We start from the raw sequence: 121,896 nt of genomic DNA, 5'->3' as shown, positions 1-121,896 counted from the left end.
ATTGAATACTTTTCTTGTGTTATAGCGGGAAAAGACAAGTGGAACGTACTTTATTTCTCCACTAAAGTTGAAACCTTCCAAAGAGCCAAAAAATTTACCAGGCAAAATATTAAGTAAAAAAACTTCGTTTTATTTTCAAAAAGACTTTTTTTCAAGCACCTATGTTTCTAATTAAGAGTGAATTAAAATCATAATCTGTTGCTCCGGAAAAATCAACACTTGCATCGAGGATCGAACCAAATAATCCACACAAGAAGGAAAGCTGCTAAGCCAACTTTCCGCACTGAATATTGAAGAGTGTTCCAATAAGAGTGGAATATTTACTTTTTTTTTTTTTTTTTTACATAATAAATATGGATGTGTACCATTGCAATAAAGCATATAATGCAATATCTTACGAACACCTATTACCTTTTCGGCACATTGTTATACTTCCAATTAAAATCTCAGATCTGCTTACCTTGTAATCATATAAAATATCTTGATAAATATTCATTTTGTATATTAATTTTTGAGAGAAGGTTAATGCTTTCCTCTTATACTAAAGAGCTAAGGACATCTTCAATACTGTTCTCATTACTTGTTTATTACAGGTGAATGCGGTACAATGAAAAAAAAATCACCATTCCATTCCCTGCTATAACAAAATCTGGCCATTCTTTCGGTTTTCTTTTGTTCTAGATAAGTTAGAATGTGCCATATTTTATGTATGCAGGTACTAAACCTAATTTTCATTTCCATGAACACAAACGGAAGCTTTACGAATTCGCGAAATCTTCAAACGGACAATTTCACATTTTCATTTGCTGTTGAATTTATGTCTACACCGCTCATATTTGCTCCTCATATGTATAGAATTTAGCAAGTTCCTAACGTTACCCATAAACACTCGTCAATTATTATATAATTATTAAGATTATGGACTATCGATGCTAACTATTTCTAGGCCATTAACATATACAAAGTATTCCATTTTCATTTCTCGTCGAAATGAATAGGATTTTTATAGTTTTACAGACTTCTATTCTCTTAAATTCTCTTTTCAACTGAAATCAAGTGATAAATTTGACATAAAATAGTTTTGTTTTCACAGTCTTAGATATACAATAAATAAAGATAATAATAGTTATGAACACATTCATAAAAATAAGAAATTTTGAATATATATCTACTAATTTTAACGAAAAATTAATGTGTGTGCAATTCAATAGACAAGAAAGTAGGATCGCGTCAGTAATCCATCTGAGAAAACTAGGTGACAGATGAAAGCGGAAATAAGATATACATAATAAATGGAAACAAATAAAACATATCCATAAGAAAACTACTTTTTTCTTTAGTAAGGTAGAATGTTAAAATAAAACAAAACATCAATACAGAATTTTATTGCTTTACATTTTGCAGAGATCAACATAAACCATGTCCAAATATAATGCTAGTATGAGATTTGTACTGTTGTTTTGTGTTTAGTTACTCTTTTTAGTTTTGACATATACTGTAAACTACAATTTTCAAATAATTCCAAAACAGTTGTTCAAAATGATTTCAGATGTTGAATTGGAGGTATATTTATGTGTTTAAAAGTATCACCTACCTTCTTTTTTAAAAACTCTAGACAACTGAACCCGTAGCATGTTTTGTCATGTAGTCTTAAAAGGATTGAAAAATACTCATCCTATAGATGAATAAGAGTACAGTGCTTCTTGAAGAGAAGCAGTCGTTCAATTGTCCTTAATCTTGATTGTACATTGTATTGTAGTGTTCAAAATTAAAATAAAAGGTATTTTATATTTAGTAGAAACAATATAAAATGACTTATTTCGAAATTGACACTAATCAAAGGAGAAAAGAACATAACATATGAGTATTACTCATTGAGAATGTCAGTATCTCAAGAAACACACATTTTGCAGAGTAAAATTATGAATGAACTTGTATCAAAACTTTCAGACTCGTAATGGCAGTTTCAAAGTATTCTCACATCAGAGCTTGTCATCATTAGAGTTTGCACCTTTGATTCAGTAAATGCAAAAGAACCAACGATAAACTAATAAATGCTTTTGTGAGTATTCGAAGGCAAGTTTTAACTTAAATGAAACGAGTGAAGTGTTATGATACTAGACCATTCTTTTCTCATGACATTCGCTGTACAATGTCTTATCAATTCATATTCCAACTCTACACGTTCCTTTTTCATATACTGTACTTTCGTGTAACTTTTCCAAGAGGTAGAAATTCTGATTCAAAGTAATATCTCAGTTTTCATGATGTGACGGTACGTTTTCTTTATGGAGACGCAGCAAAGTAATCTGGAACACTGATGAATTTTGGTGAACCATACTCGTCCAGCAATAGAATCTCCTTGATCTTCATCTTGGCAAAGAACCAGTTGTGTTCTGCAACGAGAAAAATTATTTGTGGCACAATCTCACTCTAAGAAATGTATTCCAACTTTTAATACGTGAAGAAGGTTTGCTAATTTTATAACCAGCTACCGACTCTGGGAATAATGTTTTATTTCTTCTTTTCTCTCAAAGGTAAGAATGAGCAGAATGAAACAAAAGAGCTTAAATATAAACTCAGATGATTAGCACAACAGGTGAAAATCTTGGTAAGGTACAATTGTAAGTATTTTATCTGAAGTCTCCAAAATTAGATAGTTGCATTGCTGATTTTAGGAACAAAAACAACAAAACATGTGAATTTAAGACTATTATATTGCTATCACGCACACTTAATTTGTTGAACATTTGAAATGTACAGGCATTAAAACACAAACAAAACAACATTTTTTCCAAATAGGCCATTTCCTGTTTACAGCAAAGTGTTATAAAATGAGTTAAATATGGTTCGAAAGTCATTCCTTGTACGCTCTAATTACCTAACTCAGGGTATAATGAAGTTTTAAATAGGTTCAGTCATACTTAGAGATAACTGCTATAAAATAAAATAATTAGTATATTGTTTGAAAATCATTCGTTGTACACCTTAAATACATTTGACTTAATAACTTATAGGATGCAGAATCTATCCAATACCTGAAAAGGTATTTATTAGTTTATTTCATAGGCTTACAAGCAGTGCTTAAAGTGACATCAGATGAGGTGGCGGTATGGAACAAATATGACCCTTCATAACACCTGTACATTCATAATAATCATAATAATAATAGCTCTTCCTCTTTGCAATAATGAGTACTTGCTAGGGAGCCTAGTTTCCTTCCAGTTACACCTATGCTTTGGATAAGTTGTAACACTACTCACCAGAGTAAATGTGAGTTGTACTAGCAATGAAGAACGTTGAAAGAGGCGATTAGCAAATGAAGGAGGCTCAGTCTGTAAGAGCCTTCGCATCGTAACGCAAATAATGGAACAAGTAATTATAAAGATCTGCTAATTCTCGCAAAATACTGTCAAACACAAAATTTGAGTTGCGTTTAAGCAAACAATTACGGAATGAGGCTCCAGGGACCCCAAAATGCGCTGTCATTACTCGTATAACTTTCTTTTACTCTTCGCTCATGCCCAAGGAACCGATTTCTCTAGAGGCAACTGGTCCTACCTGGCAGGCCGTTCGTACTCTGCCTATGTAGATGGAGCGAAGGGGAATGCGCTCGTAGCTACACGATTCTTGTTGCAGAGAGGAAAATTTTTGAAACATACTTTGACTTCCCCCCGCCATCCCTCTTATGGAGGAAAACTTCCCTTTGGTTTGGGGAAAGAAGTGAATTTCTTCGGCTGTGTCGCCAATTTGTCATTAAGTCGTGTGGTCTTGGCGAGTGAAGATCGTAGACAACCTAGAATGGTTAACCAGTCGGTGCATAGTGAAGCCCGTGAAATAATTAAATGTAGCAATCCTGTCCGCATCCAACAAATGAAGGGTCTCGGCTACATCAACTTATCTCTCCTCTTTCGAGGGAGGTACGGGAAAGCACATACTATTGACAGCAGCATCATAAGGTTCACACTCGAAATTAAAAGGCTCTAGTTCCGGCAAGGAACTGAATTTCCATTCTCTAAACTCAATGAACTTAAAACTTTTTAATATCAAAATATAAAAGTGTAAAAGGTAAACGGCTTGCAAGGCTTAGGCTTTCTATTGTTGAACTAGCCTTTAGACTTCTGCCTCCAAACTGATTGTTGAGCAATAGTGATTACGAAGTGAGGAAAGAAGCAGAGGCGGTATGCTTTCGTAAAAATTTTGCTTGACCATATCGGTGATCTAAATGTGGAAGAACACGGATGGTACATTTACTTAAACATCGTATTTACAATAACATATTGATCCAACGCGACCTATAAGTGGATTAAAACAAGAAAACACATATATGTTCATATGTTTTTTCGACTCGTTTTCAAGGCTTTGTAGGTAATTTCGTCTCGTCTCTAGTATTTAATACTTAATGATTCTTTCCAATTTCATTTCCATTTTCAAAAACTTCTTCTGGTCTCGTCTCGTGCACAACACTAATTTTCTTATATAGTTGTAAACACAGAACTCCAGACAAAATGAAAAGAGTAGTTTTAATTTAAAAAACAGCCCTGTCAATACCAGAGACGGATCCAGGTTAAACATTTTAGGCGGGCAGTACGGTAGTTAGAATTGTTTGAGGGGGGATGGAATCGCCCTAGCATATGTTGAAAAAAAAATCAAGAGCACAAATTCTGCCATTGAATAGGGTGATAAGGGAACTATTATTAACTTTTCAAAGCAGCAGCAACAAAATCTTTGATAGTATAAACATAGTTGTTGACTCAATGCTAACATCGTACTAGATGTGTAAAATCTTTTTTTTGTTTCTACATGCAAATTACAATTTAAATATGTTATTTTTACCGGTATGCCATACCGGCCGATTTTCTAACTTTCGGATGCATAACCGGCTCATACCGGCTCACTTTAAGCACTGCTTACAAGGATAAATCAGCTGCTTTTGAAAATTCTCACGTATGTTATTTTTGTTCTCAGAAAACATAAACAAACAAAAAGAATAGTGAAGGAATAGAGAAATGTCTTAGAAACCTCTCTTCAGATTACGTGATTATCGATCTCATCTTTGAGGTCGGGAGATCGGGATAATATTCAAAAATGCATGTGTTCGGATTACACACTAAATTGCACATCTACGTCTAATAGCCTAAGCACGGAGATCCAGTAACGAACAAAACAACCACAACTGTAGAAGAATGGGCAGTTCTCGTGTGAGTTAAAACAGCATAGTGAAACATTTTGTAACCACAATATACTGTATACTGCTGGACATAAAAATACACAGCCAAGAAAAAGACATAGGATTGATCCCACATATGTAGAATTTTTAGATGACGGAAGAATAGTAAAATGATTAGCAATGTAGTTAAGAGCTGTTTTAGTTTTTCATAAGTGAAAGGAAATAATGAAATGCAACTCACCCCAATCATATATAATATTATTCTACAACAAAAAATATGAACCAGAAGAATTTTCAGTGTTGCCATCCATAGAAATTGCTTTGCTGTCAGAATAACATTTCCCCCCAAATCTAAGTTAAGGCAGCGACTAGAGGAATGAACTCAGCTGCATTTGATTACGTATCGTGTTGTTTTGGAATCCCACAAACCATCTTTTAAATATTAGTTATATTTGGTTTGTAATAAACAAAATAGTTTTAATATATAGTTATTAATCTGACTGTGTGATTCCATTTGGAATCACAAGCTTTCTTGTCTTTCATAGCGCATATATCGTTTCGAATGATTCCAAGTTGTCTCATACGTTGTAGTTATAGCGCCCTGGCAGTATATGATTTTGAGAAAAAAAATGGGTTTTCTTACTTTCTTAGACTTCAACATATAATCCATTAAAATAAAAAAAAAATCTCCATTTCCAAAACATAATTCAGGTCAGAAAGGGTTAACACTAAATAATAATGTTATTTAAAAAGTGTTCTACAGGATACCAAAACAACATGATACGTAATCAAATTTAATTGAGTTCATACCTCTAGTCGCTGGCTTAACTTAGATTTTGGAAGAATTTTTATTCTGGCAATACTGTAATTTCTATGAATAACAACACTGAAAATTCTTTAGGTTCACATTTTCTGATGTAGAATAACATTATCTATGATTGTGGTAAGTTCATGATCTCCTTTCATTTATATTAAAAAAAAAAAAAAAAAAAAAGCAAAAGAAAAGTGGTAAATTTTGTATTATTTTTAGTAAGTCGGGCTCTTAAGAGACTGATCATGTGCAATAGACATGTCCAATGAAAACAGCAATCGAAAGCAGGCCAGAAAGACAGAGTTGTGGTGGCGGGTGGATCTTTATGGTCCAATATCTCTTCGTTCAATGCAGGTTTCCATCTTGATTTTGAAAGAATTGTGGCAAATTCAGACAACAGATTATTCTTCCACGACAACGATACCCGTATTAGATGGAATGAAGTCACTGTAATGTGAGTATGGAATCGATTCTTTCAGGAGGGCAGCATAAAGGATCAGTGACTGCAACAACAGGCCAAGGAGAAAGACGTCTTGTGGGCATGACTATGGGGGATCGGAAACCCACATCTGAAATATTAATGCACCAATTCTGTAATGCACCAATCCTCACCAACAGTTCAACGTTGCCTGGCCGAGTTAGGAAAATATTTTCAGTGTTCATTACTATGACTCTCTTCGATTACACATCATAGGAATGTGCATCTGAAATGTTGCTAAAAACGCAGCCCATGTAGAGAGAAAGAGCACGATATCATCTTCTCGAACGAATCCTGCTTCTGTACGGAGCATCATTATGGACGTGAAATGTATCTGGCAGCATAATGACAAAAGGTTGTGAGATGTCTGCATTGTGCATTGCCATACCAATTTAGCACCTGGAGTTATGGCGTTGGATGCCATTTGATTCCGTGCCTGCTTGTGTCAGATATACATTGACGAGTCTTTGACAAACTAATGATGTACATGTTAGTATTAAACCAGGTTATTTTCTCTTTACTGTAGTACTACATGAAGCCGCTTTCCAATACCATAACAGGCTACTGATTGCAGTATGGAACATCCTGTAGTTCGTGACTTGATAAGATATTGCACTGCATCCTTCACCGACGCGTTCGCTTGATCTCTTGCGGATTTAATTCTCCTTTTCCATGATTGTACAACGCCTCGCACATCAGACATCTTTCCCAGCTTAACTTCATTAATTAGAGTTTGAGATTTTGTGTGTTGCTTCCTTATGCAATACCAAGGTTAAGAAGAACGTAAGCTAGAATTAATGTGGACTCTAAACCATTTAAGAGGTTTAAATCTGGTGGAGTTGATTGATGCATAGATCATCATCCAAGATCATCCGTCGCATTATAGAACGTTTTCTGATACCCTATCTCGTTTTCAAGAGAGAAGGATTACAAGGAATTCAGGGGCTTTCAGCATTTATGGCCATAGTAGATCGTCATATATGAGGGATGACGTCCCTCGGTCCTCACACTGTCCGAGGAAAGGGAAAGAAAACAGGATGGAGAAGGAAGGAAGCGGCCTGGACCTATAGTATGTTAGGTACCATCCAGGCATTTGCCTGGTGTGGATGAGGAAAACCTCGCTCAGAATGGATGACCTGAACAAGCTTTTACACTTTTTCGACCGAGTGTCTCCACCGGGAATCAAACCCGGGACCGCTCGCAGCAAAGACGAGAGCGTTAGCAACTACGACAAGCGGGACCACCAGAAGAATTACAGAACCTCGGCACCGGTTCTGGCCACTTTATTCGAAGAGAGTTTTCAGACACTTGGCTTTCCAAAGCCCAGGATAACAAACCAGGTCGTATCCTCTTTGTACCTTGTAATGTTGCAGCCATTTTCTGAACGCCTATGCTGGACATATTTGCTACTGAACTCTTGGCTTCTGCTTAGGATTGTTACACATCGCAAAGAGCGGGAAGTTACTTAAGTAATGACATTAATTTTATTTTTGTTGTTGTTGCACTTCCATCAATGTAGTATAAGAACGATATTTTAGATAGAGACTTTAGGGAATATAATCATCTTGTTCATAAATCTAAAGGATAATGTTAGAGAACTCAAAACTGTCTTAATCTTTACCATTTTGCTCCTTACGAAGGAACCTCACGAGTTACAAAATGGCCAAAACACTAGTTTAGATGTCTGCATTCGTAAAGTATTGTGTGGAACTCTTATATCGATTTTCTCGTTGACATGTAGGAGACAAGTTTTAACTTTACTATGTCACTCAGGGCATATAGAGCTATTTCGGAATCTCGTTGGCTATATCCCCTTCGGAACTCGTAAGGTTCTCTCTTAGATTAAAACAAATAAGTAAAATAAATTCTTCCCATTGGTAATGAGAACTCCGAAACTTAAATCTTCAGCTGAATAGAATGTGGGTCTCCTGGATCAAGGGCGTGCACGTCAATCATTTAGCCATGTCACTTTGATCTATAATATTTTAAGTGCATTAACTAATTAAGTAGTAGAATACAAATGTTTTGTACTATAGATATATTAACAACTCTTAACAGCTCTTAATGTCAGAAATACATGTCTTTTGTACTCGGAGTTGAGAAAAGTAAAAAGAAGTCCCTTCTTTTGTACTGTAACCTAAATTAAAATAACGTATCTTTCCACCGAAGGATACGGTGTTAAATAATTCATCAGTTCAAAACCATAGACTTCAATCTTTCAGCGACAAACGTCATGTGCTTCATTTTTACTGGCCCTTCTGTACAAGGATGTTATAAAATAGAGGATCTGCCCTTCCAACAAATCTTGAAGCCATACGTCACAGTTTCGTCACTCCATCCAATAAGATCGCAATGTTTTGAGCCAACAAACATGGCGGAAACCAAAGTAGCTATTCAGACGATGGCGGAAACGAGAGTAGCCAATCAGACGTGCCAGTGCTCGGTTGTTTTTTTCACTTTATTGATTTAGTAGGACCAAGTTACATATGGGCAGATCCTCTATTTTATAACATCCTTGCTTCTGTAAGTGTCACATGGTAGAGTCGACGAGTTCCTTAATGGATACAGAAACTGATATGATAAACTACACTCGAAGCTTGAATTGCTTTTAACTAGACACAATTCTATAATGTGCTTTAATGTTGTAGAATTCAAAAGTGTATTATTATTATTATTATTATTATTATTATTATTATTATTATTATTATTATTATTATTATTATTATTATTATTATTATTATTATTATTATTATTATTATTATTATTTGTTACTGTTTTTGTGCCCGACACTTCGGCCGGCTATACACGACAGGTTAAAATGTGTTCAATTAAAAGCTCTAGTTGCTCATTTAACTTTTTTCTTAATTTGTAAACCAATCAACATGATGTTACATCGTGACAAGAATAAATAGTCTCGATGCCTATCGTCCCCATCAAATCCTAATCATTTATCCACTGATTCATTCATGAGGTCACACAAATATTAATGCTAAAATCTAAATATAGTTACTGCACTTCTTTTATTTTGAAATAATTAAATTGAAACAATACAGTTCTTAAGCTGCAATTATATCGTCACAATAGTTTTAAATCTGAAAATTGATTGCACGCTAGCCACATCTATTAGCATCAAGCTCGCAAAGATATAGGATATAGCGACATTTATTAGCGTGACTATTTAGTTAGAACTTATCGTGATGCACTAAGACGTTTGTTTCTATAAATATTCTTATTAAATATCATACTTTGGATTTCAACAAGATAGCATTGGACATCACTTTTGTTGGTTTCAAAGATCAGAACATGGATGAATGGAACCCTAAATTTTTCTCTTATTATAAATTTTGTGGACCAATAGTCCAAAACACATGGAGTCTTTTCTAAAATTTATGTTGTTCCTTCTCTGGTTGGCTGTTGGCCACAGACGTGCATCTCTGACTTAAAAAAAACAAAACGTTACCCCCTTCATACACTCCTAGGAATCTCGCTTCCACAGTACTTCTTTCCAGATTGTAAATAGACCTAATATGTATATGCCAACTGAGGTTATATACCGAGTATATCTGACAAACACAGAAAGAAACATTCGTCAAATTCATAGTTTTGTTAATCGCTGAGATGAATTGTAACACTCTCTACACCTTTCAAGTACAATTTTAGCTCCCATCGCCATGGAGAATTGGGAAGGAGGGGCGTAAAAAATAATATATAAAAATGACCTGTATTAATGTAAAATTCATAGTTTTCGTTCTCGCTGAGAACAGTAACATTCCTGACGCTGTTGAAGTCTAAATTTAGCCCCCATTGTCATGGGGGGCTTGTGAGGAAGCGTTTAAAATATCATGTCCAAAATGAACCAGCTTCAGAAAAAGTACTAAAAGACAAAATACTACTACTACTAGTACCACCACCGCAAATATGATAATAATAATAATAATAATAATAATAATAATAATAATAATAATAATAATAAAACACTTGAAAGCAGTAAATAATTTATTACTATTATCTTTAAAAAGAATTTTGAAGTCGTGTCAAATCGAACAAATTATTAGTTAATATAAAATTATTTCGATAGTAATTAAATGAATCATTAATATGTTTGGTTTGGCACGACTTCAAATAAAAGTTTAAGATAATAGTAACAAATTATTTTCTGCTTTCAAGCGCTTTATTATTATTATTATTATTATTATTATTATTATTATTATTATTATTATTATTATTATTATTATTATTATTAGTAGTAGTAGTAGTAGTAGTAGTAGTAGTAGTAGTATCGTATGACTTTTAGGGCTTTTATTATTTTATTGCTTGTTAATACCTTTTCTGAAATCGGTTCATATTTTTTTTGATAGAAATTTCTTTTTTTTTTTTCTTGCATTTTAGTGTATTTTTCAAATCGATTGTTTCTCTTTTAAAAACAATGTCTTCTGCTTTTTAGTGCGTTTTTGAAGTCATTTATTTTTTAAAACTAATTTCATTTTTCCGTTACCCAGTAGATACCTAAACTACATGCAGGAGAAAATCCAATAAAATGGTTCTCCCTAAGAAACATTCATGAAGAAATGCGTAATAACTAATTATCAAATTATTGAAGTATTTTTTTATAGGTAAAAGCTTTCCTTGAGAATAGTTATTACATTAGTGAAAACTGCAACAAAATATTACGTAGTCTAAAATGTGGCTATCCTTTTACGCATTAGATGGCGTTAGTATCCCAAATCGCAAGATATATGAGTCGCAGCGGGTCCGCTCTAACATCATTTAACAGCTGATTGTAGAGACTAATAGATACGCAAAGTTTTATAATTCCTGGAATCAAACGCAAGGTATTGCGCTGTGAAGATGAGTGGATTTTCTGAAAACTGTGCTACATTTTACAATTTCGTTTTGGTAAATATGCAAATTTTCTGAAGCAGACATTGTCAACTCATTGTAGCTATGACAATATACTCCTTTCATTTAGAGATATATATACGCCTAGACCCATTTATTCACAAACTACTGAAGGAAATTCAAATTCTTCAATAATTAATTTCCTTTCTTTCTCAGTGACAACATTCATACAGTTCTTATGCACTTTTGATATATATCATGTGTACTTTGGCTATTTTAAATGCCTATTTTTAGTTCTGGTTTTACTAATCATTTGTCTATGTTTCCTGTTTGACGTGTCTAAATACCCGCCTACTAACAACAAACATTTAGGTAGTCACGATTACCCAGTGGTAGAATGTTTACATGTTGTGCCAAGAATCGGAGATTTGATTCCAGGCCAAGTGAGTTTAAGGTGGATGATGTTGAGAGAGAGGAAGAGAGATTTAGATGTGAGGACAGAGACAGATACATCCATATATGCGAGGTTAGAATTGGAGAAAAAATGATCGGACCACATCCTCATTCTGAAGGAAATTGCGATTTTATGAAGCATCACAATCAAACATTGTCAGTAAATCATGTAGATTGCGAGAAATAATAGCTTTTAGTTTTACTTCCCACGTTTATTTCTTATAAGTTAAAGGAGATTAATGTTTAATAAAAGTGAATGATTGTGAAATAAAGAAATACTCTTCTACCTGGAATCGAACCCAGGACCACCTGTACCAAAGACATAAAGTAGCCAGTAGACCAGCAAAGAGTGCTTGTAGAAGATCGAGACTAACGTCCAAATATGACTTTCCATAGATTACAATATAAACTTTAGATCCTTCACACTCCTATACTCTTTTACCGGATTTCGTATTTTTATTAATTTGGATTACCACTTTATGAATATACAGGGTGCAACAAAAAGGTATGGCAAAATTTTAGGGGTGGATTCCTTATGGGCAAACAAGTAGAAAAGTTACGGCCATTGACCCGCCTGATGGTGTGAAATATTCACATACCGGACGCCCCTCAATGTAACTCAATTTGAGCCTCAATAGCTCAACTTGTAATTAAGCTAGCAAGATAAATTTGGTATCGATATCTCCCAGAATGATGATGCTTTTCACTGATATACATTTTCACCGGTGGACCCAGAACCAAGGACAAGTTATCCAATGCATCCAGAATATGGGTTTCCAGGAAGTCTCGATAGGTGTTTCCCGTCAGCCTCTGCGGGAGTATTGTAGGACTAGTAAAGTGTCATCGGCAATACCGCACCACACATTGAGAGCTAACTGTTGTTGATGTCTCCTGGGACTGACCACATGAGGATTATCGTCCGCTCAAACATCTACATTATTGTAATTGAAAATGCTTTCTCGTGTGAAATGAACCTCTCATCAGAACGGCATATTGCTGGAGATGTCACTGGAAAAAAGCGTATCTTAATTATCTTACCAAAAGTATCACCCTAGCTTAATTATGAGCTAAGCTATTGACGTTCAAATTCAGTTACATTGAGGGGCGTCTAGAATGTGACTATTTCACACCGTCAGGTGCCATAATGGCCATAACTCCGTAACGATGCATTTCTCGACATATGGCCACATGAACTTTTCTACTTGTCTACCGACAAGGAATCCACCCCTGGAATTTTGCCGTACTTTTTGTTAAACCCTGTATATACATGTCTAGATTCTTGGGTGAGAAGGTTTACTTGTGAGACCTTGTAGTACTTCAGATGCTGAACTTTCTCTCCTACCATGACTTTAAACGTTGCTTTTCGACACATTGCAACATCTATTTGAGTATTTATAATGTATAACCATTCCAAACAGAAGTAAGAGTATATTTCCAATTTTTATGCCTCGAAAGTGTTGACATTTTTATGATATACAAGAAATTCATTGCTCATCAAGGAGTATTCTCCGTGACTGAGTAATTAAAATTATGGTTTCATAATCGTAAGATTCTTGGTTTGAAACCCGTCTCCAATAGCTGTGATTTTTTTCTAAATTCTTTATTCTCCATATGTAAGCTCTTCCTTTCACTGTGTAATTATCTGATACTTCAAAACGAGTTCTCCACCTTAATTCGAGAACTGCCGATTTAATGTTCAAAGGTTTTACTGAGAACCTATTACTCTTATTATGCTTCAGAGAAATCACAATTTTCTTCAGAATATGGACGTTCTCCAATCATTTGTTTCTCCAGTTCTAAACTTGCATACGTGAATGTCCTGTATCCCTCTGTGTCCCCATATTTGAATCTCTCTCCTCTTTCTCAATGTCATCCGTCACGAACTCACATGGGCTGGAATCAGACGTCCGACTCTTGAAACAGATGTAAACCTCTACCAATGGCCATTGTGTCTCCCTATGAGTTTGCTTATAGTAGACTGCAGATATTTAGGCACTTCAAACAGGAAACATAGGCATAGAAATGAGCAAAACAGTCGCTTTCGTTCTGGAAATTTCGATTTCCAAGATGTTTCTCGCCGTGACAATCACAGAAAAAGTGGATGATATTCTGGCAAAAGTTGAACAAGGCCCGCATGTAAAAAGTCCTGACACCGCCAATGATCTAATCATCTATCACTGTTCGGAGAAAGCTGGCTGAAAAGTATTCTTGCTCTTTGGCCGTATATAACCCTCCTTACTCTGTTGAGTTTCTGGTTGCAGCATATTTTCGGATAAGTTTTTCTCAACGTTGTAGGAATTTATAATTTTCATTACTCTGCGGCTTAAATATACGGTGCGGTATGCTCTTTTATCGATACAGTGGTAATACAGTACATACAGTGATTACAATACCGTACGTAAGGCTACTTACGTTTAATATTTCTGAAGAACCTGCTCGTACACTAAATTACACTGTTCTTGTAACTCACACTTAAAACTTAACTTGTATAGGCCTAAGGGAAAATAAAAGTAAAAATATCTATGACCAACAATTACTTATGAATAAACTTTTGTAAAAACACTGACTTCACACAAAGAAAATTTAATTAGTGTACTGTCACTAGCTTCTAGGGACTGCGTTCGGATTTTTGACGTTCGGATTATCGACGTCCTACTGTATATATGTAACCTTCCTTGAGAATAAATTATTTGATTAGTGAAAACCGTATTGAAATACGGCCAATGGCTTTCGAGATAATCGCATACACCCATACATACGTATATACATACACACACATACAGGCAAAACTGAGAACCTCTTTTTTTTCAAGTCGGTCGAAAATGACCAATATTAATGTCGAATTCATAGTTTTCGGGATCGCTAAGCTGATTGCTGACAGTTCCGTTGACATTTGAGCCCAAGTTTCGGTAAGAAACCCCATGGAACCTGATCAAGTGCTATTTGTTATTTATTTATTACATTCGTATTGACAGAGCAACGCCGGAAATGTCATCCTTCATTATTTTTTTATTTCACTGATAATGATACAGACAACGCCAGAGCCGTTACTCTTCCTTATTTTGCTTCACTTATTTCTTCACTTTTAAATGCAATGCACGAACTATGAAGAACGGGTATTTAAGCTTTTATATATATCTATATCTCTAACGGGTATTTAAGCTAATATATATCTACTCTATATATCTATGCAAAATGGAACGTCTGTTTGGAACACAAATGTTTAGGTCTACCTTTAACTTGACATACTACAAAGTGATTTTATCGAAGAGACCATAGTTTGATGGAGACCTAGAATATATGGAACTTTTTGGTTCGCATTTTAAGGGAGGGAAGCAGGCTTCAAAGGGGAAGAAGTGGTTTTAAATGTATGTTAAAAAATAAAACATCTCACGAAGTTTTCATGTTAGGAAGATGAAGGTCAGTATATAATCTCATTTCTACAAACAAGTTAACATAGACATATGACTTACAGTCTGGATATAATACTGTTGAGGTAAGACATTCAAAGGGGGTGGAAGGGGTAACATGTAAAAATAATCGAAAATAACTGATGTTAGTCTTGAATCTATAGTTCTCGGAGTCGCTGAGATGACTAATAACACTCTTGACGTCGTTCAAGTACAACTTAGCCCCCATCGTCATGAAGGATTGGTAGGTGTAAAAAATAATGTGTCCAAAATGATCGATATTAGTATCGAGTTCATAATTTTCGCGATTGCTAAGCTCATTAGTAAAAGTCTCGATGGCAATTGAGCATACATTTCGACAGAAAGGGACGTGGCAGCAGGTCCAAGAGCTGACAAGGGCAACACCCTGTTACTATTCGGTGTTTATTCATTTCACTGTTATTGAAAGGGACAACGCAGTAGGCGTTGCTATTTGTTATTTATTTACTACACTCATATTTGCACAGACAGTGCTAAAGGCGTTTTTACTCTTTATTGTTTTCTTTTTTACTGTTATTGACAGGGACAACACCTAAGGTGTTTCTCTTGCATTTTTTATTTATGTATCTCCTTTGTTTACATTCAAGTCTATGGTACATAAACCTTATCCTCTCCATGCGATGAAGCGGTACTTTAACTCATATACACTGACCACCAGTTGAATTAGAGACAGCAGGACAGCTGCAGAAACTGCACTGTAGAGGCTTCACCAGTGCATGCGAATGAAACGCATCGCGCGTGTATTGCCGTGTGCTTCCTCTCTCAATATCACTATCAGTGTAGTGTGTGATAGGCAAGACGAAGGACATGATTTCATTTGACCGTGATCAAATCGTAGGGGCTAGACGACTGGGTGACTCGATTTGGAAGTGGGTGTGGCACTCGAATTTCCAAAGGTATCTGTGTCAATGGTGCATCGTGAGTACCTGGCTTTCGGTAAAATCGCATCCGTGCTGACAGACGACCGCGGTCAAGGACGTGTCGACGACGACAGGAGTAGGCGCCGACTGGCTCGTATTGTAACAGCCGATAGACGGGCCACAGTACGTCAAATCGTGGAGAGGTTCAATGCAGGACAACAAAACCGTGTTAGCAGCCACACAACCCACAAATACTTACTCGCTCTGGGGTACAAAAGCTATCGACTCACGCGAGTACCTCTTTTAACCGCACAACACAGGAAACAAGGTCACGCATGGGCAAAGTTACACAGCTACTGGACCAAAGAAACGTGGAAAAAGGTTGCCTGGACAGATAAGTCACGTTTTAAATTGGTACATGCCGATGGACGGGTACGGGTTCGACACCAACCGCACGAGGCAATGAATCCATCGTGCTAGCAGAGAAATGTGCCGGCCAGTGGTGGTATTCTGATTTGGGGCATGGGGCATGTTTACGTGGACAAAAATGAGTCTTCTAACACGTGTGAGACGGTCCATCACAGGTGAACGCTATTGCCATCTTCTGTCGGCTGCAACATCCGATGGTAACCTAATCTTTCAGCAGGATAATGCGCCGGCCCACCGCTATAGGCTGGCAGGAACCTGGTTTAATGACCACTCCTGTGATCGGCAACACTTTCCTAGCCATCATGGTCACCGGACCTCAATCCCATCGAACCCATCTTGGATGCCATGCAATACTTTGAAGCAGATATGGATGGAGATGCCACAACAAGTCTTCAGGTGCTTCGTGAAGTGCATGCCGCGGCAGGTAGCCGCCGTTATCAGATCGAAAGATGGTGCTACACGATATTAGTTAAGTGTCTAATATATATATATAGCGTTTTAGAACAACACAGACAACGTTTAGTAGGTGATTTCTGACACCAAGATAAAACAACAAGTACAGACGAACCTGGGTGCACAAATGCTTCCTTTCAGAGTTATAGGCTGCCGAAAACATGAAAAAATGAAGTTTTAAGGTCCGTAGCTCCAAAACTATGAGACCTACAATAGTCGGGTCATGAGTTCACTCAGGCGTTAATATGTGAGCTATCCAAAAATATATGTTTCAGTATCCTGCGGTTCTTCCACAACAATTTTATAGAGGCAGTTTGGCTACGGGGATATAAGTTGAAGTACTCACCGACTGCTTCTGTAAAAATTGTTGGTCTGTACTTTTTGCCTTACCTTGGTGTCAGGAGTCACTTCCCAAACGTTGTCTTTGTTGTTTTGAAACACTATATATATATATATATATATATATATATATATATATATATATATATATATATATCCAGGCACGTAGCTAACGGGGGGTCTGGGGGGTCCGGACCCCTCCCTTCGAGACCAGGAATTAAAAAATAAGGAAGTTTGAAACAAAATGAAATGAGAAAAAGAGGGACCAGCGTTAAAAATAAACTACAGGAAGCTTTTGGTTACTGTTTGTTATGAGGAAATTTGTATTACTTGCAATACATGGTTGCGAGGTGAGCGATATATCCTGGAAGAGTCAGGGAATTTGAAATGTCTAGAAAAGTTGCGGAATTCTCAGAATTTCTGCTAATAGTCAGGGAGATTTCAAGCTTCCGAAAGCATAGTGCATTTGTGTAACAGCGTGGCCATTTTTTCATAATTTTTCGTCGTCGCATCCTTGCAATATCAAACATATTATTTCAAAAACAATTTTCTACTGCTTCTTTAACCTGTCATTTGAAACAGACAGTACTTGACGGAATAATAAGAATAAAAATATATGTGAAAAGAAAGTATTGTTAACATTTGACTCAACAGAAAAAGGAACGCAGATATTGTAAAATATTTTACAAGACATTATTGAGTATGTACTTTTTATATAACATGATAACTATATATAAGGGATATTTTTATTTTTAAATAATATTATTCAACGGGGTTTAATTTTTTCTAAAACCCTTTGCGTACTCCACTGGGGCTTATTTTACTTAAGATTTTGCACTGAATTCAACTACTGGCTGGCCATGAACATAAGTTTTTTTTTAAAAATATAATATCATTTCTTTCATTGTCGTTACTTATATATTTATTCGCTTTCACTTTTGTTTACAGAAGATAATAGTGGAAAATTCCAAACAAGAGAGAATTGAGCACTCACATAATTTTAGATTCCGACAGCGTTTATATAATTTCAAAAATATCACTACTTCTAATCAAATATATCCGTTCTTGATATCTTCAAAGTGGTTGTCAATTTTCATAGCACAATTTACGGACACTTCTTAGAAAAAGATAGAGTGACGGTAGCGAAGCTAGTGACACGGCAATTGACAAGGCCATATGGTCGTTTTAGAAAGATCCGAAAGATCCGATATTTGGTTAGCGAAATTCAAGTCAACAGCCTCAAACAGCGGATAGAAATTATTGTAAAATTTCAAGTTGATAGTTTTTTAAAATTATTACTGGGCATTACTTTGATCCGTGGAACGTCAATGCAATCCCTTTCTTTTAACCATCCAAAAATTCAACTTCCACAACGTCTTAAAAGACAAAACTTTCGTTTTCTGGTTGTACTAGTGTGCAAAAACATCGGGTTGATTGAACTTTCTGTGCACGTCGAGTATTCTTATTATACAAACAACTTTTATGTGGGCGTGTTGACCTTTCCCATATTGAATTTTACGTTTTTCGAAATATTTTAATAATCGTCCCTTCACTAAATCTCTTATTATTTTCATATGCTCAATACGGTTTTCGTTTGCAAGAAATTCGGTTCGGGTGTGAAATTCAATATCCTGTGCTTGTTTAGGTTCGTATCCGTGAAGAAGTTCGAAAGCTGAATACTTTGTTCTTGAATGTTTCGAACAGTTTATAGCCATGGAGATGGTTGGAAGGATTTTAGTTCAATTAAAACCTTCATCGTCCAAATAACATCGCATTACATCTTGACTAGTTTTGGCAAACTTTTCTGCTAAACTTTGGTTATCGTGGTAACTGTAGGGCCAAATACCAATTTGAATCCTAAACGATCTGATAATTCTTCTAAAATCTTACTTTTGTGACCACGAAGACGATCTAGATTAACTGTTTCCAGTATGCCATATTTTAAAATTACATGCTGGTAAAGAGCTTCAGCAATTTCATTACCCATGATATCTTTAATAGGTATAAGAATAAGGAACGTCGCTGCAACATCTACTACAACTAACACATGGCGGAATTTATGGTCAGTCTTTAATGGTCCAAACTCGTCCAATTGTATATTTCTAAAAGGATTTGTAGATATCCTAACACCAGGAATTAATTTAGGTTTTCTGTGTACCTTCTTATTTAATGCACATTCCTCACAGTTTCCAATTTTAGCCAATATTTTCCGCATATTAGGAAAATATATTTTCGCACAACTCGTGGATAGATCTTGGTTAATGAGAAGTGAGCGCCAGATTCAGGGCTTACGTGGTAATATTGATAAACTTTCGGGTATAGTTTCTCTGGTATGCATGTTAACAATTTTGTGATGTTTGCACACTTCGCTTGCCTGTGTAAAATTCCATTTTCAAGTTTATATGCCAAACACTCTCTCATAACTTCAACTTCTTCCGGATTGTCTTGATGGTCCGGTTTGGATTTTATATATAGGTCCAAACCACGGGTCCTCCCTTTGCAGTGTTAACAAATCCAATTCCGGTTCCAATGAAAATAAACACATGTCATAATCGTCATCTTTGCCTACATTAAAATATCCCTTGTGCGGTATCTTTCTTGTTTCCCTTGATAAGTAATCAGGTTAGATCTGACGACTTTTTACAAGGATAGGAGTAAACTCATACTCTGAAATATACATATTCCATCTGGCTACTTTCGCAGTTACGTTTTTCGCTTGCTCAATGAAAAATTGCGCCCTGTTATCCAGTTTCACATAAAAAATGTCTACCCAAACGATGATAACGGAAAGCTTTGAGACAAGAGATGAGACTAAGCCCTTCAATTTCGAAAATGGTGAGATTACGCTCCCCTTTTGTCAGTGTTCTTGAAAAATAGGATAATACACTGAGCTCCTTCAATGTTTCATCTTATGCAATGTAAAGAATTCCTCCTATTCCAGACATTGAACCGTAAGTCGCTAGTAACAATGGTTTTTCAGGGTGGTATGGTGCTAATGTTGGTGCGTTTGCTATTGCCTTTTTCAGCGTCACAAAAGCCTGTTGTCTCTCGTCATTCCAGTAGAACTTCGCCCCTCTGTTAAGTAACGGCTGAAAAGGTAGCACTATTTCCGCATAGTCTTTTACATATTTTTGGCAGTAACTAGTCAATCCTAGCCATAAGCGTAATTCTTTAATGGTATTTGGAGGTGTGCATTCTTCCACTGATTTCTTAATCCTGTCTCATATGGCATAACCATGCTGGTTGATCTTATAACGCTACTATGCTTCGTAGCAAGAAAGCACAGTTGTCTAAGGATAATCGAATTCTCATGCGCTGTAAAAGCTGAAAAATTACACGTAAAACTTTCACTATTCTTTGTTGGTCGTCAGTGTAGACTATTGTATCATCCATATAATGTCATTACATACCCTTGAAGGTTATAAACATCAAATTAGCATATATCTAGAGATTAAATCGATAGCCCTGTGGTATTTTGCAATACTGAAATGATCCTAGGTGTGGGATGTGAAATGCTGTGCATGGTCTAGATTCTTTTGCAAGAGACACGTGGAAATAGGCTGATTTTACATCGCACTGTGAGTAGAATCTATGACCAGATGCTTTTGCTACTATTTGAGAAATAGATTGAAGATTTATAGATGAAAAATAACACGTTCATGCAACCGACGAAGGTCCGTAACAAGCCGCCATTGATTACTTTCCCTCTTCTTCAAAAATAGCGTTGAAGAGTTTTTTATACTCTGGGAAGGTTGCATATAATTCCTGTCTTAATAATTGCTCGATCTGTTCAGTTACTTGTTGCTTCGCTGCCTCCGGAATTGCATATTGTCGCACACGAAAAGGTTTGTCTGACTGCAATGGTATTTTGTGTTCATTGTTCGGTATGGTCTCAATTCTGTCCGGATTCCAATTAAAAACATTGGTATATTCATAACAAAGATCCAAGATTTGTTTTCTAATATCTTTTGTGGCCGCACTTCCAATTTTAATTCTTTTTGGGTCAAATAGTTTTTTTGTCTTCCTTCAAATATTCCTTCGAGACATATTCTTCTTTTTTTTTCCTGTAGTAGGTGAATGGATTGAACAGTTCCAATCTTGAAATTCTTTAATTTTACACTTTCAGAGGTTGGATTAACAACTTCCACACATGAATGCTTCCGAGACACTAAACACACTGGTATCTCTATTCCTTTCTCTTTCCAAACTTATCTTCAGGCTCCAACAAGAGATCTTGATTTTCCGTGGTGTACATTGATTTCAGTGGGATTAAAATTTTCGAGCTTGATGGGATCCAAATTCTTCTAGGTGTTCTTCTGGTTCCAGTTCTTCTTCTAGTAACTGTGGCTCCAGTTTCATGTTTAAGTGCTCTCTTACCGCCGTAGACACTCAATGTAGCGCTCGTTCTTATTGTTGTGCTAATTTGATGGACTTCCTAGGTTGTACTATTAATTGTACTATTTTATCTTGAAAGTTTATATTCACATTCGCCGCCATTAAAAAATCTACACCCAACAACAATTCAAAACAAACTCCTTCAACTACTCGAAAACAGTGATAAAATTCGTGTTTAAATTTTAAATTCACGACATTAGATAAATTAAGAACTGTATCTCCAGTTTCTTTAAACTGGGTTTCCAAGGGCCTTAACACCACATTATTTGGCAAAATTTTCTTATCAACTAAAGTTAATGTTGATGCACTATCTAAGATACTATTAGTATTTAATGTATCAATCTGTACTTGTAATCTTACTATATTGCCTGTAATATATATAGGTACTTGAATTTGTTTATGTTTGCTTAATTTGTACCTATTTGTCGCCATTCTAGTTTTATCCTTGTTTTGTTGTACTAACCCTATCTTATTTACTTGGTTACCCTATTTCCCTACTTAAGGGTGTCCTATTTCCCTGGGTTCGTCGTAGGCCTGGTCGTGGACTTTTCTCTTCCTGTTTGCTTCTTCAGTTTCTTCATTTTTATCTTCCACCTTCTTTCGATCTAAGATGTTTCAGATTCAGTATCGGTAGTGGAATTAAATGTAGTTTCGTTTCCATCAGTACTGTCGTCATTCTCGGAACTGTCCTGTGATGAACTTGATGTGGACGAATCCCTCGTTATCTTCTTTCTATGTTTTTCTTGCTATTCTTCAAAGCTAACCTCTTCTTCTCCACCTTTCTCGCCATCTTCACCTTCACAAGCATGTTCTCTATATCTGTGACTGCGCCAATAAGTTGTTCTGGGGACCTAAACTTCTTATTCCCTAACTTTTCTACTATCTTGGCCCTCAAACCACATACTAACATCGACACTGTCGTTTGAGGTGAAATATGCCTGGCATATTTATCTATTAACGCCAATTTATTATAAATAAAACTTTACACTTTCGTGTTTCCCCTGTGTCCTGTTAGTAATTTTAATAATCGGATCCGCACTTGTCTTAGGATCAAGAAAAACTTTATAATTTCTCTCTTAAAGTCCTTATACGGGAGTGCATTTAAATTATTGCGCTTAATCAAATTCTTTACCTAACCCTGCGCTTTACCTACGAAACAGGCAGGTATTAAATGTTTAGCCTTATGTTCCGAATAATCATTTTCCCTTATAAACTCCTCAAATGTTACAAAAAACTTTTCAATACAGTCATGTTTTATATCAAATTTAGGGGTGTTGTTTATATGCACATGAATGACCATCGTCCTATTCTCCCTCCGTGGGCTATGATCGCTTCCACGCTGTTGGTCTGCTCCTGTTCCACTATTTTCGCTATCATTTGGTGCTTCTCGGTCCTGTTGTCTGTCTTCATTCTGTGGGTCATCGTGTAGTCTGTTTTCATTCTGCGGGTCATCCTGTCGCCTACTGCGCCGCCACTCAGATCCTCTCTCTGGGCTGTCTTGGTCAGATAACGAACTTCCCTGGTCGCTGCTAACGGAAGGGTGCGTCTACATCTTATCTGATCGTCGGTGTCATCTGCACTAAGAAAATTCATCTCTCCTCGTTGCACAATGGATCGTAAGTTATAGGGTCTTCTGTTAAACGTCTGTAAACTCACCTGTTGTTGTTGTTGTTGTCGAACTAGGACTGGTGTTGCTCGTCGCCCAATTTCATCCAATAAATTACCTAATTCGTCCCCTAAATGTCTTAAATTCACGCTACTCATAGATTATAACTAAGAGGAAAAGTTCACTTTCTTTTCTTATCAATTGTACTGTGCAAATAATTTTGGCCTGACTATACTTTATTTAACTCTTAATTACGGAAACATTCCTAAAATACTTATATTGTGGTTTCTTTTCTCTTTTTTTCAAACAAAAGTCATGTCACAGACGGACGTTAACATTATGCAGCACTCGAACTGCAAGGTCATTTCGTTTCCTGTTAACAAACTGAACTACACTAAAAAACGCTGACTTATAAATATGTCACACAGACCAACCTGAATAAAACATTATACTTTCATGTAAGTTGATAATAATGAATATCGCGTACTTTAGCATTATAGTTAATATTATACTCATCAGTAAAATTGCTTATGGTTAGAAGAAAATAGAAAGTAGCTTTTGCCCAAATTAAGTTGTATAATTATCCACTTTTAACTTGTGTAATTACTTTTTTCGTTCTACAAAATTCCTTTCCAGCTTATATAGGCCATCATGTGTCTCTGACAGGGAATCGAACCCCGATCTCTCACTTAACAGGCAGAGATACTAATCACTATACCGCCATTAAACACATACTGCCATCTTTAAATAAAAAGAAACTCACTGGCCACGGTGTGGTGTCTGGTTCAGTGTTGATGATTCATAATCAAGGATAATCATTGGCCGCTAATAATACCATAATCTGGTCAACCTGGATTCGATGATAGCGAACCAGACAACCGACTAAGTAACTACACTTAACGTATGTTATTAAATAGGTTATTCTTAATTCTCATAACAATTAAATTAATAATGATTTAAGGCCTTGCATGGGCAGTGTGGCTACTAGCTACTTTCTTATTTCTTTCATAAAATCTTAAATTTACAGTTTGAACACAAGTTAATTTAATTGGTTTTAGTTGAAGCTAATGATCATTTGGTTTTGTTAATAATTGCTTAACTTAGACATGTCAAGAGAAACTACTAACCTAGTTACTGTTGATGTTTTCCAGTCCTGGTATAGAAGTATTGTAATTACAATCACTAGAGTTATCAAAACTTAGGTACCGAATCGCGGGATCTTTCCGAAACGAGAATTTAATTGAACTGCTCTTCTTGTGTTCAACATGCAGGTTGAAAACTATCTTCCGTGTTTCTTGCAATACTTTAAATTCCTACCGTTACAATTACTTCGCAGGTGACTCTACTGTCTTCCTTGTAGTAAGACTTCCTTATAGCTGACTCCAGATTTTTACAAATGTTTTTACATATTTCCTTGATTGTGAAGTCTATGGAGTAACGTGCATATACAGATTTGTTTACACGGAAGTCTGGCTTTAAACAATGCAAGAGATTCTTAAATTAATTTCCGTATACACTTATACTGTCTGACCTGCCAATTATTAATTTATCCACCACATTAATAATAATAATAATAATAATAATAATAATAATAATAATAATAATAATAATAATAATAATAATAATAATAATAATAATAGTAAACTATTCCGGCACGGTAAAAACTATCAATTTCATCAGGTTGAAATGAATGACATCTTTTAACGCCATGAAAATTTCTTTTTCGCGAATTTCTCGAAAACTACGAGTAAGAATTCACCTTCAAACATGTCGTTTCCTTAATCTTGTTGTAATACATTATAGTAAAACTTTGTTACATATAGTTATAGGTATATCATTAATAAAAAGAGTGTCCGGAATCGAACTCCCACTACCAATTTTATAATAAAATTTCTCTATAAAAAGTATTTTCACAAAATATTGTACAAATTAACCTCTCTAGTATCAAAGGTTAGTTATAGGTGGTCTTTGACTTTAAGGTCGCAGACAGGATCTCTGCAGAGCCCCGAAGCAGGCTAACCGGCTGAGGTTAGGATTCCCAGTCAGAGCCCCGAAGCAGGCTAAGCTACGGGAAAGGATAGGCGTAGTCCCGAAACAAACTAGAGTCCCTGGGGTTAGGTTACTCCTAATGTTCCGAAGCAAACAACAGGAGGAACACCAGAAATCTGGTCCAGAATTGCCTTTGTCCACCCAATTTATAGGGTTGGATGGCGGTGATACTGCTGCTCCAATATTGTCTTCTGCTCTGTGGGAGGGGCTAGAAGCCGTCGTCTGCAAGTGATTGTAGATCTATCTGGTGTGAAGTCTTCTTGCCGAACCACGTGGTGGTGTTTGTAAACACTGACATGTGGAATTGTTTGTTTACAACATCACATGGTATATTACATTATATATATATATATATATGTCTTATCTTTGAACAGCATGTTAGTTAAATAAAAATGAATGTGTAAGAATTGATCTTAATTTTTGGCTATAAATGATTAACCGTACTCTATACTGTCTTCTTGCTACCAGGAATATCATAATGAAATGCTTAATATGTGTATTTTTCAGATTACTCTTATCTTAACAGATAGTGTGTTTATCATATATCATACATTAGGTTTACAAAAAAGAAACTAGGTTTTATCCATTTTCTCCAAAAACTACGCATGAAAACTTACACATAGCCACATCATTTTGTTCAGCTCCATAAGATTTACAAATTATCGTATGTTCCATCTTTGGACTTTTCCTTCGTTAAACGCTAATAATATTCAATATCCGATACTTACTGTGAAGTGGCTTCATAAATATGGGATTTTTCTTTGCTTTGAAACTTACCAAATAGTTAGAAGGGTTAAACTCTATTCTGTCATTATTCACTAAATACACTTGATTATTAGAAACCTTCTTTTTCATTAACTTATGTCATGAATAAATTTAAACATGAAATCATATTTCTACAGTACAACTTACATGTTAAGAAAACAATAATTGGAGAAAAACATTTAGAATAAAGCACCTAATTTCTTACTTTAACGCAAAGTGATAGGAATTTTAATAGTCGGTTATGGGAAGAAGAAACGCTGAATATCTCCTGTATAACGGCCCATTCAATTACAAAATTTTTCCCCTTGAGATGCTACCTCCACAGCGATATGTTATTCTTTCTTGTTAATGTTAATAATATTGTAGAATTTAAAATAGTACAAGGTAACCAAAAAAAAATCTGGCCGTTTCTGACGTACCGTCAATCATACGCTCACAGAGAGGAAATAAAATGACGCACGTGCCTGCCAAGCGATAAGGAGTTAGTCTGAACAACGACCTTCAGTAATACAGGCACGTTACGCACACACAGCAGTAATAGCTTGTCCAGTGTCGAAGAGAATTGGAGGTATCGAAGCGGCTTGTTCAGGTGTGTTTCTTGTATGACTGTAAAGTAGGTATGTCAGCTGCCGCATCAAGTCCCCGCGCATGCAAGGCATTTGGAAGAATACTGTGGACCGACAAACCTCTAGACATTAAGTCTAGAAACTCTGTTTGGTAATTGTGAGCCTTTCGCATGAACCTCGCAGTGGACCATCACATGTGTTGGATGACGAGGCCCTGAAACCAACCACCGAGGAAGACAATGAAGTTGCAGAAATGTTCTATATTTCCGCTGAAACAGACATACTATACCTGTATGGGATAAGGAACTATACAAGTTAAGCAAGTGGATACCCCACACATTGTTGGCAGCCAACATTATAAATACACTATACAATACAAAACTTATGTAACCCTAGCTTACTTCAGCGTTCTACTTTCCTGTTCTTCTTATCTTAAGCTTTCTTAGAAGCAGAGCAGAAAGGAATAACCCAGGATTAGTTCCAGATAGTTTAAAGATCACGAAGGCTTTATATGAGACTGATACTTTCTTACGTCACAATCGTTTTGGCTAATGTAAATACCGATTTGAAAAATGTATAATTAGGAGAAAAGTACCAAACAAATAACTGTATAAAGCTGAAAGAAGGAGAAAGGAGAAATCAATTCTAGAATGTTTGAATCGATATTTACTAAAAGAAAGCCAGTCTCTGGTTCATCACTTTAGACGCCATGTGAACATATTTTATGCACATTTGGTTTATTACTGAAGTCCATGTGCATTATATACATTTCATGCATTATCCAATAAATGAGTTAACGCTTCTGGTCCCAGAGTAAAACATATGGTTTTGGGCCTTTGGGCTTAAAGTGTTAAGGTTATCAATTTTATTGTTTTTGGATCAAAAGATTCAATATATTTCAGTCAAAATTTTTTTGTAGGCTTTATATCTGTAGAACTACATATAGTGTAGCTAAACCCAAACTATCACTTAACTCAGTACGATGTGCTTATTCCGTAAATAATACGAAAACCCGATCTACGGGCCGTTCAAAACTTTCGTCGCCCCTGATCCGAAAACTAATTATTGGGCAAGATCGCAATCTTTTGATCCATTGTTGGAATCATTCCTAAAATTCTTGTTCATGAATCTGTGTGGATAGGATTATCATTTACTGATTGATTTTTAGATATTGTAAATATTGTCTTCCAATGTTGTTTCAGTTCTGAATAGTGGCCGTATCCACACACACTCCAGAAAGCGGAAGAATGAAAAATATTTAAAATATTGACTGGTGTAATTTTAACAAATATACTGATTTGCTTGAGGAAACTACAGAATGGTCCAGATAAAAGTAGGCCGATCTGGTAATTCCAAGAACTCTATATGTAAGAGGGAGTTAGCTCCCCATCACATCCACGACACCCATTGTCTAACAGGACCTCGGTATTAAGGTACTCATAGTATTAGCAAAGTGTCATTGGAAACTAATCCCAGTTACGGAATTTAATTTGTTCACAAGGTTGCCTTACATCTATCTATCCTATCGACTGCTGAACCTTTGAGATCTGGCATAAAAAATATCCAAACATCTAAAATTTTCCCGGCTACGAGCATCGCCACGCACGTGCTTTCTTCGCGTTTTTACTATGTCCTTACTTTTTTCCCCATGTAATATCAGTCCTTTTTTTCGCATTTTTTTCGCAGTTTATTCACACACAGAATTACTTTGTGACATAAGCAACAATTTTTAGCACTTTGCCCTCCAGAGATATGCCCCAAAAATGGCATCAAAATCACAAACTTCAACTTTCGGACCTCCATAAATCTATGGTACCAGTAGTATCATAGCTGTGGATATTTCTGAAGACTCTTCACATGCAATAGAATTCAGTACAAAACTTATGAACCAACCACTTTATGCCATTCCAACATACAGCCCCTTTAAACGTGTAATTTCCTGCACTTTTTCTGGCGATTTCATGTATTGGTTTGCAACCTTGCATATTTATTTAGAAGAAGAGTACATATTCTCCGTGTACCTCAGTTTCTCTTATAAATATTCGTTTTTGTTTGGTGTTCGTATGATTCGTACATGCTGAGCAACTGTAGTTTTCGTACACACTTTGCAAATGCAAAAATTGGTACTCCACCGACAACAAAGATGGCCGCCATTCAGGAACACTCGTACATACGACAACGTGAATAGTGTTGTTAACCTGATACACAAGGTTCATCACACTCAAATTTTTGTAATTTTCGGAGATGGTCGAGCAACCATTTTCACTATTTTTGAACCACTTGAGATGAGTTAACCGTTTAGTGCTTCTGCTGCAACCTGAAGTAATAAAAATGAGTACAAGTTCTACTTTCAGAATTTGTTTCAGTATTAATTGTAAAAGAAGAGGAAAAACTGCTTTTTCATGGATTCAGTGTCCTTAATCACAACAGGAAGCTATGTATCTACTATATTCTGTTTATGAAGGAATTAATAGTGCTAGGAGGATTTTATTCAATGAACTTCAATTTTTAAAAACGCAACTGAATTTTTTCCCTTTTATTACCTTCTGAAAGCCTCTGTTTTCCAAGAAATTTGTCTGCACTAGCTTTACTTTCAGTCCAGTGGGAATATGCGTCAACGACTCCTGAAAATCCATCTACCAACAAGACGCTCCAGTCGGTGTAAAAGGTACGTTAGTAGTGTGTTTGTTTTCTCACAATAATTAGCGTGTATGTAAGTGGGATATTTCTAAGTCACCCACATGAACAAGTGATAATAATTAATTTTATCTGTGCCAAAATACATTAGTAATCAAAACAATGCTTAAATTTCAATGGAATTAATTACAACAAAAGTAGTGTATCCTTCCGCTATCCTTTGTTCAAAGTAAGGATGATGCTACGCCGTGAGTGGCTGTGGACGCCAGAATGTACTAAAAGTAACATTATTATATCTACTCTGAGGCTTTTTGTTCTGTTTCATTACTAGCCACCAAGAAACAACTTCACAAAATGTGAATAAGTGGTATTTATATAACAGCATATCGTAAAATATTTTCCTCTGCAATTTCAAAATAAATAAATAAAAATACGGGTGGAATTGAATCGTTTTCAAGATGTAATAACGCCATAAAGTATAAGACAAAGTGAAACTAACTCCATATCAACCAAGTATTCAAAAGGATCAACCATGCTGGTTTACCTCCGATAGCAGTGATTAACTTTAAGAGAATCCATGTTAATTGTAAAACTCCGTGCGCGTCATTTCGTCGGTTTTCGCGTTATTGAATTACTAAGGACCACAAGTTATTTATCATCAGAAATTAGTTTATGAAGTAGTGTAGTGTTCATCTAGTGTTGAGAAAATAAAAATTGCAACCTATAAGGCATAAAATTTTGTTATTTTTTAAAATTCAAAAGGAAACGCTAATTACGTAAATAATTTAGTAATTACGTGTTTCATAAATGTTCTTGTTTTAAGGTGAGTTCAAATATATTTTAACGTGTTGATTCACAGCTCAAATTAAAGGAAAAATGTTTCTTTTGTGTGTTTATTTTGCTCCGCGGAGTGGAGTAGGTTATTCTTTTTGAATCAAACAGTAGGGTCTAACTTGAAATATTTAACGTAAACCTGGAATTCCTGACCTCTCGAGGTTATCTGGGACATTACCAAGAGTCAAACATGGGACTTAACGATCCATTCATTTTGCTTCTTTTTGATATTATTAGTTACTGCTGACATAAGTGTATGGGTAAGGGAATTGTAGGTTTCATTATCTTTGCGCCTTGAATCCTGGAGGGAGCAAACTTCGGTACTTGGTATCGTTTATGTTGTTCCCCCTTGGTGCTTTAAAGGAAATGGATACAAAGCACGAACACGATAGAGAGTTGGTGCTCCAATAAAACAGTTTTACAAAGGGATGGTGTACTTCTACCATTTCTGGTTTAAGTAAAGAGTCAATAGAAGAGTGAAACATATTGTCGGAACGCTGAACGAATTCCAAAGAAGTGCTTCTCCTTTTTCCTTACCATTTCTGCTCTGATGCCTAGCGACAGGCAAACGGACATTACCAATCTGTAACACTTCCCACAATTATTTGTAGCATCGTTCGGGATTCTAACAAAAAGTACATTAGAATTCTGAAGTAGTGCAGTTTGAAATGTAACGTGGTGGAAAAGTATACCCCCAATAAAAATTTTTGTGGTATTTTCAAATAACTATTTTACATCTTGCAAATGAGTTAAAACTGTAAAAATTCTGGGCAAAGCTGTTCTGCAGTGTATTTTACCATTATACTGTATTGTATGCTAGTGTATTATTTTGTAATTTATTAGTGCAGGAACGTTTTCCTCCTCTAACTACGTAGGATCGACTTTTGTAACCTCTATGACCAGATATATCGCTGTAGAGTTATGACATGAGAATAAAGTATGTTTCCCAGCAACCCCCTTAAATTCGAATTCTACTGTAATTAAGAAACGAAAGGTTGTAAAATTATATTATCAGCACAAGTAATATATGAAACATTTTATTCAAAACTATCGAGACGAATCGAAACTTTGCGCACTTTTCGCCTCAACTTACTCCTAGTAGCAAGAAAAGGGAAAGCCTGAGAAAGGAACATGGGCACACGCATCCGAAGCTCCTGTGTTCCATGCATGATAACCTTGAAACACAAGGGAGATCTTTCTGTCAGAAATTATTGGTCCAGTTTCGTTGAAACGTTTACCGGATAGTTTTGAGGTAGAACATAATCATATAAATTCTGTTATGGCTAATGACAGTTTATGCGTTCGAGTTTATTGGCAATTTTTCCTCTTCGGTAAGATCGATATTGATAAAACATTTACAAATTTATTCTCAATAATTCAGAGAGTGTTTAATATTAAATTCATGTATTTTATTCAATTTTATGTTAGGAAGACTTGAGAGTATTAATTACATTTTTTTTTTAGCTTTTGTTACCTTTTCAATGTTTTATGAATTTTATTAAATTAATTACTTTTAAGGGTTACTGCTACTTGCAGTCAGCTTTCATTTGACAAATTTTTCACTATTATCTTCTCGTGTACAATTATATTTTTTTAAAAAATGTTTATTTTAAAAAATGAACTAAGTGAACGAATTATGCTTCAATTACAAATATGTATAGGGGTCTATCGGGGACGTTTTTAGGGAAGTCTTAAAAAGTTTTCCAATAATAATAATAATAATAATAATAATAATAATAATAATAATAATAATAATAATAATAATAATTCGTTTCACGATGTGAAACTACTTCCAAAGTATGCGACTATAATACTGAAATAGATATACAACTTCCGGCTGAAATAAAGGAGTAACGTGATAGATGAAGTATGTTTATCTGACGCTGAATAAATATCAGAAACAGTTTCTTAGTATTCTTACTGTTATTGCTATGTAGGAATCAATAATTGAAATCGAAAGTTGTACTACATCTTACTCCTCCCGGTTTCAGTAGAAGAATGAAGCTGAGACCAAATATTTTCTTCAGAAACTGATTTCATATATATATATAAATAATTTGTCGTCTTCTCTTAGCGATTTCGCTCTATGCGTATAAATATTAAAACCAAGAGTAATAGTAGATTTCAAGGACTTCCGGTTGAAATGTAGGAGTAAAATCTCAAATAGAAACTATTTTTGTAGTACTGAATTCATTAGGAAAATCTACTTCATGTCACTTATTACCGTTTTTTCAGAATGGTGATCAGCGATAAGATCATAAATATACGTAGTTAATACATTTTCACCATTTCTCGTTTCACCCAATGGAGAGAGAAACGTGGGTGTAAAATTTATTCTTGAGACGATAAATCTATATCAGAAAGCCTTTATTATTGCTTACTTTATCACTTTTCCTATGGTGATAAATGTTGAAACCGGAAATAGTACTGTATTCCCCCAAATTCCAGTTGCAACAGAGGAATAAAATCCAAGATGTAACCTATTTTTATGGTATTGACTTCTTATTAGAAAAATGCTTCTCTCCATCGATTACCGTTTTGCAATCTTGTGATCATTGGTAAAACAAAAATCGTAGATTTTCGTTACTTCTGGTTGACATACAAATATAAACGTTGTAACGAAGGTTTTTCTTCAAAGGATTAATCGATTCGGAAAGACCACTTCTCGATATCTCTTACGTTTGTACTCTGTACAGAGCAATATTTAAGCCGTGAATAGTAGTAAATTTCTACCATTTTCTGTCTTGGAAGAGAGATACAAGAGAAGAGGGGAAATCTATTGTTCAGACACTGAATCGATATCAAGAAATCAATCGCAATTTATTACCGTTGTATTTCTATAAAGATCAATGTTGAAAACGGAAACCGTTAAATGTACCACTTCCAATTCGCAAAGAGTGTTAATAAAGAACATAGAATCTATTGTTTGGACGTTGAATCGATTCAAAAGATTCTTCTAGATATCTCTAACTGTTTTTGTTCTATGGTGCAGAGGTGGCGTGGGTCAATGGAAACTTGACCCACGACCCATCGTGACTCACGACCCACTGATCCACCACCCATCATGACCCACTCTGACCCACCACCCACCGTGACTCACTCTGACTCACCAAAATCCATCGTTATCAACTCTGACACATGATCCACGGCCTCTTCTCTACTGACTAAAGAGTTTACATTTGTAATAAAACAAGACTGTGAAATTGTCACTAATCGGAGTTCGAATTTCTACGGTCAATCGCTCAAGCGCCCGTCTGTTACAATAACGGTGGATCTGACCTTTACGATATAAAATGGTGAAGTGTTTGTCAGTGAGGAAATTGAAGCACTTCGAGGTGGGGGGAAATTAGTGTGTGCCTAAAATATACTTGTACTAAGAGAATATTCCTGCAGGTTAATTTATCAACGTATTCCAAAAGAAACTTTTATTCGCTGGAAAATACCTCTGTACAATATGGAAAAGGTTATGATTTCTCACTAAAGACTTGAAAATAAGTTTTCCATTGTGCATAAAGATGCTCGGGTACCCTCTGTGAGAGCATCTCATAAAGTATGCTCATAATTATAATCACTACAACACCACATGAAATTTAAGTTACAAAAATGCATAATTTCAATTGTTATGAGTATTTATTCAAAGTAGTTTACCTTCTAATTTATAAAAAGCAAAGAAGAGACTTATTAAAAATTAGGTACAAAGTCGAATAACACAAATAAACCAATAGTAATACAGGTATACATTTTTCATAACTCGTAATTTGCCAACTTAAAACAAATGTAAAAACGGGTTTATTTCCTGTTGGCCTCCAGAGCTTTTTGGTGGTAAATCATCCGCAGCGGAATGATGTCCATCCTTCAGCCAAGAAATAACTAGCTTGTCAACTTTGAGCTTGTCTAGCGGTGGGCCATTAACATTGATGAACAAGTTAGACAATGTTTGAGCACTTAGTCTATTTCTAATATCAGTCATCTGTAAATTCATAAGGGAAAATCCCCGTTCCCACTCTGTCATGGAAATTAATAATACTTCTACCCGATTTCTGCAACTCCTTATCGACAATCTTTTTGTTAGACTTAAGTCTGATAACGATTTTTCTCGGTCAGCTTTGAAATACTCAGGAAGAAGTATCACCTCTCTATCACCATACAATATCTTTTCTATATTGACCATATGAGTTGGTAATGTCGACTCAAGGAGAACAAACTTCATCTACGACACTTTCGATAGGGTATCTTATGCATAAATTATCAATTAAAGCCTGATAAACTGATGATTTCTTATTTGTTTATAAATTTTAATTTTTGTAATTACACATGAAGGTTTGATGTCATTGCCAAGTTCCTCCCCCCCGGAAGCAAAAGGGAAAGTGTTCAGAGGGGAATGGGAATTTCCCTCCTTCTTCCCCTGCAATTACCACACTGCTGTTTATCATGGGCCAAATTACGATGAATTTCAATTAAATTATTTCCTTGTTGAATTATCGATACTTTTCAGTGGAAAAAAAGATGAAATTTGAAAGTCCCAAATCAAGGCAAATAGCCCAACGTAAAGGAAAAAAGTGTAAAATTTTCCATATAATTATGCGTACAATCCAAACTTAAAATTTTCGTGTAATTAAGCTTACAGTACAAAGTTTATGTCTACTTTTCTCATAACTTTATGGGTCGATTGCTCTGTGCTGTAAGCGCTCCATATATGAAACATAAGCATCAGTAATTATTATAGTAGAAATCAATGGATATATGAAGCGAAGCACTGTATTTTTTGTTTCTGAATTTTTTCTTCACTAATATCGATCGTTTTGATCATTTTTACAAACCAACTCACTACCAATTTTTCATATATAGAAAGTCCCCCCCCCCCGTAAAGGAGAATTAAAAAAAATGCTAGGACACATTCTGTTTATTTTCAATAAAGAGTTAATACACTGGATTTTAGCTCCGTAAGTTTAACGGCTTGCGAGATACTCATCTTTTTTTCCCGCAAAAATTCGGATCGTCACTACCTCGTTAGGATATGTATTATAATGAAAGCAATATAACATCCCAGTTTGGATTAAGGCGTAACCATATACCAAAAGTCATTTCGTTTGACTTTGCAATTTGGCCGTGATGATCAGGCATACATAGTTACATTCAATTTTTTATATAATAATTTATATATTACAGTGATTCAAAAATGTATTTTTTTTCAGTAGTTAGCTCCTCTAAAAGCTCACAGGCTTCGAAAGCCAAGTAGTAGTATAAGTCCTATAGCTATTATTACAATTACAGATATCAATATCCAAAAGTGCCTGAAGTTCTTTTTTCACTTGGTTAGATATACTCACCTCAGATAAGTAGACAGAAACAAATGGAAAAGGAAGGGAAATGAAGGTCTTGGAAGTAAAACGCAGACAAATTTACCAGTCTTCAGAAGATACTGTCTACAATGCGGTGAACAGAGTGAGTCGGTAGGTCAGATTGAGTGGGTCATGGTGGGTCGCAGTGGGTCGCAGTGGGTCATGGGTGGTGGGTTTCAGTGGGTCACGATGGATGGTGGGTTGCAGTGGGTCACGGTGAGTTGTGGGTCGCAGTGGTTCACATGCTGTTGACCCACGACCCACTGACCCATTCAGAAAACTTGACCCAATTGACCCACCGACCCACTCAGAAAACTTGACCCATTGACCCACTTCATCTTTGCTATGGTGATCAATCTTGAAACCGGAAGTACTTGTAATTTTTTAAAAAATAAATTCTGTTCAGTAGTATAATAGAGGCGAAGATTTAGTCTTTTCTTGAGACTGTGAATCGATTCCAGAAAATCGATTGTAGTTATCTGTTATCATTTTTCTTTTATGACGGTCAACATCGGATCTTAAAACAGTTGATTTCTTCCACTTCCAGTCCGAATATAGAGTCAACGGAGGAGATGGAATCTGTTCTCGGAACGCTGAATTGATTTCAAGAAACTGCTCCTTAGCATATCTTATTGTTTTTACTCTTTGGGAAAAAATTAACTTGAAAGAATTAATAATTTTCTACCACTTCCAATTTTAATGGAATGTTACAATCAGAGACTATGTTTTCTTGAGCGACTGAGTGAGTCGATTCATAACATAGTCTGTTTCCATCTATTATCGTTTAAAAGGCAATGTTTGTATTCTAGTTAATAGTATTCCTTGCAGTTTTGGGCGTTATGGCCGTTTCTGCCTTTAGGCATTTTAATCGTATTTGCTTTTGGGTGTTCTGATCGTTTCGGTAACTGGGTGTTATGTTCTTCTCTTTGGATGATCTGAAAGTTTCCGTATGGGCATTATGAGCGTATATGTGGATAATCTGACCGTTGCAGAAATTGGGCTTTCTGACATTTTTCAGTGATCTGATCCTTTCTGCGGGTATGAGACCGTTTGGTGTTGTGATTGCATTGGCAGTTGGGCGTTCTGACCGTTTTCCCTTCTGGGCGTTTTGATCATTTATGTGGGCGATTTGTCCCATTTGTAATTTGGGCGTTGTGGAATTTGGGCGATCTGCCATTTGCAAATTTCTTCTGTTAGTCGTTTTGACCATTTTTTCTTTTAGTGTTGCGGCCGATTTTGAGGACGATCTTCCCGTTGAGTGTTTAGACCATTTCGGCGATTGGGTGCTCTGACCGATTTGACAGTTTCGCATTTTGTCTGTTTTATGAGCACTGCAAAAGGTCTTTCGGGATGTGTCCGATTTGTAATTTGGGCATTATAACCGTTAGGCATTGTGGCCAGGTCCTGATATGTTGTGTTGGGTACTGTTGTATAGTCTCGGCACGAGCATAAGAAGATGACATGAGTATACGAGTACGATCCGAAAACAAGGACATACAGTGGACTTCCGCTAATCCGAACTAATTGGGACAGAACCTTGTTCGGATTACGTGATTGTTCGGATTAGCCGGATTAACACTAAAATCACGGTTTGAAGTGGGTGAATGGATCTATTGTGTTGTAATACATAACATATAGTATTTCAAAGCACGTTTTCTGACTACAGTATATGTACGTACTGGGAAAATGTTAAAAATGTGTAAAAGTTGAAAAACCTTGATGCCTTTAGTTTCCACGTACAGTACAAGTACGTACAGTAGTTTATGAGACGATGGTGAAACTATGCGTCGTCCAATAGACTCTCTCCACTGCGATAAAACATAATAACTGAGTTCATGTCTTGTAACAAGTAATACTAGTACGGTATTACGATACTATGGTAGATACTAGTACAATAGACTGTATTGTACACTACCAGTATTGTACGTTCAGTTTTATGCTACAGTACAGTACTTATTCTTCTGCATTAATGTATTTCAGTAACACTACCTAGGTAAACTTATAAGTTTCAATATTGAACAGTGCGTACTGTATTCTATTTCAAATTTCGTGTAATTGTCATAATGTGGCTTAATGACTAAATACAGGTATTAAAGAAAAAAACTGTTTTTAACGAAAATTTACTTTGTTTTCTACGAAAACATGCACTCATTTTTGTTCTTTTAGTTATTAATTCCCTAAAACTGCGGATTTTTGCCACAAAAATCCTCCCGGATCTGTTCGGATTAACAGGATGTACTGATTAAACGTGTTCGGATTACCGTGACTCCACTGTAACCCAATGGAAGCATTCAAGCTTACTAAGGGTCGAAAATAATCTAAAAAACTCGCCAGGTGTGTAGCAAAATTAATGTAATGTTGATGTTCTTCTTTGGTTGCCGTGACCTTGTGCATCGTGAGTACGCAAATGATAGGCAGAGTGTTACCAAGGACTATTCTTTGGATATTTTTCTCGTCTACGTGATCTTTTCATATAAAATAAACAGGCCTGTGGAACTCAAAGACCGGAAAGCTGCAGCGGGATAATGTTCCTTAATGCGATTCATCAGTATAGCACAACACTCTGACGATTCGTCAAGCATTCTATAATGCGGATATATCCCGTGCATCTTTTAACTGTTCCCAAAAATCAAACCACATCAGAAAGGAACTCGTTTTCGTATCCAAGAAAATGCGCAACACGACGACTGATATAAAAGCGCTTACTGGGGAAAGGTTGCAGGCTTGTTTCGAGCAGTGGAAAGGTCACTAAATTTGATGTGTGGAAGCATGATGGTGGATGATGATTTTTGGGACCATAGTCAAATGCTTTTCAGACAAGCCTTGTAGTTACTTTTCAAAAGCAGTGTATATAAATCCCATTTCTTCCTGAAAATTGAATAAAATATTTTATTGCAACAGATTAGTATAATGTATGTTAGTCGTTAGATTATTATACGAATAGAAGACATTATTACCTGGAGGATAATTTTTCATTTCAGGAAATTTACTGAAGAGGGCTTCCTCGGCAAACATTGCATCCAGAGTGCCTTCTCTTATCTGAAATAATAATTAAGAGAATGTTATATTTACTTTATTCCTCTATTAGTTCATATTAAAGTAAACAAATCAATAATCCTTATTTCCTTGAATTATTGAAAAGTACATTTTTATACGTATACTTGTACAGTATGTTCGGAACTCCAATGCACAGACGTAATTTGCATATTGTAACTATTTTTCTCTTACTTCAACAACGAAACAAATAAATAAACATAGAGTATATACACATTTTACCTCAAACATATATTTATAGTTTCACGAACAGGAGAGCGAACATATATTCATGCAGTGAAATGAAATTTTTAGTTTAATGTCTTAGATAGTTTTCGCCAGACGGTAAAGAAAATAGATGATAAATGTAGCTAAACGATGATATATTGGATTTTCTTTTATTTTGGGGTTTAGCGCCCCTTTCAGCACCTAGATAATAAGAGACGTCAATCTACAGTTTAACGTGGAATCCGAGCCATATGAGTTCCCATCGGAAATCGAATTCTGATTTCCCGCACCAAAGATGCTGTAGTGGAATAGTCTGAAGTAAAAATAAATACGATAACCTTGAAGAGCTCGTGAATGACACAATGTGTCCCTAGCTTAGGATCTAATTTTTATTTATAATAAGCTATGTGGATGCAACTTATTATGTAAAATGGAACGTTTAATTTTAAATCATACTCATTAGAAAATGCAGTTTATAAATTAGTTATGATGTGCAAAGTATTATAGACTAATTCTATGATTCATATGTACTGTAATACTAAATTATAATATTCTTAGAGATTTGTGAAAGTTCTAAGTCTGGCATCACTGCAGGTTATTAGAGCAATAAGTACAGATTTAGTGCAAGTGACTTCTAGAAAGGTATAAGCTTGCCTTCAAAATCTTTCAACTCAGTAGTTGAAAAATAATCGTGACGAAGGTATAATATACCCCCATGCGCCTAGTAACGTATGTTATTTTGTTTTTTCTCTTATCTGAATTTTTGCTTTTTTCATTCATTGTTGCAACAATAAGTTATTTTTATCAGTGTTGAATGGTGACATCTGTTGTTTAAATCTCTGAACTTCTTATCTTATACTGCATCAGTGATTGTCTGTGTTGAACAGCGGTATGTTGTAGCTGAAATTATTCGTGTAAGATATCGTGGAAATTATGGCCTATGAAAAGGAACAGGAGCGAATTCGCCAGCTTTTGGAGGAGACGTGGAATGAGGAAGAGGCAAATTCATCAGTAGTTCTCGAAACTGATGACTTTGATCAAGAATGTGACCACGACGAAGAAGACCATGTGAGTGAATCAGATCACGATACCAACTCTGAGACCAGTGACAATGATGAGAGCGATATCCTCGTAAATGAAGATCGAAACTATTACGTTGGTAAAGACAAGTCTACGCGATGGAAGAAAGTCCCGTATTCTGACCCTAATGTTAGGACAAGAAGTGTGAACATTGTTCTACGGTTGCCTGGACCATGTGCAGAAGCTAAGAACGCGAAATCTGATCTTCAGACATTTTCACTTTTTATAGATGATTCTATTGTGAGAATTGTAACAGTAAATAGGGCCTACCAACAAATTCACAGAAAAGTTACGGGGAGTATATATGAGAGAAAGAGACAACATAGTGACAACTTGTGAAGAAAGAAGAAGTGTATTTGGTTTGCTATTTCTAGCTGGATCTCTCCGTGGAGGTCATCAAAATCTCGAAGATCTGTGGGACCAGAACGGCTTTGGCATCGAAATCTTTTATACTACTATGTGTCTGAAGCGATTCTTGTTCTTGCTACGGTATATACGATTTGATGACATTTACGATCGTGCGCAACGACGTGAGGTGGACCAATTTGCAGCTTTCCGAGAAGTGTTTGAGGTGTTTGTTGCAAATTGTGAAAGATATTACACTGTTGGAGAGTACACTACAATAGACGAACAGCTAGTTCCCTTCAGAGGTCGCTGTAATTTCAGACAATATATGGCCAAGAAGCCAGCTAAGTATGGTCTAAAAATCTTCACTCTTGCTGATACCAAAACAGTATACACAAAAACAATGGAAGTCAATGTTGGATGTCAACCTGAAGGACCGTATGTGCAGTCAAATCGTCCTCAAGGGATAGTTCTGCGCTTGGTAAGACCGATAGAGAACAGGGGCCGAAATATAAAAGCTGACAATTGGTTTTCTAGTGTACCCTTAGCACAAAACTTGTTACAAAGGAAGACAACGTATGTTGGTACCTTGCGTAAAAATAAACAAGAACTTCCCTTAGAATTCACCAATGTGAAAAGTCGAGAAGTGAGAAGTAGTCTATTTGGATTTAGGCCCAATATGACCATAGTTTCTTACAAAGCGACCCAGAAGAAGAGTGTTATTTTGTTGTCCACCATGCACTACGATGGAGCAATCGATCCTGAGACTGGTGACCAGAAGAAACCAGAGATAATCACCACCTATAATCGCACGAAAGGGGGAATCGACACGCTGGACGAGATGTGTTCAACGTACTCGGTTGCAAGACGATGCAGAAGATGGCCACTTGTTCTATTCTATCGTCTGCTTGACATAGCTGGAGTAAATGGGCAAGTAATATTCTTATTCAATAATCCAGAAAAGAATGTTGCTAGGTGTCTGTATTTGCGGGAAGTCGGCATGAGCCTGTTGAAATCGCAACTTGTGAAAAGAACAGCTACTACAAACATTCCAAGATGTCTTCATGAAAAAGCAGAAAAGATTGCAAAAATTGAGCTCTCTCACCCTCAGCCTAAAGATTCCTGTGACATGACAATCCCTGGCCGATCACGCTGTGTACGGTGCCCAAGGAAAAAGCACATGAAAGTGAAAAGTTTCTGTTTCAAGTGTCGAGCCAACATGTGTGCTTCTCACATGAAACCCGTGTGTAATCAGTGCCTTAGTGGTCAATCCCCAGAGTAAAAAGGAACATTTTAGCTGAAACCAAATGCCTTCTGCTTAACACATACTGGTTTCAGAACAGAAAATAATGTCTTGCAGAGTTTGAAAAGGTGAATAAACATACGTAGGCACGCTCTTTTCCGGAAAAATAGTTCTAAATTTTAGTTTTGACTATACTAAGAGATTGCCATACACTATTTTCATATATTTTGGTGTCTGTAGTGTTATTGTATACATATATAATATTTACAGATCAACAAATATCAATTAATGTTTACGGTGTGGATGATGACAAAGCAACAATTTTTCCTTAACGAATAAGTGATAATAATTCAATTTGTAAACCTATTGATTTATTATATTATAATAGTTGTTACTGTTTAATTACAAACTTAAATCGATTAGTCAATATTCAATTAACTACAAGAAATAAAATATTTATTTGTAAAAGAAGTTTGCAATATTTTTATATGGTAAAATTTCATGGGTAGAGCAATAAAATGTACTCGGGATTTGGACTTTCCCTTCACCTTTTTATTATAAAAAGTCTTCTTATATACGCAATTATAATAAGTAATTTATCTAATATATACTTAGATAAGATTAACATAGGAACCCGGTGACCAAGCGTCGTGAGTTTTGAGGTAAGATACTCTCGGTGACCGTGCGTCGTAAGAGGGGTCTAGATTAGGTGTCTTTCTCGGTGACCGTGCGTCGTGAGAAAGAGGAAAGGAACCCGGTGACCAAGCGTCGTGGGTTTAAGGATGGGTACCTCTCGGTGACCAAGCGTCGTGAAAGGGGTTTTTAGGTGTTTCGATCAATCTGGGAAGATTGATGTCGGTCGAGGCGTGCAGTTTCCTTTTATCCTGCATTGTCGGCTTCCTTCGTTGAGTCTTGTTCTTCCGACTGTTGGCGATGGTGAGCGACTCCTCTTCGAGACCATCGTCTGCTTGTTTGTGTTTATCATCAACACGTGTAGTACGCATGGCTATTGCATGGTATGGCGACGTGGGGATCCTTACACCCACGGGGCGTAGAAAAAAATAAGCCACTGGATTAATTTTTCGTGTGCCATCATATAGAATCTGCATATTGGTCACAGTATATTGCACTAAAACACTTAATGGAGATGCACTAAAACACTGAAACACAGATGCAAAGTAAGAAGCACTGATCACTGATGTAACACTATAGGAGACGCTATCACACAAATAAAGTTGAAAAGTTAATGTTAAAGCACTGACAGTTTGTCCTCGGGCCTAAGCAGGATCCGTATGTCACTTCATTTCCCTCAAAGGAGAGGCTGTCGAAGCTCTGTTGATTACAGTTAATAGTTATAACCTTGTCACTGATGGTAATGTCTGTAGTATATTTTATAAAGTTCGCACGTCAAAGAGTGCTATTATAGAAAAGTTTCTAATATTGGTCTAGTTCTGACTAGTCGTAGTTAATAGATGACAGAATACACTTAGAGAACGGTTAAAGTCAGTACTTTGATAAAAGTAGTAACGCCGGAAAGAAGTTTGCCAATCAAAAGTCATGATTTTCTGAACACTCTTATATGTAGGTCAATATGTTAGTAGCATTTATATGATACGCGGCGGAGAAAAAATGTGGCTGACCTTGTGAAGTTCGTTCGCTGGAGGTGTAGAGAAAATGCTGTCTTGCAATTTTGTTCGAAAGAAATGTACGTGTGCAGGCAGTATGGATGTTTGTTTATATGACAGAATGCAGGTTGGTTAGGAATTATAAGACTGAAAAAAAGACAAAGGATCGCTTGCGATTCGAATACTAAGGTATGCACTAGATTTGGTCACTTCAAATAGTTAGCTGTATCATATGGTGTATCTTGTTTTCTTCTATTCCACATTTTATTTCTTGTCTTTTTTTCCCGCTGAAACATGAAGAGTGTGCTTCGCGTGTCGCCTGTCCTTTGCTGGTGGAATCATGTTGTTTTCGTTTCCTTCTTCTTCTTATCTTCTCTTTCCTTCTTCTTAGCTGGTGCGTTCGTCATTATCCTCATATGGTATGGATTTCTTCACCATCATGGTAAAGTTTGATTCTGTTGATGAGATATTCTGTTCTCTGTACCTGAAATTATGGGGCATGCGAACTCGATAGAGATTATTGTTTAGTTTTGAGATTATTGTCGCCGGTCCGCAGTATCTATCGGTCCATTGTGACGACTCTCCAGTTCTTCGAAAGGGGAAGTAAATGAGTACTTTATCTCCATTGTGGAAGGTTTGTTGTTTATGTTGTTTTTAACCAAAATATTTCTTTTGTTGTTCGTGAGCCTTCAGTAACATTTGCCGTGTCTTTTCGAGTTGATCTCGTTTAAGCTGTAGCTGAGGGGTATTCTGTAGTTTGCAATCGCTGATTGTCCTGGGCTTGTACCCAATCATGAGAAAGAAGCTGGATTTCTTCGTTCCTAATTGAGCGAAACTGTTTAAAACGAAAGTAATATGAGGTAATAATTTTGGCCATGTTTCGTGATTTTGTTGGACAAAAATTTTTAAGTAATTCTGTAATGTTTTGTTCATGACTTCGACTAATCCTATGTCTTGATGCTTGAAAGCAGGCAGAACTTAAATTCGAAATTGTATATTCCGCTAGTTTTTGAAGTTTCCAGTGCCTGTCCAGATGAAGGAAATGAAAGGCGCCGAATTTCAGTATTATTTCTTCCAATAAGAACTGTTCAACTGTGTCGGCAGTGATCCCATTAACAGCCTTCGTCACTATATAACGTGTACTTGTTTCGATGGCGACTGAAACATATTTTGGTTTCCCTTTTTCGTGCGGATTAGGGCCTAAACCGTCGAACATCAATCGTTCTCCTATATGGCCTATTGGATGGTGCAGAAGTTCTCCTTGTGGCTTTCCTGGGAGTTTTTTCAAGAGTCGGCACTCCCTACAGTTCTCGATTCTGAATGCCAAGTATGATTTCATGTTCGGCATGTATATTTGTTAAGGACAGTTTTATATGTCTTTGAAAACCCAAAATGGGACGCTGATGGGTCGTTATGAATATATTCGAACCAATATCCTGCCAAGCTTTTCGGGTTGCACAAAAGATGAAGTAGTCCAAGTTCTGGATGTTTTTGTATACGATACAATAGGTTGTCTTTTAATCGAGAATACTTGGGTGCTCTCGTGGTAGAACTTTTTGCCGGTTCCCCCCTTCTAAAACTGTTATTATATCAGCGTATGCGTCATCCTTACGCTGCTCTTCCCGTAAGTTCTTCAAAGATCCTGAGTGTTCTGTTTGGAAAATGGGTTTCTCTAGAGAATTGGATCGGTATGCATGTAGATCTTCGATTGCGTGATGTGGGCCCATGGGTTCTAAGGTATCACTGCTATTCTGCTCTAAGCGGGTTTCTTCCCTTCAATGTGGCAGATATCGAAATTATAGTCAGCTAAGAAAAGTCTATAGCGAGTGTATTTTCCAATACACTTCTTACAATATACACTTCAATTTATATACACTTCATTTTTATATACACTTCAATTTATATATACTTCACAATGTTTTATTTTATTCACTCTGAAATTATTGCTATAAAGGAAAATACAAAAAGGTAAAATCTCAATTGGAATCCTAAACGCCAAGCCATTGTAATAAACTGCATATACAGAAACTAGATTTTTTTTCAAAGAAAAGAGTGATAATAAGTATTTTATGGTTTTATAATCAAACTACTGTTAAAGTTATTTTATAATCAAACTACTGTTAAAGTTACACAAATGTCAGGGTGTATATTCAATGAAAAAGCGTATTTCATTATCTTAATATTTGCCTATTTTTTATTGTAACTTAAAAAAAATGTATCCAGAAAATACGAAACAGGAGATAAAATGCCAGCAATTTTATTTTTATTTTTTATTTCGTTGTAATCTCATATTTTATATCAAAACCTATTTCTGGTGGCTGGTAATAATCTCTGTAATACCATAAATTTGTCGGCCAATACATCTAAACAATACTTTAATGTAAAAAGTAAAACAACTTTGGGGGAAAATTTACCCCCACGCGTCTAATGACGGTGAATAAAAGAGCACGCCTGGTTAAGGGTTAAAAAGTGTAACTTGTATATGCACATATCTTGATGAGGATCGACAACGGTTTTCATGAAAGAAGTTGCAATATCTCACATCGTTTTCGTGATATCATCGAATTTTGATTTTACTGCTAAATTTTGGAGTCGAAGATGACGCAAGGGAGTAAAACCTGATACATACATGTATGTATGTACGTTGATGAGATATGAATTCCTGATAGGGCCACTTTTGCGGCTTTTTTTATACTTCACACCGTTTTAGAAATGGTTTTGGTTCTAGTGTCAAATCTTTTAGTTGTCGTAGGGAATTGAATATTGATACATGCATATATAACTTGATGCGTTCGGAATAGGAGAGTGAATGTTCTTAAAGGTTTTATATTCAATTTTTGTGATATCTCGCACCATTTTTGAGATATAGGCGATTTTTGGTTCCAGGATTGGTCAAAGTTGTCGTAGAGGATTGAACGTTACAGGTCTTTTTACATGAGAAGCAACATGAGCAGTACCCAATAGTACACCATTACACAATGTTTCGCGCAGCGTTGCCGAATTCCAGACTCCTCTTTCTACTAATTCCGAAGCCTCTAATAATTATTCTTAAACACATTTTTTTAAACACTTAAACCAACATTTAAACACATATTTTAAACACATCTCACAAAAACCCACGATGCTACTTCATTCGCCAAAAAAGTATTTGAGTTGTACAAGTAAAGGTAAGAGATCATGTTATATCAGCTCTCTGGACTATATCAGCTCTCCTTGACTCTGGGAAGAAGCCATGGCGGTGAAAGATTGTTTTCTCTTTCATCGGGCTATTGCAGCATTGGTGCTAGCATTGCTGGGAGAGGGCGAAAGATCCTTCGTCCTTCTTCCCTCTCACCAATGGTTTAATCCAGGCAGGACTAAGGAGGGGGCTACAAAGTGCCACACTTTCGAAATGTGAGATGTTAATCGTGAATATGTGTCATCCCGTACTCGGTGTTTTTATTTTGTATTAACAAGTTCATTAAATATCTGTTTCCACGGGACAAATGTTTCTCCTTAGTTTTCATTGTCATTAATAAGAGTTAAAAAATGGTATCTCAGAATAAGCTAAGGCTTAGTCTTTTGAAGGTTGACTCCTGTGTGTCTCGAAACAATCAAGATTGTTTGAAGGCGAAAATTATTGTCTCATTTGAATGCCTACACGTTTGTTCAGCAACCCTGACCTCGTATGTTGAGTAGAAGGGAAGCGAGAAAGTGAAATCACTGATGAAATATTCAAACATGAACGTGAAGCTAGAAAAATCACACTGACTATATTGAAAAATAAAGTATTTGTTTAAAAAATATATTACGATGGAAATATGATGTTATAACTTTTTTCCTTTAATCTACTCGTATTATACTTAATGAAATATTTGTTTAAAAAAGCAATTTCATATCAGTCTAACAGAGAAAGAACCAAAGTACAATTAGTAAATTATTTCGGGCAAGAAGAAAATATTAAACAAATTCTTGAGTATAAAACTACTAGCTCTTATACCAGTGGCGGTCGGTGGATTGTCAATAACAGCACAAGATGTGCTAGGCATGTGCCATTTAGGTGTACCAGCTACTTTTTATGTACCCGACACTTGGCACATATGATATTCATGTGCTAAGTATGTGCTTCAGCTACCCACAGTAGTAGTAGAAAATGGATCGATCTGGAACATATGAGGCCATATTACAACATACTTGATCAACTCAGGAGCCCCTGGGAAATTGAGCACCCTACACCGTGAACCCACGGTCTTTTACGACCTCCATTTTAGGGGTGAATTTGTTCCCTTTTATGAGCACTTTTTAAGGGGTGTACTTGTTCCCTTTTATGAGCATATTTTTAGGGGTGAACTCGTTCCCTTTTACGAACATATGTTTCATCCCCTCTTTTAACATACCAGAAAACACATAAGATTACGAACACATAGAAAAGCAGATAACACATAGCAGAGACTACGTAACATAGCAAGGGTGTACTCGTTCCCTTTTATGATCACTTTTCCAACCCCTATTTTAACATAGCAGATAACACATAAGATTACGAACACATAGAAGAGCAGATAACACATAGCACTATTTAAACATAGAAGAGCAGAAGACTACATAACATACCAAGGGTGTATTCGTTTCAACCCCTATTTGAACATAGTAGAGCTAATACAAAAGTATGGTTTATTTTCCAACCCCTATTTGAACATTGCAGAGAATACATAATATTCGTTCCCTTTTACAAGCATATTTTCCAGCCCCTATTTTAACATAGCAGATAACACATAAGACTACGTAACATAGCAAGGGTGTACTCGTTCCCTTTTATGATCACTTTTTCAACCCCTATTTAACATAGCACACATTACATAAGAATACGAAACATAGGGGTGTACTTGTTCCCTTTTATGAGCATATTTTTAGGGGTGAACTCGTTCCCTTTTATGAGCATATTTTCCAACCCCTATTTTACCATAGAAGAGATTACGAACACATAGCAGAGAATACATGGAGAGTACGAACACATAGTAGACCAGATAATCTCTTATGAACACTTTTTAAGAGGTGCACTCGTTCTCTTTTATGAGCTTTATTTTCAACCCCTATTTTTACCATAGCAGATAACACACAAAACTACGTAACATAGCAGGGGGTACTCGTTCCAACCCCTATTTTAACATAGACAATGAGCACATTATAGCAAAGATTACTGAACCGTCCGTCTATGTTTACAAGCGGTGTATTCATTCTCTTTGATGATCACTTTTTCCACCCCTAATTGAACATAGCAGAGATGTATTTGTTTAGGGTGTATTCATTCTTTTTTATGAGCATCGTTTCCAACCCCTATACGAACACAGCAACAAACTAGAGAATAATCGGGATGTACTTGTTCCCTTTTTAACCCCTATTTCCCACAGAGGCTACGGACATAGCAGATTACATAGCAAAGAATTCTTTTTACCTGGGTTTTATAGTTTATGTGGGATACGCCCTTTTTATGACAATTTTAACCGATTTGGATGAAATTCGGCATATGGGGGTTTTCGGACATGCTAATCACGAATATCATATCTATTTTTACCTGGGTCTTATAGTTAAGTGGGATACGCCCTTTGTATGACAATTTTAACCAATTTGGATGAAAACGGCATATTGGGGTTTTCGGACGTGCTGATCACGAATATTATATCTATTTTTACCTGGGTCTTATAGTTTATGTGGGATACGCCCTTCCTATGACAAATTTTATCCAATTTGAATGAAAGTCGGTATATAGTGGTATTCAAACATGCTGATTACGAATATCATATTTATTTTTACCTGGGCCTTATAGTTTACGTGAGATACGCCCTTTCTATGACACTTAAAACCTAATAACTCGAAAATGGATCCAGATATAGAGGTGGTGTTTCCACAATTAATAATTGATCATCAACTACTACAAGTTCCAAAATAATGATCACCGAGGTCAAAGGTCAAAATACTTAAAACCTAATAACTCGAAAATGGATCCACATATTGAGGTGGTGTTTCCACATTTAATAATTGGTCATCAACTACTACAAGTCAAAAAAGTACTGACTATCGAGGTCAAAGGTTAAAACTCGAAAATGGATCCACATATTAAGGTGGTGTTTCCACATTTAGTAATTGGTTATCAACTACTGACCATCGAGGCCAAAGGTCAAACTCGTAAACGAAGCCACATATTGAGATGACGTTTCCTCATTTAGTAAATTTGTGTGATCTATTCAATTTTGTACCAAGCAGAAAAAAAGTGAAGAAGGAATAAATTTGAGTGGCTTATATACTTTTGTATTAATGTGAAAGAATGCAAAGAAACACAATTTTAACTAGCGCAGAATTTCTGTACCTTTTTGGGCTATTCAAATAAAACACAAAAATTAATTTGGATGGACTAACAAGAAAGAAAGCAAAGATATGCCATATTAACTAGCTGAGAATTTTATATCATCTTGTACTATTTAAACAAACGAAGGGATAAATTTAAGTGATGTATTCCGTTTTGTACCCTTGGAGAAATAATATCCTTTTAACTAGCTCAGAATTTATAAAAAAGCGGAGAAGGTCCATTTTAACTATTTAAATCAACGAAGGAATATATTTGAGTGTTCTATTCAATTTTATACCAATGAGAAATGCCATTTTTATCTAGCTTAGAATTTCTAGTGCATGTTGTATTATGTAAACAAAACGAAGGGCTAAATTTGAGAAAGCGAACATGGACCACTTTAACTAACTCAGAATTTTATATCATTTTGTAATATTCAATTTGGATGGAGTATTTAGCTTTGTATGAACCAGAAAAAAAGGGAATAAGGTCCAATTTTAACTAGTTCAATATTTCGGTACCATTTTGTGCTATTCAAATAATCGAACGAATAAATTTGAGTAGTCTATTTTATTTTTGTATCAATCAGAAGAAAAAACAAAGAAGGTCCAATATTTTATACTTTTTGTGTCATTTATTGGGGTGTCCTATTTCCTTTTGTACCTACGAAAAAAGCCAAGAAGGTCCATTTTTAACTGGCTTAGATTTTTATCCATTTTTGTAATATTTGTACCAAACAAAAAACAAGGAAATACCATTAAACTAACTAATAATAATGTTTGTGCTAACCAGAAAAAGCGAAGAAATGTCTTTTTAACTAGCTCAGAATGTCTATACCTTTTTGTACTATTTAAACAAACAAAGGAATAAATTTGTACTAACCCGAAAAAGCGAAGAGTGACCATTTTTAACTGGCTCAAAAAGCGAAAATGGACTCAGAATTTATGTATAACCTTTGTACTGTTCAAATAAACGAAACGAATAAATTTGAATGTTCTACTTTTATACCAACGACAAATGCCAGTTTAACTAACTCAGCATTTTATACCATTTTGAAATTTTTAATAAACAAAGGAATATACTTGTAATAACCAGAAAGAGCGAAAAAAGAATTTTGTACCACTCCAATTAATGAAAGAATAAATGTAGGTGTTCTACGTTTTATACCCACGAGAAAAAAATAACATCCATTTTATTTAAATAAACAAATGTATAAATTTGTACTAACTAGAAAAAGCAAAAAGGGACTATTTTAAGTGGCTCAGAAGTTCTATACCATTTTGTACTATTTACGAAGGGATAACTTTTGAATGAGCATTTTAACTAACTCAGAATTTTATAACACTTTATAATACTCAAATTAGGATGAAGTACCAAGCAGAAAAAAGGATGAATTAATATTTTGTGCTAAACAAACAAACAAAGGAATCCAGAAAAGCGACGAAGGATCATTTTAACTAACTCAGCATTTTATCTTTTTGCGCTATTCCAATAATCGAAGGAATACATTTGAGTGGTCTATTTTATTTTTGTATCAGTCAGAAGAAAAAACAAAGAAGTTTAATATTTTATATTTTTTGTGCCATTTAAGAAATGAATAAATATATTGGAGTATCAACGAGAAAAAGCAAAGATATGCAATTTTTAACTGGCTTAGAATTTTATACCTTTTGTAACATTTATACCAAAGAGAAAACAGCAAAGAAATATCATTTAATTAGCTAATAATAATTTTTGTGCTATACAAATAAACAAAAGAATAAATAACGAAGAAAGACCATTTTAAATAGCTCAGCATGTTATACATTTTCGTACTACTCAAAAAATTTGAGTGACTTATTTACTTTTGTACCAACGAGAAATGCCATTTCAACTAACTCAGTATTTTATACCTTTTGTGCTATTTAAATAAACAAAGAAAGCGAAGAAGTTGCATTTTAACTAACTCAAATTTTTTTGTAATACTCAAATAAACAAAGGAATAAATTTTTGTGACCTATTCAGTTTTGAAACAAGCATGTAAAGAAAATAATTAACATTTTGTACTAATCAAATAAACCAAGGAATAAATTTAGGTGGCCTATTTAGTTTTGTACCAACCACGAAAAAAAGCGAAGTAGTTCCATTTTAACTAGCTCAATATTTCTGTACCATATTAACTAACTCAAAGAAAAGAAAGAATAAATTTTAGTGGCTTAAGCAAAGAAGGTCAATTTGTACCTTTTGTGCTATAAAACTGAGTGACCTATTCAATTTTCTACCAAGTAGAAAAAATGAAGAATGAATAAATTTTGTTTGCAATTAAAAAACGAAGAAGGTCTATTTTATGTACATTTTGTACTACTCAAATTCTACTTTCTGTACCAACCACAGAAAAACAAAGAAATACCATATTCTGCTACTCAAACAAACGAAGGAAAAGCTCAGAATTTCTATACCTTTTTGTGCTATTCAAATAAACGAAGGAATAAATTTGTGTGACCTATTCACTTTTATAGAAAGCCCCTTTTAGTTTTGTACCAACCACGAAAAAAAGGGAAGAAGGTCCATTATAACAAGCTCTGTATTTTATACCATTTTGTATTACTCTAATAAATTTGGGTGGTCTATTTCATTTTTGTATGAATCAGAAGAAAAGCTCAGAATTTTATACCTTTGTGGTGTTACATTTTGTATATTTTTGTTTCATCCAGAGAAAAATTTAAATTGACTCTCACTGACAATTCAGTTGCCAGAGTCCAATGTTTGTAATCTATTAAATTCTTAATATTACAATACTACAAACTGATCCATTTATAAAATAATATAGTTAACAGTTCAATTCTCTGTAACCCTTTGTAATTTTAGCCCCAAATATGTTCTTCTATTCTTACACAATCAAATGCATATTCTACAGTGTCTCAGTGTTCATTTACAGAATTAAATAATTGTTTATCTTTCTCTAAAAACATTTCTATTATTTCTTTGATATAATAATCACACTCTGTAATGTATTCATACACCAGATTAAATTTTCTCTCCAAAGTATAAGTGTTCTTAATGTTACAACTTTTAAAATGCTTCTTTAAATAAAGTTTATAGATTTTCTCTCTCATTTCACGTTTAATTAAGATCGTCGACACCTTTTGTAATAAATCGTAATCATACTGCAGAAAACAATTGTGATCTTTTTCATTTTCATTATGTTCAGAACATGCTTCGCATAATAATACTGAATTTGATGTGTACTCATTAAAGAATTGTATAACACATGTATCACTAATACTTTCACTATTACAATCGCACTCATTAGCTTCCATTTCAAAACAGTTAATATTTGAAACACTGTCATCATCACTTTCCGGGAGTATTTCATCATTATATCTATTATAGAGTCTAAAATAATACACTTCTTCTATTTCTTGTGTTGGATATATGATTCTCACTTTTTCACGTAATTCATCTGACAAATCGGGGTCAGACGGGTGAATTAACAGTATAGGTTTTTCGTTTTCACGCTGAATTTCTTTTTCTTTAGGTGAAACATAAACAATCTCCATGCTAGTCATTTTTCTGCTCTTCAGCAAAAACAAATCAAACAAAAAATTTTATATATCTACAATAAAAGCATTCTATGCATTCTCCGTGTTTAATAATATGTTTCAAGCAATGCAAAGAAACAATTCGTTAATATAACATCATGATGTATGTTCTATTATTTTCCAAATATACTTCATAAACTTATATTCCATTATAATAAAATACATAAATGCAAAAATATATATTTGAAGTTTCAGGAAAGAAAGTTTAAAAAATAATTGAATCGTTGAGCAATAGGCAGTACCTTAGGACCCTCACTATACCAGCAATACAACTGTTAGTTAACGTATTCGAAACGTTGCTTAAATATCTTCAGCAATCTTTATAGATGGTATGGAACATGGAGTGGTACAAAAGTTCTTTTTTCTCTTTTTCTGGTTATTACAAGCATATTCCTTTGTTTATTAAAAATTTCAAAATGGTATAAAATGCTGAGTTAGTTAAACTGGCATTTGTCGTTAGCATAAAAGTAGAACACCCAAATTTATTCGTTCGTTTATTTGAACAGTACAAAGGTTATACATAAATTCTGAGTCCATTTTCGCTTTTTGAGCCAGTTAAAAATGGTCACTCTTCGCTTTTTCGGGTTAGTACAAATTTATTCCTTTGTTTGTTTAAATAGTACAAAAAGGTATAGACATTCTGAGCTAGTTAAAAAGACATTTCTTCGCTTTTTCTGGTTAGCACAAACATTACTATTAGTTAGGTTAATGGTATTTCCTTGCTTTTTTGTTTGGTACAAATATTACAAAAATGGATAAAATTCTAAGCCTGTTAAAAATGGTCCTTCTTGGCTTTTTTTCGTTGGTACAAAAGGAAATAGGATACCCCAATAAATGACACAAAAAGTATAAAATATTGGACCTTCTTTGTTTTTTCTTCTGATTGATACAAAAATAAAATAGACTACTCAAATTTATTCGCTCGATTATTTGAAAAGCACAAAATGGTACCGAAATATTGAACTAGTTAAAATTGGACCTTATTCCCTTTTTTTCTGGTTCATACAAAGCTAAATACTCCATCCAAATTGAATATTATAAAATGATATAAAATTCTGGGTTAGTTAAAGTGGTCCATGTTCGCTTTCTCAAATTTAGCCCTTCGTTTTGTTTACATAATACAACATGCACTAGAAATTCTAAGCTAGATAAAAATGGCATTTCTCATTGGTATAAAATTGAATAGAACACTCAAATATATTCCTTCGTTGATTTAAATAGTTAAAATGGACCTTCTCCGCTTTTTTATAAATTCTGAGCTAGTTAAAAGGATATTATTTCTCCAAGGGTACAAACCGGAATACATCACTTAAATTTATCCCTTCGTTTGTTTAAATAGTACAAGTTGATATAAAATTCTCAGCTAGTTAATATGGCATATCTTTGCTTTCTTTCTTGTTAGTCCATCCAAATTAATTTTTGTGTTTTATTTGAATAGCCCAAAAAGGTACAGAAATTCTGCGCTAGTTAAAATTGTGTTTCTTTGCATTCTTTCACATTAATACAAAAGTATATAAGCCACTCAAATTTATTCCTTCTTCACTTTTTTTCTGCTTGGTACAAAATTGAATAGATCACACAAATTTACTAAATGAGGAAACGTCATCTCAATATGTGGCTTCGTTTACGAGTTTGACCTTTGGCCTCGATGGTCAGTAGTTGATAACCAATTACTAAATGTGGAAACACCACCTTAATATGTGGATCCTTTTCGAGTTTTAACCTTTGATCTCGATAGTCAGTACTTTTTTGACTTGTAGTAGTTGATGACCAATTATTAAATGTGGAAACACCACCTCAATATGTGGATCCATTTTCGAGTTATTAGGTTTTAAGTATTTTGACCTTTGACCTCGGTGACCATTATTTTGGAACTTGTACTAGATGACCAATTATTAAATGTGGAAACACCACCTCAATATGTGGATCCATTTTCGAGTTATTAGGTTTTAAGTGTCATAGAAAGGGCGTATCTCACGTAAACTATAAGACCCAGGTAAAAATAAATATGATATTCGTAATCAGCATGTTCGAAAACCCCTATATACCGAGTTTCATTCGAATTGGATAAAATTGTCATAGAAAGAGCGTATCCCACATAAACTATAAGACCGAGGTAAAAATAAATATGATATTCGTAATCAGCATGTTAGAAAATTACTATATACCGAGTTTCATTCAAATTGGATAAAATTGTCATAAGATGGCTTATCCCACATAAATTATAAAACCCAGGTAAAAATTGATATGATATTCGTGATTAGCATGTCCGAAAACCCCCATATGCCGAATTTCATCCAAATCGGTTAAAATTGTCATAAAAAGGGCGTATCCCACATAAACTATAAAACCCAGGTAAAAAGAATTCTTTGCTATGTAATCTGCTATGTCCGTAGCCTCTGTGGGAAATAGGGGTTAAAAAGGGAACAAGTACATCCCGATTATTCTTTAGTTTGTTGCTGTGTTCGTATAGGGGTTGGAAACGATGCTCATAAAAGAGAACGAATACACCCTAAACAAATACATCTCTGCTATGTTCAATTAGGGGTGGAAAAAGTGATCATCAAAGAGAATGAATACACCGCTTGTAAACATAGACGGACGGTTCAGTAATCTTTGCTATAATGTGCTCATTGTCTATGTTAAAATAGGGGTTGGAACGAGTACCCCCTGCTATGTTACGTAGTTTTGTGTGTTATCTGCTATGGTAAAAATAGGGGTTGAAAATAAAGCTCATAAAAGAGAACGAGTGCACCCCTTAAAAAGTGTTCATAAGAGATTATCTGGTCTACTATGTGTTCGTACTCTCCATGTATTCTCTGCTATATGTTCGTAATCTCTGCTATGGTAAAATAGGGGTTGGAAAATATGCTCATAAAAGGGAACGAGTTCACCCCTAATAATATGCTCATAAAAGGGAACAAGTACACCCCTATGTTTCGTATTCTTATGTAATGTGTGCTATGTTAAATAGGGGTTGAAAAAGTGATCATAAAAGGGAACGAGTACACCCTTGCTATGTTAAGTAGTCTTATTTGTTATCTGCTATGTTAAAGTAGGGGTTGAAATATATGCTCATAAAAGGGAACGAATATTATGTATTCTCTGCAATGTTCAAATAGGGGTTGGAAAATAAACCATACTCTTGTATTAGCTCTCCTATGTTCAAATAGGGGTTGAAACGAATACACCCTTGGTATGTTATGTAGTCTTCTGCTCTTCTATGTTTAAATAGTGCTATGTGTTATCTGCTCTTCTATGTGTTCGTAATCTTATGTGTTATCTGCTATGTTAAAATAGGGGTGAAATATATGTTCATAAAAGGGAACGAGTTCACCCCTAAAAATATGCTCATAAAAGGGAACAAGTTCACCCCTTAAAAAGTGCTCATAAAAGGGAACAAATTCACCCCTAAAATGGAGGTCGTAAAAGACCTTGGGTTCACGGTGTAGGGTGCTCAATTTCCCAGGGGCTCCTGAGTTGAGCATGTATGTTGTAATATGGCCTCATATGTTCCAGATCGATCCATTTTCTACTACTCACAGTTTTAGGTACTTGTTGCACTTAATTGATATTTGCAAGTCTGTACCACAAATATAACATTTATATACCTGGCTAAGTTTCGCACTCTAACAGTCATTTGTTTTTATGTCGTCACTTGGGACATATACAGAGTGTTTATAAAAGAGTTCCGGGGTTTTAAAAAATCATATCTTATTAACGATAAAAGAGAGCAAAATTTAGTTAATTTCTCTGAAACGACTAGCTCATAAAGTTTTAGTCATACTAATTGGAAATGTTTTTATCAACAGGTGGCAGCGCTGCGGAGTGTTGACCTTGAGACGACGTAGCGGCTGCGGTAGACAGTGAATCAGTGCCGTGACGTGTGGATTGTTGCGCTTCGCGCTATGGTGACGCCACAACAAAAGGCTCAATGTGTTTTTTGGCTCATAGAAACTAAGTCTGTTGTGTGCCGTGCCACTCACGGGGCTCATATTGAACTTTATTAAATTGTTAAAACAAACGTGAAAATGTAAGCTTTCCAATCATGTATAACACATATATGTACGTTTTTTTTTTTTACTTATTTTGCCTCAAAACCCCGGCGGGGCTCATATTGAACTTTATTAAATTGTTAAAAGCAAAACTTGAAAATGTAAGCTTTGCAACCATGTATAACACATGTATGTACGTTTTTACTTAATTAAAATATTTTGTCTCAAAACACCTATTTTCTTTTATAGACACACTGTATATCTGTCATGTTCTAGGTACGTCCTTTAGGTACATACTGTTTCAGACAATCTAACAGCACAAGATGTGCTAGACATGCGCCATTTACGTGTTCTAAATTCATCTCTCTCATTTAATGCATTTGTTGCTTCTTTTTCTAAGCGATTGTGTACCAGAAGCAACAAACGCATCAACTTTATTAGATTGGCAATTGTCGCCGATCATTTGAAAGTGAATATGGAAGAAAGTACACACTCGTCATTTTGTTATAAAATTATATGGCGAGCAGATTTGATCTGATCCCAACGGTTATCGTCGAATATACGCGGTTAGAGGAGCACTCTAATTAGCCAAATTCAAAGACCTCAACAACTTATACCTCTACAAGTGACGTTCTCTTCATCGCCTCCGTGGCCAAGTCGGCAGAGCATTAGGCTAGTAATTCAAAGTTCGCGCCCGCGTAGGGTACTTCTGTAAAATGTTTTTATAAGACTCACTTTAATGTAAACACATTACGCATATATGCGATTTAACATATTTTGGGAGAGTAATTTTGTGGTCCATTGATGCTTACGGCATGGGGAACATACCTAAAATATACTAGTCACGTTGCCCAGGGACATGTCAGGCATGTGCCTCGAAGCGGACATAACTATGACTATCACTTGCCGTTCATGTGATTTCTCTCTCAGAGGTACATAAGGCACATACTGGACACATTCCTATGTACCTGAGGGAATATGATAGGCATATGCCTGCTATGTAATTGTGCTGTTAGGGATGGTTTCGGATGTTGCAATACAAACGATCGTAGACGGAAGATATAAACTGCACTCATTGACTAATCAGCTTAACTTTAGATGCAAATGCTATGTGACATTTGAAATTAAATAAAATGCTGATTAAAAAAATAAAAAATAATGAAGAACATTTTATCATATTAGTCACCTTATTTAATTAGTAAGTCAATTCACCTCTGTTTGATTGGAGTAAGTTTGTCTAGTATATGCTGGTTGAACTCTGGTATTCCCATTATGGGGTCCCTTTCGATGGAAAGCATAACTAAGGGTAATAAATAACCTTTCTTGGAACATTCAATTCCTTTTCTTTATGTAGAAAAATGCTTGTCTCCTTTTGCTGGCGATATAGGAACAGTTAATATTAATTTCAGGAGCTTTGTAAATTCACTAAATATTTTTTCTTGATTATTGCGAACAATTCATTCTAGCAAACCTAGTCCCTAACACTGATCGAAATTCCTCTGCAGCGTAGACTAAAGACAGCTCGTGGCAGAGATTAGTGTTGTAAAAAAAATGTATATTGAACACACTTCATTCACAGTTATCTAAGAAAATTTAAAACAAATTGCAGAAATATATCTAAGGCAAACAACATTGCTACCGTAAGATTTCCTGTGAATTTAAACCGAAGGTTTTCGAACACTCTTCTGACTTACCATTTGCTAATTTTCTAAGCCTGAATTGCAAGTTTTTCCTCAGTGGAGAGCTGTGCAAATTGCTTTTTTTTGCAAGTTATTTACAGAAGACATGGTATACAATTCATTCAGAATTTGTAGGTTATTTACAGAATTAGAGCAACTCAAGTAAATCTATAACTAAAACCCAAAACAGCTGATTCACAGAAGACAGCTGATACAAAAGAGGTATATGAATCGCCAATGTCACATATACAACTTACATACGCGAGTAAAAGAAAAACTACATTCCAAATCATCGGTCTTGGTTGTAACTAATGCACGATGAACACAATATGCTTCCACACGAGGCGAAACAATGTTTATCAATGTGATACGTTCTGGGAAGCATACTTTGAAACCCGTCAGATGTAAGATCAGCATGTAAAAGAAGCTAAAAGTCAAAGAACGTCAATACAAACAGTATTGCCAGTTCTACACCCAGAAATGTTTGCTAGGAGGGATCCAAAGTGTTTGAGGGGGTCCAATAAGTCTATCTAATATCGAACCAATCTTATTCTCCACCCAAAAAGACGATAAGTACAGGGTGTCCACTATACAATGCAATCCGGAGTTTCGGTATGTAGAACTTTTGAACCGAAAGCGGTATACAAATAACGTTTGTACCAAAATCAAACCTTGTTCATGCATATTTTTTTAAACTAGGAAGGAACGATTGAAGTACACTAGGAACCACACAGTGTTGCCAGATGTAACCGAAGATGTAAATCAATTTTCTTACAAGACACGTAAATTGACTCATAACTCATCGTATAGATGTTCTGTCGTTAATTTTCAGTTTGTATAGTTGAAGTTGCTTGGAAACTATAGAATGAAAAAAGGAATTTTTCATTTCCGCCAATAACTAATTGGATGAGGTCTTTGTAAGGTGTTACTAGGGAAAACGTGGTTTTCATAAATTAACATTCTGAATTGGGAACAGTGCTGATGTTTCAGTGCATCAAAAGGTGTGTTAGGGATCTGTCTACATTATGATCTGCAATTCCTGAAAACAACGAAAAAGAAACTTTGAAATTATCATGATAAAACTTTTACTTACATGCACCCGGCAACATTGCTATTCATCACAAACTGAATTGTCAGTTTTGCGGCAGATTCTGGAAGTGCCCCCGTTTTGATTCAATAAGACTTTAATATAAAATTCATCTTCAGGTATTCTTAAATGCAATTTTAAGAAAGAAATTCAATTTTTGTATCTAGCTAGAAATAAATATATATAATTGAAAATTACGCCATCTATATCTGAAACGTATTTTCACAATCTTACTTACCCTCTTCATTTTTCCAACCATTATAAGCCTACTGCATTTAATTTCTTGATTGGCATTTTTATTCTCACAGATATCTTCATCTTCAAGAGTAATTAGAATTGAGCATTTGCTTTCATGCTAAAAATAAATAAATATATTTTCTTAATTTACTTCCTTAACAATGAGTAGACAAAAGTTTCAGCTCATACTTAACCATTTATACTTATTATTTATACGTACATTAACATTTGACAAGTTATTTAAAACATTTAGAGGAATTTATAATTTCGAAAGATACTCACTTTGCCAACTGATATACCTCTTTTTGACAAATTTGAATCTTTTTTTTTTAAAGCTTATTTTAGAAAACTTGAGAAAATCCGAGACCGGGAAACGAAATGACATTGCAATTGCTGGAAAATATTCGAAGTGATTATTCGAAGTTGGGTCTATCCGTTACTTTAAAAATATATCTATATCTATATCTATATGTATCTATCTATCTATCTATCTATCTATCTATCTATCTATCTATCTATCTATCTATATATATATATATATATATATATATATATATATATATATATATATATATATATATATATATATATATATATATATATATATATATATTAACGTAACGGATAGACCCAACTTCGAATAATCAAGGTCATCGTTGTGATGTTATTGGATGCACACATATTCTTTTTAATTTTCATCAATTACAACCAGCGGAGATTTCGGAAAAATTCTTCCTGGAAGATCTTTCAAAACACATGGAATGAAAAGTAATTCTGTAAAATACTGGTAATCCACGTTAAGCACGTTCGAAGCAATGACGACACTAGAGGGTTAAGGGGCGGGCGTTCCCCGGTAGATCTTCAGCCCCCCCATGCTGTGTAGGACAAGTCAGGGGTAAAAGTGGATCCTGAAAGGTAGAGGGATGCATGATGTCACGCCGTCCCCCGTGCCTATCTTTGTTCATTGTAATTTTTAGGAAGTGGAGGAATGCCATAGACATTTTTTGGAAGTGGGGTAATGGCGTATCCCCGCGATCTCCTTCACTTTTACCCCTGGGTTAAGTAATATAAAATTATTATTTTTTATATACAAAAGCTGTTTCCAAAAATGTCTCTGCCTCTCCGCTTTTCCCCTTAGGAATTTGAATCTGGCGTCGTCACTGGTTCGAAGGAGGGTTGCGGGGACAATTTTCTATTCCTTTTCCGGGCTACTCCCTAAAATTAACACTGATTATAATAAGTAAATTACTTTTATTACGAACTTTATCCATTGTATTTGAAGATAAACCTTTGAATTCACTTGCAACCCATAGATGCTTAAAGATCGTATTTACGAATTTATTTACTCAAATAACACTATAATGCGATTGATACCTATTGTAATTCTAAGAAGAATGTTTGTATGTTCAGTTGCACAACCTGCGTACAAACAATATCACCAAATTTCAGGAGGAAATTCTTTATATAAAATTCAGAAAAAAAGACAATAATTAATAAACACAAATAGAAATACGCCTCACAGAGGTAACTGCATAAAAGTTCTTTTTTTCTTTTTTGAAATATTATAATTCGGAAATTATCAGACTAAGAAACAGCAGTTGGAAAAAATACACAGAAATTGTTATAGATACTATTTAAACATCTCTATTTCAGAATTGTGGTATATCCGAGCAACAAATTTTATAAGGGAAGGAATTTATATCTGGTATCAGTAGAATTTCAAGATGAAATACAGATATAATAAGCTTCTACTGTAGTTTAACATAAAAAGGTGGTCTGTCTGAAATTTATATTGTAATCTAACATCTTGCATCACTTTTCGATTTTACTTTAGAAATATCCTCTTTTCAAACCGGAAGTAATAGAAATCAATCAATTCTGGCTTTAAGGTTGAATGCTATAGAGTGGAAAATGTAACAGATAACGGGAAGCTGTTTTCTGTAATCAATTATGGTCCCATTTATTTTCAGTTTAATCTCTCCAATTAAACCGGAAGTGGTAGAAATCAATCACTTTCGGTTTCAGTTTTAATTTTTCATAGAATGAAAACAATCACACGTCGCGTGAAGAGCTTTCTGCAATCGATTAAGCTTCCTAAGAATATATTCCACCTCCACTGTAATCTTTCTGTTAAAACCGGTAATAGCAGAAAAGCTACCACTTCCGGTTTTAAAGTTGATCGTCATAGAGTGAAAACGACAACAGTTATAGAGAAACACTTTTCGCAATTAATTGTCTTAAGAATATGTTCTGTCTCCACCCTAATTTCTCTATTGAAACCGGAAGTGGGAGGAATCAATTGGTGAAATCTTAGAATAATTTGAAGGACGGTTTGGCAGCTTCCGGCCTAGAATTAATTCCAAATTCATCGTGGCCATTTCAAGAAAAACATTGTCCCGAAGACAAATAATGTCTCTTCTATTGATAAGTCCATATTATATTTACTGAAGTATATCCGTAGTTCGTTGTAGCTGGGCATAGTACACATCCATGAAGACCGTTTGGCCATTGAGTAGAAGCTCAAAGTAGACAATTGAAGGGATTGGTGCAAGAAGGAGGCAGCTCCACTTGTGCCGCTATTGAGTTGCACACCCTATCACATACGAAAGAAAAAGGCGCTTCGTTTGGTACAAGAATGAGGCAGCTCAATCCGCTAGTTCCAACGAAATGCGGCAAATGGAGCTGCCTGTACTCTTAGTTTGCGTGAAAACTGAATTTTTAAAACGTTTTTTCTTAATTTGCTACATACGGAAAAAAGTGGAGCTGTCTCCTTCTTGCACCAAACCCTTCAACTCTAGAATCTGTACTAAACACATAACAACAACCTATTTGAATCCAATGCAAACTTTTTGAAGGTTACCTTGTCATCAACATTGGATTTTACTGCTTAAAATTCGTGCTCATCACCCGTTTCTTACGTCACGCAAAACATGTATACAGGAAAGGGCATTATGACGGGATAGTACTGAGAATCATATATTAAAACATTGGAGATTATCATCTAGTGTTCATGGGACATCAGTTTGTATAACTTCCACGGGTTTAAATGTAACTGAATAGTTTCCTTTCATATGTGATGCCTTGCAATTTCTTAGCAAGTCTATCCTGACTTGGTTTTAATCGCTGCTTCCATTGCTTAATCATTAATGGTTTTTAATGCTTTTGCGAATAGTTCATCTTCCAAGATTTCTAGCCACAGTGAGAACTTTCTGACCTGCTTTTGAATTGTTCTTGTTCTTACTGCATTTTTCTTATAGGATCTACATACATTTCGAGCTGCTAAGGTTGTCTTTGTTCCACCATTTACTCATAAAGTAGACATGGCCAAATAATAGAGTTCTACGTTCTTGTTATAGAATTTTTCGTTTACTTCAGACACTATCCACACAGCTCATACAGTCAAGAGACTCAATAAGGTGTATCTTTCCCTGTCACATGCCAATAGTATACGCTTTGTGGTGCCTATCTTACGAATTCATTGAGGGTATAAGTTAATACATTAAAAAACGTAGGAACTTCCGTCGTGGGTTGAGACATTATTATCCATAATTTGAAGAAAAATAGATTTAAAACTCCCATAATTCCTGAACCAATATATTTTGTTCCATAACACCTCGAAAGAACACCCTTTTGAAAGGGAAAACTGTTATTGAAATGATTAAACACTTAAACGATTAAAACTAATATTGAACTATACTTGAAACGATTAGATAATACAAGTAACTCAAACCACCTATACTTATACTAAAATTGAAAACTTATTACCTCTGTCTTAGTTTAAAATTCCTTCCGATACCAAGACTTTCTTTAGAAAATATATTTTTCATATCTCCTGCTGATAGGTGCATTTTAGGAACGATTTATATAATTTTCGTGCTGATTTTTTCTATATCCTACGATTATGAGCTAGACAATTTCACCGACTGTTTTGATAGCTTTGAAATGAGGCGTATTTATTATAATTTTTCTCCTTATGTGATATATGTCTGTTCGCAGAAGTTTGTTGTAGTTTTTTTTGAACTGTATACATGTATGAAATTTAAAAAAAATACTTACAGAGAGATCCCTGGCAGAGTAATCTAGTGGAGTAAGATAGAAATGAGGAACTCCAGATCCATTCGATTCTGGGCCATCGCTCATGTCAAAAAGGTTTGCGAAAGGATAGTCATCAAAATACGGATGGTCAGATTCTGTCGCTATGGCAGCCCAATCTAAGGGTTGTAAAAACAAGTAAATAAAATTTAATTTTTCTTTTAAAGCGTATGAATATCCTAACCATATTATTAAAATGGTATGTAATAATACTGCAATGCAATATCCTCTATGAAAATTCATTAATAACAAACTTAAAAATTAAAATTAACATTGAAACAGGAATTATAATAATATACATATAATTCAAAACACATGAAATGGAAGTTTGTCACACAATGTTTCGTCATGATATACTTTGCAGAGGAACACGATTTATCAGTGTTAAATAACACACCTAGTGGCAGAGATTCCTGATTCGATCCAAGGTCATGAGGATTTGTAGTAGACAACACCAGGTCCATGAGTTTTCTTGATGCTTTCCTGTTTCCTCCCACATTTTCATTTCCGCAGTTCTGTAATAATTTACTTTCATTCGATCATGCATCAACTTTAGCCTAAAAGGCATAACTGTGGGACGGTAATTATATATTTAATTTCGTTTCATGGTAAATTTTACAGTTATTCTCACTTCTCTACGCCTCAAGGAACTCACATAATCAGTGTAAAAGAAATATAAGCCTTTCAATCGATTTCATTTTGTGAAAATCCAATTCAGCCAGGATTATATTATTAACCTTCAACCATTGATCTTAATTTTATTATCCCACCTGCTTCTAAGAATACCCAAAGCTATTTTCTTAGACATTTTCTTGTAAACATACTGTGAATTCCAACTTTTTCTACGTATATTTTATTCAAAACATTTCTTAACATTTGTTTGCATTAACGCTTTTAAACGGTTTTAACCCTTTAGTGTGCAGCTTTGCAAATATGCAAAGTTTACTTTGAAATTGTATTGCAGCATGTAGTTTCTAGTTCGGACATAGAAAAGCTGCTTTGCGTATGAGCTAAGATGCCCTTTCATTAATGAAGTTCTGAATTTTCCGCGAGATGTTATAATAAGCCAGCGCTGGACTCTGTCTTACTTGCTGCATGTGGAGTTCTCATCCTGTCACCTTTGAGCTTTCTTTGCTCGTTTAGATGCACAGGTTTTGAGCTGTTGATTTTTTTTTTTTTTTTTTTTTTGCGTTAGACAGAAAGTGAGAGCAAAAGTGCAAGGACGCTGACAATTCGTCCCGTTTTATTGGTTTTATCTGTTTTTAGTGGACTTGACATATATCAAGCACAACTTTGTATAGACCTTATATGCAAACACCATAAAATGTTCCATAGAACCCCTAATATTTGCATTATTTTTTAAAGTAAAATTAACATGTTTCCTACACCGAAACCACTCCAAAATTAAAAAAAAAAAATCAGTCTAATTGGAAAAATTGCGCATTAAAGGATTAAAAGTAAATTTTAGACTTTCAATTAGGAAGCTGCTTGTTGTATCCTATTCACCTTAAGTTCATGGTTCTCTCATACACTATTGTCTTTGGATTTATTCACGACTTCGAATGATACCACACACATGCACTTCGGATACAAAATTCGAGAGAAATTGGGATGTTTGCCAGGAAGTTTTAGAAAATAAAAATCAGATAACACTTTGGGCATCACTAGTGGGACCCAAGGTATAAGAATTTGTGCTGAAGTATCCCCCCAAAAATAACACACGACCGTGCTTCGACAGATTTTTCGAATTGAAGTATTTCGCGAATGATGCTGTATGGCACATTTCAGTGAATGCGAGAGGGGAGCAAAACTTTGTAGTGTGTTCTTGGGTACTCGTATTTGAGAAATAAATATTTCAGTAATAGCTGCAGAATAACATGATTTAGTTTAAGAAATTGGTGAGAAAGTTTAGTCTAGTGACCTGTACTTTCTATTTCATTCTGCGAAAGCGGAAATTTCCTAATTAACTCTCATTTTTTAAAAAAATAAAGAATGTTTGGACCCTACAATGATAAGAACATTTTGGTGTTGTTAGTTTCTGTGTATGAGTTTCATACCTAGATTCAAGTTCAGCACGAGATTCAAGGTCAGTGAGTTTCATACCTAGATTCACGTTTAATATAATTCCTACAAAAGACTTGGCCCTTAAATGTTGTTTCTAGATTTTAGTACGAATTTGAGATTTCTAAGCTTTGTATGTGAGCTTTGTACCACATATTGCACTCTTTTTTATTTTATTTTATTTTTTTTAAAGTTTGGAAACTAACCTGCATTATGTACTATGTATCTTGCTGCTTTAGCTTCTTCTGATGCTGGTGCTGTTCCTGCCTCCTGAGGAGGAAAGTCGAAAAAATCACGTTCCCTATAGCGGTAAGGGTCTCCATGCTGATAATGGGGAGGTGGTCTGTCGTAGTACTTCTGTCGATAATCGTGGCCTTGATAGTGAGAACCATATCCGTAGTCACCTTGAGCCTTCACGCTTAACAACCCAAGCAGGAAAATAATAATATCTCTCGGCATCATCTTCGAAAGGTGGAAATTTCTTCAACCTGCCAAACAAGAAAATTTAGATAAGGATCATTTTGATCTATATTTATGCATTTTTTGTAAATTTAAGGAAGTAAAGTACATTTGAAAAACAGAACTCGGATTATATAAATGTGATACCAGACTCGCATGGATTTTGTGACGAAATTACTATTGATTTCACAAATATTCTGTTAGTATTCTTCTGAATGTGTCAATTGTCAATAAGGATCTCGGGTATAATAAGATTCCACTAAACACATTTCGAATTACGAAGAAGTTAAATAGGAGGAAACTTCTAGTAAATCAATGTTTTCTGAGATTGTGTATGGTGTCTGACACATCTTTCAATTAGATGCCAAATATTATACGGCATTTTTAGAATTTTATCTTTCTCTGTTCACGACAATTAGACAATAAAACGTCTTGTATTGTTAATTAATACATTTCGAATTAGGAATAGAACTCATTGTTAATTCTTTTCTTCGTATCTTTGTTGGATATGTAAGTTTGACTGTACATACTATTCCTAAACCAAAGCAGAATAAATATGAAAGCATAACTGCCGTAATTTAGTAACTAAATACAGGCCAGATGCATTAATTTAACGCTATTACCATTTATACTAGAACCCTCTTCTTGTATATTTTCTTTGAACATTTTGAGAATAACGTTTACTCCAATTTGAACGAATCGAATCATGTTAAGGTGTGTCTATAATTTCTTATTCAATAAAACTTAAATTTTCGGTATCATATCACTGTCCTCTCTTGTATTTCGTACATGCCACGAGGTTATCAATTATAGATAATAGAAGTGGCCTAGAAATACTTATAATTAATAGAAAAAGAATGGAATCATAATCTTGGTTGACAACTAATTTGAAAGAAAATGGTTGAATCTTAATTTTTTTAAAGAAAAACTAAACGTTTGTTTTATTTTATTATAATAATAAGTAAGACAACTTTCGAGTCACATTTGTTGAAGTCGTTCTATAAATTTGTACTTGTGTATGTGTTATGACAATATGGTATTTACGGTTTGGGGAAAATATTTCGAGTAAATTGATAATAGAAATGAATAAATTAAATGGAAATTATAGCAAAAGTGAAAACCATAATTATCAGTACACAATAAAGAAATGTAATTTGAAAAAAAAAAAAAAGCTACAAATACCTCTATTTCAAACGTTTCAGCTTCTTTTATAAATTTTAAGGAAATGGTACTGTTCAGAGAAATTAATCGCATAAACTATTATTGGCGTAAAGAATGAGATTATTGTAAAAGCATATAAATAAAAACAATATCAGTTTTGTATCAATGAATAATACTGAAAAATATTAATCTTAAAATTTTATAATTTTACACAATCCTAAAATTTTCACTAGTATAAGATAATAAAATTTTGATTAATTATTAATTAAATATCTGATTAGTAAATGTAACGAAATTGTTTTTGAATATACATGTTGGTTGAAATGTTTCAACCAATTGCATATGATTCAAAACAGTTAACAACTGGATTTTTGTTGTTCATGTTTTACTAGTATCAAGAATATCAATGATAATGGAACTGGAGTCTCAAAGTTACGATTTCGTTTTTATACCACTTTCCCTTATGGTACAAACAAGGAATTTAAAAACAAAGAGAATAGACCAACAAAATTAACCTGCCATGTTTTGACATTAGTAACATAGTATGACATGTAGAAGGAAAATGGCTATGAACGTAATGAACATTGAAGGCAATGACCAATTATAGAAGAGCAAAAGTCTAATATATAAATCACATTTTAAATGAATGTCTTCTCCTTGTGAAATTGGACTTGGTTAGAAATGCTTACCTTCGATGCGGTAGCGAGTAAGCAGACAGGTTGAGTGGTGTCCTACATAAAAGATTCACACCAGAAACCTTGACTTTGCGGGTCTTTTCTCAAATCTGGCTCCTTAGCTCAAGAAAGGAAGAGGAAGACGGCAAGAGAAGTTAACGTATTTCCCCGGTGACTATAAATACCGCTCCTCGCTCTCCGCTAATTCCTTCCTTTTATTTTGATGCTAAAAACTTTCAGTTGCTCCTTTTTTCTCCACACAGTGACTTCAGGTGTTGGATGATGTTACTTTTGTTTTCTATCAAGGCTTTTGAGAAACCTGTGCTTGGCAACAAGATATCTGGCATTCGTAGAGGACTTGCTTGGTAGAGTGGCATTATGCCAGATAGCGCACATTCGTAATGTTACCAAGCGTTGGATTTTTTCCCTTTCAGTACATTAGCACAAGATTTTCTTTCAATGCTATTTTCAGCAGATATTTAAAAGACTGGTTATATGTTTGTTTGCCTTCCTCTTACATAAAGCAATTTGAATACTGCTACCACAATTTGAACTCACCACTGTGGAAAATCTCGTTAAGTGAAAAACATACGACATAATGACATCATAGTTCCTGGCAAAGAAAAATATTTCAAGAGGAAACTTTTACTTAAGTATGACAGAGTGGGATGAAAAGGGAGAAAACTGTGAAACAAGCAATTAAATAAAACTTTAAATCATTTTAAACAGTTTATTAATTGAATTATTTCGGTAGAGTGGGTTCGTTTTATGGTAGAAAAAAATAAGTTAAAATAGCGCTTTTTTACACTTCACGAGCTTGTCTCACTTAAGGTGAAACTAGCTTCTAATGTGTACATTATATATTTATTTATTTATACATTTACATACATATTATTTATAAATGTAAGAGTGTAAAAACTAAAATACCGTAACATTATATATTCATTCAAAACACAATATCACGTTATTCAGGCATGTAGCCAGGATTCCGTGAAGGGGGGTCCGTGACATGAAATACTGTGGTCATCACACCAGGTGCTCGACCATTCAAAACTATTTTACTGGAACATATATTGGTTAGTTTAGCCAGGAATTCGTAACGGGTGGAGGTGGGGGGGTGGGGGGGGGCGAGCGTGACATGAAATTCTGAAGACCCAGAAGCTCGATCAGTCTAACCTACTTTACTATTGGTTTGTTAGGACAATAACATGAGGATATGTTGGTAAATATTTTAATAACAAACTATGAAGAAATCTTGAGCAAAATAATAAAAAAAAACTATTGAAAAAGATTTTACAATGTACACAGAGAAAAATCCGTTCTCCGGACAGCGGTATATTGTACAAATATACTGTATCCTCTTGCTTACTATACAAATCAGTACGGAGCATACGTTATCCGCATGCTACATAGGCACTGCCCTTAGGTGTTACATTATGCCGTTACAGGATGTCTGACATCTAACAGTTTTCCGTATATCACATGCATATACTTATGTTACTTTCGTCAGATATATATGTTATATACGTCCATTTCTATGTGAGATCCTGACCGCCTACATTGTTTCATACGGAAGTACCTATAGATGGAACACTTATACAGAAAGTATTATAAAACATGCGTGTTCAGTAGTACGTCTGCTGTACGTTGTCCAAAAACTACAGGAATTACGCATGTAACCTATCTTTTTAAGTACGTCACCTAGATTTTTTTCTCAGCGTATTTACGTTCTTCCCCTGTTCATTCAAATATAACAATTTTCCTTTCATTATGACCTCAACTATTATAAAAAGAACATATTCACTATTATAAAAAGTACATATTCACTATTATAAAAAGTACATACTTAATAATGTCTTGTAAAATATTTTACAATATTTGCGTTTCTTTCTCTGTTCAATCTAATGTTAACAGAACTTTCTTTCCACATAAATTTCTGTTTTTATTATTCCGTCAACTACTGTCTGTTCCAAATGACAGATTAAAGGAGCAGTAGAAAACTGTCTTTGAAATAACATGAAATAACATGTTTGATACCGCAAGGATGCGATGACGAAAAATTATGATAAAAAGTGTCCACGCTGTTACACAACGGCACTATGCTTTCGGAAGCTTGAAATCTCCCTGACTAGTAGCAGAAATTCTGAGAATTAAGTAACTTTTCTAGAAATTTCAAATTCCCTGACTTCCAGGATATTTTGCTCACCTCGCCACCATGTATTGCAAGTAATACAAATCTCCTCATAAGAAAGAATAACCAAAAGCTTCCTGTAGTTTTTTTTTTTTTAATTTTTAACGCTGATCCTTCTTTTTCTCATTTCATTTTGTTCCATCCTTCCTTAATTTTTTCATTTCTGGTCTCGAAGGGGGTGGGTTCCAGACCCCCCAGACCCTCCTCTCTTGGCTACATGCCTGACGTTATTGTTAACATAAATTTTCAAATATATACTTAGCCTATCCCTTTCACATTCCTACATGCTAATTACGCATCCGTCAATTTTTACAGTAAAATGTAACATGGTGACATATTACATTAAAGTGATGTTTACCATTTACACTTTAAGTTTGAATTGAGCTTAATTCTGTTTATTAAATTAACTAAAATTGAAAGCAAGTATTTAGTGATCAGTTTGTGAAAGCAATCTTAAAGATTGAATCTACGTCAAAATCGCCATAATTATTTGTCTATTACGATTGTTGCGATGGCTCTTTGTGCACGTCGAAAAGGTTCCTCTCTGGTCTTCTAATAATGGCTTCATATTAAGATTAGAACACGACATTTAGAGGTGTATTTTCCCAGCAAAGGAACCAGAAATATCAATCCATATTCGAGGGAGATTCGAATAAAACCTGCGTTAATGAAATAAGAAGTACCTGTGGTGCAGGTATTTGGTCATGTGTCCCTATAAGGATGCTCAAATCTGTTAAGGACCCTTATAAAAATTCCCGAAAATATTTCTCCCAATTTCTTTCAAATTTGTGGATCCGAGACACATGTACATGGTATTATATAAAAGACTAATGCAGCGTGAATCTAGGTAATTAAGATACAACCAGGAGCTTCCTAGTGGCCGTGTACACCAACGAAATTCAACTGTTGAACGAGGGTCATAACCAAGCTCGGAAAATGTCTGTTGCACCAACAACGTTCAAGGTTAAGTGTCGGTCAAATGGTGAATAAACTTGGTTTTAGCTTGAACGGCCGAATTTGGGGGTTTAAACTTCGTTGATCCAAGTCAGTCTGTTTACATTCAATAATGTCTTTGTATTTTTCCACTAATAAAATTACAATACATTTCTCGTGTTCGTAAAAACTGTTTGCTCGTGGTTTCATTATTTTTTCCATCACAATTATAATCACTGACATTAGACTACTCACAACTCTATGCACACGATCTCGAAATCCGAAAAGACCGGCACGCGGTATGCTTTCTTCATTTGTTACTTTGTTAAACAAAGATTAGAGACAAAAGACGACAATCAATCAGAGTCGATTTTACAAATTGACCGAAGTTTACTTAAACGAGATGTACTGAACTTCGACTTTTAATGGTGCAACAAAAGTCCTGGAACCACGTTTAAACTTGAAAGTTTAATGTTAGTCCAGTATAGCTGGCATAATTTTAGGTCAAACTGGGACATAATTGTTGAATTTCTGAAACTTTGCATATGGAGTCTTTAAAGTAAGCGCGACAACACATTAAAAGTCTCCGCCTCTCCCATGCTTGCTTCATCCAATATGGTGTACAATCAAACATGGCTGTCAGCATACTAATGGGGCAGCATAATCTTGTGTCTTTCTTCTTGTTGTATTTATAACAAAAGTCGGTCTTAATTTCATCTCAACTATACTAGACTATTTGTATACTGTAATTTGTTAGTGAATTTTCTTTGATAGTGACTAATTTGTGCTCATTTCTTTTCTTTAGGCATCAACTGGACTCTTCGAGCTTTATGTATTTTGTATATACAAAACGTTAGCATTTCTTTTTCTTTGAAGATAGCATTTGGACTCTTTGTACATCTACTTATTATTTTCTATTAATTATTAATTTTGTTTTTGTAATTGTATGAAATAATAATTAAAGATTGCATGTGGATATAGGTTTTTTCTTCAAAAAGTGATTTACAATATGCCTGAAAATCATTTATTTCCAAAATATTGTCAGGTCATTCATATGCGAAAGCTCTTTGTGCACAGCAATCTTGAAAGTAGCAGCTCGTCATATAAACATAGATGAAACCGTCTCATCATCGCTCCAAGACCTTGGAATTGGAGTATTTAGAGGAAATAATTTACTATCTTCTGTATTATCTTCTGATGTATATAAACAGGTAATATCGCGCGTTTATCAGGATCTGAGCTCCTTGACAGCCGAAAGTTGCGCCAGTAAGCTTGGGCCTCAGTATCTTCATCAAGTCAATCTAATGCGTCTATATGTGAAAGCAAAGCATACCGGTGACTGGAACTTGCATTTATAATGTGTACATCAAATGTTACCTCATTTTCATGCTGCGGGCCACATGCTTTATGCCAAATGTGCCCATATGTACTTCCAAGAAATGCTTCTACTCAGGCACGTAGCCAGAATTTTGTAATGGGGGGTCCGTGAAGAAATACTGTGCTTATCACACCAGGGGCTCGATCATTTAAACTATTTTACTGGTAATATATATTGGTTCGTTTAGCAATGATTCGTAACGAAGGGGCGTGGGGCGTGACATGAAATACTGTGGTTACACACCAGGGGCTCGATCAATCGCAACGATCGAAAGCAACATGCCCATATTGCTTTGTTAGGACAATGGTTTGTTAGTAAGTATTTTAATAACAAACTATGAAGAAATCTCGAATAAAAGAATATAAAAATGTATTGAAAAAGGTCTTCCAAGGTCATTCGAACTAGGCTTTTTTCAGAACGATGAAGATGAGTATGAACGTAATTTGTTGAATAAAGATTACTAGCAGGTTACCGGTAGTTACGTGTTTGTCAGATTTAACGGATGGTTGTAATCCTTATTTTTGTTATACAGTTTCTCATTTCAGTATTGTTCGAACTGGTAACCTATCGAGCTCTAACCTAACCAGTATTCTTTAAACTTGTGGTTATATTAATAAAAGGATATGAGCCAATAGACACAGATTTATATTTGAACAAAAATAAAATTAAATACTTAGATTTAGTTCAGAGTACACTTTTCTTGCATTGTTCAAGTTTTATTCAATACGGAATGCCATAATTGGAAATGAGAGTATTTTGCGACAAGCTGGTAAGCTTAGGTTAGCTTCTTTTCTTTTTGATAGATTAAGATTTTGTATACAGGTATTACGTTTAAAAGAACTTCCCCCTCACTGTTTCCACCCTCTGTATCTTCGGAACAACTGCGAATAAGAGAAATAAGAGAAAACACAAGAAAAAAAGTCCATCATTATTTATTATGTGACCCCCCGCCATTTTGGATGGGGACAACATAGGGACTTGAAACTTTCGGCAAAATTTTTCTGTTGTGGAGACCTTTCCCAGGATATATTACTCGACACCCTTTGCCATTTAAAATTTTCAAGTTGACCCCACGTACCCCTATATGGGGGTATCTGGGGTGGACCTTTTATAGCTCGAAACTTAAGTCTCTTAAAATAACGATGGACGTGTTTTTTGCGTTTTCTCATATTCGCAGTCGTTTCGAAGATACACGGGGTGGCAACGGACTTTATGGACACCCTATATATATATATATATATATATATATATATATATATATATATATATATATATATATATATATATATATATATATATATATACACGTTTTTAACAAAACCGTTCGAAACAAAACCGTTTCCTGAATTGTTCTGAATAAACCACATTCAGAGATTGAGGCCTTATATATTTATTTTACAGAATTGTTAAAAATTTACAAATATAATTCTTAACAACGTTCATCAAGGACTAGAAAGATAATAAAATATATTGAACTCTAGCTCAGATTTGTATGTTTTTGAAACTACTTTCGGTATATCCATTGATCAGAGCTGCCCTCTTTCTTTTGTGTATGTAAATATGATGAAATGAGAAGGATTTCACTAACATAGCAACAAAATGAAATTGGAGTAAACGTAATTATAGCAGTTCTTTGTTGATATTAGAGTCGGAACCGAGATTTTCGAGATTGGGCTCAGTCTTATCTATAATTACAAGCAGTCGTTCTTTCAGAAAAAAAATGTTCTGGGGGGCACACGTAGTATTCCGAGGGGCACTTCTGGTATTTTATTTACTATTATAGATGCATTATTTTGGTCTCGTTCGGGGGGCACTCTCAGAGCTCAGGAGGGGACAGTATCCCAACAGAAACATGTCTGGAAGAAACACTGATTACAAGTACCTTCCTGGGTTTCGTCTTTAATAATTCTTGACCTGTTGAGTATCGGTCTTGCCTTGATTTTTAAACGCCCATCTCATCTTGAAGTTTCGAGATGAGGCAAGAAGAAAAGATATCAAGATAAAACTTACCTCAAATGAGCATTTTGTATTTCTTTTTGGCAATTTTGTAACTTTAAAAAATCAATTTTGTTTACTTCCTAGGTAGTACGGAAGAGAAAAAGAAAAACGAATGATCCGAACGTAGACATTATTTATCTTCTCATAACTTGAAAATTTAAGAAAAAAGAATGAGCTGCTCAAAATTCCGTATCTGTAACACAAATAGCTGGAAGTGGTTCTGTGAAACTAACACTTAAAAGAAAGCTACGTGTGGGAGGGCCTGGGAAATGATAATTTACTTAAATTTTCGACCATTCTTCTAGACATTAATATCTTTTAACGATGCTCTTCCTAGACGCGTAGTTCAAAAGAGGAGACGAGACGATAATATATTTTTGTTCTGCTCAGTGGCGTCGCCTTGTACAATTCGCAAGAGCACGTGAATAACCAAATATCGTGCGTTGTTTGTTACTCCTTAAAATATTTAATAATATTTAGAATATTATAATATTGTCGTTTCGTTTCTATTCTTCGCTTGCTTTACCCCTTGCGTATATGCATTCCATCATCACACCATGTTCACAACAGAGCAGTGAGCGGGATAGACTGCACTGTGTGCAGTAAAGAACGAAAACACGGGCAGCTGAGGGGGGGGGGGAGACTACGGTCTCCTGATGCTCAAATTAAGATTTGAACGAGCAGCGTTTGTTGTTGATTTATTTCCAGTAATGTGGCGCTTTAAACAGAATCAAAGAATGAACTGCAATTTAAAATAGAATTTCTTGTAATGAAAATGCACTAATGGAACAAACAAAATTACGGCTTTCCGAGGTCGTACCAAGGGGAATGGTAGGTTTGGAACTCTTCCCCAGAGATTCTTAAGTTAACGAACAAAATTAAATTTTAATTTATTTTCAAGACTTTTTTAAATACTTATAATCTCTAATTTTTCTTTAGGTCACGCTTTTCCTGCCTAAATAAATTAAATATTTATAAGAGAAGCGAATAGCTTATGAAAACATACTGTACTTGGTATCATTACTTTGGTAAAATCTTACCTTCTGTATTGTGGAAACCTGAAGGAAATTTCGGAACTGATTTTTATTCACATTCATCTTTAACACATGCAAAATAGAAAAAAGACGAGTATTGGTATTTTCAGTAACGTATGTTCAGCTGTAACTCTTTTGAAACAAGAGTAAAGGTTTTTCTTTTGGAGGGAGGTGAAACTTACTTTATGCGCAGGAACATTATTCTCTCATTGTATTTCAAAGTGACAAAAGTGAAAACTTGTTGTGTGGTGGTAATCTGAATGATTTGTAAGTGTGTTTGCTAGTATTTATTATTTCTTGTCCATAATTTCCATCAAGTATGCACTGTTATAATTTTTGGTAGGCATACACTCGACCGTTTTCAAAATTATAGCTTATATCCATCCTTATACCTTCATTACATCTCTCAAATAAAGTAAATATATGCTGAACTATAAAGAAATCAGGTGGGCATATTCCATATACTTCCGTACACTCTCTTCGATAGGTTTGTAGTGTTAGGTTCTCCTAAAATACAAGTACTTTCTCAATACTAGTGAATCTAAGGCCTATTTGATACGGAAGCATTTTTTCGGAAGATTTCTTGTAAGAAAAATCTTATCATTATCTTATTTTGTAGAGGATTCTGTTGAGTGATTGCAATCTACAATATACCTTTTAGTGCACTGACGGATTGTGAACAAAGAAGTTAGAACATAATCGACCAAAATTAACTATCATTTGGAGGTGAAAACTAAACTGTGTCGAAATTTCAAAGTTGATTTAATGTAATAAATTGCTGATAGATTATGAAATGAAAGTATGATTGTTTCGCTTTTCTCGTGTCTTATATGAACTGTGTAATATATTTGGGGCATCTGATTGAAAAAGTAAAGAAATTTGAGAACTGTCATAAACACCTTAAAATTATGGACATGAATTTAAGCGTTGTGAGCAGCAGGGTCGCACCCACACAGCGAATCTACCGGGTTCGGATCCCCCCTCAAAACTTCTTAACTCGACATTCGCTTGTACACTTTCATAATAAAACTAGTAATTGTTTAGTAGAGAAATGACTGATGTAGCCTAAAGATTTGATGTTACATTTCATCTGTAGACTACTCTTTCTTTTCTTGAAAAAAAAAATATATATAATTTTATATTTTTCCTTAGAATATAGATGACGGAACCTAACAATTAGATACCATTTCTCGGCTATAGAATTACATCGAATCAATCTTACATATATATGAAGGGGTAATTTGGATAAGGGCGATTCGACCTATTTCCGGTAAAATGAGATTTGCATATTTTCTGCAAGTTTGAGCATGTCCGCATGTGTCTAGGTCGTGTTAAGGTAATATCTCTGCTCTGTAGAGATATTACCTTAACGCCTGTCTCCAAAAATATTGTGTGAATACGTTGGTTAATTGGATAAGGGCGTTTGTTTTTCTGCTCTCCTGAAAAATTGAAGAATTGCTAGTTACGCCCTTATCCAAATTTACCCATCATATAATATCTTATAGTATTGGACCCAAACTTTGGACTCATCCAACAAAATTTTCTGAATGCGCGCCTGGTAAGTGCGGCAAATATTCTATCACGATTAGTTCGCATGATCATTTTTATTGTCTCATAATAATTTTGTAGAAAAAGAAGTCACATTCGCTCACTTTTGAATGATTGCATCGGATTTTGGGGTGTTTGAATATACTGTATATCTCCATTAGAAGTTCGAAAATTGTAGCAGCTCTGGTGCTTTCCGTGTTTTGGTTGACTTCATGTCATTCTCATATGTATAGTGACTAGTGTACATGTCTTTGGTAGACTGGCCTCGAGTTCAGTTCCAGGTGGGAGAGCATCAAACACATTACAGTAATTTCCTTTTTAAACAGTAAATGTTGTCATATAGCCTAGCCTCTAACACAGAACGTAAATACAAAATAAACAGTCATGAAGTATGAAGTGTGTTAGTAAAGTAATGAGACTGATTTTGTAATAACTAAAGATTTTATGTTTTTCAAACAATGCTATCCTCTTCGAAGTAGTTCCCTTGGGCAGCTATACACCGGCGGAGTTGTTGTTCCCACTCTTGGTAGCATGGTCGGTCACAGTCTTTGGAATGTTATCCAGAGTTCCAAAATGACGTCCTTTTAGGATATGCTTCAATTTTGGGAAAAGGAAAAAGTCACAAGGAATCAAATCAGGTGAATAGAGGGGTTGAGGAACAACAGTAATACGTTTGAGATCAAAAAATCACTGATGGGAATGGCCGTGTAACACGCGGCATTGTCATGATGAAACATCCACTTGTCTGCAATGTCTGCTCTCACACAAATCACTCTTTTGCTAAGCCTTTCAAGGATACTTTTATAAAACACTTGGTTGACAGTTTGTCCTCGTGGAACAAATTCTTTGTGTACGATACCCTTACTGTCCAAAAAAAAAAAAAAAAAAAAAAAAAAAATCAGCATCGTCTTGATCTGTGATTTGCTCATTCGACATCTTTTCGGCCGAGGGGATGACGGAGTGTTCCACTCTTCGTTTTGCCGCTTTGTTTCAGGATCGTACTCAAATATCCAGGATTCATCATCTGTGATCCCACAATTCAAGAATTCTTGCTCATTGGTAATCCTCTCAAGAAGATCAACGCACACGTTTTTTTCGATTGTCCTTCTGTTCAGTTGTGAGGTTTTTCGGCACCATTTTGGCACAAATCTTTCGCATGTTCAAATCGTCTGTCAAAATTTGATGTACGGTGAAAGTGTTTAAATTTAACTGTTCACTCATCATCCTTATTGTTAAACAACGGTCTGATCTCATAAGAGCCCTCACATTCAACGTTTTCGTCAGTTTTTGAAGTTAAAGGTCTCCCTGAGCGAGGTTCATCTTAAACGTGTTCTCGGCCTTCCAAAAATGATTTGTGCCAGCGGAAAACTTGTGCTCTTGATAAACAATGTTCCCCATAGGCCTGTTTCAACTTTTCAAAAGTCACACTCGCGGGTTCACCAAGTTTAACACAAAACTTTATTGCACAACGTTGTTCTAAATTCCGATGCTCCATTTCTGTAACACACAACAAAAACACAACTTCACTGACGGCGCTGTCAAAAATAATGTGTTAGCTGTACGAAGATGTAACTCGGACAAAGGAAGTGGAAAGGATAAGCAAACCGGACTAGCACAGACCGGTAGACACAACGTTGCCAGATGGTCCGCAGTGTTGCCAGTCTCATTACTTTTCTCACACATCTTGTATCTTGAGACAAACATGCAAAAGTACATCGACAAAGTTTTCTTAATTAAAGGTACATCTCTAACTGTAATAATAATTTGATACAATGCAAATTTCGTGTATGCTGTTAACACAGGGATGCAAATAAGCAACACAATTTTATTCGCCCAAGGATAAAGCTACTAGCCCACATCTCACAATAGAAATGATTTACTTACCTTCAGTATGATATTAAATACTCGCCCGCACGGATGAACAACTCGGCCCGGGCGAGTGGGCGAGTGCTTATTTGCATCCCTGTGTTAACAGTTCAGGAAACAGCATAAATGGCAATTCAAATATACGAGATAGCAGACTTTTGCAGTCTAATGGAGATTCCATTTAGTATCTTGTGAAATTGATAGTGAGCCTGTTGAAAGAGAATGGCATACCACAAAATTCGTGAAAATCATACTTAAATAATCCGACGTTGACTTCAGAAACTGAAAGTTGCTTTTACCACATTAAAAAACATAAAAAACATTTAAAGGAGTACCGTAGCTCAAAATGGTTTCAGTGCATTAGCTATAGTATCAACAGACAAAAAATTGGAAAAAGAAACTTCAGAAGAGATTGACAACTTAACTGCCCAGAAGAACATCAGAAGTGATTTCATATAGGAATGAAATGGAGCATTTGTTTATGAATGGGTACTTATTATATGTAAATATATAAATGGTTTCTTTCATTGATTTCTATAGATTTCTTGTTTAGAATACTGAAAGAATTCTAGAATAGAATTTTCTAACGACTGTGAACCACCAAAAAATTATGTCACGAGACGCCACTGAAAAGCTTACTATCAGAAGGTACTGTATATATTCTAAATCACCAAATGCATAGCGTTTTAGGAGCTTTTAGGAGAACTGTAGAATTTAATAATGATATTAACGACTTACTTATTTTTTAATGTTAAATGAAACAAAGTTTGGTGTTTTAAAACTCAGTCACTCTTAATACAGGCAGATTGAGATTTTGTGGTATGTCGCTATGCAACACCGAGTTTATAAAGGACGAGGCTAACTGTAATCGCGATAGGGCTTTGAATTCATTGCAGTTTGTAGCAGCACAGACCACCACACAAGATCAGCTCTAACAGTATACCGTCTCATAAGAGAGCTAGATAACGAAACCACGTCACAATCTACCGCCCTTTAATCCAGATGTGATATTTACGTTGTAAAAGAATAAATGACACTGAATTTTAACGTTGAATATCTGATATAATAAATTATAAACGAATTATAGTAGCGCTCCTACCTCATGCCGTTAGCGTCGTTGGATCACCGATGGGCAACTAGCAACATCTCGCCAAAAATTGGCGGCCCCGTAGCGATGATCCGCGGTGGCCTCCCTTCCATTTTGAAAATTATATCACCAGCGGCCCACCAGTGGCAGAGACGTGACAAAACGCCAATGAACCACAAAATTACTCCCCCAAAATATGTAAAATCGCCTATATGGATTTGTTTATATTAAGGAGAACCATGATTTCTGTATTCAGCACGTGTGGAGGGAGGATACACATGCTTTTCTGTCTATTGTGGTTGTACCGATTAATCTTGGTTAAGCAACAAACCTGTACGTAGCCAGGTATAGAAAATCTTGTGTATGACACAGAATCCTGCTAAATTTCGACTTTCCGGATTAACAGAAAAAAAATACAGATTAGGTTTCTTAATCTCATTGTACAGATGAATAAAACATGACCAAGAAGGTAAAAGACAAACTATAAATCCGTTCATATCCCACAGAAACAATATTTAATTTAACGTATCAACTATCAATATTATTTGTCAATACTCAGTTGTTTACGAAAATCACAACGGGTAAAGATGGCATAGAAATAACAAGGAATAAAATATGTATAACCAGCAGGAGCAATAAAAAGTGTTATTTTTCTTTCACCTTAAATATAATTTCTAAAATCTCTTTATCTATAAATTACTATTTCTTTCTTTGGAGTATTGCTTTGTTTCTAGAAAGCACTTTAAAAACTGTCAATTTGCATGATTTTATTTTTATTCATCACCTTTCTATTCTTACTCATGATTATAGGGAGATAACTACGAGTTCTTATTAAGGGTGAAAACCCGTTTGGGGAAACTTCACGAAGGGCAAAAGCCACGCAACAGTTTAATGTGACTCAGATTGATATGCCATCGAAACAATATATCCAATAACTATTACCCGTGATTACACGTGATTACACGTGATTACTCGATAGTATAATGGTTTGAATGATGTAATTATTTTTAACATGTAAATTACTCTGTCATGCGGGTGAAGAACGGGGATTTGAATAACAACTAGTGAAGTTCAATGATAACACTCATTGTTAGTCTATCATTTTATTTACAATTAAGTGAAGTAATCAGATTGAGCTTAATTGGCCGTTACAACTATATCAAAGTCTACATTAGTCGCGACCTGAAAGTCATCATGATATTGGAACCAATTATCTCACATAAATACTTACAAACTTAAATCAAAATGTCATTAATTAACTCTGTCCATTTTCAATGAAATGTTATGAAATTAAATAATCTAATTAAATAGAATGAACATGAGTCTACAAATGCAAATATAAGTACCAATATAAATACAAGTCCTGGCACAATGACCTAAGGTGCTTGAGAAATGTAATCTGGACTAACGCTACCTCTGGTTATAATCTTATGCATTTCAGAAAACACTAAAGATTAATTCCAACTTACATGATTAGTCTCCAATGGAACATCCAACAATAGATTGACAAGACGTACAGTTATTCGCGACCAACGATTTCGGAGAACGCGACTCGTATAGTCTCGTTGTTTAAGTGCAACTCGCTCCTGGTAGATTTTACCAGAGTTTTTATACACAATTTGGTTTTCACTTTCCATCTTTCTGTTCTCTATTTCTGGACTATCCTAACAACAAAAGGGTTGTTTTCTGTGACGTCAGTACTGAAGTCCTTGTCTACCTTCACAAATATTTTGTCACAGGTATCCGTTTCTATTTACAAATAGTTCCTGTTTTTCCTTTCACTTCACCTTGTTTGTTTCTAAAGGTGGATTGTTTCCGTGAATTCGCTTTCTAGACACCTTTTGAAATAAATCGTTTAATACAACACTAAAAAATTTCGATCTAGTCTCTATATTCACGTAACACCAAGATGTTCGTCGTATGTCATGTAAGTGGTAGATCTAATATGCTTCCTTCCTCTTTACATAATGTGTTATACATTTGATACTGTTTGACAACTCATTTTTGCTTTGTATAGGTGTTAAAGTTAGTGTTCACACAGTGCATCTTAAATCAACGAGATGCTAATGACATCCACTGTACGTTTCTGGAGTTTAAAGCAAATCATTGATATAACTAGTTTAGAGATCCAGAGGGATCAGTCAATGCCAGTTTCTTGCCGGCCAGCCATAACATATACTGTGCCGTATATTAGATACAAGACATTTAAATTATTCTGAAAATAGTGCGTTACCAACAGGGAAGTTTGAGAATAAACCACAAAACCACCAAAACTTGAAAACGTGAAGAGTGAATTAACACACATTCAAAAATAGTCACATCTATAGAAAGAAAATTAGTTTGAAATCAATAATTTTCGGACATATTGACTCATATACAATTCGACATTAAAAAATATAACTTAATAAAAAGTTGCATATGATAGATACCTTGATCAGAATGGGAGCATCTTTCTTTTTTTTTACGTGTTTTGTAGTATGACTCTGCGCAGACTAGTGTCATTCATATCTCATGTTCAACTGTAGTTCCATGAAGGTCTGATACGACACTGAAGAAAATAGGAAAGCATTTTATCCAACAAATAATAACTTTACAAAGAAGAAAGTTTCAGAATAGTTCAAGTATCAATATTTCGTATTTCTGGTACATAACTTGTTTCGTTATGAATATAGTTCTTTTGTTGCAGAAATATCTCGAAGAACCTTATCGATTAGTACAATATTGTCAAAGTTGCATACTTTGGACCAATCCAGCTATATGATTTAGGAATGTGTTCCCCTTCTTTACTTATTTTCGCATTTTGTCTGTTATGAGTAAGGTCTCAGTTATTATATGGTTGTCGTTCTAGTTCTACTTACGAGGAGGGAAATTGAATTTTCCAAGTTGTGATGATATACACTGAAAATATAGAAACTTCACAGGAGTATTATTTGAAAGTATGTAAAATATTATAGTTTTACTTGCGTATATTTTAATACACGTATTTCCGTTAAAAAATATTTCAACAGTTTACAACGTACACAACAGTTCGGCAGTTTGTTTATTTATTCTTCAAGCAGAATGAGAGAACGTCAACAAGAGAAAATCCATATCTTAGAATTTGAGGTGATTCAGCTGAAGCAACTTTCTGACAATTTATTTCAGTTGAGTAGAAATATATATATACTGGAGCAGCTGTTTCTTTTTCCTCATATGCAAACTTGATTTTTTTTTCTCTACATGTTGAAATAAGTTTGAACTAAAGCTATATTTGAACGGTTGAATTTTGTCGACTCGACCGGATGTTGTAACCTACCCATAGAAATTCATCTCTCGTTTCTCGTCCCCCGTTGATCGATCTTCTCATTTCATCACTTTCTCTCATGTACTTTTCTCTTCTGGCAGCTGCAAGATATGAAATATTTTCTGTTGAAGAAAATATCTGCAAGAGAAATTTCAGCACGAACAAGAATAATGCAAGCTATCTCTTCCTCTTTCACAACACAAGTCCTCAAGTTTATTTTTGAATAGACACAGATTCAGAGACAACAATACTTCTTGAAAGTGTGCAAATGTCTTTCTATCCTCTATCTCATTTTTATTTTATTTTAAATATTACATTTCTTTCGAAAAGAAACTGTATTTGGAAACAAAATAGATACGAATATAAAGTATACACACAACAGATCTTCTTTAACAGTTTCAGCTGGAAGAAACTCATTTCCTTACAAAGTATTCGTGTTCTTTTATCAGTGCAACTTATAATTTTTTGCGATAGGAAAATGAAAATTTCTTTCTAACATTCATTCATATTCCTTTCCCCAGAAAGGTCTTATGATTAAATATAAACAAACACCTAACGAAAGAAAATATTTTTGATCTGATTTACTATTCAGTATTATTGTTTGTTTCATCTTACGAAATTGAAAATTGCTGTTAAGATAAAGAAAATAAAGTGTATGATAAAATAATTGACGGAATGGTGGGAACGATCCGCCACGTTCTCCTTTCTTTTTCAATGATGCTAATATCGAAATAAAAAAAATATACAATGGAGACATGCTCTAATGCAGAATATGTTCAATGTCGCTCAGTGGCGGATTTAGAAGGTAAAAACAGGGGAGGCAGCCAGAACCCAGACTATGATAGGTAGGGTCATTTAGGGACATTTCGACACGTTAAGAAACAAGTCGACACTACTCTGAAAGTTACAATAATTTCATTCTGCAAAAGCGATAATGCTTGACAGTAATCCTTGCTTTAGCTAGGAAACACAAAACCTTCCCCTGGAATATAGTGTTTCAAAGTACAAGAACACATAAACGGACTGCTATCGATTAGGGAGAAATCGACACTTACTACGGGAGATGTCGACACTATATAAACAATGAAATCCTTCACATCTTTGGAGTACATAAACATAAAACACAATGAAATACTGGATCTAAGGTTGCTACTATCTACGTATGGCTATTTGCAGTGGCGTGCAGTGGGAAATCAGTGCCCGGGACGAGAGTATATGACGGCGCCCCATACACATACTCCAAATAATTGTTCCTCCTTTTTATCTTTTTGTCTCACGAATTTTGCAACTCCTTATTTCGGCCCCTGGGCCGTCCCCCCCCTCACGGCACGGTACTGTTGCTGCGATTCATTACAATCTGACTTGAAATACGAGAGGAACACTGAAACAATGTAAGCTCGTTAAAAAGAGCTTTGTTTTACACCTGTTTTCCAACATATTGCTTTCAGTATTTGCTACCCATAGTAATCAATAACCGAAAATCACAACTTAACACAATCATTTTCGAAATCCATATGCAAAGAATCCAACAGAGGCTGATTTCTTCCAACTGAAACTGGCTTTCTCATTGTGTTCTTTCACAACATTTTGCAAGGATTCCTACGAACAAAGTTCCCATAAAATAAGTTGAAATTGTTTTTCAAACTTCATAAGAAAGATAGGGTAACTTCGGCAAATAACGCCATCTATTCGACATATTGTTCGGGTATTCAAGTGTTTTTATATCTAGAACCGTGCAAATTACACGAAGATGGAGTGAACACTCCGCTATAATACAATGAGAGAACAAAGATCCTACACACACAATGTCAACCATAATGCACTGACAATCGGAGGGAGTATGAGATGGCGTTATTGCCAGACGTGTCGGCAAATAACGCCACTTGCTTTACGACAACGGAAAGGTGTTAGAATTGTGACGAAATATATTTTAAATACAACTAAACAATATTCTTGGCAATGCGCCACCTGATTTGCTAATATACAAAACTCATAGTCATAGTACATGTCGTTAACCGGTAATTATTGTGATGATTGCGAACCCCTTAACATAAGAGCTGCTGTCACATGGAGCACTACTCGCCGGAGTCAGATAACAATGCACAACCATCGTCATACAATGTACACAAGATACATTTAACAATGCTGCCAGAATCACATGATTCGTGAAATCAAATCTTGTATTCAATACACCGAATCCATGTTTTAGGAACCCTTGGATCATGGTAATATCTTCCACAGTCTCCACGGAACATGTCTCCACCCTTCTTTTTTCTAGAGGATTCTTGTTTCTTCGTGCCGGAAGAAGTGGAAGGGAAGCGAACAGGATTGGTATTACCAATATTCCTCTAGTAGTAAGAGAACGTCCCCTGGGATGACATTTGCTCCCAGGTGAAGCAGAAGCTCATGGATGGAGTGAGTACTCGGTTGTGTTGAAGAAGAGATGGAGACTGGTTGTGTGCTAGGATGTGTTGGTGGAGGTTGCTCTTCTTCTGAGACATCGTTTTGAGCAAAAGCGATATCGGGTATAGCATTTCTATTAAAAGGATAGATGCCTATAGCGCTGAAGCCTGAAATTGTGTTCTGAGGTGTTACTAAATGGAACCATGCCTATGAAAACAGTTTTGGAAACTGTAGCTTCCCAAGTGTTCTTCCGAGTTGTGTTCGTCGATAACTGTTAAATGCTTCAGAGCAGTACACCTTTAACGATTTGAAGAAGCTCTTGTCGAACGGCTGAAGTTTGTGGGTGCAATGTGCAGGCACGCATAGCAGTTGAATATCCATGACCTCTTAGCAGCATTTAAAATAATAATATCAAGATGACTGCTGTGACTGTCTACAATAAACAGTGCTCGGCCAGGGATCCGGTGTCTGTTTTGAAATGTTCCAGAAATGTACGGAATTTTTTCCTTTCTAATATACCCTTTACGTGTCATTGCATAAGTGTTACCTGGAGGAAGATCATTACCAAACTCTTTTTTCAATACTTTTCATTGTATAACATCATTGGAGGCATCCAATTTAAACCTGATGCATTGGTGCATGCAATAACATTCACAGTATCACCTTTTTGCCATGTGTGGCATTATGTACTCGCTTGTGCCTTTTCTGTGCCAGAATTTTTAGGCCATTATTGTACGTTAGTTGTAGCCCAGTTTCATCTGCATTGTTAATATGTTCAGGATTGTCACGTAAGTTCATAGCATCAAGTGTATTTTCCAATAGCGTATACAATTCGTTTACTATAGTTCTGTTGAAACGCAGGGGCGTCTCTGCATACGATATTCGGGTGTCTTGCGATGAAAACATAAAACCAGTCTTTTCCGTCTCTACTACTACGAAGTGGATTAGCTATGGCGTTCTCTTCACATATTCTGTACTCGGTCTCTAGAACATCTTTTCTAGTTAAACGAAATCCAACTGTTTGTAAACGAATTATTCTCTGTTTTGTCCAGTTCCTGTGACAATACAGAACTGCAACCAAGTTTTCGAATGGGCTTTTTGTTCTTTCGTTTTACACACTCTCTTAACGTTCTGCAAGGAATGTTAAATCACATACAACCCTTGTAATTTTCATATGCTGCTTGATGGTCGTGATAGCCTGACGTAAATAATTTTCAGACCATCTGTCCCGTATGTTTTGATATTTTTTTCCCATCTGGAAAAGAAAATGAACAAAATATCAGATGTCTCACATTTCATAGTCATTTCGATCCCCCACCCCCAAAAAAAATTTACCAACAGTATTAGTTTGATTAGCGAATAGATGGAGTGGCGTTATTTCCCGACGTGATAGCGGTGTTATTTCCAGAAGCAATAGACTTTGTTTTGACCAGTCTTTCTATACCAAGAACAGCGGTCCAGCATATATTATCTATATCATACTGTTATGCAAGTATGCTCCTATCGACGCATACCTATCGCCTACCTCGGTTGACGCAGTAAAAATTTGCGAGCTGATTCCTCTGCTCCGCGGCTGCCACGTCAACACATGTTCTCTGCTGACGTGTAGCTGGCCTATAATTTTTGTGTCTACAAAGGCGCCACTGCTAATCACACACCCATAAGTGATCGCCTTACGAACCACGTGTTCATGCTAGCACTGTGGAAAGTTTTAAATGGCGTTATTGCCAGACTGGCGTTATTTGACAAAATTACCCTATATTAAGGATTGAAAATTTTGAATTCTGTGTAGTGTCAGACAACATTTCTGTACAAGCATTAGAAGCTTTTTTTAATACATCAGGATTTTTGACACACGTACTGTGCTCATCTAAAACCAGACGTACTTATACCAGGCTTATACCAGGCTAAATGACCCAGAAGCTGACAAAGCGTGTTTGTTATGCAACCTAAACCTATGATGTATGCAGTAAGATAAAGCAGACGGTAGTCCGTGTGTCTGATTACTTTCCTTATAACAAAGGAATTACATGTCGAAATCTCCCTACAATCACTGTCGATTTATTACCTAACTGCATTGATCAACAAAAACTGGCACGAGTTGTCACTGTAACAAGCAATGTGTGTCAGCTTGACAGACATGCATACAGAGGGTATACTCTATCATAATATCAATCCTTTGCCTCCTTTCATCAACATATATTACCGCTATTCCTTATTTTTGACTTACTGAAATTTATAACATAGACATTTTTCTTAAATAATGCTTTATGTTCCTATTTTAGAGGCTTCTGGTTCCGTTGTAACAGGCAAAACTAACTTCTCTGCATATGCAACTTGCCACTGAGAACCGACATTAATCTTCCAAGTACTGAATGTTTTTTCTCGCGTACATGTGTGATCACTAACATTGCCAGATCTTAAAAGTGCTGAAATCTCCTGAGTGTCTATATCTCCATAAATGACCCTATATCATGAGTTTACAATAAACTTTAAAAATATTTAAATAATAGCTAAAATATTTAAAATATTTAAATAATGCCCCCCCCCCGGCCTCAGGTTAGATCCGCCACTGTTTGATTTTTAACTTTATTTAAGCAAACGTGGATGTTATTGATTACTCGATGGCAAATATTTTCCGTAATTTCACTACAAGCCTGAACAGTAGTTCTCTTACGCTCCATCAAATTTTAGAGATGTTTCGGGAAAAAAGTTTTCCTTAAGACGCCCCAACGGAAAGTAGTCATATGGATTAAAACTTTTATTGTAAGAAGGCCAAGATTGTCCAAGATGAAACTGGTCTGGAAACTGACGTGAAATGACACTTATGTTGATATTCTCGTGTAACAAATCCAACATAATGTTTACAGTTTGCGGTCTTGCACCATCCTGCAGAAACAATTTCATATTGATGGGCAAAACAGTAGCAGGCATCTGCGTGGAACAAAGTTATTGCGTTAACAAGTCAAGTACCTCTCACTGCGAAATTATAGAAAATATTTTCGTCCGGTAATCAATAACATGCATTTTCTCTCAAATGAAGTTTAAAATAAAAGTAGTGTGTATATTGAACCTTTTCTGTATTAGAACATCTCTTCACAGTATATTCTTTCTTTTGATAATAGCTTCAATGCATTATTATTACTAACAAAAGTTTTATTTTAAAAAATGGTACATCATTTCATACATGAGCCTGTATAATTCTAGAACACTTGGCGCTTCAGTTCCTCCTGACCTTATAAGTCTTCCAACAGCCCAGTTGGTAGTAACATAATAATTGTTGGTATAGTGTTGAATTGATAATTGTAGAAATAAAGCTAAGCAATACATTTATTTTATTTTATTCTTATAAATCCAACGCCAAGTAATAATACTACAAAATGGTAAAAGCTTCAAATGTCCTAAAATCGAGAAAGAAATCCAAGTGGCTTCCTCACTTTCTGTGACAAGTCTACTATGCTTCTTTGTCTAGGATAGCTATGTGCTAACTTCAACCGTACGTTCTTTTAAGTTAAAGGAGTTGCTGTTCTAGATAGAATCAAATGTCCCATTCGAATGCTGTATCATAAACTTCCTTGTCTACCAGGTGGTTCAACATTTTTTCACAAGAGGACACTATCCAATTTGTTTGCAGCGCCTTGTGACTGAATTACGAACTTCGTACCATGATGCCGTTAATACAGGTCAGTACAAATTTCAAGTAAGTATCACTGTATATTCCTCTTTTCTTTCGTTAATATTTGGTTTGGATAAAAGCAGTGACGTCGTTAGGGGAGGGCTGGGGTACACCGGTCCCCTTACAGACTTATGCGCCTCTAAATTGTTTTATTGATTGATTGATTTATTTTCTTTCTCTTAATAATAATAATAATAATAATAATAATAATAATAATAATAATAATAATAATAATAATAATAATAATAATCCCAGTACTTTCTCTGTTTAACATTCATAGGTGGTTCTAGTCTTAATTTTAGGGGTATTGAGTTTGATTTGAGGGAGGTTGAGAGGGTAATATCTGTAACCTCAATTTTAATCTACAATTCGCCCCCTATACAATTGATCGCTTCCTGATAATATATAGGCTACAACCCCAATAAATACTGTCATCTGTAACGTAAAAGGAGTTCATATATATCGTGTTACGGTTAGAAGGGATGGAAATTATTATTGCAGAATTAAATTCAGCTGAGAACCTCTGCATTAAGTCTGGTGAAGCCCATGATATTAGTATCTATGAACATTTTAGCGTTGAGTTAGGTTTATTTTGAGTTTAATGTCCCTTTCAGCAGCGAGGCTATATTAGACGGGACCTACTGATTAACGTGGAATCCGAACCACATGAGCTTCCGCCGGGAATCGAACCCGAGTCTCCCACGCCAAATACGCGTACAATAACCGCTTAGCAACGAAGGAGGTGAAACATTTTAGTGTATATGTAAGATATGTTAAAACTGATATCATAAACCAGTGGAACAGTTTTTTTTCTTTTTAAATTTGTAAAATTTGAAGAGTTAAGTGCTCCTTACGATATCAAAAGCTATTCCAAACGCTTTGCGTGATTCGGCAGTAAAGACGGAAAGTATATGTGAGGTAGGCCAGAGATGCTGTAAGCCTTATGATGAGAGGGCACTTTCAGGAATTCAAGCTGTTTTCAGAGAATATCCTTATGCGGCATATACACATAATTACGCTCATCAGCTTATGCTAGTATTACGCATGTTTATCAGGAAAAGCAACCTAAATTTTTAACCTTTAAAAAGTATAGAATATTTCTTTTACTCAGTGCTTCCTCATGGCACCTTCAAGGTATATGGTACACATATCAGTGATTCTAAACCCTCCAATAAACTGAGTTCTTCAACATTAGATTAGTCATCTCGCTGTCAAACTGTAACAGCTACGTTGAAAAATTACTGTCTAATTCTTGAATCTTTACAGAAAAAAGAAAAGCAGCGCTCATCGTATAACGCTAAGAGATATATATATATATATATATATATATATATATATATATATATATATATATATATATATATATATATATATATATATATATATATAGATAGATAGATAGATAGATAGATAGATAGATATCCAATTAACATTTCTACATAACATTTCGTGTTTGTCCTTATGCACATTTTTGTAATCATGAACGGATTGAATACGTTTCTGCAAAGTAAGAATATTTTGTACATGTTCATGTATTCATTACCTTAGTAGAAAAGAAAATACAAGACAACGAATGAAAAGAGGAACATTTGAAGGTTTTGCCGAAAATTTTCAAATGAAGTTCAATGAGTCCGAAACAAATGTGGTGCAACATTTTTTTTTCATCTAACTTCAATAGAATTTCCGATATTTATGCTCTGGGTCCTAAATCTGTATTTCCTCACAGTAAACCTTTATTTCAAATCAAATTGACGCTACCGGAATCATCATGTGGATGCGAACGATCCTTTAGTGTTCAAGAAAGACTAAAATCGTATCTGTGCAAGAAATTAGCACAACAGAGAGTGTCTGCTTTGGCTGTTTTGCAAGAAATAGCCACTACTTTATCTGTGGATCAAATAATTGATGCATTTGCAACGAAAACGATAAGATAAAATTTGAAAAACAAATTATCTGAAGAAGTTGGTTAGTAATAACATCTGTGATACTATATTGAAACTTTTAGCGTGGTATAAAATTTCAGAATTGTATACAGCTGCGAAAATTGAGAGACACCGCTGAGAAACACGTGGGCAATTATCACTAAATCATTTAGTTTTGTCTTTTTGTGTGATGTGTGTAAAATATAATTCTAACTAGTATTTTGTAAAATTGAAACCCCTTCAGAAATTTGGAATGTTCCTGACATCCTGAAATTGACTATAAATCTTATTGATTCAGTACCATATACCTAATATTATGTCTCTTAGGTTTGTGACAATGCAAATGTGACGAAAGGACGCATATTTGAAGTGTGAAGTCCAAACTACTTTTGGACAGGACAAATTATTCAGAAAGAAGGGTAATCTTTCAGGGAAGAAGGGAGAACTAACTTTATTAGAAATAATATCTGTAGCTTTTATTGTAAAAGTTTACGACATTAGCAGGATTGTCTTATCCTATAAATGTTTACTTTAGTTAATAATAATCAATATTAAATGCAAATGCACTAAATAACATATGTATGGTGTTATAGTACTAATATTATATTTTTGTGTTGCTACATTAGTAAATGAAAATAGTTCTCCTTTTCAGGAAGTTTCATAATATTACAGATTGTTTCTATTGTTACTTTATCTTTTATTTTTTTCAGAATGGAACGCAGTTAAATACAGTAGTTGTGAATAGTTATTTCTTCATAAATTATCGAGAAAACATTCTGTTGTTGAGTAAATTCAATGAAGTGTCTCATTATGTAATAGTATTTGTTAGTTCTTATATATACAATATGTTTGTGTTTGAGATGCATTAAAGTAAACATTTATACATTCCCCTTCCCCTAATGAAAAAACTACCTACGTCACTGGATAAGAGGGACTCAATTTCAAAAATCAGTGTTAATTTAAATATTCTAACTAACTAACTAACTAACTAACTAACTATATAGCCTATGGAACACGGAGGTTCAATGCCGCGTTCAAGAAAGCTCTCCACTAACTTCTATCCTTAGCCAATTGGATCCAGTTTCTACTTTGTATTCCTATCTCTGCGAGATCCATCTTAATATTGTCCTCCCATCTGCGCCTAGTCTTCCTAATGGTCGTTTTCCGACTGGTCTTCTAGTCAAGACTTTGAAAGCGTTTCTACTTTCTTCCATTCTAGCTGCATCACCTGCCCACCTAAGCCTCCAAGACTTGACGACCCTAACAATGTTGGGTAAACCGTATAAATTATATAGTTCCTTGTTATGAAGTGTCCGCCATACCGCATTCTCGTTCCTCTTGGGTCCGAATATTCGTCTCAGGATCCTGTTCTCAAATACTTTCAGTCTATGTTCATCCCTCAGAGTAAGCGACCATATTTCGCAACCATACAGAACAACAGTTATGATTATCGTTTTATATATTTTAAGCTTCAAATTCCTCAACAGAATTCGCGACGACAAGAGGTTTTGAACCGAATTGTAACACAAATTCCCTGCTTTCAGTCGACATTTAATTTCTTCATGAATATGATTTTCATCTGTTAATGTTGATCCTAAATATTTGAAACTATCCACTTTATCAAAAGTTTTCTTTAATATTTTAACACATCCACAATTTGCCGTATTACGGTCCCGACGCACTTCCATGTATTTAGTTTTCTCTGCATTTACTTCTAAACCCATGTTCCTGCAAGCGTTTAATTAGATCTCTGGATTTCTTTCTATTGTTCTCGTATCATTATCTATTAAATTTACATATCAGCATATGCCATAACCTGGTGAAAACCGTTCAACTCTAGGCCCTGGTTGCTATCTTTGATTTTCCTTATAGCGTATTCCAGCACAAAGTTAAAAAATAATGGTGACAATGCATCTCCTTGTTTCAGGCCCTTTTGGACGTGAAAGTTCGTGGACAAAAATTTTCCTACCCGGACTTTACTTTGGGATTCATTTAAACATATCTTAATTAATCTAATTAGCTTTCTCGGTATTCCAAGTTCTGTAAAAACGTTGTATAATTTAAATATTCTAAGATGCAAAAATCGCTTTATTCTACACCTGAAACCATCATTTTGATAAATATACTGTCATTGTCTGATATGGAAGCTTAAGCTCTTGGAATAGAACATTAAGATAAAATAGAACAGAGCACTAGAGTTTCAAAATTAAGTTATATATTTAGTATCACTGCATTGATATTTGACCGCTACAGGACTGAAACTTCTCGAGCACCCTTCTTACAGTCCAGACCTAGCTTCTTATGACTTTGCACTGTTTTCGTATGTGCAAATGAAGCTAGAAGGGATGCGATTTTACAGTGGTGAGGATCTTTTGACGGCTTGGAACAACGAGTGTGCCTCACTCCCCAGTGAAACTTGGCAGATCTGGCTTAACGATTGGTTTCGAAGAATGAAGAGGTATATTGAGTGTGGTGGAAATTATTTAGAAAAAATAAATAAATAAAAATGTATTACAAAACTTTCCTAATACCCTTTATAAAAGAATAAATGCATCTAGTCTATATATAAATTTTATGTCCCTAAAAGCGTAAACACTATAAACTCTTCCCGTCTGCCTGTCTTCTTTTTGATAAATTTGTGCAGAACATCATCAGTATCACCCAAAATTGTTGATAATCTTTTGTACGTCGGAAACGTGCTTTGTTTCTAAAGGAGAATTCTAGAGTCCTGTTTACCATCCATCACCTTTTACCGTGCAATGTTCCTGTATGAATCAGCATATTTTATATGGAATTTAGACGTGTTTGCATTGCTACCGCTCAGTTCACTAGCTCGATTCCAAAATGAAGGTTCTGTCGAATATTTTCTGGAATATGTTTTTTCGTAGTTTTTAATTTGCTAATACCTAATGTCAGCTGATTTGTTCCACTTAATTACATGTTACAAAATTTATTTTATTTATTTTTATGTGTAGAAATTATGATGATAAAAGAGATTGATTTCCCGAAAGCTTTGTGAAATGGATAAGAGCCGTTTTGGAAATGAACAAAATGATTAAGAACGTATCTTTTTGATAAAGAAAACAGAGCAAAAAATAGTTTTTACTTTCGTAGAAACAGACAACTAAACTGCTGTGTTTTATAATGTATAATTGTTTTGAATTGAAAGAATCTGTATTACAATTGTAAGTTGATTTTCTGTGAAGTGTTCGCGATAAAGAAAGCGAAATTTAAGTAAGTACATGGTTATAGCAATGTATTAAGGGATTTAATGGTGTATTCTGGACAAATAACAAAGCATTTTACCTATAATTTGGGAAATCCGTAAGTGGATCAACACTCTCAAGTTTATAATAGACGATATTTAAACAGAAACACATTTTGCTGCTGTTTCAAGCTCGACTTCTAGTAAGAGCATTGAAATGAAAGAGCACTCCTCCGTTCAGGCCCTTCAAATCATCGCGAACTTTATTTACACTTACGCATAGCTTTTGAGCAATGGATCTCTACACAGGTGCCTGAATCCATAAGGTCAGTACTCACTAGTTTAAAACTTAACTTTACTCGACTTCAATCTCACGAAATGAACGTGACGTCAAAATATGTTGTGAGTGTGAAGTCGAGTGGGCGTGATGTCGAAGTGGTGTGAGTAGGAGGTTGAGTGAACGTGATTTCGAACTCATGTTGTAAGGTCGAGTGAACATGGTGACGAAGTGATGTGAGTATGAAGTTGAATTTGCATCATGTCAAAATGATGTGAGAGTGGTGTCGAAGTAATGTGAGTGTGAGGTCATGAGCGTGATGTCAAAATAATGTAAGTACAAAGGCAAATGAGCTTGAAGTCGAGTTCATGTGATGTCGAAGTGATGTTGTGAGTGTAAGGTTGAGTGAGCATGATGTCTAAATGATGTTACGAGCGTGAGGTTGAGTAAGTGTGATATAAAATAGAAGGCTTGAGCGTGAGTGAATGAGTTTAGAACAAAGTTTGCATCTCTCAGTTGTCTCACAGCATCCCAGTTAGATTATGTTTGTTAAGCTCACGAACTTCGATCTTTTCAATGAATGCGCTTTGAAGAGAACTACCTTTCATTGGACAAACTTTATGTTTTAGCAACAGACAATTTTCAGAACTAATTTATGAATTTTTCCAAGATAATTGAGAAGAAGTGAAAAAGTATTTTGTGTTAATTTCAAATTAAATGAAATCTTTATGTTTTACATCCCGGGGTTTTGCCAACAAGGCTAAAACAGACGGTGATGATGAGAAATGAATAAAATGCTGGAATGAAGAGAGTGAGAGGAATGGGAGAGCTCCAAGAACATTCACGCATACGGTGTTTGTCCACCACAAAAGTTATCAGGCGCGAGGTGGGATCGAACCGAGAACCCTATGCACCAGAAGTGAACACTCTACGACCAGAGCCCTGCACGGGCCGGGCGCGCCCGGTTCGGCCCGGTGCCCGGCCCGACCCGTTTCAAGTAATATCAAACTGGACCGGGCCCTAACCGGGCAGGGTACATTTCGGGCCGAATCGGGCCGAACCGGGCCGGCCCGGCTTGGCCCGGATACTCTGAAAGACGGTTCGGAAACTAATGTTGTCAGCCTATTTGTTTTTTTAATGTCCTCCACTACCTCTATTTTTGCCGTGTATGTACGGTCTTACTGTCAGCCTATGTTAATCGTAATGTGTTTGGGAAACTGACTCTTTATTCAAGACTGCGATGTACTGGTAGTACTATTACTATTACTACTTCTACTACTACTATTACTACTTCTACTATTACTACTACGACCACTGCTAATACTACTACAAGTGCTACGACTTCGCGTCAGAGTTGACATGTCTGGTGGTACCGAATTTACCTTCTAAGTACAGAATAAAATTGAGAAATGCTAGTTATTATGGCCGGTCTGCGTAGAATGTGAACCGATGCTTGATCTACGAGGGAGAATAGTGGCTCAATAGAAAAAAACACTCACATCTGGTGCTAGAGGTCGTCGGATCAATCCCTGCTCATGCTATGTGAGCTTTGTTGTGGACAAACATCGTGTGCATGGGAGTTTCTGGGGTGGTCCCGCTTCCTCCCACTGTTTTCTTTCCACCAATTCATCCCATCATCATCCATTCAGCCTGAGCCGTAGTTACCTAAAGAACGTATGATAAAGTCAAGTACTTGACCTAGTAAGTAGAATTTGGTACGCTACCATTGGACCACGGAGGGCAAAACCATAAACTGGCGTGCTCATAAGATCAGTGCAATTTGTAGTAATGTTCAATTAGCAAGGCAAATATCGAATGGTGTTACATGTTCATGTATTGTTTATAGTATGATGCTACAAATATAACAAAATATAATGATCAAATAAATCACCAAATCGCCAGGGTCGATTAGGTGTTCCTGGAACGGTGGCTCAGTGGTTGAGCGTTCACCTCTGGTGTATGTGGTCCCTGGTTTGATCCGAGCTCTCGCCAAGTGAACTTTGTGGTGGACAAACACCGTGTGGGGGGTTCGCGGCGTTCTCCTGTTTCCTTCCACTTTATTTACTCCACTATTTCATTTATTTCTCACCATCGTCTCCTTTAGACTAGTTGGCATATCTTGGAACCACCTACCAAGAAGAATAAACTAATGGATTGGGAAGATAGACATTCAGTCTCTGGTGAATTTGATGATGAAGTAGACATCTACCTCAACATGTCATCATGTGTAAGAGAACTAGATATACTGCAGTGGTGGAAGCAACAAGAACAAACATTACCAAAATTGTGTAAATTAACGCGTCAGTATCTCGTTATCCCTGCTTCTAGTGCGTCTACTGAAAGAGATTTTAGTACTCATAAGTAAACCTTACGTTTGGGTGAATCGAGTTGCTGACTGAGACACATATGAGAAAGTAGTACTAAATGTGGTCAGTATTTCAGTGAAGTTGTAGGTGCGAAGCTCCAGGGGTTTAGGAGATACAGCTACCAGAACATCACATGGAAGTACAGAATAGTCGTCATACAGTTGGAGGTAAAAGCTCTGTAAGACCTCTTGTAACGACAAAAGGTGAATAACAAATATATGGGTATATATTAGGACTAGGGGGAAGTCATATAGTAAGGGTATACCTGACGGTGGCCATCTTGAAATACGCCATTTTGAATTAAGGTTAAGCTTTTAAAATAGGAATAGGGTCATGTGATACATGATTTAAGGTGCAAATTTAATCAGAATAACAATGGTCACATTAATTTTGAGTTACGCACAATTGGTAAAAAGTGACAGGGAAATTAAATATTGTTGCAGCATATGTATTAATCCTTTACCCCACCTTGTAAATTTTGTTTTAATGATAATAATTAAATAAAAAGCAGGTGGATAAATATTAGGTCTATGGTAAGAGTTGCCTTGATGGCGGCAATGTTCAAATCCGCCATTTTGAAGCAGACAATAGTTTTAAACAAAACGCATAACATTGACACCTTATTAATAGAAAATTTTACCATAAGTCCAATGGTATAACCATTTTTGCTTTATCATGAACCAGCATTTGTTATCGCATTCACAAGTTGCTAATTTAAGGAAAAATGACCAAAGAGAAATTGATTCATAATTGAACTTGGGTCTTTCTTCCAGAAAAGTCCTCAATTAGTACAATCAATATGTAGTTCCGAAAAGAGTGCATCACTTGCACAAATGCTCTGCTCACAGTGAGCACACCTGACAAAGGCAATCGAGTTACACTTGACACATCTGTCGTTAACAATTCCGTCAAAGCGGTAGTCGTAAGGAGTGATCCATTTAATTTTGTGCTGGTTAATGATAAAGCAAAAATGGTTATACCGTTGGAGTTGTGGTAAAATTTGCTATTAATAAGGTATCACTGTTATACATTTTGTTTAAAAATTTTGTCTGCTTCAAAATGTCGGATTTGAACATGGCCACCATCAAGGCAACTTTTACTATAGACCTAATATTTATCCACCTGCTTTTTATTTAATTATTATCATTAAAACAAAATTTACAAGGTGGGGTAAAGGACTAATACATATACTGCAACAATATTTAATTTCCCTGTAACATTTTTTCAATTGTGCGTAACTCAAAATTAAAGTGACCATTGTTATTCTGATTAAATTTGCACCTTAAATCATGTATCACATGACCCTATTCCTATTTTAAAATCTTAACTTTAATTCAAAATTTCGGATTTCAAGATGGCCGCCGTCAGGTATACCCTTACTTTGTGACTTCCCCCTAGTCCTAATATATACCCATATATTTGTTATTCACCTTTTGTCGTTACAAGAGGTCTTACAGAGCTTTTACCTCCAACTGTATGAAGACTATTCTGTACTTCCATGTGATGTTCTGGTAGCTGTATCTCCTAAACCCCTGGAGCTTCGCACCTACAACTTCAGTGAAATACTAACCACATTTAGTACTACTTTCTCATATGTGTCTCAGTCAGCAACTCGATTCACCCAAACGTAAGGTTTACTTGTCAGGAACGGAGAAATGCTCTAAAGCCTGAAACTGTTGACTGTGTTTCCGTGCTATTCGATGCGTACAAGGACATACAGTAAAGCGATGTTCATTTTGCACTATTGGTTTCTTAGGAAACCTTATATTTTCATTTTCTTAATATCAACTATCCCTTCTATTATATGTGATGTTAAGAGGCATTTTTGATAGCTGATATCTATACATTTTTCATTCAGGGGACTTTTGAGGTATTTTTTGATCAACAACGATATGTGTGGATTTTGTTTTGATTTACTGCCTCGCATTCCGTCATATAGCTCTGTTATTTACTTGTTACGCACCGTTCTAGGAACACTTCATCGATCCTGGGGTCTGGGTGATTTATTTGATCATTGTTTTTTGTTATTATTATTGTAGCATCGAATTATAAAGAATACAGGAACTTGTAATATGATTTGGAATCTGCCGTGCTAATTGAACATTACTACAAATTGCGCTAATCTTATGAACACGCCAGTTCATGGTTTCGGTCTCCGTGGTCTAATGGTAGCGGAACAAATTCTAATTAGTAGGTCAAGGACTTGACTTTCTCATATGTTCTTTAGGCAATTACGGCTCAAGAGGTATGGATGATGATGAATGAATTGGTGGAATGAAGACAGTGGACGAAAACGGGCTAATCCAAAAACTCCCACGCTCACGATGTTTGTCCACCACAAAGCTCACATAACACGAGGAGGGATCGATCCGACGATCTCTAGCACCAGATGTGAATGCATTCTACTGGCCAGACTACGCAGACTGGCCATAATAATTAGTATTTCTTCGATTTTTTCTGTACTTCGATTGTAAAGTATGTACCACCAGACATGTCAACTCTGACGCTCGTAGCAGTTGTAGTAGTAGAAGTAATAATAATAATAATAATAATAATAATAATAATAATAATAATAATAATAATAATAATAATAATAGCAGTAGCAGTAGTAGTAGTAATAAGAGTAGTAGAAGTACAGTACTTTACAGTCTTGAATAAAGAGTTAATTTCCCAAACACCAGTGGTGGCGGTTGGACGTTAAAAGTGAGGGGGCAAGACATGATCTGAATATTTGTATATAAATGTTAGTTTTCCTGGTTGTTTCTAACATTTTGTTTGACGAAAGGTTGTATAACTAATAGGATACTATATTTTTAGTTAAAATACTGTATATCGTATATAATAGTTTATTAAGTAAATTGAGAAGAACAAAGCAAGTAGATACTAGCCCTTTGTACTCTTAAACAACGAAGGTGTAAGAAGAGATTTGATTCCTTGCTCATGAACATTTTAAAATTCTGTCTGGAAAATTGTGTGATCAGATTATTTAATAAATTTGCAAAACAAATAAATAGAAAGGATAATATTAATCATAGTAATGAATAATGGTGCTTGTTTTGCTAAAGTTATATTGAAACTGAGGATTAATGAAAAATTTAATATTTAATTCCACACATGCTATTAAATGTTATGTTATTACTCTTATAAAATGAAAGACAGTAAATACTACAAGCATATGCTACGATATTTAAAGAAATATTTGCTTTTGCAACTTCTTGAAATATGTTCGTTGCCATTAGGTGCAGTTTTCACTTTCTTGGAACACATCAAAACACAACAATACTTAGAATCAATCCACACTTCAGTTATACAAAATAAACTTAAAACCTAGAATTATGTTCAATTTACTAAATTTTATTGTATATACACTCGTACATCCTTAAACACAACACTTCACTCGTATATTACACTACAAAACAACGGAAAAGGTAGAAGTTGTTTCTTATCACGCTCTTTTTAATCGATATTCCTTACTTTAGAAAGAAGAAAAGACATTTTAGGAACTGTCAACTTTTGTGCAATTAAAGAATAACTTGTGAAATAGGCCCTACTTTTTTGCATAATGTTCTTTCGATTAGCTTCAAAGCGACTCACTAACATATCGAGCCCTTGTAAGAAGAAATGAAAGTATGCTGAAATTGTGCTCCAATAGGTTATTTTTTGGGGTTATTTTCTGTGGCGATTAAAACGCAATTACTGTAGCTTTCTTTACTCCACAGGAAAACAACCAATACGTATTCACGCAACAGCAAATATTATATGGCAGCATTTTTTCCTATTAATCAGTAACACATACAAAATCGTTAATTTCTAAATGAAACTATATACATTAATTGGTTACTTCAAAAAAGTGCTGAAGCAACTGCTCCCCTTTGCCCCCCCTAATCGCCGCCCATGCCTAACACATTACGATTAACACAGGCTGCCAACATTAGTTTCCGATCCGTCTTTCACAATGTTCGGGCCGAGTTGGGCCGGCCCGGCTCGGCCCGTTTCGGCCCGGCTCGGCCCGAAATGTGCCCGTCCCGGTTAGAGCCCGGCTCGAGATTCGGGCCGGGCCGGGTTGGACCGGGTCGAGCCGGGCACAGAATTCAGATCCATTCGGGTCGGGCCGGGCCGTCTTCGGGCCTGGGTTTGCAGGGCTCTGTCTACGACTCAGCCACGATGGCTTTATGTTAAGTTTAGTTTCTTGTGTAACTTAATTAAACAAAATAACTAAAAACGACAACAATAATAAGAAGAACACAGCTCTGGGAGAGTGCCCATAAAGAAATACAAAATATTGAAATAGATTGTATAAAAGTAAATTTAAGAGAGTGGATTCAAATTACAAGCAAAATTATGATAGTTCCGGAAGATAACGAAGTAATTATACAGAAGTACATTTTGCGCAGGTTTGCGGAAATTTCACTTCTGTTCACGGCTCAATAGTCTGCGTGTGATTAAAAGAGTTTCAATACTTTTCTACACATCTTCAACCTTCAATTGTCAGCTCTCAAATGGTGTTAGACTGGACCTGCTGTGTCTGATACATCTTGGAATTTGGAACACTAACGCCCTCTTGTGAACAAAAGAGTCAATTCTCTCTAGACGACCCAATATATACATTTTTCAGATCTGGAGGCACAGTAATTCAATGTGGGAGGTTTGTAGCCGATAGTAATATCTCGATTAATTGAAAGTAGGTCTCTTTTAACGTAGGACGTAATAGTGCTCGTTAGGTTTCAAGATTCAATTTCATTTTAATGACGAGAATTTTGAAAACCAAAATCAAATAAACCTGTATAGTAAAATCATGGCTTGATGAAAATACAAGGTACACATACTGATTGAGAGAGGAGAAATGACTGAAAAATATGTACTCTAGATGTCTTTCCAGGGAATAAGCAATCGAAAGTATAGGCTAAGTATCAAAACTATTAGCATTAATCTGTGGAGATATGTAATGGCCAATTCAAATGGCATTTATTGAACACTTCTGCTACTACAAATAAAAACTGGAACGAGGAACTGAAGAGGCAATTGATAAGTATTTTTAAAAGTTTTAAAGAATAATCTGCATTTATTGTACCTAGAAATCAATTTCCTCCTGATAAGATCGCTTAGTTGAATTTCGGATATGAAATGATGTTAAATATTATAGCGTATGACCTCCAAGATAAGTTGGAATGACTGAGATCAGAAAGAATTGATTGCTGGATTACTTTGGAATTAGCATCCCTTTTTAGAATCGAGCCTTTGGAATTACGTAGTTTAACGTTATATACAAACCACGTGAGCTTCCACACGTAAAGAATCAAAGTTGCGTATACTAACTCTTTACTTGCAAGAACTCTATGCCATCATGATTATAGGCGTTAATATAATTAAGACTCAAAAGAGATAAGCAATAACAACCTAATAAGGTTTGCTTGATGTGTTAGGATATTACGAGAGTTTGTGTGTGTGTGTGTGTGTGTGTGTGTGTTTATAGTGGTGAACAACCAGACACTGAAATGACTTTAAGGTCACTGAGTTAATTATATGAAGCTAATATGAATCTTCATATGAATACATATGAATCCACCACGTATGTAAAATTCTGTGAAAAGTTACACCTTTACGTTAATTACTTCTTTTATTTTAAATGTAACTGAACTAACATTTTAGTTGCTCACTTGAAAGCAAAAAGGATAAAACTACAAGTTTTCGTGTTTACACTTCTTCTTTTTGCTATCCACCTTTCGCAATATAAACATTCCAACTTGCCTTTAAGGGAACTAAACGATGCAGGAGTAGATTATTTCTCAAGCCGTGGAAGTGTTACGTGTTAGCCTCTCTATACCCGTAACTTAATTAAGCAAACGCTTCAGTTTTTCTCTCTTCCTTCTTTCAAGTAGTTCTTGTGTAATTGAGGGAGAAGTCCATCGCTACTTCCTCCAGAGGTTATGATGTTAATTGGCTGCGAGACGGACTCTTAAGGGAGCACAAGGAGATTCTCTGTCGTTTCGAAAATTGTCATTTACTTACTCGGGAATGAATGCTCTTCGGGGAGAAACTGAATTTTACGACATAAAGGAGTCGTCCTTTCAAGCTCTACTAATTAATGCTGATGGAGCTACTTGTGCTGTCTTTTTGCTCGAACGAAGGAGAATGGGATTAGGAAAGATAAAACAAATATTTTTTTCCGAATCGTCCAGGATCTGACAAGTGGTTCTCAAAAAACACGAAAAAAAAGTACGTACTATTTATTTTTGTGCAACGTTCAGATAGTATAGCACTTGTTAGAGCAATATACGAAGAAAATGTACGAAAAATACTTTTTCTGCAGCAAGTAAGTATTATTTTCTTTTTCTTTTCAAAGTGCTTACTTCATTCATTCGTATGAAGAGTACACATCCATCCACATCCTCCAACACACTTTTATTAAATTCGAATTTTATCTTAACGATAATTTTATAATAATTTTAATGGAAATATACTAGTACATAACGACCGAAACGTGTTCCATCGACTGAGATTCGACTGCAATTTCATGACACAAATCCATGCTAATCCACTTATTTAATTACACAGTGGGTGAGTATAATGACAAGAAAGTGAGACACGAACTCAAGAGAAATAAGAAAAAAAAAAACATAGGAACAAGTAGGCAAAGGAATCAAAATTTACCACGTACGAGTATATTATAGATGTCCAAGAAGTTATATGGAAAGCTAATTTTCACTAAAGACTATCTTCATGATAAAAGAGACGTTATTTGATGCGACCTAATCCTTTAAGCTGAGATGTGTGGAAATTATTTATGTATGAAAAGCTCAAATGTAAAATAAGTTATATCTTCAGAAATGATCAACATAATTCTGAAGTGATCAACATAAGTTTTCTTAGAAGTGATCAACATAATTCGGTTAATATATTTACGGTTCGATTTATATATTTCTTAATATTTTCATTCAATAACTTGTATGTTGTAGAAACAAGAATACAGAGGAAATATTGGTCTTCAGTATTAATCCTACATAGTATTATTTAACTTTAGAAAAATGGACTTAGCGAGATTTGCACCGAACAGGGGGTACAACTTGTTTTGAACTTGAGCTCTTCAAGTATTATTTCGTAAACTAATAAGGAATGTTTCCAGGAATGTTTTTAACCATGACTGCATTTTGGTAAAAATGCAAGTTTTGGAATATTATTTTTACAGAATATCACAAAAACATTGTAACTTTGTGGTGGTATGTTTCCGTTATCGAAAATGAATTTAAACACAAATATATACGAAAATGAATCACAAATTTTTCCCTGTTTAATGATCTTGACTTTTCCCTGAGTCAATACATCTTAGATGACTAGCTACTAATGACCTTGTACGCCGCCCTCATCGTAAGGACGGAGTTGACATCACAACCAAGGAGCGGTTTATGAAAAGGGGTTACAGTGTTTTAACTCACCCTTTGTCCGCCTCCTTTAGCCTAACCGGCATAAGCGTGGGACGTAAAACTCAAAGATTACATTACATTAACTCACCCTTTGAGCAAGACATTAGGAAAAAATAAGTATTTAACATATTGAGATGTACAGTAGCGTAGCCAGGATGTTTGTTTGGGGGGGGGGCAAGTGCTGTTATAGGTACATATAGAAAAATTACAAACAAAAATATATAAAAAATTACAAACATCAAAGTACCAAAGTACATTGTCGGACCTCTTTGGGGGGCCGGCCCCTGTGGGCCCCCCTTTCCTACGCCACTGGAAATGTGTATACAACCACATAAAATAATATGAACTTGGGAGCTTGATCCAACTTGGCAGACTTGCGCGTACACCAATGCAGTTAAGTATTCTTTGAATGTTTTGATAATCCCAATCTTTGTTAACTAAACTTGGGAAGTGAATGCGCACGAATGTATGGCATGACGGTTGACTGAAGCTGTTGCTTGTTTCATCTTAACATAACAGTTTACAACTGAGTTCTGTGTGAATGTGCCAACAATCATGAATTCGTGAAATAGAAAGATATCGCGACGTCAATGTGCCCAGGATAATCAGCAATAAATGTGGGCACAGAGAAAGAGACAGAGTACACAATGCTGTTATTCGATTACTGATATAGGGTAAATCTTTCCTTCTCTCTTTTTTTCTTTCTCATTAATATACTGACCCATGGGTACCGAAATTCTCAGTACGCATGTTCCAAATTTCAGAATAAATATCTTCAGTCTGGAATCGGAATTAATTTTCTAGTCACTTTGGAATATCGGAACTTTAAGCCGAAATCTCGGAATTTCCAGAACTGGGAATTCTAGAATGTCGGAATTTTAGTCAGAATTTCAGAATTTCGAAAAAGTTAGAATTCCAGAATTTCGGAATTACAGAACGAAATTTCGTAATCTCTTTATTTCGGAATCACGAAATTCTGAAATTACAGAATTGCAAAAAATTCGGACATTCTGAATTCCGGAACCCGAAATCACAATTCCGAATATTCTGAAGTGTTATAATAATATAGAATGACTGCAGGTCCGTAGCCAGCCCAAAAATATAGAAGGGGTCCGGTTGAAGTTAGAGGGGACCCGATCCAACCTTATTATAGTTGATCACAATATTATAGTTCATTTGCAAGCGTACCGTGAAAATTTTAGGGGGTAGCAAAAATTTAGGAGGGGAGGCGGCCCCCCTAGGCTTTTGGATACAGGAATGTGTGACAGTATAACGTAGCGTTTGTCTGATCTCACGTTTTATTTTCATGTAGCATTCTTGTGTTTAATTAAATTTATAACATAACACAAGTGTCAAAATGTACTTGGGAAGAATACGAATTTGTTACGGAGAAGAAGGAAAACGCAGAGAAGTTTCATTGAGTTTATTCTGTCTGTAGTGGTTATGATAAACCCTTGATAATCTTCAATAATTCAAGTAATTATCGAAAGTCTCTTTTGTTTTGGGGTTCGGTTGAAAAATTCATAAGTTTAATTTACGTATGGCTTTGGGAATTAGTTGTGGTGAATGTTCGTAAAACTATATTGTGTTCGTTGTTACGTACATTAGTAGATAAAACCATTTAATGAATAATAAGCAATATTTGTTTGAATATGCCACTACCACAAAGATTAAACCCCAAGAGTATTGTAAACAAAAGAGCCACACTTTCAATACAAATTTACACAGAGAGATTAACTTTTGTTGTTTGGTACCAACTACTTCATGAAGTAATAACTAACTCTATTTCTACTATTAAAAATAATTTATTCAGTTGAAAAAGAGTTCTCAGTATTAGTTGATACGTATAATGAAGCTCTTCAAATTCATAAAGCTAGAAACTACATAAACTATGAATACCTTTGAACTGATTACTTAAACTCAATTATAACTTAATGTAACGTGAAATTGTTTAGTATTGATACTGCAATATCCGTAACTAGTATATTATTAAATTTGTATTTCATAGATTTTTTTTCTATTTCTGTCTTCGATTCTCTGTATTTCCCAGGTGAAGTTTACTAGCTCATATAGAGAACAAAAAGGTACATAACACGCACAATTCAGTATACACAGGGTATTTTCAAGTAAAGATAATCTAACTTTATTCTTCAGCAGTTGAGTTTTCTAAGAACAGGCAACACAAAGTTTATATCAATATATAAGATATATTGCAACGGGAATATACAGGGTGTTCAAGAATATACTCACTGGTTGGAAGAAGGACCATCGTGCATGAAACGTGACAGAAACAGAGGCATGCAAAGAAAAAAGTGTCCGTGGAACTAGTATGTACATTGTAAAAAAAATCGTTGTGTCATTTCAACGACATGCCTATGTGTTAAGACGATTGTGTTAAAATATAACATAAACAGGTGGTTAGAACAACTCACTCTCCACTCGGAGTTGTGTGTCAAATGCCGGTAGTTGAAATGACACACAGCCTGTGTGTTAAATTAACACAAGTTTACAATCTTCGGTATCGTTTTCTGCGTGATTGCCAAATATGTTAGGCATCTAATTATAAAGGCTTATGAACTGAAGCTACAGCAAAACACATTAGAAATAAATACTTAAACAAATCCAGGTATTTGCAAAATTTCAACATGCAAACCGCGCGATGTGTTCTCAATTGTTTTACATAATGTTTCTGGAAAAAAAAATATGTCAACAGCGAGAAACAACACGCACTAGAGCTCACCGGTCAACACCGGTGACTGGGTTTCAAAAATGGCGGAAAACAAGCAGAAACCGATTAAAAGGCAAACATATTATAAATATATAGGTAAGAGTTTCCTATTATTCTTGAACAAGATGTTGGTGAAGGTTGTGTTGGTGAGGACGACAAAAAGTCTTATGAAGATTGTCTAAGTGAAGCGTTCTGTAGTTTACTATTCTTATTTTAAAATGAGAATCTTCAGTAAGGGTAAGCATGCACACCACAAGCTTTTCCAACACAGAAAAATGATTACATTAACAATACACACGGAGTTATTTCAACACCAAAATAGGTGTCGTAGTAACACAGAAGTGGGGTCGAACTAACACCAAAAACAGTGTTAATCTGGTGGTCTGACCTTGAATTTTAATACAGAGAGTGTTGAATTAACACCAACATGCTATTACTTACACGGCTTTGACCTTGAATTATGACACAGATTGTGTGTGGAAATAATAAGAAAATGATGTTGAAATAACACAGGGACTGTATTATATTGATACTTCATATGGTGTAATATTAACACAAAATAATTAACACAGTACACACTGTGTTACTTTCTTTGTGTTGGTGCAACACCGCCACAAGTAACACTCAACACTTTTCCCTACACTACCGACCCTGACATGATGTCGAATCAACACCGAAAATACTAACACACATCCGAATTTAACACCCCTCAACACAGGCTGTGTGTTAAAAGCGTAACACACCTCTGTGTTAAACACCAACACCGCGGGGTCTGTGTTGAACTAACACCGCATAGTGGTAGTCACGCTGAGACCACTGCCCTGTGTTAAAATTGAGTTGAATTAACACAAGCATTTTTTACTGTGTAGAGAGTGAGTAGTGGTTAGAAGTGATGACGATTCTATACGAACATGCACTGTGTTCGGTAGAGGAAGAAGTCGACGATAGATCACGATAATTTCCATAGTTGGTTGCACGTGTTCAGAAGCGAAGAATGGATACAGAATACCAATTTTGTATGCGGGCTGCTGAATAGAAATGCTGGTAAGAGCAATGACTGTTTAGGGAGCGCTACCTATGTAGAGATATCTGAACATTCCAGGCAATCAATAAGCAATTACATGGCTATGTTCTGTTCCATCCAACAACAGATGACTATAGAGGATGCCATGTTGCATGGTGTTGCACGCAATCCACGTTCCAGCTATCGTTAACTGGAAAGGATATTATTTATAGGTAACACAACGATTCTGCGCATCTTGCACTGCGTTCACCTATATTTATACGATTTCCAGTTTTTCAGGGGTTTTCAACATATGCCCACTTTCATAAATGCAGTTTCTACCAGAGGTATATTCAGAATAGTGCACATCTGTACCTTTTGCACTTCATTCTGTAAACAAGTGACTCAACATTTTCTACAGATGATGTATTCAATATCTACAAGGAGCACTGGGGTCGCAGCGGACAATTTTCACATATACACATATACACATATACACATATATTATGTTCGGTTTCCACGGAATGTATGGTATGACTTTGTTACCGATGAATTGCTTGGATTCATCTTCATTGATGAACAGCTGACAGCAGAATGTTATCTCCAGTTTCTATGTATCGAGTTGTGACAATATCTCAAGGGCTTCCGCTTTCCTCTTCGGTGACACACACATGTAATACATGATGATGCATTCCCATTATAGCCGACAAATGGGCGACATTGTAGACTATACCTTTTCAGAAAGGTAAACGTGGACGTAGCGGACCAAGAGTCTTCTTCCCGTGATTACCACATTTCAAATCATTGTTATTTTTCAATTTTAGGTCGCCTGTCGCCTCTATTCGTCGCCTGTTGAGGATGTTTATGATCCACAGGAACGTCTTTCAACATATACTTGTAAGTCCATCCATGATGGGTCATATTTGTTCCTCTCTAAGTTCAGACAGTGGTTATTTTTGAACATTTTGGCTAATAACACTGCAACCAGTGCAGAATCATGTCCCTACCTTCGGCGTGTCACTTTCCCAGTTGGATTAATTAAATGTTGCTCCTAATGCTCACTATTATCATTACATCTTCAACTTTCCCTACACGTATGATAAAATGGTGACTATTTCCATTGTTTTCAGCATATCAATGAATCTCTTTGGTTCATCGATGGTTTCTTCGCTTCTGCTTCCATACAATAAAGAGTACGGTGTTTTATGGTTGACCCTATACACCGAAACTGAGTAATAGAACGCACATATTGATATAGACGTTTTCCGTCTGTTCTTACAGCAATCATTAGTTTTGACATATCTTTGTGCACTACTCTGCATAAGAGAGTGAATACAAGGACTCACTCACTGTAGATTTAAACTATTCTTATACCCTAATCTGTAAATAAGATTACAAGACGGACAAGTTTGAAACGCCACTTCTATTTTTTAAAAAGGGGGACTTGTTTTAGGTTTCTCCTCATCTTTCACTAGATTTCCGCATATTTTTATCGTAAGAAATTGAAAATTATACAGTTATTTTCCTGACACTCTAGACAATGGATACCAAGAGATTTTATGAAATTTAACTACTATGTGGGTGGAAAGGGAGTTAAAAATAAATATTTATATAACAGTAGTATCTTATGTGATAAGTTGATTTGACTATTTTGGGACTGAAAAAATATCTATATTGTTCATGTTAGCTTTGCTTTAGTAACTCAAAAGAGAAATAACACAAACCCCCTTACCGAAGCACACTATTTTTTATCACTAAAATATCGATGTGTAACAGTTTTACCAATTAACTAAATCTTTGGCTTTATTATGTGTCAAGTTGAATGTTCATTTGGATACATGTTTGAAGATGTCAAAGATTTAGTTAGTTCGGGAAGCTGTTACACATTGATATTTTAATAAAAAAATATTGTACTTTGCTCAGAGTCCTTGTGTTATTTCTATTTTGGACAAATATATTTAGGAATGATTTTTCAAATAATAATAATAATAATAATAATAATAATAATAATAATAATAATAATAATAATAATAATAATAATAATAATAATAATAATAATAATAATAATAATAATAGAAGAGAGAATTTTGAATAAAATTTCCATCGAAACGGCCAGAACATTACAATTTTGATTCCTTTGGATTTATAATAATTCCAGTTTGCGTACACTGTCATTATCTTTCGTAAGCGATCAGCTTTAGTCGACACGTTGAAAAGAGTTATCAACCAAGGGAAAGATCTAGTTTGTGATCAACCAGGGACTGATATTTTGGACGAAAAGTCTGCAAAGAAGAAATCAACGAACTAGTTGTAACATTTGAATTACTTTATACAGTATTATGAATAGTTATAACTGGTATAGAACAAATGAACAAAATAATTTCTCTTTATTATACTTACTACATAATAATACTATCGTAGTGCTGGTCGGAAGAGTTTTTGACATAGTTACTTACGTTTGACCGAAACATCTCAAAATCTATAAACAATAATTTCATGGTTGATACCATGTATATATGGACTTTGCCAAGGCCTTCGACAGACTTAATCATAATTTATTGCTCCAGAAATTCTCTCTCTTTGGATTACCATACAAATTATTGACATTAGTTTCTTAGTGTCTTAAATCGCGAACACTATGTATCATATAATCAATTAAGTTCACTATATTACAGGATTTTGTCGGATGTATCACAAGGTCCAAAGCTTGGACCACTACTTTTTCTATTGTTTATCAATGATCTGCCTCGAGTTATAAAGTACTCCAAATGTCTGTGTTATCCAAATGATATGAAACTTTATAAAGAAATAAAGAATAACTGTGATGTAATCAATTTCCAAATAAATATAGATAGCTGCTACAGATGGAGGTTGACAATAAATTGCCTTTTAATATAAATAAATGTTCGTTAATATCGATACCGAGAAAGGTAATCAAACGTTACTTTAATTACTCGATGAATAATGTAATAATACAAAGAGTTAGTCATGTAAATGATTTAGGAATCCTTATAGATTCTAAACTATGCTATAATCAGTATATACACAAAATAATTAAAGAAGCATATAAATCTCTACGATTTTTAATTAGAAATAGAAGCGAATTTATTAACATAAGAGCTTGTATGGTTTTCTTTAATGGTCTAGTACGTAGCAAGTTCAAATACGCGTCAATAGTATGGTCTCCTTTCTACAAGCGATATACAAAAACATTGAAAGAATACAAAATATGTTTTTAAAGATATTTATATTTTAAAATGTACAGGGTGAATTCCTAAGACATGAGAGTTTCTTACAATACATTATTGGACATGTTTAAATATTTGTCACTAACTATACGGCGGAAAATGTCAATTGATTGTCTTATTTAAATTGGTGAAAAATATTTCAGGAAATCATGAATGCATAAGTATGTTAAACTTTAATACCACCAAAACCAGCCTAAGAAATGGAACGCTATTTTATAATGTGAAATCCAGTACTTCTGCGCATATGAATTCTCCCCCTAATTCGAATTTGTCGAAATTATATTAATTTATCCAAGAAAAGTTCAGAGAAGACTCTTTCATATCCTTTATATCTGAAATTGTTAAAACAAACATTAGACAAGAAATACGTCACATGACCATTAGAATAATGTATATATTCTCTTCTATAAAGTTATAGATATAACATTGTGTTTTTTACACCAATGCCAAACATATGTATATTTCTCTCTATTTTTGTTTATACTTCTTTCTTTTTTATTTCTGCTTTATTCTTACTTTTATTCTTATTATTGTATATGTATAAAGTATCTCTATATAATTAAATTTTGTAAGCCTATTGGAACTGGAACAGTAGTCCTGTTATAGATTACAAATAAATATAATATAATATAATATAATACAATACAATATAATACAATATAAAATATAAAATTGACGGCTTCATTTGTCAACATAACTGAACTTTGAAATTCTTGTTCCTCATATAGCAGTTCTCAGGGTACTGGAAAGTGACCTGAATTTAAATTTTGTCCTTCACTCTCCGATTTAAAAAATATTCCAGTAATTGTATTAACAATTTGAATACAGCTTTCTCTAAAAACGAAATTTTAGACCTTTACCATGATTGCTTTAGATTTATTGTTAACACACATTTTTCTTTGTAATGATTCATGTTGTCGAAAGGAACCACATAATGATATGTCATCATCACCATAGGTATTTTACCATTATTGGCAGGTCATTTGAAGTAACAGAATATTCCATGCTCCACAGTCTGCAGCTAACCTCTTAGTTCTCACATACTGTTTTCTGTTTCGATACTATCCAGACTGTTTCGGCTCTCTAAGGGTATCCAATCACAATTATCCACAAATAAATAATAAAAATTACCATCAAATATATGGGTTGTCTTATTCTCAAATGAAAATTAGTCTTATTAAGGTAAATAAATATTTGTTTATATAATAAATTAAATTGAAAAATGATTCGAAGAAATTCCTTAAGGTAAAATAATAATAATAAAAAAAATCAGGAACTTTTTTCACTTCAGAGCCCTATCCCCTACGTCAGATGATCATCACTCAGACCAACAGACTCATACAAATTTACTCAGTCAGACTCCACAGATCCGTTACTCCCTCACAGATTTGTCTGACGCCTACCGCTATCAGGAAAGCCTGACTGCAACTTTCCGTCTATAAATGTAAGAGACCTTGTTGTCAATGGACATCACTTAGTCCAAAGACTGATTCTCTTTCTGTGAAGAGAAGACCGTCACTGAGGCTTCTCTGGCCTAGCAAAAAAAAAAAAAAGTCTATAAGAAACAAAGTGTTTTCTGCCTCTGAGGTTAAAAAAAATTATAACCTACTTCTCCTAACTAGAATATAATGGGAATCACTTATCCCAATAAGCTATCATTCAAGCTTATCACCTGGCTAGCTAAATATTATCAAAACTTGGTCATCACTCAGACCGAAGGAAATCACTCATTCCTTGCTCTAGCCATCAGTTAGGCCAGTCCCTACTTATTTCCTTATAAAATCCGTAATTCTAACGCCATCACTCAGGCTCCAGATAAATCATTTATTATCTGCCATCGGTGATCATTCAAACCGTTCCCTACAAAATAGGAAAGTTTTTTAAAGAAAAAAGGCGAGGCAGGACCTTCAACGTAGAAAGACTCTAACAGCCATAGTCATCCAGCCCCCGATGCTCCGAGAGGATTCCTTTTATATGGTCGAAAAGCCTTCTCTTCTTTAGTTTACTTAATTTTATTTTCGCTAAAAAATCCGCAAAAAAGTATTTTGTATGCGACCAACCGTCGCAAGCCTCTTGAAAGTTCCATCGATCACTATAAGGAAAAACTATATAGAAAAAACTCGAATGTTGAGTTCGTTAAATAAAGCTGAAAGAAATCCAAGCAAGAAATACACAGTTTAAGCAGATATACACATACAAATAAGTAAGCAATAACCAAGATGAAATTATAAATATATAACACATAATACATATATATGTAATTAAATATATATGTCTGGCCAGTCTTACCTTTATCAGTAACAAAATTATATACACTTTTACACTAATCCTTTGTTCACAAAAAATAAACACATTAAGGCGAACACTCGTCCTTACAAACAGTAGCCTCCTTTGAACGCTCCCTCTTTTTCTATTGCCACATCCTCTAGAATGTCGTTCATGATACGTTTCCTTCTCAACCAATATCCCAACCAGTTTTTCTTCCCTTTTCAATTACATCTAAAATTGCTCTTTTTCGCACCATTCTTACGCCGTCTCATTCGTTTTCCCAATGTCACAACTATTTTCTCCATTCTTCTCCACACTCACATTTCGAAATCTTCCACTCTTTTTCATCGCTTCTGAGTAATGTCTACGTTTCTGCCCCATATAGAACAATACTCCACACGAAGCATTTTATGAGTCCTTTTCTCAAAACTTTTTATTCTAGGACCTACAAAATAGACTTTTCGTTTTCATAAATGGTTCCTTTACCATTCTTAATCTTATTTTATTTCGCGTTAGCACTTCGAATTATCACTAATAATGATACAAAGGGTACAAAAATGTTCTGTCGCTTTCTGTGGAGGTTTGTGTTCCATTGGCCCTCACACTGTGAGTTGAATGGAAATGGAAATAAGGCGAAAGTCAGTTCTTAGTGTGAGTATATCCAACATACTACCTTGTTGTAGCAGTTCAGATACACCGTAAACTTGCGTAAGGACAGAGTGAACATAGAACTTCCACAGAGTGTCATAAGGGCGTGTATGCTGTACAAGTTCAAACTGGAGTCAAACGCCGCTGCAGAGGGGCAGAAGATATGCCAGGCCTTCGGTGAGGGTGTCGTGACTGCGCGAACAGTGCAGCTGTGGTTTAACAATTTAAGGATGGTGACGAAACAATGGAAGACGTATCATATGCCGCAAGATCAACACTTACAAAGTGAAGATCTTCATGCAGTGATCGAGGCGAACAGGAGTCAGACATGTGAGGAACTGGGAATACAATTCAGTATAAGTGGAGAAATCATTCGGCAGCACCTCCATCAACTTGGGAAGCACTACAAGTTTTGTCGATGTGTCCTACATGATTTGACTCCGGGTGAGAAGGCAACGCGAGCAGACACTTGTGTTTCTTTACTGTCTTGTCTGACGAAGGAGCCATTTCTGGACAGGGTGTTGACATATGTTGAGAAGTGGGTCCTGTACAAAGCTCCACGTCGCCGTAATCATTGGTTAGCATCCCAAGAATCGGTTCCAAAACACCCGAAACCAACACTGCACCAGAAGAAGGTCCTCCTGTGTGTTTGATGGACTGATCGCGACATCGGGCATCGGTAACTGCTACAAGTTGGTCAGTGTATCAACGCAACTGTGTATTGTCAGCAGATGACAGTGTTCAAGAAAAACCCAAAACTATGGAATCAATACTTATGAATCGCAAAAGTTTCCTCCTGTTACAGGACAACGCTAAGCCCCATGGGGCTAGGATATCCCGGGACACAATTCTACGCCTTTGTTGCGAAACACTATTGCATCCACCATACTCCTTGGACATTGCACCGTCGATTACTACCTGTTCCATTTCTTGAACAATCACCTTAGAGAACGCCAGTTCAAGTCCCTAGTAGAGGTGCAAAATGCACTTGACACTTATTCGCTTCACGGCTCATCAAGTTCTACTGCGATTGAATCCCTGGCGTTCCGGAACGTTGGCAGAATGTCTTCGATGCTGATGGGGACTATTTTTGATCTTCCAGGTACGTCGTAGGGGGCATATCGATGTTCGAAGGTGGTGGGTGAAAAAGCGACATAACTTTCTTGTTTACCTCTATAGCTAGGTATTCAAAGTATTTTTTTCCTGAGACGCTGAATCGATTCCAGAAAACTAGTTGTCATTATCAGTTATTACTGCTTTCTTTCTATGATGATCAACATTGAAACTGAAAACGGTTCGTTTCAACCACTTTGGAATTTAATAAAGGGTTAAGGGAAGAGGTGGAAGATGTTCTTGGGACTCTGAATCGATGATGAGAAACCATTTCTCGATATATCTTAACCGCTTTTGCTTTGATACCTGTCAACAGACAGACGAACGGATGTACATAGGCGTTCTAGAATATTTCGCACAGATGGATTGCATAGTTTCGTAGTCTTAAAGTTCATTAGTTTTGATAAGAAAAAGAAATGGGGAAATGAGATATGACAATTTGTTTAACGCTTTAATGTGCAAACAAAAACGATTACTTTTAAAGTTAGTATATAACTTTAGGTTTACTTGTTCGTAACCTAAGTTATCACTACTTGTATGAACAGCATATGCGTCAATTTAGGTAATAGATGTTCAATTGGCGCAAATTGCCACGGAGGCAACTGAATCAAGGCCAACATTATATTAATGCCGAAAATACTATGTATCCATGTAATAACATGCACATTAAAGGGTTTCATAACACAACTTCAATGATTTTATAACGTCGATTGCGCTGCAGTATTGTCGCTCAACCGGAGGATACCATGTCTGTTGACCATTGCTGGATGCTTGCGGACAAATTTGAGAGGCATTTTATGGAGTTCAGGATTGTAACAATCTACGTTGATATTTCACCTCCGCCTGAGACAGACACGATGGATTACTCCCGCCATAGACCAAAGTACCAACAACAACACCTTCTGTGGTTTAGAAATCCATTTTTGGTCAACTGCTGATCATGATCCAAGTGTTGTCATAGCAAATCTAATTTTGATCTAAAGTGACTATCATATGCAGAAAACGTTCCCGGTTAGTCCTTACACTCACAGTCAGACACTTCACACCTTCAGACAGTGATTCTTGTTGGTCGGTGTTAACTCACATGCCACACATAAATCCAACTTTTTTAACCTTACAAATTGCACAGAGCAACGAAACTACTTTGGTATGGGCTATATCTAATTCCTCTGCAATAGCACGAGCGCTCTTTCGGGAATCTGTTCCACGATGAAGCTCATCCAAATACAATTTGGTCGTTACCTAGGAGCTCATTATACAATGCTGGGTCACCAGAAGAAATTTGACAAACCAATTGCAAATGCCGCGTTCATTAGCTATTTCTGATCCAAATGAACACATTTGTTAGTGTCCCAGTTTGAGTTTGTTAAGAAAAGTACCTCACAATTATGTGTTCTCGATGGTGCAATTTCATACTATCCTGTTCAACAATGTACGTGTGAATCGTATTGCCCTATTACTATATGGATGCCCCAGCCTGTTTGGTGCACGTTTACTGAATTTGTGACATTAGACGCAGACGCAGGACGATTCTGGTGTTGTTTTGCTGAGGTGACTTTCCTACTAGATATCAAAGAGGACATTTCCATCATACCTTTATGGTTGAGAAATGAAGTTACATTACAAGAGGTGCTGGAAATAACCTCCCCCGTGTGTATACACAGTTTAACACGGCGCTGCATATTCGTGAATGTTGCTGCCAGAATATTGGATGTGACTGTCTGGATTTCACGGTGATGTTCTCACATAACTCGTCGACTTGGCAGTATTAAAGTTCCGGGAGTTGTGTGTTGGTCTCGTGTTTCAGTGTAGCCTGGCTTACTGTTCGTGTTGTTCCATGCGACTTGCTTTTTCCAGTGCTGTTTGACTCTGACGATGTGTCGATATTCTGTTGAAGCGATATACTTCATGGTTCTTGTAAAACAGTATTGGATAAGTGGTTACTTTAAGACATGTCATCGACTGTTTTTAGAACGTTTCGGTGGTCGACGTAAGTCATTTACATACTGCATTCAAGACTTGGTGACGAAGCTGGAGACAAAGGGAAAATTTGAGATCTGTACGGCCAGGTGGGAGGGGGAGAGCGCAGTTATCGGAAGAGAGTGTGGGTAAGGTAAAGCTGCGATTGTTGGTGTCGCCCACAAAGTTTCTTCGCCACTCATCGCAAGAATCTGGGCTGTCGCGTAGCACATGTCACAGAATTGCTAAGAAAGTAGGCATGTATCCTTACAAGTTTACAGTTGTTCATGAACTGAACAGACTGGCTATAATAAACGTATTGTAATTACTTTCAGCGATTTATCGCCGAAAATCAGGAATATTTCAGTGATGAAGCGTGGTTTTATTTGTCAGGATCGTGAACTCACAAAACACTCATTTATGAAGTAGTAAACCAGAATACAGTCGTTGAGAAACCTCTTCATTCACAGAAGGCAATAGTGTTGTGTGCATTATCACAGCAGCGCATCATCGGGCCATTTTTTCACACTACTGTCACAAGTGAAGTTTACCAGATATTGTTTCATGTATTTGTGAATCAGGTGGAGGATGAAAAAATAACACTTACTTGGTACCAGCAAGATGGGACAGCATGCTACACGTCTAAATCGAGTATGGCTGCAGTATAATCATTTTTCCCTAACAGTGATTTCCAAAGGATTATGGCTCCTAAGGTCACCTGAGATGTCCCGACTTTTCTGTCTGGGGTCACCTTAAAGGTAATGTGTACAAGAAGAAAGCACTCACCATTGACGAGTTACGTAAGAACATCCGCCGTGAAATCCAGAAAATCACGCCCAATGCTGTGCCAGCAACATTCACGAACATGCAGCGCCGTGTTGAACTGTATATACAGATTTGGGAAGGTTATTTCCAGCAAATCTTGTACTGTACCTTCATTTCTCAACCACAAAGATATGTTATGCACAAATTTGGTTTCAGTCCTCTTTTATTAAGATTTTTAACAATTTTCCCGGAGACCCTGAGGAGTGAAACACCCTGTAGTAGATTTTACAGTATCTATTGCTGTTTTTTTTTCTTCTGGCAGTGATGCACATATCCTATCAGTGACATATGTGTTACTTGTTTTTAATATGCATTTTACAAAGTAATCGTTAATACAATTATTATACCTTTTCCTGAGCGTTAATCACGTTTAATTCGTGCAAACGAACATGATCGTAGCGTTTATTTCAGAAGGATTCATAGATGAAATATCAAAAACAAGTTTTTGCACTAGAATATTTGACTTCTTTCTTTTATGGAACCATTTTTAAAAAATCGTTGTGGAAACTTCTTTCACTTTATGATGTATAATCATCGAGGCGTGACGATGTAGTTTACGTATAGACGTTTCATTTCTGTATGATAAACTATTAGATATCTTCATGTTTAATCTTACGCCGCCGCTATCCTATTTGATATATCGTCTTCTCAGGACGAAATTATTTCTTACTCTTTTCCATTATATCTACCTTTGCTTCTAAGAATTCCTCGAATGCCTGGCACGATCACACAATTATAAACTATTCATTTCGAAAGCTTGTACTTTCTGAAATATAGATTTCTAGACATAGTTTGATACTAACTCTTTTCTAGCTTTTTCATATAAAATTCTCTCTCAATTCATTATACACACTAGAAGTTTGATATATCAATATTTAGACATAAAGATGGAGAAGAAAGAAGACGGGAAGACATAAGGTCAAAAGAAGAAAAGATTCATCGGGAAATTTGATTGGGTTTTAATTAGATTGTAACGTGTAATTGAATTTTCATTTAAGAAAAGTTCCTTTTTCTGGTTGGTGCTAATTCTTACATCTACATATTTTTATATCTCCATATCTTATTCATAATTTAATTAATGTATACTTTTCGTACTTTTCCTTTCTAAAATGTAGAATTACATGTAAAAACTGATTTCCGCGTTCTTTAGAGAAATCTAATGGATATAAGACCCTCTATCTAGTCTTCTGAAAGGTCTGAATGAGAACTGAAATTTGTGAAGAGGCAGTTTTTTTTCAGCCTATGAAAAGGAAACAATTGGGAAAATTGAAATTTTAATATTTATTTATGTTGATATTTTGAGATTACTTTTCTTGGGAAATATTTCACCTAATAATTTCATATCTTTCAATAAATATTTTCAATGTAATGTAATTACCGAACTCCAACTAAGGATTTGAAGACTATAATTCTGGAAAACTGCAAAATAAGATTGACGGATTATTCTTTACCTATTAACTGAAACGAGCGTTAACAAAGCTTCTACTGCTAGAGTTGATTAGCATTTGTATGTCTATCCGTCTAGTTCACGATAACTCTCGTACAAGTTATCCGATTTTGAGTAAACTTGTTATATGCATATTTACTTGTGCTTTAGAAAATAGCACTATTGTCTGGTTTTGCAATCTCTCTAGTATATGGAGGGTAGAAAGTTGTAAAGTTCGTTCCATGTAGGAGATTTACACACGTACATACAGGATATTTTCCAATGTAATCCACAAGAAATTAATGTACTGTATATTTGTTTATATTATTGGAAATATCTCCACAACTTAGGATTAAAATCACCAAAATGAAAGTCTGAATTCATCTCTACCCTCAACTGCAAAAGTATGTTCCACCACAATTATCATTAAATATGTTTGATATTGGCGTAATATGTCGCACACTATTCTTAAGGCTTCCCCTCTGTAGGGAGTTAATATCAATAAATAATTAATTAGTGAATTTACTCTTCAATCCACACTCCCCAACGTTTTAGAGTTCCATGATAAATTTTCTGAAATTAATTCGGTTTTGATACAATTTAATGTACATTTGCTTTGTCTCTTATCCTTAATCCCGTGTGCTTAAGGTTAAAATTATTCAAGAATAATAGGTGAATTTAGCCTCTTAATTACATACTCTCTCCCTTTGATTAAAAATATTATTTAAAATATCTTTTCTAAAAATATTAGATTTTTCTGAAATATGGTGGAAGAAAAGAGTGAAATCCCTTTTGCAGCTTTTTTTTTTTTTTTTTTAATATGTTGTAAGATAACTTTCGTAAATTTTATTCAGTTCAATATAATGTATGTGCTAAGGTTTTCACATAATTCCTACTTTTGCAGTTGAAGTCAATCAAACTTTAGAACTCATTTAACCTACCCTTTTCCGAAAATTTAAATAAAACTCTGTGATAACTTTCGTAAAAAATACAATTTTGTCGAATACGGTCAATATTTTTCTGAGAATTTCCTACCGTCTCAATTGATTGCAGTTGAAATGAACCAACAACAAGGCAGCATGTTTTCTCCAGTTTTATATAACATATATTCCAGAATATTTAAACACACTTAGATTTTATAGAACATAATGTGCGTTTTATGGGATATTAGAGACTTATTTCTATAATATAGGTTGATATTTGTCAGAAGGATAGCTCGCTCCAATACTGCACAGCAGAACTAGTTATTACGTACTTAAACACCTTTTCAAAACAATATCAAAAAACTATATTCTGAACAAGGCCTTCAAGTAAACTAAACTTTGTGTTCCTATGAAAATATATGCACACTAATTTATATGGAGTAAAAAATAATTACTATTATAATGATTTTGAATTGATCTTTCAGTTATTATTCAGTTTTAGTTATTTGAATATTTTATTTCTGCTCCTTGTAACATACATTATTATAACCTGCAAATATAGTTTAATAAATGATGGATTCATAAATATCGAGCGATCACCAAATACTTCTAAATCCCAGTACATGGTTGCATATTCATATATAGTAGGATATATCCAGTCGGATAATTTCTTACAAAAATATCAAATATCTGTCAAACGTAAGTTATCAATTATATTTCCACTTTTAGTTTTATTTTCTTTAAATTTAGTGCAGTTTATTAGAAAATGCATGCATTTACATGAAACTAT

The 121,896-nt window shown here is 35.3% G+C and overlaps 1 protein-coding gene across 2 annotated transcripts; it reads right to left on the bottom strand.

Annotated features, from left to right (window-relative positions):
* Positions 1-547: 547 nt before the first annotated feature.
* On the bottom strand, positions 548-81,978 carry LOC145678501 (protein CREG1-like). Of its 2 annotated transcripts, none has more exons than XM_081748716.1 (6): positions 81,882-81,978; positions 66,290-66,571; positions 63,987-64,141; positions 59,932-60,048; positions 38,433-38,514; positions 548-2,396 (listed from the first exon to the last, which is right to left on the bottom strand). In XM_081748716.1, exons 2-6 carry the CDS (start codon positions 66,543-66,545, stop codon positions 2,287-2,289), a joined length of 720 nt encoding a protein of 239 aa, XP_081604842.1. In that variant the 5' UTR covers positions 66,546-66,571; positions 81,882-81,978; the 3' UTR covers positions 548-2,286. The 2 variants fall into 2 exon arrangements, with proteins under 2 accessions (XP_081604842.1, XP_081604841.1); XM_081748715.1 differs by lacking the exon at positions 81,882-81,978 and adding an exon at positions 68,393-68,662 and having other exon boundaries at positions 549-2,396.
* Positions 81,979-121,896: the final 39,918 nt, after the last annotated feature.

The sequence above is a fragment of the Thermobia domestica genome, chromosome 2 (assembly GCF_964235325.1).
Source record: "Thermobia domestica chromosome 2, izTheDome1.hap1.1, whole genome shotgun sequence".
NCBI lineage: Eukaryota > Metazoa > Arthropoda > Insecta > Zygentoma > Lepismatidae > Thermobia > Thermobia domestica.
Note: the sequence above shows the minus strand (reverse complement) of the source record. Positions and strands in the feature narration are given on the sequence as shown.

What these genes read in the sequence shown, in the direction of transcription:
- LOC145678501 (XM_081748716.1), bottom strand. Translation starts at nt 66,545, where the DNA reads ATGATGCCGAGAGATATTATTATTTTCCTGCTTGGGTTGTTAAGCGTG. An exon ending in ACTCTGCCAGGGATCTCTCT is followed by an intron (nt 60,049 to 63,986) that starts GTAAGTATTTTT and finishes ATTTATTTTTAG; the next exon opens with CATGAAAGCAAATGCTCAAT. An exon ending in AATGAAAAATTATCCTCCAG is followed by an intron (nt 2,397 to 38,432) that starts GTAATAATGTCT and finishes TTCTCGTTGCAG; the next exon opens with AACACAACTGGTTCTTTGCC.